At 42.9% G+C, this 144,179-nt stretch overlaps 2 long non-coding RNA genes across 2 annotated transcripts; one reads left to right on the top strand and one right to left on the bottom strand.

The window, feature by feature from the left end:
• Positions 1–51,316: 51,316 nt before the first annotated feature.
• Positions 51,317–101,638, top strand: LOC142662881 (uncharacterized). Its single transcript, XR_012851025.1, has 4 exons — positions 51,317–51,346; positions 97,018–97,074; positions 97,599–97,655; positions 101,486–101,638. It is a non-coding gene; the product is annotated as an uncharacterized LOC142662881 (long non-coding RNA).
• Positions 66,754–67,425, bottom strand: LOC142664191 (uncharacterized). The gene is made up of 3 exons (XR_012851212.1): positions 67,349–67,425; positions 67,154–67,264; positions 66,754–66,969 (listed from the first exon to the last, which is right to left on the bottom strand). It is a non-coding gene; the product is annotated as an uncharacterized LOC142664191 (long non-coding RNA).
• Positions 101,639–144,179: the final 42,541 nt, after the last annotated feature.

The following is a 144,179-nucleotide window of genomic DNA, read 5'->3' on the forward strand; positions in this document are numbered from 1 at the left end:
ACCCATCATCTATTGATAGCCTAACCTAAGGATAGGCCATCAATGTTTAGTGTCTAGACAACCCCTTTAAAGCCTACCATGTGGTAGGTTTAGATACAGGGCCCCAGCTTATACTGAATAAGATTACTATCTGCTGGACCCAATATCTAAGCCTACCTTAGGCTTAGATACATGGTCCAACAAACTATCACACCTGCACATGGGCCCTGTATCTAAGCCTACCATATGTGTTGGGCTGAGTTCACATCACCATTGCCCTTCCGTTGAGGGATTCTGTCTGAGGTTTCTGTCGGGTTAACTCCCTCAACGCAATGGCAAACTGAAACCTCAGCTTCCGTTTCCCTCGCCATTGATCTCCATGGTGATGGAAACGTTGCTAAAGGTTTCCGTTTGTCACCGTTGTGACAGTGTTCTGTTGAGTTTGTACGCAACCAATAGCACAGTTAACTGCAGGGGGCGTAGTCGAAACCTCCAAATGAAGGGCAGCGGTGAGGTGAACAGGCCCTTACTAATTTTTTTTGTGTGTTTGTGTTTTTTACAGGTTGGGTCATTGGACTACGTCAGATTTGAGGACTACTTCGATGACGACTTTTTTTTATTATCAATAAAATGGTTAATGAGGGTTGTGTGGGGGGGTTCTTTATTTTAATAAACCAGTTTTTTCTATGTGTTTGTACTTTTATCCAAACTTTATTACTATCGCCTTAGTAATAGCTGCTGGCTGATTGACAGCGTCCATTACTAAGGCGGGGCTTAATGTTAGCCGGTGCAGAGGCTAACACTAACCCCCATTATTACCCTGGTACCCACAACCACCAGGGGTGCCGGGAAGACCCGGGAACGATCCAGTACCCGACCATCTGTAGTGACGGCCGGGTGCTGGGGCGGCCGCAGGCTGGTGTTATTAGGCTGGGAAAGGCCAAACACAGTGGCGCTTCCCACCCTGATAATGCTAGCCTGCTGCTGCTGTGTTGTATCGGGCTGGTTATGAAAAATGGAGGGTTCCCCACGTCATTCTTTTTTTAAAATAAATAATTGGAAAGAACGATGTGGGGTTCCCCCATTTTTACATCCAGCCAGATACCTCATAGCAGCAGCAGGCTAGCATTACCAGGATGGGAAGGGCTACTGTTTTTGGGCATTCCCAGCCTAATAAGACCAGCCTGCGGCCACACCAGTGCCCATCACTACAGATGGTCAGGTACTCGATCGTACCCGGCTTGTCCCGATACCCATGGTGACGGTGGGTACCGGGGTAATAATGAGGGTTAGTGTTAGCCTCTTTGTGTCTAACATTAAGCCTCGCCTTAGTAATGGACGTTGTCAATCAGCCAGCGGCCATTTCTAAGGTGGTAGTAATAAAGTTTAGAAAAATACAAAGACAGAAAAAAATATTTTATTGAAATAAAAATCCCACACACAATACCCGTTATACATTTTATTGAGAATAAAAAAACGGTGTTATCGAAGTAGTCCTCGATTCTGAAGTAGTCCAACAATCGAGCTTGTAGAAAAACCCAAACACACAAAAATAATTAGTAACACATAAAAAAGCAAAGCAATTCTTATACTTACCTTTCCTGGTTCCAGCACTGGAGCTGCAATGTCAGCTAGCTGGGCCCTGTATCTAATCCTATCATGTGTGATACTGTCTGCTGAGCCACTGTATCTAATCCTATAACGTGTGATACTCTTCTACTTAGCCACTTTATCTTATCCTATCATGTGTGATACTGTCTACTGAGCTAATGTATCTAATCCCATCATGTGTTATACTATCTTCTTAGCCACTGTATCTAATCTTATCATGTGTGATACTGTCTGCTCAGCCACTGTATCTAATCCCATCATGTGTGATAATGTCTGCTGAACCACTGTATCTAATCATATCATGTGTGATATGGTCTGCTGAGCTACTGTATCTAATCCCATCATGTGTGATACTGTCTGCTCAACCACTGTATCTAATCCCATCATGTGTGATACTGTCTGTTCAGCCACTGTATCTAATCCCATCATGTGTGATACTGTCTGCTCAGCCACTGTATCTAATCCTATTACGTGTGATACTCTTCTGCTGAACCATTGTATCTAATCCTATCATGTGTAATACTGTTTGCTGGGCCTTATATCTAATCCTATAATTTGTGATACTGTCTGCTGAGCCACTGTATCTAATTCTATCCATAGCTATAGGGTCGTAGTGCTATAGATATGCTGTCTACTATATACACATACACGCACACACATTTTTTTTGGGGTATACACTACCGTTCAAAAGTTTAGGGTCACTTAGAAATTTCCTTATTTTTTAAAGAAAAACACAGTTTTTTTAAAATGAAGATAACATTAAATTAATCAGAAATACACTCTATATATTGTTAATGTGGTAAATGACTATTCTAGCTGCAAATGTCTGTTTTTTAATGCAATATCTACATAGGTGTATAGAGGCCCATTTCCAGAAACCATCACTCCAGTGTTCTAATGGTACATTGTGTTTTCTAACTGTGTTAGAAGGATAATGGATGATTAGAAAACACTTGAAAACCCTTGTGCAATTATGTTAGCACCGCTGTAAACAGTTTTGCTGTTTAGAGGAGCTATAAAACTGACCTTCCTTTGAGCTAGTTGAGAATCTGGAGCATTACATTTGTGGGTTCGATTAAACTCTCCAAATGGCTAGAAAAAGAGCGCTTTCATGTGAAACTCGACAGTCTATTCTTGTTCTTAGAAATGAAGGCTATTCCATGCGAGAAATTGACAAGAAACTGAAGATTTCCTACAACGGTGTGTACTACTCCTTTCAGAGGACAGCACAAACAGGCTCTAACCAGAGTAGAAAGAGAAGTGGGAGGCCCCGATGCACAACTGAGCAACAAGACAAGTACATTAGAGTCTCTAGTTTGAGAAATAGACGCCTCACATGTCCTCAACTGGCAGCTTCATTAAATAGTACCCGCAAAACGCCAGTGTCAATGTCTACAGTGAAGAGGTGACTCCGGGATGCTGGCCTTCAGGGCAGGGTGGCAAAGAAAAAGCCATATTTGAGACTGGCTAACAAAAGGAAAAGATTAATATGGGCAAAAGCACACAGACATTGGACAGAGGAAGATTGGAAAAAAAGTGTTATGGACAGACGAATCGAAGTTTGAGGTGTTTGGATCACACAGAAGAATATTTGTGAGACACAGAACAACTGAAAGATGCTGGAAGAGTGCCTGACGCCATCTGTCAAGCATGGTGGAGGTACTGTAATGGTCTGGGGTTGCTTTGGTGCTGGTAAAGTGGGAGATGTGTACAAGGTAAAAGGGATTTTGAATAAGGAAGGCTATCACTCCATTTTGCAACGCCATTCCATACCCTGTGGACAGCGCTTGATTGGAGCCAATTTCATCCTACAACAGGACAATGACCCAAAGCACAGCTCCAAATTATGCAAGAACTATTTAGGGAAGAAGCAGGCAGCTGGTATTCTCTCTGTAATGGAGTGGCAAGCGCAGTCACCAGATATCAACCCCATAGAGCTGTTGTGGGAGCAGCTTGACCGTATGGTACGCAAGAAGTGCCCATCAAGCCAATCCAACTTGTGGGAGGGGCTTCTGGAAGCATGGGGTGAAATTTCTCCCGATTACCTCAGCAAATTAACAGCTAGAATGCCAAAGGTCTGCAATGCTGTAATTGCTGCAAATGGAGCATTCTTTGACTAAAGCAAAGTTTGAAGGAGAAAATTATTATTTCAAATCAAAATCATTATTTCTAACCTTGTCAATGTCTTGACTATATTTTCTAGTCATTTTGCAACTCATTTGATAAATATAAGTGTGAGTTTTCATGGAAAACACAAAATTGTCTGGGTGACCCCAAACTTTTGAACGGTATTGTATGTATTGGGGCTATTTCCCCTGGCGTTTCAAGACCTTAGTGAATGCCCCTTGCTGCTAGTGATGCATCGTTGGGTCACTTAGGAGACCCAGCGATGCAGCTGAAAACTGCGGGTCGTCGGCCATGAGAAGTTTGGGGGGGCCCAAGAAGAACCTTTGCATCGGGGCACATGAGCCTTTAGCTGCACCCCTGCATATGCCGCTGTATGAAATTTTATTAAAACGTAAACAGGGTGAGATTTTGGATCAGAAAAAACCCTCCTTCTACTCCTCTTCTTAATAATGATCGTAATGTACCGTAATCTGGTTGGATCTTTATTAAGTATTTCATAAACTGTGCGATCATTCAATTGGCGATGGGCCTCTTCTATATAATAGTTTTTTTCTGAACGATTTGCAGAAAGACTGATTATATCTTTCCCTAAAAAGCCATATTGGTATACTATTCCAAAAATACATAAATCTATGACCCGTCCACCAGGCTGCCCTATTGTGGCAGTAATGGGCTCTGTCACTGAGCCTCTTTCCTGCTACCTAGATTGGCTGTTACGTCCTTTATTGATGAACATACCATCATATTTACAGGACTTTTTGTCTATTATTATGGATCTTGGTTGGCAACCGCATTTCAAATTGGCTACCATTGACGTTGAAAGCCTGTACGCATGCATCCCGCAGGATGCGGGTGTACAGGCCTGTTTGTCGTCAATTGGGCTATATAAAAGGAGATCCCCACTTTTCTCAGTATATTTGTGAGGCACTAAGTTTTATTTTCAATCATAACTCTTTCCAATTCAATGGACAGTGGTATCTCCAGATAGCAGGTACGGCTATGGGGACCCCGGTGGCCCACACCTTTGCAAACCTATTCCTGGCTGAACTGGAACGAGTGTTAATTTATAATGTATCTAACCCTTTTGCCAAATATCTACACATTTTCTTACGCTATATAGATGACATATTCATAGTATGGTCTGGAACTCATGAGGAATTGTTACAATTTACTGAGCACCTCAATAAAAATGACATGAATATGTGTTTTACTCATAAATTTGGAGAGCAGGAGATTGAGTTTTTAGATGTACATGTTGGTGTAAGTGAGGGTCGACTACAAACTAGGGGTTATCGGAAACCAACTGCAACAAATACACTACTAAAGTTTGACAGTTACCACCCCAGTCACATTATGCGGTCCCTCCCATATGCTCAATTTTTGAGATTAAGAAGAATTAACAATCATGATGATATGTTCTCCAAACAGTCTGAAGAACTAAGTCAAAGATTACTTAATCGAGGTTATCCACCACATCTCATTTCAGGATCATTTGCAAGAGTTAATAGTAAGAGTCAACTCTCTTTATTAAAATCTAAACGTAGAATCAAAAATATCAATAAGGATAGTAAGCGATTTGTATTATCCTTCGGTTATAGTCCGATGAGCGATGTTATTGGTTCTAGTTTTAATAACAATTGGCATCTGGTTGAGAACTCTTACCCCCTTCCTGACATTTGCCATATCTATACGGCGCTGTCGGGCAGGGCTTCCCACAAAGCGCAGTACCATTACGTTGTGGTGATAGTGCAGGTTCTGGAACTGAGCCCGCACCATCACTGCTGGGTGCCAGCTGTATGTTACAGCTGGCACCCTGATGTAATGGCCAGGACTGGAGCGAGCCTCCGATCTGGCGGATTAACAGCTCAGATGCTGCGTTCAATTGAGATCTCAGCATCTGTGGGGTTTTTAGCCACCCACACTTCAGCAACGTGATCGCTGGGTTGCCGGCAAGATGGCGCCGGCTCAGCTTCCGGCTCATAAGCTGAGCCGGCGTCATCAGCAGTGGGTGTCCGCTGTATGTTACAGTGGACACCCTGCTGGAAATGGAGCTAGCTCCGATCCCTGCCATTAACCCCTCAGATGCAGCGATCGAAAGCGATCTCTGAATCTCAGTAGTTTGTAGAAAATCGGTAGTGCAAAGTATTAGAACAGCAATCAAACAGTTGGACCTTCAAATCCCCTAGTGGGACTAAAAAAAGTCAAAAAAAAAAAGTGTAAAAAAAATAAAAATAAAAGTTGTAAAAAATAAAATACAAGTTTCAAGCAATAAAATAAAACACTATCACCCTTTTCCACTTATCAAGTCATTTATTATTGTAATAAATAAATAAACCATACATATTTGGTATCATCGCGTACGTAATGACCTGAACTATAAAAATAAAAATATTATGTTATTTACCCCGCGCAGTGAACGCCGTAAAAAAAAAAGAAACGTTGCCAGAATTGCTGCTTTTTGGTCACTTTGTCTTCCAAAAATTTAAATGAAATGTTATCAAAAAGTCGCATGTATCCAAAAATGTTACCTATAAAAACTATAGCTCGTCTTGCAAAAAACAAGCCCTCATACAGCTCCGTCTATGAAAAAATGTAAAAGTTATGGTTCCCAAAACATGGCGACAGAAAAAAGACATAATTTTTACCAAAGTCATTTTATTGTAAGTTGTAAAACATAAAAAAGTTCTATAAATTTGGTATCGCCGGAATCATACTGACCTGCAGAATAAAGTTAACATGTAATTTACGACTTGTGGTGAACGCTGTATAAAACAAACTAAAAACTATGCCATTATTGCTGTTTTTTGGTCACCTTGCCTCCCCAAAAAAAAGGATAAAAAGTGATCAAAAAGTTGCATGTACCACAAAATGGTGCCAATAATAACTACAGCTCGTCCCACAAAAAAACAGCCCTCATACTGTTTTTTCATACATCTATGAAAAAATAAATTAAGTTAAGGCTCCAATAAGTCAGGACAGAAAAATATGCAGTAGTGCAGGCCCGAGGGGAACATTCCCTAAAATTAGGGAACCAGGAAGGGTAGGGCCCAAACATATCTGTTGGGAGCGAGGGTGCCCGTATTATACCAGGACAATGCTTTCCCAGCAAAATTCCCCAAACTGCAAAGGTGCGGAGTGTGGACCAAAAGGGGGATACCATTTATCAGTGCGACACTGGCCTGTGCATAAATGATTGCTTCACAGCGTAACACACATCTACACCGCGTTCCAAATTATTATGCAAATGTTATTTTTCGCTGATTTTCCTAAATAGTCGATGCAAATGACAGTCAGTATAATCTTCAAGCCATCAACCGTTGGAGTATAATACAAATTTTATTGAACAAATCTCCTAATGATAACAGATTTTTTTTTTAGAAGTAAAAAACTCAAATTGCACTGTTTCAAATTATTATGCACAACAGAGATCCAAACATTTTAAAGGTTGTAAAGAGAACTAAAATGGTAATTTGTTGAATTTGCAGCATCAGGAGGTCATATTTACAGAAATCAAAAGCTCTTTCAATCAAAAAAAACTTAACAAGCCAAGTTACATGTTAACATAGGACCCCTTCTTTGATATCACCGTCACAATTCTTGCATCCATTGAATTTGTGATAGATTAAAACTGATTTTCTGCAAAAAAAAATGAAATTTGTAAATTTCATCTTCACTTTGCTTTAATTCCTGTAAAACACCTAAAGGGTTAAGAAACTTTCTAAACGCTGTTTTGAATACTTTGAGGGGTGCCGTTTTTAAAATGGGGTGATTATGGGGGACTTCTAATATATAGGGCCCTCAAAACCACATCAGAACTGAACTGGTCCATGAAAAAATAGCCTTTTTAAATTTTCTTGAAAATCTGAGAAATTGCTGCTATAGTTCTAAGCCTTGTAACATCCTAGAAAAATAAAAGGCCGTTAAAAAAACCAAAAAAAAAACCAATGCAAACATGAAGTAAACATGTGGGAAATGTTATCTAGTAACTATTTTGTGTGGTATAACAATCAGTCTTTCGAACAGATACATTTAAATTTAGAAAAATGCTAATTTTTGCAAATTTTCTCCAAATTTTTGTGTTTCTCACAAATAAATATTGAATTTATCGACGAAATGTTTTCACTAACACAAAAGTACAATATGTCACGAGAAAAAAAATCTCAGAATCGCTTGGATAGGTAAAAGCATTCCGAAGTTATTACCACATAAAGTGAGACGTCAGATTTGAAAAATAAGGCCCTGTCCAGCTATGTCACCCGTTCTACTGTCTGCTCCACTTAGTTCATGACTGCACTAACAGGACACATCTCAGGCCTGCATTACAACCAGTCCCCAATGCAGATATCTCACCTGCCTGAATCCTCCTAAACTACCAACAGCACCTGATTAAAGCCTCACAGGAGTTTAAGCACAGTACCGCTAACCCACCCACTGCTTTCTACGATGGGCTGACTATTCCCACAGCTCCAGCAGATTTCCCAGAGCTAACCACTCTAGGCTCACAGCACTGTTCAGCCACCCCTGCTTCCGTGGCAGCCTACACGGTGGGCCTATAATCCACAAATCAACTTTCAGCCTAGAGACCACTAGTAGTCACTTTGCTATCTCGCTGTCCGCTCTGTGACACCCGCTTCAGACCTTACTTGGCAAAGCAGCCGTACTGCATACCACCACATCCTCAGCCACAGCCTCCAACGTCCCCACATCTTCGCAGAGGGAAAATCCTACCCCTGATGTCGACCAGATCCATGCCCACAACTGCTCTGCCTTACAACACTTCAGTCTAGCACAAGGTTAGCCCACACTATGCTCTAATGGCACCAAACCATCCCCTTATAAGTGTGACTGTGCAGTCAATATGCTCCAATCCAGACCAGCACTTGGCTCTTCCTAGGCCTAGTCAAAGCCTCTTTACCTCTCCTGTCACTGTCCCCAAAAAGCCTCTCATTCATTTGTACAAATTATATACAGTGGAACAAAACATGTAAACAAATATAAATTTACAGTGAATGCCTAAGTTCATTTAAAGAGACATGCAACCAATTCAATTACATAGCAGTTCATAGGCTGCACATGAGGGTTATACAGTACACCCTCCTAACAGGCATGCATAGTCCCCAAGTCTCACTATTATCCTAGATCTCTAATTTGTAACAGCTCTGCAGTGTTTTTTTAATAGATTCTAAAAAATAAATGTTAAGCAGATTTATTAAAACTGATGCAAAGAAAAAGTTACATAGGTGCCCATAACAACCGATCAGATCCCAGCACTCATTTTTCAGGAGCCTTTTATATCAACAAAATAAACAGAAGCTTTTTTTAACACTATTGTTACATACCTTATTGTTATTATAACACCTAATACAAATGTATGACATGGTAATGCGCGGTGCGGGTTTATTTCTAGGAACTATTTGGTGTGATCAACATGTAAGGAAAAATCATTTTCTGTTCAGTCATAAAGGCAAAAAAATATCAAACAAGGTCTTTAAAGAACATAATTAACAGACTACATAAAGGGACTGACACATTCCCAGATACAGAGAATATCATTGGTTAGACCAAAGACCCACAACTAAATGACACCGATTACTCACTAAATAATGGAGCCAGACAGCGTATAAAAGCCTCATCCCCAGGTGCTGTCTACAGCGTCTTACAATCCTTCTACTTCCAAATCTACCACTACTAGTATTATCCATAACCATGTCTGGAGTAAAGGGAAGCGGACAGCAGAAACAGAGTCAGTCCAAAGACCAAGATTGTAAGTAAATTATTGTCTCTTGTTAGTGTTGCTTTTCTGTCTATTGATAATTTCCTTACTATCTAGCATCTATGTTATTTATTTGTTGTGCTGGGCAGGATTATTTCATCGGTTGCCTTACAACCATCTAAAAAACGTTGTGTCCAGGACCTTAGAAAAAATTTAGAAGTTGGTTTTGTTTAACACTGAGAATGGCATATTTATCGATAGCCTTTATATCATATTCTAGAAATCTATTCAACCAACTCTATGGGGGAAATTTATTAAGACTGCGCCAGTCTTAATAAAAATCAAGTTGAAGTTAGATGTGACAAATTTAGCAAGGGGCACACGCCTCTTCATAAATTTGTCGCATCTGCGCCATGAATGAAACCTATGCAAGCCGGGAGTTGGCGTAGAATTCTGTTATAATTTATGCCAGCTTCTGGCGTAAATTATTTTAAATGCAGCGGGCTACAGATGTCCACTCATCTTTTGATATACCACGCACCATTTTTTAAAACTACCAAGAGAGGGGGAAATGATCCAAAAGTCGCTTAAGACATTTCTACGCCAGAAAATGGGTGTAGAAACATTGTTACATTCCCCCCAATGTTATTAAAACGCATGTTGAAAAGCTCTAGTTATACATCAACAAGTAATGATTATATATTCAATGGAGTTGTCTGTTGTGGACAATGCCTTTCTGCTAACTCATTGCCGCCGCAGCTATTTTTTGGATTTTCATTTTAATTTTTTCCTCCCCACCTTCCAAAAGCCATAACTTTTTTTATTTTTCCGTCGATAATGTGAAGGCTTGATTTTTGCGGGACAAGTTGTAGTTTTGCATGGTACTATTTATTGTACCGTATAATGTACTGGGAAAGTGGAAAAAATTATTTGTGTGGTGGAATGGGAAAAAAACTGTGATTCCTCCATTGTTTTTTGGATTTCGTTTTTATGGCATTCCCTGCGTGATAAAAACAATATGTTAGCTTTATTCTGTGGGTCATTATGATTATGACAATACCAATTTTATATATATTTTTGACAGACTCTTCTTAAGGCCCCCAGGCAGCCATGATGTGTTGCTTCACGGGTAGGCAATGATACGTCACAGGAGGCCGTCCCCTCTTTTAACGGCTTAGATTCCGCAGTTACAGCAATGAGAAATAGGAAAAACTAAAGTTGGCCCAAAACATTAGATAAAATTCAGCTAAACACACTGATTTTTGGAGGATCAGTCGAGAATCTAATGCATATGGGGGCTGTTAAATTTATGACCGCATATGCGCTATTGGATACAATTGTGGCAATACTCACTGTGATTACCTTTCATACTGGCCAAAATGAGGGCACTAAGTAGAGATGCAACTTTTTTCTAATTTGAAACGTAAAGCTCTTAAATACAATATTTTACTTTGCCTCATTAGATTTCTCACAGCAACACAGCCATGGTGGTCAAGATGATGGAGACAAAAATCAAGGTGGACATGAAGGTCATGATAATAGCTCCAATAGTGATGGAGGACATGATAATAGCTCAAAAAATCATGAAGAACATGATAATGGCTCAAAAAGTCACGGAGGACATGATGAAAGCTCAAAAAATCATGGAGGCCAAAGTGATGACTCAAAGGCTCATGGAGGGCATAGTGATGGCTCACAGGCTCATGGAGGCCAGGATAATAGCTCAAAAGCTCATGAGGGTCAAGAACATGGAAAATGAAATATTTATTGCAACAAAGTTGTTACTTTTATGCTAATAAAATCTATTGCAATACTGTACATCTGTTTTTGTTAATTTGTGCTTGGGTTTAGTATAAAGAGAAAAAAAAAGGTTTATCAAATTGATCAAAAACAGCATCCTGATATGTCACACTTAGGCTGGGTTCACACTGTGTATTTCTTTTGTATTGGCAGATAAACTCCATTGTCTGTCAATGGGAGTTCAACAACCAAAACAAAAAACCTATGTAAAAAAAACAACGAAAACTCACAGTGTGAACCCAGCCTTATTATCATATATTTTACTACTGGTACTTCTAATTAGCAATCAATCCTGTAGGCCACAAAAGATTGCGGATGAGAGAGGCCGCAGAGATTAATTCCTCCAACTTTTAATTAACGGAAGGAGGTAAATGATAGGCGATACAGCTAATTCCCACCCAAGCACACTAAATCACACTCCAGCCTCCTCCTTCAAAAAACATTAGCAAATAACAAATAGTAACATAAAATAACATGATATCAAGTAATTTTAGCATTTACACTAGATCGAATGATTGGTGACAGCAGATTTCAAACTAAACAGTGGACTCACCCACCGCAACGTTTACACAAAACTGTGTACCGGCTGACTGCAGCATTAACACTAGACTGTGTGTTGGTTAAAGCAGAGGTGGAGTGTACTTTACATTCTAATTTTTGTGAATACTTTAACAGTAAATACTCTTGCCAAAATGGGACTTCGCATTTTCCGTAAGTTTACTGGGCTGATCCCTGATGTGCTGTATGGTAATCACTCGTATAGAGCACAAGCACTGGTGGATGACATAAGTAATCAATACATTGTCTAAAACATTGTCATTTTGTCAGACTTTCAGTCTCTGTTATACTTTTAGTCTATTTAACAAATAGATACACTATAAATAAAGCAATGCTACCCTACATAGCACCAATGGCTGCCCCCGGGGCTTCTCCTTCACCCCCACTAGCATCCATGGCTGGTCTTGGATACGTTTGACCAGCACAGGGCGCCAGCCACCACACTGCAAGAGGGGCACCAGCGGGTGTGTGTATCCCCGCGCCTTTGCAACTACCAGCAGGGATACACACACTAACTGCAGTCGCCTTTCCGCCCGGGCGCATCTTAACTTAGTGGCCGTCGCTCCCGCTGTAGCAGCCATAGCGGCTGCTAGCGGTGACACTGGGCATGAGGGTGGTGGCGCCGCTAGTAGTTGCTGCGGCTGCTATAGCGGTAGCGACGCCACTATAGCAGTTCAGGGAGGTATCTACCTGCTCTGCTATCTACTAGCGCCACTGTAGCTCCTTGAAGGAGCGGAATCCCCATGTGGCCAGGGATTCCGCTCCTGGAGCGCTGCTTGATGTTTCTGTCCATATATGGACAGTGACATCAGGGGAAACTACTGAAGCGGAATCCCCGGTCACAGCGTTGCAGAAGCTATGACTAGGGATTCCACTCAAGGAGAACCAATGACGTCATGGACACAGACGACAGGAGCTTCTCCTGGAGTGGAAGCGACGGTCACAGCATCAGCAACGCTGTGGACGGGGACTCCGCTTCAGGAGTTTCCCCTGATGTCACTGCCCATATATGGACAGAGACATCAAGCAGCGCTCCAGGAGCGGAATCCCCGGCCACATGGGGATTCCGCTCCTTCAGGGAGCTACAGTGGCGCTATCTATACTGGAAGGGGTGTGTGGGGGGAGGGTTTCTATCTACAAGGGGGCTGTGGGCTGTGTGGCAATACCTACAAAAAAGGACAACTGTGCAAGAGCACACAAAATAGCCAGCTTTCCCGGCTATCAAATAAATGTCTGGAAATAAACTAAGATATTACTTTTATTTAATCTAGCTAAAAGGATTAATCCTTTAGCTAGACTAAATAAAAGTTATATCTTAGTTTATTTCCAGACATTAATTTGATAGCCGGGAAAGCTGGGAATTTTGTGTGCTCCTGCACAGTTGTCCTTTTTTGAATGTCTATTGCCCACCAGCTATCAGGGTCATTTCGTAGTCCTTGCACTACAAGGGGGCTGTGGGCAGTGTGGCACTACCAAACAGGGGGCTGTGGGCTGTGTGGCACCACCAACCAGGGGGCTGTTGGCTGTGTTGCACTACCAATCAGGGGGCTGTGTGGCACTACCAACCAGAGGGCTGTGGGCTGTGTGGCACAACCAACCAGGGGGCTGTGGGCTGTGTGGCACTACCAACCAGGGGGCTGTGGGCTGTGAGACACTACCAACCAGGGGGCTGTGGGGCACTACCAACCAGGGGGCTGTGGGCTGTGTTGCACTACCAATCAGGGGGCTGTGTGGCACTACCAACCAGAGGGCTGTGGGCTGTGTGGCACTACCAACCAGGGGGCTGTGGGCTGTGTGGCACTACCAACCAGGGGGCTGTGGGCTGTGAGGCACTACCAACCAGGGGGCTGTGGGGTACTACCAATTAGGGGGCTGTGTGGCACTCCCTACCAGGGGGCTGTTGGCTTTGTGGCACTCCCTACCAGGGGTCTTTGCGGCACTCCCTACCATGGGTTTGTGCGGCACTCCCTACCAGGGGGCTGTGCGGCACTCCATAGCAGGGGGTTGTGCGGCACTTCCTACCAGGGGGCTGTGTGGCACTCCCTACAGGGGGCTGTGTGGCGCACTCTACAGGGGGCTGTGTGGTGCTCTTTACAGGGGGCTGTGTGGCTCTATCTACAGGGGGGCTGTGTGGCGCTACTTACAAGGGGGCTGTCTGGCGCTACCTACAAGGGGGCTGTCTGGCGCTACCTACAAGGGGGCTGTCTGGCACTACCTACAAGGGGGCTGTCTGGTGCTACCTACAAGGGGGCTGTCTGGCGCTACCTACAAAGGGCTGTTTGGTGCTATCCACAAGGGGGCTGTGTGGCGATACCCACAAGGGGCAGTGTGGCGCTACCTACAAGGGGCTGTGTGGGGCTACCTACAGGGGGAATCTGTGAGTGGTGGGCTGATGGTCATTTTACTGTGAGTGGTGGGCTGATGGTCATTTTACTGTGAGTGGGGGCTGATGGTCTTCAAGTGGTTTCCGCCCCTGACCTCCAATTGAAATTAATAGGAGGCAGAAAATACCTGCGGCACCCGTTTGGAGCTTTTTTTCCTTCATCTTTTGCATTCGCTTCAACAGTGTAAAGACGGGGTAGGGAGACAGACAGGTGAGCCCTAATCTACCCGCCACTCAGTCCCTGCCTACTTGCAACGGCCCATCCTAGGCGACGGCGTACAACTGGGCGACGGTCCCTACTCTCACTATGTGCACGACAGACAGACAAGGGTACAAAGAAGCTAAGGGAAAAGGGGCAGATGCCCACGGAGACACTGTGAGCTACAAGAGTAGTGAACGAGCCGAGTCAAACCAGGAATGTACGAGGTACCAAACGCATAGCAAGAGAGTAGTCAGTAAAGCCAGGTTCAATATGAAGCAGGGGACAAATAGTACAAGCAGCAGCAGAGCCAGGAAACAAGCAGAATCACAGGCAAAGGAGAAGCAGGAAATGAAGGTATAAATAGACAGAGGGCAGGAGCTAGCTCCATCTGGCCAGGCTGTGGTAGGCTCTCCCACTCCTCAGCCTCCCAGCCTGAGTGGTGGAAGAAGGAGTCACTCTATCAGACTTAGGAGCAGGTGCAGACTGGCTAACCACGGGCGTCGACATAGAAGCTGTGTCTGGCATATCCTTTACCATACACCCCCTTTTATGAGGGGCCACTGGACCCTTTCTAAGTGGACCTGGCTTAATGGGGAACCGAAGATGGAACCTCTTGAGCAATATCCCTGCGTGAACATCCCAGACGGGTACCCAAGTCCTCTCCTCCGGCCCGTATCCTCTCCAATGGACCAGGCACTGGAGGGAGCCTTGGACCATCCTGCTGTCCACAATCTTGGCCACCTCGAATTCTACCCCTTCAGGGGTGAGATCAGGGACCGGAGGGTTCTTCGAGGGAGCCAAGGACGGGGAGCAGCGTTTCAGGAGGGAGGCATGAAACACGTCATGTATTCGAAAAGACGGGGTAACTTCAGTCGGAAGGAGACAGGGTTAAGGACTTCAATGACCTTGTATGGCCCTATATACCGGGGAGCAAATTTTTTGGACGGGACTTTAAGGCGCAAATTTTTAGAAGACAGCCACACCAGATCCCCGACCACAAACAAGGGGTTAGCAGAACGTCTTCTTTCTGCCTGAGTTTTTTGTATGCTCTGGGACGCCTCTAGGTTCTTCTGAACCTAGGCCCAGACTGTGTACAGTTCCCGATGAACGACATCTACCTCGGGATTGTTGGAACCACCAGGTGAAACGGATGAGAACCGTGGATTAAACCCAAAATTACAGAAAAAGGGGGAGACCCCTAACGAGTTACTGAACCGGTTATTAAGGGAAAATTCAGCGAGGGAAATGAAGGAGACCCAATGATATTGACAGTCAGAGATAAAACACCTTAAATATTGTTCTAGAGACTGATTAGTCCTCTCAGTTTGGCCATTAGTTTCAGGATGGAAGGTCGAGGAGAAGGACAGATCAATCTCCAACTTCTTACAGAAGGCTCTCCAAAACAATGAAACCCCTCTGTCAGAAACAATATTGACAGGAACCCCATGGAGATGCAGGATGTGTTTGACAAACAAGGTAGCTAACGTCTTAGCATTGGGTAGTTTCTTGAGAGGCACAAAGTGGCACATCTTACTGAAGCGGTCTACTACAACCCACACCACCGACTTGCCTTGAGATGGAGGCAGATCGGTGATAAAATCCATGGAGATATGGGTCCAAGGTCTCTGGGGAATTGGCAAAGAACATAGTAAGCCCGCTGGTCGGGACCTGGGAGTCTTGGACCTAGCACAAATTTCACAAGCGGCGACGTAGGCCTTAACGTCTTTAGGCAATCCAGGCCACCAATAGTTTCTGGCAATGAGGTGCTTGGTACCCAGGATGTCTGGATGGCCAGATAGTGCAGAGTCATGATTCTCCCTGAGTACCCTTAGCCGGAATTGCAGGGGAACAAACAGCTTGTTTTCAGGAAGGTTCCCGGGCGCTGAACCAAGATCAGCCGCAATTTCGGAGACTAAGTCAGAATTAACAGAGGAAATTATTATACCTGGGGGCAAAACACAAGCAGAATCTTCCTCCGAAGGAGGGCTGGCCATGAAGCTACGCGACAGTGCATCAGCTTTAATATTTTTAGACCCAGCCCTATAGGTGACCAAAAAGTTGAATCTAGTAAAAAATAACGCCCATTGAGCTTGTCTCGGGTTTAGACTCCGGGCAGATTCTAGGAAAACCAGATTCTTGTGGTTGGTAAGGTCCGTTACCTGGTGCCTAGCCCTCTCCAGGAACTGGCGCCACTCTTCAAATGCCCATTTAATGGCTAAGAGTTTGCGGTTGCCAATTTCATAGTTACTCTACTCTCAGTGGGAGAGAACTTCCTGGAGAAGTAGGCACAGGGACGGAGATGGGTGAGGGACCTGGTACCCTGGGACAAGACAGCACCCACTCCCACCCCGGAGGCATCAACCTCTACGATGAACGGCTCCATTTGGTTAGGCTGAATCAGGACTGGGGCCGAGATAAAGCACTTCTTAAGGACCTCAAAAGCCTGGACCGCCTCAGGAGGCAAGTGGAGGAGATCAGCACCTTTGCGAGTGAGATCCGTAAGAGGCTTAGCGATGACCGAGAAGTTAGCAATAAATCTCCTGTAATAATTAGCAAACCCTAGGAAGCACTGTAACGCCTTCAGGGAGGCAGGTTGGACCCATTCAGCCACAGCCTGAACCTTGGCAAGGTCCATGCGGAATTCATGAGGATTGAGGATTTAACCAAAAAATTGTATCTCTTGCACCCCAAACACACATTTTTCAGATTTAGCAAACAGTTTGTTTTCCCGAAGGGCCTGGAGCACCTTCCTGACATGCTCAATGTGGGAGGACCAGTCCTTGGAAAACACCAGTATGTCATCAAGGTACACTACAAGAAATACCCCCAGGTAGTCTCTCAAAATCTCATTTTTGAAATTCTGGAAGACCACGGGAGCATTACACAACACAAAGGGCATGACGAGGTATTCAAAATGACCTTCGGGCATGTTAAACACAGTCTTCCACTCATCCCCATCTTTGATGCGGATAAGGTTATAAGCCCCCCGTAGATCAAACTTAGAGAACCATTGGGCCCCCTGAACCTGATTGAAGAGATCAGGAATCAAAGGAAGGGGATACTGGTTCCTTACAGTGACCTTATTCAAGTTTCGGTAATCGATGCACAACCTATGACCACCATCCTTTTTCCCTACGAAGAAGAAGCCAGCACCTATCGGAGAAGTAGAGGGGCGAATGTAACCCTTGTCCAGGCATTCCTGGATATACTCTCTCATGGCTTCACGTACGGGACAAGAGAGATCGGATGTCCAGAAGGCCTAACGGGACAGTGCCCTGAAATCTGTGACTATTCCTCTGGATCTAGGATGTTTGGGAGATATGGAGATTTCGGTAAACAACCATGCTCTAAATGTTGTTTAATGTTGTTCTCCTGATGTTCCCTGGACACATCGAAACAGTACATGCAACCTAAACATTATTTCTGTACCGACGGATCATTATTTGTATTTTTTATCCTTCCCACACAGGGCTTCTCAAATTGTGAGATTCAGGATCCCACCAACATCAGGGCCGATTATAACGAGAGACAAATTCACCTCATTGTAGAGGGTCAGTGTAAAGGATCTGCCGGGCACTACGTCTGTGTATACTCCCGGGATTAATCAGTCGACACCTGAGGCCAGACCTCTTAGACTGACACCGGCTCCCACCAACCAGGGTGGCAGGCTCAGGAGTGGGAGAGCCTATCGCGGCCTGGTCAGTCGGAGTTAGCTCCGCCCCCTGTCCATTTATACCTGCCGTGTTCTCTTCCTCAGTGCTTGTTATTCTTCTTGGATTCCTGGCCCACTGCTGCCTTGCTCCAGCCTGCTTCTGCCGTGCTTCTGCCTTGCTTCAGTTCCGCTTATCCTGCTTCGCTTTGCCCCTGGCTTGCTTCCTGCTCCGTGCTCTCCTTGGTATACTCCACTACATCCTGATCCTGACTGACTCATTCACCGCTCCGTTTCCTCGCGGCGTTCCGTGGGCTACTGCCCCTTCCCTTGCGTGTTCCCTGTTTGTACTCCCTTGCACTTAGACAGCGTAGGGACCGCCGCCAAGTTGTACCCCGTCGCCTAGGGCGGGTCGTTGAAAGTAGGCAGGGACAGGGCGGTGGGTAGATTAGGGCTCACTTGTTCCCTTCACTTCCTTCCTGCCATTACATAATAACAAGCCCATACCTAGTCTACCATTTCTCCTACGCTGACGCTATCATGGACCCCCTTGAGACCCTGACCCAGCAGATGCAGCGCCTCTCCCTACAGGTCCAGGCCCTGGCTCAGAGGGTCAACCAGGTCACGCTGCCTTAGTAGTACCCCTCACCTCACCTCTAGAACCCGACCTCAAGTTACCTGACCGGTTCTCAGGGGACCGTAAGACTTTTCTCTCCTTCCGGGAGAGTTGCAGACTTTATTTCCGCCTAAAACCTCACTCCTCAGATTCCGAGAACCAGCGGGTGGGTATCATTATATCCCGACTCCAGGAAGGGCCCCAAGAGTGGGCCTTCTCCTTGGCTCCTGGCGCCCCTGAACTTTCCTCCGTTGACCGTTTTTTCTCTGCCCTCGGACTCATTTACGACGAGACTGACAGGACTGCCTTAGCCGAGAGTCAGCTGGTGACCTTACGTCAGGGTAGGAGACCTGTTGAGGAATACTGTTCTGATTTTAGAAAGTGGTGTGTAGCTTCTCGGTGGAACGATCCGGCCCTAAGGTGCCAGTTTAGGTTAGGATTATCTGACGCCCTGAAGGATCTGCTGGTTAGCTACCCCACTTCTGACTCCCTAGACCAGGTTATGGCCCTAGCAGTACGACTTGACCGACGTCTCAAGGAACGTCAGCTTGAACGTTTCAATGTGTTCCCCTCTGACTTCCCTGCGATTCCCCCCGAGGTCCCGTCTCCTCGCTCTTCCACGGAGGACTCGGAGGTACCTATGCTACTCATGGCCTCCATGTCCCCTCGACAACGTAGAGAGTTTCGCAGGAAGAATGGTCTCTGCTTCTATTGTGGGGACGACAAGCATCTACTGAACACCTGTCCCAGGCGCAAGAATAAACAGCCGGAAAACTTCCGCGCCTAAGTGATCATCGGGGAGGTCACTTGGGCGCACAGGTATTTCCCGTTAATATGAAACGCAATAAAATTTTGCTTCCCTTTCAGGTCTCGTTTGCTGGCCGGTCTGCCACTGGCAGTGCCTTCGTGGATTCTGGCTCATCTGCTAATATCATGTCTGTGGAATTTGCTATGTCTCTAAAAATGCCTTTTATTGATTTGCCTTATCCTATCCCGGTACTGGGTATCGACTCCACTCCTCTTGCTAATGGTTATTTTACTCAGCATACTCCTGTTTTTGAACTCCTTGTTGGCTCCATGCATTTGGAGCAGTGCTCTGTACTGGTGATGCAGGGATTATCGTCCGATTTGGTATTAGGTCTTCCCTGGTTGCAGCTGCATAATCCCACGTTTGATTGGAATACTGGGGATCTCACCAAATGGGGTAGTGAATGCCTGATGTCATGTCTTTCGGTTAACTCTATTTCTCCCCGGGAGGAGGTAAACACGCTTTCTGAGTTTGTTCAGGACTTCGCTGATGTGTTTTCTCAGGAGGCCTCCGAGGTGTTGCCCCCTCATAGAGATTACGATTGCGCCATCGATTTGGTGCCTGGTGCCAAGCTTCCTAAGGGTAGGATATTTAATCTTTCATGTCCTTAACGTGAAGCTATGAGGGAGTATATCCAAGAATGCCTGGCCAAGGGTTTCATTCGCCCCTCGACTTCTCCTGTAGGTGGGGAAGAAGGATGGTGGTCTTAGGCCGTGCATTGATTATCGGAACCTGAATAAGGTCACCGTAAAGGAACCAGTATCCCCTTCCTTTAATTCCGGATCTTTTTAATCAGGTTCAGGGGGCCCAATGGTTTTCGAAGTTCGATCTACGGGGGGCATATAACCTTATCCGCATCAAAGAGGGGGATGAGTGGAAAACTGCGTTCAACACACCCGAAGGTCATTTCGAATACCTGGTCATGCCCTTTGGGTTGTGTAATGCCCCTGCCGTCTTCCAGAATTTTATTAATGAAATTCTGAGAGATTACCTGGGTAATTTTCTTGTAGTGTACCTTGATGACATACTGGTGTTTTCCAAGGACTGGTCCTCCCACGTGGAGCATGTCAGGAAGGTACTCCAGGTCCTCCGGGAAAATAATCTGTTTGCGAAGACCGAAAAATGTGTGTTTGGGGTACAGGAGATACCATTTTTAGGTCAAATCCTCACTCCTCATGAATTCCGCATGGACCCTGCCAAGGTTCAGGCTGTGGCGGAATGGGTCCAACCTGCCTCCCTGAAGGCGCTACAGTGTTTTTTGGGGTTCGCTAACTATTACAGGAGATTTATTGCCAACTTCTCGGTCGTCGCTAAGCCTCTTACGGACCTTACTCGCAAGGGTGCTGATGTCCTCCATTGGCCCCCTGAGGCCGTCCAGGCTTTTGAGACCCTCAAGAAGTGCTTTATCTCGGCCCCCGTGCTGGTTCAGCCCAACCAAAGGGAGCCATTTATTGTGGAGGTTGACGCATCCGAGGTGGGAGTGGGGGCCGTCTTTTCCCAGGGTACCAGCTCCCTCACCCATCTCCGCCGCTGTGCTTACTTCTCTAGGAAGTTTTCGCCCACGGAGAGTAACTATGATATTGGCAACCGCAAACTTTTAGCCATTAAATGGGCTTTTGAAGAGTGGCGTCACTTCCTGGAGGGGGCCAGACACCAGGTAACGGTCCTTACTGACCACAAGAATCTGGTTTTCCTAGAATCTGCCCGGAGGCTTAATCCTAGACAAGCTCGTTGGGCACTATTCTTTACCAGATTTAATTTCTTGGTTACCTATAGGGCTGGGTCCAAAAATATTAAGGCTGATGCACTGTCACGTAGTTTCATGGCCAATCCTCCTTCCGAGAAGGATCCTGCTTGTATTTTACCCCCTGGTATAATCGTTTCTGCCACTGATTCTGATTTAGCTTCTGACATCGCGGCTGATCAAGGTTCAGCTCCCGGGAACCTCCCTGGGGACAAACTGTTTGTCCCCCTGCAATACCGGCTAAGGGTACTCAGGGAAAACCATGACTCTGCACTATCTGGTCATCCTGGCATCTTGGGTACCAAACACCTCATTACCAGAAACTATTGGTGGCCTGGGTTGCCTAAAGACGTTAGGGCTTACGTCGCCGCTTGTGAGGTTTGTGCTAGGTCCAAGACCCCTAGGTCCCGACCTGCGGGCTTACTACGTTCCTTGCCCATTCCCCAGAGACCATGGACCCATATCTCCATGGATTTTATCACCGATTTGCCTCCATCTCAGGGCAAGTCGGTGGTGTGGGTGGTAGTAGACCGCTTCAGCAAGATGTGCGACTTTGTGCCCCTTAAGAAACTACCTAACGCCAAGACGTTAGCTTCTTTGTTTGTTAAACACATTCTGCGTCTCCATGGGGCCCCAGTCAAGATCGTTTCTGACAGAGGGGTACAATTTGTTTCCCAATTTTGGAGAGCTTTTTGTAAAAAGTTGGAGATTGATCTGTCCTTCTCCTCCGCCTTCCATCCCGAAACTAATGGCCAAACGGAAAGGACTAACCAATCCCTGGAACAATATTTAAGGTGTTTCATCTCTGACTGTCAATTTGATTGGGTCTCATTCCTTCCCCTCACCGAATTTTCCCTGAATAAACGGGTCAGTAACTCGTCAGGGGTCTCCCCGTTTTTCTGTAATTTCGGGTTTAACCCAAGGTTCTCCTCCGTTTCTCCTGGTTGTTCCAATAATCCCGAGGTAGAGGACGTTCATCGGGAACTGTGCACAGTCTGGGCCCAGGTTCAGAAGAACCTAGAGGCGTCCCAGAGCGTACAAAAGATTCAGGCTGATAGTAGACGTTCTGCTAACCCCCGGTTTGTCGTCGGGGATCTGTTCTGGTTGTCGTCCAGGAACTTGCGCCTTAAGGTCCCGTCCAGGAAGTTTGCTCCCCGATTTATTGGACCTTATAAGATCATTGAAGTCCTCAACCCTTTATCCTTCCGTCTGGAGCTGCCCCCATCCTTTCGCATACATGACGTCTTCCATGCCTCCCTCCTTAAACGCTGCTCCCCGTCCTGGTCCCCCTCGAGGAAACCTCCTGTTCCCGTTCTCACCCCTGAGGTGGTGGAATTCGAGGTGGCCAAGATTATGGACAGTAGGATGATCCAGAACTCCCTCCAGTACCTGGTCCATTGGAGAGGATATGGGCCGGAGGAGAGGACTTGGGTACCTGCTCGTGATGTTCACGCTGGGGTATTGATCAGGAGGTTCCACCTTCTCTTCCCCACTAAACCGGGTCCTCTTAGTAAGGGTCCGGTGGCCCCTCATAAAAGGGGGAGTACTGTAAAGGATCTGCCGGGTACTACGTCAGTGTATACTCCCGGGATTAATCAGTCGACACCTGAGGCCAGACCTCTTAGACTGACACCGGCTCCCACCAACCAGGGTGGCAGGCTCAGGAGTGGGAGAGCCTATCGCGGCCTGGTCAGTCGGAGTTAGCTCCGCCCCCTGTCCATTTATACCTGCCGTGTTCTCTTCCTCAGTGCTTGTTAATCTTCTTGGATTCCTGGCCCACTGCTGCCTTGCTCCAGCCTGCTTCTGCCGTGCTTCTGCCTTGCTTCAGTTCCGCTTATCCTGCTTCGCTTTGCCCCTGGCTTGCTTCCTGCTCCGTACTCTCGTTGGTATACTCCACTACATCCTGATCCTGACTGACTCATTCACCGCTCCGTTTCCTCGCGGCGTTCCGTGGGCTACTGCCCCTTCCCTTGCGTGTTCCCTGTTTGTACTCCCTTGCACTTAGACAGCGTAGGGACCGCCGCCAAGTTGTACCCCGTCGCCTAGGGCGGGTCGTTGCAAGTAGGCAGGGACAGGGCGGTGGGTAGATTAGGGCTCACTTGTTCCCTTCACCTCCTTCCTGCCATTACAGTCAGATGCAGGGGCAGATGCTTCTAGAAAAAAGGGGGCTCTGAGTAGTTGTTATAGGCGGTACTCTGAAATACACTTGTTAAAGGGGTTGTCCAGTCCCTAAAAATTGATGGCCTATCCTCAGGATAGGCCATCAATAGCTGATGGGTCGGAGTCCGATTCCCGGGTCTCCCGCAAATCAGCTGTTTTGAAGGGGGTGCAGAGCTTGTACGAGTGCTGTTTCCCCTTCATTTCTACTTGCTCTCCATGAATCGTCGACACAGATGTAGCGGCAATTCACAGTATTGCAGCCTTTTCCCATTAAAGTGAATGGGAGAAGGCTGCAATACTGTGAATCGCCGCTACATCCGTGTCGACGATTCACAGTGAGCAAGTACTAATAAAGAGGAAGCAGCACTCGTACGAGCGCTTCATTCCCTTCAAAACAGCTGATTTGAGGGAGTCCCGGGTGTCGGACTCCAACCCATCAGCTATTCAAATTTTAGGGTCTGGACAACCCATTTAAGTCACAGCCGATTACCTGACTCACATCACAAGTGGGTTACTGTCAGGTCATTTGCTGTGACATCACATTTAGCTTTAATGAGGTAAGCTACTGTGACATTACAAGTGGGTTTCACAGAAGCCTAGATGGCATAAGCCAATTGCCTGAGTAAAACAGTTGTGATGTCGATGTAGCCCACCTGACAGAAACACACTTTTGATATTACAGCAGTCAGGTAGGCTACAGTGACCTCACAACTGTTTTTTAATAGCTAAATGTTGGGATTTCAGAGCTACACACTTTTCTGGAGCGATTTTGAAGAGATTTTCAAGTTACTTAAAGGGGCTCTGTCACCAGTTTATAACTGCCCTATCTCCTACCTAATGTAATAGGTTCCTTGATGTAGATAAGTACTGATTTAAGTTATGAAGATTTTAAGATTTATGCAAATTTGTTCTTAACGCCCAACTGGGCATTTTTTTTTTACTTTAGACCAAGTGGGCATTGGAAATAAAAGTGTATGACGCTGACCAATCTTCATTCATATCCAGCTGTACTCCCAGCACAACGTGATCTCGCAAGATCACGCTGTGCCATCAGTTACTCCCACAGTAACTTCACCGGAGTGTCGGGAGAATGACCAGACATTGCCTCCAGCCAGGATTGGTCAGCGTCACACACTTTACTTTACAACGCCCCCTTGGTCAAAAGTAAAAAAAACGCCCAGTTGGGCATTAAGAACAAATTTGCCTAAATCTTAAAATCTTCATTTTAAATTTTAAAATAAAAATATTTTATGGGCTAATCCCTTTAATCTGGGCCGAAACTGGGTCATACAACAAGAAATTGATCCCACCAGCAAGGAGACATCTGATTAGCTAAAAAAAACAAAACATCAAGGTGTTGGAATGGTCAAGTAAAGTCTAGACCCCAACCACCATTGAGATGTTGTGGCGATATCTTAAGAGAGCTGTGAATAAACAAATATCCTCAGACATCAATGAACTGAAGCAATATTGTAAAAAAGAGTGGGACAGAATTTCTTAAAAATGATGTGAGAGACTCAATCTCCTACAGAAAACGTTTACTTCAAATTATTACTGTTAAGGGTGGTTCAACAATTTTTCCCCACCTGGTTTCTGAATGTTTGTTTCCTTTTTTATATATAAAAAAAAAAATGACATCTGCGGTGTTTCCAAAAGATAATTTTTTTTTTTTTTTATAGAACTTAGTGAGGACCACACAATTGTTATTTAGACCCTGATAAATAAAATAAAAATAGCATTGAAGGGGCTGTGTTTTCATTTTCCCATTACTAAATTATTTTGGTCAATGCACCATTCTACAAGGTTTGCGTCATGAAAGGCTTCCAGGACCTGGATGTTTTGCCATTGGTGCTTTGCACATTCCCTAATCACAGATTTCTCATCTACGCGCGTGCATGCGTGAAGAAATAAACAAACTTTTTTTAACAGTATCAGGAAATACTATTTTGGTATAATACCTATTACAAATGTATGACATAGTAATGTGCTAATCAATTTCTAGAAACTATTTAGTGTGATCATCAGGCAATGAAAAATAATTTTCTGTTCAGTCATAAAGGCAAAAAAAGATCAAACAAGGTGTTTAAAGAACATAATTAACAGATTACATAAAGGGACTGACACATTCCCAGATACAGAGAATATCATTGGTCAGACCAAAGACCCACAACTAAATGACACCGATTACTCACTAAATAATGGAGCCAGACAGAGTATAAAAGCCTCATCCCCAGGTGCTGTCTACAGCGTCTTACAATCCTTCTACTTCCAAATCTACCACTACTAGTATTATCCATAACCATGTCTGGAGTAAAGGGAAGCGGACAGCAGAAACAGAGTCAGTCCAAAGACCAAGATTGTAAGTAAATTATTGTCTCTTGTTAGTGTCGCTTTTCTGTCTATTGATAATTTCCTTACTATCTAGCATCTATGTTATTTATTTGTAGTGCTGGGCAGGATTATTCCATCGGTTGCCTTACAACCATCTAAGAAACATTGTGTCCAGGGCATTAGAATCTACATTACATTGTGTAGTTTAGAAAATGTTGCCCTAGAAAAATCAGCTGCTTGTTTTGTATAAAACTGAGCAGGAATTATCAATCCATAGTCTTCACATATTATGCTGGATATTTATTTGTTCCTTAACTCAACTCATCAAAATGCCCTCTGAAAATCTCCAGTTATAGATGAGTAAACTTTAAATATTATTATATATTAAAAGGGGTTGATCAATTTTAGACAAATCCTTTTTGTTAGAAAGGTCTTTTTTTTGACAAACTGATCACAGATTGAGCTTCTGCTGGCACCTCAAGCAATCAGTTGTAATCTGTGGGGGAACCTGGCAAAAAAGGGTTTAATTTTTCGGCAGAGTCACTGCCGGGACGGAATGTCCCATTGGCAGGTTATGGCAATAGAAAATGTGTAATGCTTTGACATGCCAGGTTCTCCGGAGATCGGGACTCACATTTTTATGTTGCTTTCCACACTGGCTGATAGATATGAGTCTTAAATGGGGACCTCTCCCCCTGTCTATCAATTCAGACTTCCTTATTAGGTTTTTTTCCCCAGAAAGTTAGTTACACATTATATTGTTTCTACAACAATCAATTTTGTTGACTGTCCCTGCTAGTATTCCTGTAATATCACTGGTGGTCCTGCAGCTAACACCTATTATCTCTTGTGGTCTAGGGCAGAAAGGCCTATTTATAGTCTATCCAGAATTAAAGAGGCTCTGTCACCAGATTTTGCAACCCCTATCTGCTATTGCAGCAGATAGGCGCTGCAATGTAGCAGGTAAGTCGATGTAGCTACTTACCTGCAAACGCTGATGCTGCCGCAGAATCAACTGTAGCCTCTGGTGCCGATGTGTCCTCGCTCGTCTGACACGATGCAGGACCTGTGAGTGACGTCACAGCGTGATCTGGCAGAAGCTGGGCGTTCTGAAGAGAAGTGGATGATACTTCTCATCAGAACGCCCAGCTAGTAAAAGTATTAAAAACGCCCCGATGTACGCACATAATACACGCCCACTTGGACTTTTACTTTTAAACACACCCACTTGGACTTTTGCAAGCCTCATTTGCATAACTACAAAAATGGTCATAACTTGGCCAAAAATGCTCGTTTTTTAAAAATAAAAACGTTACTGTAATCTACATTGCAGCGCCTATCTGCTGCAATAGCAGATAGGGGCTGCAAAATCTGGTGACAGAGCCTCTTTAAGTCCAGAATTCCTATGGGAGATTAGCGCTCTGTTTTCCTGATACAAAGCTCAAAATCCCATGCTCCTTTTCACATCACATCCAAATGCTAAATATCTATCAGTCTACAGCTGCCTCTGAGCTCAATAATAAGTCTGAATGCAGTGAGCTCCCCATAGTGGTGGCAGAATTATGTCTTTATTTAATAGAACTGTTCTGAGAGGTGTTTAGGTACTAGGTGTTTAGGTACTAGGAAACGCCCTTTAGTTTGCCCATGTATGATTCCAAGTGTTTTAAAGCCAAATAAACCATGTACGAAACAGAATGTATAGAATTTATAACATAACGGATTCAATTTAAATGTAGAATTTTTACTTTCAATCACCAATTTCAAAGTTTAACTCAAGATCTGGAAAGATAGTCAGTTTTTTATTCAGTTTAGATAAAACATGTATTCTATTCCAGAGCTCAATGCATAATTCAGCACAGAACTTGCTCTGGCACATTTTTACATTTATAGAAAAATAAAACGGTTGAAAAAAGACCCATGTCCATCAAGTTCAACCAAGGGATGGGAAAAGAGAAGGGACAAATTTAATGTTGAAATCCATCATTTCCAATCCTTTATTCTATCAGAATAGAAGACGCTGTCAGAGGTGCCTCCCCTCCATATTTAAACATGCACTGTTTTCTCAGATAGCTGGCTAATGTGTATGAATGGCTTACCTCTTATACAGCATGATAGGAGCACAGCCAAGCTGGTTTAGTCAACAAATGTGTTCACAGACAGACACCTGTTTCCAATAACATACAGTAGAATTATAATTGCAGCTCTGCACTAAAACTTACAAAGTTAGCGAACCATTTAGGATTTTATATATATATATATATATATATATATATAAGCATGTACACACACACAGACACACACACACACACACAAACTGTAAAATTTTATCTCTTAAACGGTTAACTAAGCTCTTAGTATCTTTTTGCCTCATTAGGTTCCTCACAGCAACACAGCCATGGAGGTGATAATGATGAACCCAAAAATCAAGGTGGTCATGGAGGTCATGATAATGGCTCAAAGAGTCATAGAGGACACGATGATAGCTCAAAAAATCATGGAGGCCACGATGATAGTTCAAAAAATCATGGAGGCCATGATGATGGTTCAAAAAGTCATAGAGGCCACCATGATGACTCAAAAGCTCATGGAGGCCACAATGATGACTCAAAGGCTCATGGAGGTAAAAATGATGACTCAAAAGTTCGTGGAGGCCACAATGATGACTCAAAGGCTCAAGGATGCCACAATGATGACTCAAAGGCTCCTGCAGGCCACAATGATGGCTCAAAGGCTCCTGAAGGCCACAATGATGGCTTAAAGGCTCCTGCAGGTCACAATGATGGCTCAAAGGCTCCTGCAGGCCACAATGATGGCTCAAAGGCTCATGGAAGCCACGAGGCTCAGAAGAACAGAAAATGAAATAATTTATAGCAACAATGCAAATGCAGCAATGTAGTAGAAGAGTAATGGTAGAAAGAAAAAAATAGAGAAATGCCACACTTGTATTTAAGTGAAATACAATTATAATACAAATCAGCTAATACTTTTATGCTAATAAACAATTCTTGGGAATACGTGTGTATTTATTAATTTGTGCTTGGGTCCAAATAACATCAAATCAGCAAGAAATTAATATATAAGAAAAAAAGGAAGATTTACCAGAGGTACCAAAAACAGCATCCTGATTATCAAATGATAAAGATGCCTGAGATTCCTCTCTCTGAGACAGAGGGGAGAACTACTAGTTAAGAGTGGCTCCAGGTCTCATGGACCCAACCCGTACACGTATCACATTGTCATTAATTTCAATGAGTGCCATGAAATTCTACAGTTTTCTGTAAAGCCATATGACATTTTTAAGAGCGGTATGATCACTTGATCGCCAAGGTGGCTGTTTTACATGACAGGAGTTGTCTTACCACAGACATCCCCTGTAATTAGCCTCCATACTATGAATATTATTAAAAATGGAACACTAACAGTTTAAATTGGCTCTCCTAGGTTATGACTGCTATCTGTACAGTTGTTAGGCGGACATGCATGCTTAGATCCCACTGCTCAATCCTCAATGTGTGTGCTGCCTCCCTCCCAGCTTCTCATACACTGACAGGACGAGCTGCTTGATAGCCAGCCCTCTTGCTCTTATCTAATATATTTAAGATAAAACATGAGACTGCTGCCCTACCCTACGTTTCATCTTAAAACATCGGACTCTTAAAAAGTACCAATTCTCTTTGCACAGATCCAGATGACGGGGAGTTTTAGGTAGAAACGTCTCTCTAGTGCCACCTATAGTTAACTACAAACATTAATTTACAGGGTAGCTATCTATAGATGGCACTAGAGCAATAGTATTCTTCCTACTGGAGGAGAGCTATTTTGCATATATTTCCCAGGTAGCCTTTGAGCTAAAACCTCCCTATTAGTTAGATCTCTGCATGAAGAATCAGTACAAGTGAGTCCGTACATGCGTTATCTCACATCTCCAACCAGAACTTTACTCTGTGCTATTGAGGAGCATTTACTCTGAAACACTGCTTTTCAGCCTTTTAGCTAAGATCAAATGTAGTATCTGTTCTTAATTAAATGGGACCGTCAAAAACAACAACCTAGATAAAGTTCTATATAAAGGTCTAACTCTGTTTCGTTCTAAACTTGATGTAGGCAGGTCTTACCCAACGGCTGGATTTAGAACATAGGATTTGGCGTTTGCTCCCTCCTGACATGCTATGCAATGTCCCATAAAGGGATTGTCTGGTTTCAGCAAATGAATGTTATCTTTTGTATAATTAAAAGTTTTACAATTTTTCAATATACTTTCTGTACTAATTTCTCATGTTTTTCAGGATCTCTGCTTGTTGTTATTTAGTAGGAACATTCATTGTTTACTTTAAATGGCTGAAATTCTGGTCATGTGATGGACACACAGGTGCACGGCTCATTACATGGTCATGTGATGGACACAGGTGCATGGCTCGTTACATGGTCATGTGATGGACACACAGGTGCACGGCTCGTTACATGGTCATGTGATGGACATACATGTGCTGGGCAGAAAACACAGACACAGCTCTGATACGCATACTGTAACGAGTCGTGCACTGATGCATTTGTATGTATTTATGATTGTAGAATTTATTGTAATAGACTGACTTAGATATATAGAACACCTACAACATCCCTTATAAATTCAATATACCTATATACAATACAAAGACAAAACACCCAAATACTATTTGTAATATTTTTTTTTTACTATGATTGGTTGCTGCAAGTTTAAATACCATCACATTGTACTGTATTAATAAGCTTAAGAAAGAGCCAGCCACACAAGGGGTCGAAACGTTGCTTCCTTGCCTGCATGCATATTTTGGATTAATAAAGGATTGTTTATAGACTATGCTGTCACTCCTGGACTACTATTGTGTTTGGAAGAATGTGGCTTCTAGCAGATTGACCAGCATGCCTCTTGAGGAATACACTGTGAAACGCGCGTCGAGGCGGCTGGTTTACTTTCACTCTGACTCCCACTCTGACTCTTCAGGTATAGCCCTGTTACACTTTTCACATCACTGTGCTTTTGAAATTTGTATTATATCTATGTGACTATGGCTGGGACTTTCATAGATAAGAGGTATTTCATGTAACATTGTGTAGACAGATTACCTTCCTGACTAGATACATTATTTTTGATACTTTAGTTACAGATTTAACTGGGATATTGATGTGGCCTGTTTGTTACATTTAGATACTGTTTGGTTTATCAGTGTAGAGAGTTGTTACTTACCACATGTGTACCAGCTTTTTTGTTGTTTCAGCTTTGCATATTTTCCATTTGTACTTTGTTGTTTTAATTTTTAATTAATACAATTATATTTTATACCTTTATTACCTTGGTTTATGGTACTCAATTAGGGTCGATTTTCAGTTAGGCACTAAGATCCGGCATGAATGACCATTCAGGGATGTCTTCCCCTGAGAACTTTCATGCATGGCCATAGACTATGCAACACAAGGTACTGCCCAAGATGCCCTTTTGCAGGGTACAGTCCCTTACACCTCTTTTGATAGTACCCGTTTGTACACGCCTTGTGGAATGCCCTGGAAAATGAACTAAGACTGTTCCTAAGAGAAGCCTATTGTACCATTGGGTAGTTTGTGGACTTTTCCATAGATTCATACAGATGAGGATATCCAGGAAACCTGGCACCTTAGGGACTGTTTTAAGGACACTTTGTGGCTTGCCAGGAAATGCCTGGTTATGAACTAGGAAACTAAGGGAGAATGTACAAACCAGGATTGTAACAGACTGGTTCACAGCCTGCTCAGTAACTATGCCAACATAGCCGTCTCTGGGCATCAATGAAGAAGAGGATTGATACAAATCTCTGTCCCTTTTCTCCCTTTAGTGTGTCTGTCCTTTAATAAAGCATCAGGTCAGTGATTCCCCTCCTTGTCCCGTTTTTCCCCACTCCGCCATTCCCTATCACTTGTTTGTTGCTTGTTAAATTACATGTTTAGCTTAATTGGAACGTGCAGTGTATAATGTATAGTGTCGGGTCCTTACCTTTGCTGTATGTCGTGCTCCTGTACTACAAAGTATGTGTGCAATATCTATTGTACGGTTTTTCTGCATGCCTTGTGTTACTGTACATTGTAAGTTTGTGCTTGAAGACTGATAGTAAATAAAGCATTTCAAGTGCACTACTGTAATGGCAGGAAGGAGGTGAAGGGAAAGTGAGCCCTAATCTACCCACCGCCCTGTCCCTGCCTACTTGCAACGACCCGCCCTAGGCGACGAGGTACAACTGGGCGGCGGTCCCTACGCTGGCTAAGTGCACTGGAAGACAAACGGGGAACACGCAAGGGAAGGGGCAGTAGCCACGGAACGCCACGAGGAAACGGGGCGGCGAACGAACAGTCAGGACCAGGACGAAGTGAGTACACCCGAGCTGGCACGGAGACAGAAGCAAGCCAGGGCAAGCAAAGCAGGTCAAGCAGAACTGCAGCAAGGCAGAAGCACGGCAGAAGCAGGCTGGAGCAAGCAGCAGTGGGGCCAGGAATCCAAAAGAATTACAAGCACTGAGGGAGAGCACAGGGCAGGTAATAAAGGGCAGGGGGCGGAGCTAACTCCGAGAGACCAGGCCGCGATAGGCTCTCCCACTCCTGAGCCTGCCACCCTGGTTGGTGGGAGATGGTGTCAGTCGAACAGGTCTGGCCTCAGGTGTGGATTGATTAATCCCAGGAGTATAGCTAGATGAAGTACCTGGCAGATCCCTAACAACTACTGTGTAAGAGGTGCGGAACAATGTCCAAGTTCACTTCAGCGAAAGCACCCCCGTAAAAAGTATATGGTTGAAATTGTGAAGTATACAGAATTTCTGCTCATATTATGGCCACCAGTCCCAAAATCTTCAACAGATAAAAATGCCCAAGTAGGGGTTGTTAGGAAACGTCTGTTCCTTTAAGATCGCCATGAATTTCTAGCTTCTAGGTGGTTGTGGTTTTACTTGTTGAGCCTATCCGACTTCCCGCTCTTTCTTCCTGTCAGATGTAATTGTGGAGTATTTAAACCTGGCTTCCTCCTCTTTTTTTTTGCTAGTGAATTTTCCTGTCTGCATGTCTTTTGATCAAGCTACTGACTATACCCTGTACCTTGGACTTATTGGAACTGTACCTCGGCTTGTCTCTGATTTACCCCTTATTTGCTGATTTGGCTTTTCAGCTCCTGGCTGGTTCTGACCTCTGCTATTCCTGACATCCACTTGCTTATTGATTTCGACTTTCTGTTTACCCTCGGGCTGTCTTGTTACCTGTTCTGGTTTTGCCTGCATTGCACCTCTTATCCAACACTGAACTCTGTTAAGACAACCTGCGTTCTATGCAGCAAAAACCAACCTGCCTTGCGGACGGCTCTGGCGAACACCATAGCGTAGCCTTAGACACTGTTGATCAGAGTTGTGACGGATTTGGGGTTGCGGTTTTATTTGCACGCTCACTCCCTACAGTCTCCAGCAGCCTTTGGGGAAGTGATCATCTAGCAATTCCATAAACTTCCACCCTGGGAATTGCTCAACCTCCGATTCCATAACAGGAGTCTTAAAAGGAATATAGGCTTCCTGATATTATTATAAGATATATAACTTACCTTAACTGAACAGCTTAACATCCCTACCAGATTTATCACATAAGATGCTGATATAATTTATAGCCACAAAACTGGTAAACATAAAGAGATGGAAAATATCCACCTAACACCTATCGGAACTAACTCAGCATGGCTTGCCTAATATTAAGTAGGACGAGTGCACTGAAGGAAGAATGGAGGAGATACTGTTAGAGATGTGAGTGTCTGAGCTTAACCCCTTCCCGCTCCTTGACGTACTATTACGTCATGGCAGCTGTATCGTTCGCGCTCCATGACGTAATAGTACGTCTCGGGAGTAACGGCCGTTTCGGCCGTCCTCCCGACACATACAGGAGCTGTGACAGTTGCTGTATCGTACAGCAGCTGTCACAGCTCCTACAGCGGGGACCGATCGCTGTGTCCACGCTGATTAACCCCTTAAAAGCTGCGTTCTATAGAGATCGCGGCTTTTTAGGGGTTAAGCTGCCATCGCCGGCCTGCTACACGATAGCGGCCGGCGATGATGACTATGGCAACCGGACACCAAACAATGGCGTCCGGCTATGCCATAGACGGAAGCCTAGTGGGTCCTGACAACGTCAGGACCCACTATGCTTGCTGTCAGTGAGTAGCTGACAGTTCTAATACACTGCACTACGCATGTAGTGCAGTGTATTAGAATAGCGATCAGGGCCTCCTGCCCTCATGTCCCCTAGTGGGACAAAGTAATAAAGTTAAAAAAAAGTTAAAAAAAGATGTGTAAAAATAAGAAAATAAAAGATTTAAAAGTAATAAAAGTAAAAATCCCCCCTTTTCCCTTATCAGTCATGTATTATTAATAAAAATATATAAACAAACAAATAAACTATACATAATTGGTATCGCCGCGTCCGTAACGGCCTGAACTACAAAATTATTTCATTATTTATCCCGCACGGTGAACGCCGTAAAATAAAATAATAATAAACCGTACCACAATCACAATTCTTTGGTCACTTCACCTCCCAAAAAATTGAATAAAAAGAGATCAAAAAGTCGCATGTACCTAAAAATGGTACTGATCGAAACTACAGTTCGTTACGCAAAAAATAAGTCCTTGCACGGCTTTATTGATTGAAAAATAAAAACGTTATGGCTCTTAGAATAAGGTAACACAAAAAGTGAATGATTGTTTACAAAACGTATTTTATTGTGCAAACGCCATAAGACATAAAAAAAAACTATAAACATCTGGTATCGCCGTAATCGTATCGCCCCGCAGAATAAAGTGAATATGTCATTTATAGCGCACGGTGAACGCTGTAAAAAAAAAAGAAAAAAAAAACAATAGTAGAATTGCTGTTTTTTAGTCACCACGCCACCTAAAAATAGAATAAAAACTGATCAAAAAGCCGCATGCACCCCAAGAAAACTACAATGGATTCCTCAAGGGGTCTAGTTTCCAAATTGGGGTCACTTTTGGGGGGTTCCCAATGTTTTGGCACAACAAGACCTCTTCAAACCGGACATGGTGCCTAATAAAAAAGAGGCCTCAAAATCCACTAGGTGCTCCTTTGCTTCGGAGGCCGGTGCTTCAGTCCATTACCGCACTAGGGCCACATGTGGGATATTTCTCTAAACTGCAGAATCTGGGCAATACGTATTAATTTGCGTTTCACTGATAAATCCAATTGTGTTATAAAAAAAATGGTATAAAGAGGATTTTCTGACAAAAAAAAAATGAAAATTTCACCTCTACTTTGCTCTAAATTTTTGTGAAACACCTAAAGGGTTCATAAACTTTCTAAATGCTGTTGTGAATACTTTGAGGGGTCTAGTTTCTAAAATGGGGTATTTCATAGGGGTTTCTAATATATGGGCCCCTCAAAGCAACTTCAGAACTGAACTGGTACCTAAAAAAATTAATAAATGAGGCAATACTTCGCTTCTTACATATAATGTAAGAAGTGAAGTATTGATAATGAGCCGTGCCCACCCCGAGATGACCCCAGTTTTCACCGTTTGTATAAACGGAGACCCCTATTAGACCGTTCCAGTGCCCGGTTTTTCCAAGCATACACCCCCGAGAAGTGTATTTCTATTGATGAGTCCCTGGTACATTTTAAAGGGAGGGTTCAATTCCGCGAGTACCTGCCGGGTAAGAGGGCAAGGTATGGCGTGAAGATGTATAAGCTGTGAGAGTGCATCAGGGTATACCTACAGGTTTAGGCTATATGAAGGAAAGGCCACCCCCAAACCAGACTGCATCCTGGACTACAATAGGTACATGGGAGGGATGGACTTGTAAGATCAAGCCCTGAAGCCCTACAGCGCTATGCGGTGTGGTATAAGAAGCTGGCCGTGCACATCATACAGATGGCATTGTACAATGCGTACGTGCTACGTCGATGTGCAGGCCAGACGGGAACTTTCCTGGAATTTCAAGAGGTGATTATCAAGAACCTAATCTTTAGGGACCAAGAAGGGGGCTGGCACCCAGTATTTCTGGAAGCGAGGCCACACGCATCGTACCAGGGCAACACTTTCCAGGAGAAGTTCCCCAAACTGGCAAGAAGGGAAAAAGTCAAAAGAGGTGCAAAGTCTGCTATAAGAGGGCGATAATGGATGACACAATATATCAATGTGACACGTGTCCCGAATAACCAGAGCTCTGTATGAAAGAGTGTTTTAAAATTTATCATACATCCCTTGGTTTATAATTTACCCCAATTTTACTTACCCTGATGCACTCCACACAGCTTATCCCCCCTCGTCTTTCCCCTCTGAGCCCTGCTGTGTATCCAGGCAGCTGATAACAGCCACATGTAGGGTATTGCCATACCCGGGAGAACCCACATTACAGTTTATGGGGTGTAGGTCTCCGGTCAAAATGCTCACTACACCTCTAGATGAATGCCTTAAGGGTGTAGTTTTTAAAACGGGGTCACTTCTTGCGGGTTTCAACTGTACTGGTACCTCAGGGGCTTCTGTATACATGACTACGCACTAGAAAATCCCCAGTAGGCCAAATGGTGGTCCTTTCCTTCTGAGCCCTCCCATGGGCCCAAACGGCAGTTTATCACAACAAATGGGGTATTGCGGCACTCAGAACAAATTGTGCAACAGAATGGGGTATTTTGTTTCTTGTGAAAATAAGAAATTTTCAGCCAAAACTACATATTATTTGAAAAAAATAATTTTGTTTTCATTCCCAGCCCAATTCAAATAAGTTCTGTGAAAAAACTATGGGGTCAAAATGGTCACAACACCCATAAATGAATTCCTTGAGGGGTGTAGTTTCCAAAATGGGGTCATTTGTGGTTGGTTTCTATTGCTTTGATACCTCTGGGGCTCTGCAAATGCGACATGGCACCCGAAAACCAATCCAGCAAAATCTGGACTCCAAAGAACACACAGCGCTCCTTTCCTTCTGAGCCCTCCCATGGGCCCAAACGGCAGTTTATCACCACAAATGGGGTATTGCCGCACTCAGGACAAATTGGGCAACAAAATGGAGTATTTTATTTCTTGTGAAAATAAGTTTTTTTTAGCTAAAATGACATATTATTGGAAAAATTATATATTTTTTTAATTCCCAGCCCAATTCAAATAAGTTCTGTGAAGAAACTATGGAGTTTAAATGACCCATATATGAATGACCCATACATTACCCATAAATGAATTCCTTGAGGGGTGTAGTTTCCAAAATGGGGTCACTTCTGGTGGGTTTCCATTGCTTTGATACCTCTGGGGCTCTGCAAATGCGACATGGCACCCGAAAACCAAACCAGCAAAATCTGTACTCCAAAGAACACACAGCGCTCCTTGCCTTCTGAGGCCTCCCATGGGCCCAAACAGCAGTTTATTGCCACAAATGGTGTATTGATGCACTCAGGAGAAATTGGGCAACAAAATTGAGTATTTTGTTCCCTGTGAAAATAAGAAATTTTGGTAAAAAATTACATCTTATTGGAAAAAATGTCATTTTTTTAATGTCACAGCCCAATTGAAATAGGTGCTGTGAAAAAACTGTGTGGTCAAAATGCTAACAACAACCATAAATGAATTCCTTGAGGGGTGTAGTTTCCAAAATGGGGTCACTTTTGGTGGGTTTCCATTGCTTTGATACCTCTGAGGCTCTGCAAATGCGACATGGCACCCAAAAACCAATCCAACAAAATCTGGACTCCAACAAACATATAGCGCTCCTTTCTTCTGAGCCCTCCCATGGGCCCAAACGGCAGTTTATCACCACAAATGGGGTATTGCAACACTAAGGACAAATTGGGCAACAAAATGGGGTATTTTGTTCCCTGTGAAAATAAGAAATTTTGATCACAAATGACATTTTATTGGAAAAAATGACATTTTTTTCATTTCACAGCCCAATTCAAATACGTGCTGTGAAAAAACTGTGCGGTCAAAATGGTAACAACAACCCTAAATGAATTCCTTGAGGGGTGTAGTTTCCAAAATGGGGTCACTATTGGGGGATTCCTTCTGTTTTGGCACCTCAACACCTCTTCAAACCTGGCATGCTGCCTAAAATATATTCTAATAAAAAAGATGACTCAAAATGCACTAGGTGCTTCTTTGCTTCTAGGGTTTGTGTTTTAGTCCACGAGCGCAGTAGGGCCACATGTGGGACATTTCTAAAAACTGCAGAATCTGGACAATACATATTTAGTAGTGTTTCTCTGGTAAAACCTTCTGTGTTACAGAAAAAAAAAATAATATAATTGAAATTTTGCAAGAAAAATGAAATTTGCAAATTTCACCTCCACTTTGCTTTAATTCCTGTGAAATGCCTGAAGGGTTAAAAAACTTTCTAAATGCTGTTTTGAATACTTTGAGGGGTCTAGTTTTTAAAATGGGGTGTTTTATCAGGGTTTCTAATACATAGGCCCCACAAAGCCACTTCAGAACTCAAGAGGTACCTTAAAAAAAAGGCTTTTGAAATTTTCTTAAAAATATGAGAAATTGCTGTTTATGTTCTAAGCCTTGTAACGTCCAAGAAAAATAAAAGAATGTTCAAAAAACGATGCCAATCTAAAGTAGACATATGGGAAATGTGAACTAGTAACTATTTTGGGTGGTATAACCGTCTGTTTTACAAGCAGATGCATTTAAATTCTGAAAAATTCAATTTTTTCAAAATTGTTCAAAATTTTGCAATTTTTCACCAATAAACACTGAATATATCGACCAAATTTTACCACGAACATGAAGCCCAATGTGTCACGAGAAAACAATCTCAGAATCGCTTGGGTAGGTTTAAGCATTCCGACGTTATTACCACATAAAGTGAAATATGTCAGATTTGAAAAATGGGCTCTGAGCCTTAAGGCCAAAACTAGGCTGCGTCCTTAAGGGGTTAAACCCCTACACCCAGTTAGGATACTATATGTGGCTCCCACACTGCCTCTGATCTAAACTTCCCCAACAAGGCTTACAAATAAATAATCTTATATATGGAGTCATTTGACTATAACAGTGGGTCATCATTATACATCATAGACACTCTTGGTCGATGAAATCTATGCAGTATAATGATGATTTGTTACCTATTGTTTATAAAGGGTCACAAGAAGACACAGAATAACGTTACTGTCTCTATTCGAAATCTGGCTAAGGCTCATAATCACACTGGTCTATAACTTTACGCAACAAGCGTTAACAATAAATCTCCTTTAAATTTTATACTATGTAGTAATTTTTACTGCTATGGGTATGCAGACATCAGGCAGGAGCTAGGACCCCCTGGTTATATATCACAGGCAGGACAGGCAATGAGCGGCTGTGGTGCTTGTGACATATAATGAAGAGACCCAGCACTCCAGTCCCGGTACCTGCACAGCGGCTGCACACTACAGGACATAAGAAGATCTAGGTACAAACAAACATATTCAATTACAGTGAACTTATCTGGACTCTTTGACATCATTTCTTATGTCTAAGCCTAACAAAAAAATAAATAAAAAAGAGATACTATAGAGCCTGGAATACATGTGGTCGGGGGGGTTCACACAAACTCCTTCCTTTAACCCCTTAAGGACACAGCAATTTTGGCCTTAAGGACAGAACAATTTATTTATATTTCCATCTTTACATTCCGGCGCTCATAACTTTTTTATTTTTGGTTCGACGTAGCTGTGAGACTTTGTTTTTTTGCGGGACGAGTTGTACTTTATGTAGGTGCCATTTTTTGGTACATTTACATTATACTTTAATTTATATATATTTATTTTTTTCAAAAATGCAGAAAAAAGCAGTTCCGCTGCAGTTTTTATTTATTTATTTATTTTACACCATAAACCGATCATCATAAATAATGTTATACATTTGTTGTACAAGTTGTTATGGCTGTGGCAATACCAAATACATTTAGGTCCACAATTATTCGGACAGTGACACAGTCTTCATGATTTGGGCTCTGCATGCCACCACATTGGATTTGAAATGATACAACTGAGATGAAATTGAAGTGTAGATTTTCAGGTTTAGTTCAAGGGGTTGAACAAAAATATCCTGTGAAACGTTTAGGAATTGCAACCATTTTTCTACACAGCCGCCACATTTCGGGGGCTCAAAAGTAATTGGACAAATTAACATTACCATAAATAAAATGTTTTTCTTTTAATACTTTGTAGAGAATCCTTTGCAGGCAATGACTGTGTCACGATCTGTGCGTATGTGGACCCACTAGGCCGCACCGCCGTAGCGGGGTCGCAGCTGGCCAAACAACAGCATACCAAGTATATACAAAGTCCAGCACAAGGATACCTGTAATAGTCCAGACAGTAGCAACGGCACAAATGGGACCTTGGCGGCCGGTGATGCAAAACGTGGCAGATGACAGCAGACGTGGTGTAAGTCAGCAGGCGTAGTAGAGGGCACAAGACGACTCCAACACTAGAGATGGCACAGCAACAAATACAGCACGGGATACAGGTAGCAGGGCATGGGAACACAGGGTGGAGCGGAAGTGAGTGCTGGCGTCTCCTGGGGAGGAGACGCGGACCAGCGCTCAAAAGTCCATGGCTGCGGCCGTCCGGGGATGAGTAGTCCCGACGGTCCGCGGCTCTGAATGTTAAAGACTGCCTGAAGTCTGGAACCCATGGACATCACCGTGCGCTGAGATTCCTCCTTTGTGATGCTTTGCCAGGCCTTTACTGCAGCTGTCTTCAGTTGTTGCTTGTTTGTGGGTCTTTCTGCCTTAAGTTTTGTCTTAAGCAAGTGAAGTGCATACTCGATTGGATTGAGCTCTGGTGATTGACTTGGCCATTGCCGAATATTCCACTTCTTTGCCTTAAAAAACTCCTGGGTTTCTTTTGCAGCATTGTCCATCTGTACTGTGAAGTGACGTTCAATCAACATTGCTGCATTTGGTTGAATCTGAGCAGAAGGTATATCCCTGAACACTTCAGAATTCATCCGGCTGCTTCTCTCTTCAGTCACATCATCAATAAACACTGGTGACCCAGTGCCTTTGTCAGCCATGTATGTCCATGCCATCACACTGCCTCCACCATGTTTTACAGAGGATGTGGTGTGTGTAAAGGATCTGCCAGGCACAGCTTCGGGGTTAACTCCCAGAATTAATCAGTCAGCACCTGAGGCTACATCCCTGAGACTGACTCCTGCTACCAACACTGTGGCTGGCAGGCTTAGGAGTGGGAGAGCCTATCGTAACCTGGCCAGACTCAGCTAGCTCCCGCCCTCGGTCTATTTAAGCCTGCCCTTCCTGTCCCTCTGTGCTGGTTATTCTTTTCTTGTGGTTCCTGGCCCAGCTACAGCTCCTGCTATTTTTGATCCTGCTCCATACAGACCCTGGCTTACTGACTACTCTTCTGCTCTTCGATTTGTACCTCGCACACTCCTGGCTTGACTCGGCTCGTTCACCACTCTGGTTGCTCACGGTGTTGCCGTGGGCAACTGCCCCTTTTCCTTGCTTGTGTTCCTTTGTATGTTTGTCGTGTTTGTCGTGCACTTACTGAGCGCAGGGACCGCCGCCCAGTTGTACCCCGTCGCCTAGGGCGGGTCGTTGCAAGTAGGCAGGGACAGAGTGGCGGGTAGATTAGGGCTCACTTGTCCGTCTCCCTACCCCCCGCCATTACATAATAACCAGCCCATACCTAGTCTACCCTGGTCCCTGACACCACTATGGATCCCCGTGAGACCCTGGCTCAGCAAATGCAGGGTCTCTCTCTACAAGTCCAGGCCCTGGCTCAGAGGGTCAACCAGCCTGATGCTACCTTGGTAGTTCCCCTCACCGCACCTCTTGAACCCCACCTCAAGTTGCCCGACCGGTTCTCAGGGGACCGGAGGGATTTTTTCTCCTTTCGGCAGAGTTGTAGGCTTTACTTTCGTTTAAAGCCTCATTCCTCAGGTTCTGAGAGCCAGCGGGTGGGTATAATTATGTCCCGGCTCCAGGAAGGGCCCCAAGAGTGGGCCTTCTCCTTGTCTCCTGACGCCCCTGAACTTTCCTCCGTTGATTGTTTTTTTTCTGCTCTCTGACTTATTTATGACGAGACTGACAGGACTGCCTTTGCCGAGAGTCAGCTGGTGACCTTAAGTCAGGGTAAGAGACCTGTTGAGGAGTATTGCTCTGACTTTCGGAAGTGGTGCGTAGTTTCTCGGTGGAATGACCCTGCGTTAAGGTGCCAGTTTAGGTTGGGTCTGTCGAATGCCCTGAAAGACCTGCTAGTTAGCTATCCCTCTTCTGACTCCCTAGACCAGGTTATGGCTTTAGCGGTACGACTTGACCGACGTCTCAGGGAACGACAACGTGAACGTTTATGTGTTTTCTCCTCCGACTCCCCCATGATGCCTCCCAAAGCTCCGTTGCTTCGTTCCTCCCCGAAAGATTCAGAGATACCTATGCAACTCGGGGTCTCCATGTCCCCCCAACAACGTAGAGAATTCCGCAGGAAGAATGGTCTCTGCTTCTACTGTGGGGATGACAAGCATCATGTGAACAACTGTCCTAAGCGTAAGATTGCAGCCAGAGAACTTCCGCGTCTAAGTGATCATCGGGGAGGTCACTTGGGCGCACAGGTATTTCCCGTAAATATGAAACGTACTAAGATCTTGCTTCCCTTTCAGGTCTCGTTTGCTGGCCGGTCTGCCACTGGCAGTGCCTTCGTGGATTCAGGGTCCTCTACTAATATCATGTCTGTGGAATTTGCTATGTCTCTAGCTATGTCTCTGATTGATTTGCCTAAACCTGTCCCGGTAGTGGGTATCAACTCCACTCCTCTTGCTAATGGTTATTTTACACAGCATACCCCTGTTTTTGAACTCCTTGTTGGCTCCATGCATTTGGAGCAATGCTCTGTACTGTTGATGCAGGGATTATCGTACGATTTGGTTCTAGGTCTTCTCTGGTTGCAGTTGCATAATCCCACGTTTGACTGGAATACTGGGGAGCTAACCAAATGGGGTAATGAATGTTGTACGTCATGTTTTTCTGTTAATTCTATTTCTCCCCCTAAGGAGGCGAATACGCTACCCGAGTTTGTTCAGGACTGCGCTGATGTTTTCTCTAAGGAGGCCTCCGAAGTGTTACCTCCTCATAGAGAATACGATTGCGCTATCGAATTGGTACCAGGAGCTAAGCTTCCTAAGGGTAGGATATTTAATCTTTCTTGTCCCGAACGTGAAGCCATGAGAGTGTATATCCAGGAATCCCTGGCCAAGGGTTACATTCGACCCTCTTCTTCTCCGGTAGGTGCTGGCTTCTTCTTCGTAGGGAAGAAGGATGGTGGTCTTAGGCCATGCATTGACTACCGTAGCCTGAATAAGGTCACAGTAAGAAACCAGAATCCCCTTCCTTTGATTCCTGATCTCTTTAATCAGGTTCAGGGGGCCCAATGGTTTTCTAAATTGGATTTACGGGGGGCGTATAACCTTATTCGCATCAAAGAGGGGGATGAGTGGAAGACTGCGTTTAACACGCCCGAAGGCCATTTCGAATACCTCGTCATGCCCTTTGGGTTGTGTAATGCCCCTGCGGTCTTCCAGAATTTCATAAATGAGATTTTGAGAAATTACCTGGGGATATTTCTGGTAGTGTACGTTGATGACATACTGGTGTTTTCCAAGGACTGGTCCTCCCACATTGAGCATGTCAGGAAGGTGCTCCAGGTCCTTCGGGAAAACAAACTGTTTGCCAAAACCGAAAAATGTGTGTTTGGGGTACAGGAGATTCCATTTTTGGGTCAAATCCTCACTCCTCATGAATTCCGCATGGACCCCGCCAAGGTTCAGGCTGTGGCGGAATGGGTCCAACCTGCCTCCCTGAAGGCGTTACAGTGTTTTTTGGGGTTCGCTAATTATTACAGGAGCTTTATTGCTAACTTCTCGGTCATCGCTAAGCCCCTTACGGACCTCACTCGCAAAGGTGCTGATCTCCTCCACTGGCCTCCTGAGGCTGTCCAGGCTTTTGTGGTCCTTAAGAAGTGCTTTATCTCGGCCCCGGTGCTGGTTCAGCCCAACCAAATGGAGCCATTTATCGTGGAAGTTGACGCATCTGAGGTGGGAGTGGGGGCTGTCTTGTCCCAGGGTACCGGGTCCCTCACCCATCTCCGCCCCTGTGCCTACTTCTCCAGGAAGTTTTCGCCAACTGAAAGTAACTATGATACTGGCAACCGCGAACTCTTAGCCATTAAATGGGCATTTGAAGAGTGGCGCCACTTCCTGGAGGGGGCTAGGCACCAGGTAACGGTCCTTACCGACCACAAGAATCTGGTTTTCCTAGAATCTGCCCGGAGGCTAAACCCGAGACAAGCTCGATGGGCGTTATTTTTTACCAGATTCAATTTTTTGGTTACCTATAGGGCTGGGTCTAAAAATATTAAGGCTGATGCACTGTCGCGTAGCTTCATGGCCAGCCCTCCTTCGGAGGAAGATCCTGCTTGTATTTTGCCTCCAGGTATAATCATTTCCTCGATCGATTCTGATTTAGTCTCTGATATTGCTGCTGATCAAGGTTCAGCTCCCGGGAACCTTCCTGAGAACAAGCTGTTTGTTCCCCTGCAATTCCGGCTAAGGGTACTTAGGGAAAATCATGACTCCGCACTATCTGGCCATCCAGGCATCCTGGGTACCAAACACCTCATTACCAGAAATTATTGGTGGCCTGGGTTGCCTAAAGACGTTAAGGCCTACGTCGCCGCTTGTGAGGTTTGTGCTAGGTCCAAGACTCCCAGGTCCCGACCAGCGGGCTTACTGCATTCGTTGCCCATTCCCCAGAGACCTTGGACACATATCTCCATGGATTTTATCACCGATTTGCCTCCATCCCAAGGCAAGTCGGTGGTGTGGGTGGTGGTGGACCGCTTCAGTAAGATGTGCCACTTTGTGCCCCTCAAGAAACTACCCAACGCCAAGACGTTGGCTACCTTGTTTGTCAAACACATCCTGTGTCTCCATGGGGTCCCTGTCAATATTGTTTCGGACAGAGGGGTACAATTTGTTTCATTATTTTGGAGAGCCTTCTGTATGAAGTTGGGGATTGATCTGTCCTTCTCCTCTGCCTTCCATCCTGAAACCAATGGCCAAACGGAGAGGACTAATCAATCTCTAGAACAATACTTAAGGTGTTTTGTCTCTGACTGTCAATTTGATTGGGTCTCTTTCATTCCCCTCGCCGAATTTTCCCTTAATAACCGGGTCAGTAACTCGTCAGGGGTCTCTCCCTTTTTTTGTAATTTTGGGTTTAATCCACGGTTCTCCTCCGTTTCACCTGGTAGTTCCAACAATCCCGAGGTAGAGGTCGTTCATCGGGAACTGTGCACAGTCTGGGCCCAGGTTCAGAAAAACCTAGAGGCGTCCCAGAGCGTACAAAAAACTCAGGCTGATAAAAAACGTTCTGCTAAACCCCTGTTTAAGGTCGGGGATCTGGTGTGGTTGTCGTCTAGGAACTTGCGTCTCAAGGTTCCGTCCAAGAAGTTTGCTCCCCGGTTTATTGGGCCGTATAAGGTCATTGAGGTCCTCAATCCTGTCTCCTTCCGTGTTTCATGCCTCCCTCCTCAAACGCTGTTCCCCGTCCTTGGCTCCCTCGAGGAGACCTCCTGTTCCCGTCCTCACCCCTGAGGGGGTGGAATTCGAGGTGGCCAGGATTGTGGACAGCAAGATGGTCCAAGGCTCCCTCCAGTACCTGGTCCATTGGAGAGGATACGGGCCGGAGGAGAGGACTTGGGTACCCGCCCGGGATGTTCACGCTGGGGTATTGGTCAGGAGGTTCCACCTGCATTTCCCCAGTAAGCCAGGTCCACTTAGAAAGGGTCCGGTGGCCCCTCATAAAAGGGGAGGGACTGTAAAGGATCTGCCAAGCACAGCTTCGGGGTTAACTCCCAGAATTAATCAGTCAGCACCTGAGGCTACATCCCTGAGACTGACTCCTGCTTCCACCACTGTGGCTGGCAGGCTTAGGAGTGGGAGAGCCTATCGTAACCTGGCCAGACTCAGCTAGCTCCCGCCCTCGGTCTATTTAAGCCTGCCCTTCCTGTCCCTCTGTGCTGGTTATTCTTTTCTTGTGGTTCCTGGCCCAGCTACAGCTCCTGCTATTTTTGATCCTGCTCCATACAGACCCTGGCTTACTGACTACTCTTCTGCTCTTCGTTTTGTACCTCGCACACTCCTGGCTTGACTCGGCTCGTTCACCACTCTGGTTGCTCACGGTGTTGCCGTGGGCAACTGCCCCTTTTCCTTGCTTGTGTTCCTTTGTATGTTTGTCGTGTTTGTCGTGCACTTACTGAGCGCAGGGACCGCCGCCCAGTTGTACCCCGTCGCCTAGGGCGGGTCGTTGCAAGTAGGCAGGGACAGAGTGGCGGGTAGATTAGGGCTCACTTGTCCGTCTCCCTACCCCCCGCCATTACAGTGTGCTTTAGATCATGAGCCGTTCCAAGCCTTCTCCATACTTTCGTCCTCCCATCATTCTGGTACAGGTTGATGATAGTTGCATCTGTACACAGAATGCTGTTCCAGAACTGGGCGGCTTCTTTACATGTTGTTTGGCAAAGTCTAATCTCGCCTTTCTATTTTAGAGGCTGATTATTGGCTTGCAGCTTGGGGTGAACCCTCTGTATTTGCTCTCATGAAGTCTTCTCTTAATGGTAGACTTAGATACTGATACACCTACTTCTAGAAGAGTGTTCTTTACTTTGGTAGATGTTGTGAAGGGGTTTTTATTCACCATGGAAAGGATTCTGCGATTATCCACCACTCTTTTCTTCCGTGGATGTCCAGGCCTTTTGGAGTTAGCGAGATCACCAATGTGCTCTTTTTTTTGAATACTGTACCAAACTGTTGACTTGGCCACTCCTAACATTTGTGCTATCTCTCTGATAGATTTCTTCATTTTTTTCAGCCTAACTGTAGTCTGTTTCACTTGCATTGAGAGCTCCTTTGACCTCCTGTTGTGGGTTCACAGCAACAGCTTCCAAATTCAAATGCCGCACCTGGCATCAACTCCAGACCTTTTATTTGCTGAATTGATGATGGATTAACAAGGGAATAGCCCATGCAGACCATTAAATAGCTTTTGAGATAATTGTCCAATTACCTTTGGTCCCTTGAAAAAGAGGCAGCTACATATTAAAGAGCTGTAATTCCTAAACCCTTCCTCAAATTGGGATGTGAATAACCTCAAATTAAAGCTGAGAGTCTGCACATAAGCTTAAGCCCATATTGATTATATAACTGTATATTCACAATTTGCCAATTGTAAAAATGTGCATTTCTGTGGATTTTTTTAAAAATTTTTTATCCATGGGTGGATTTTTCATTTGTATTTTATAACTATAAATTAGTCTGTGTACTGATTGTACACAGGCAGTTGTTAGAGCAAACCGCAGTATGCCCTAACAAAGAGAAATATGGTAAGACAGCCCTGGGGTTCTTCAATGGACCCTGTGCTGTCTGGCCATATAAGGTATGGGACTCGATCACGTCAGAGGGATTCCCTGTGATGCAATCAAAGGGTGGTCCCCCCTTCTGATTTTCACAATCTATCACAACACCACCTTCATTCATGCACATAAAAATTCAGTGTGACTTCATGCCTCCAAACCAGACACTTTTTTGCTCATATTAACATAGACGGTAATTATTTATTGAGTTGGTGGCAACAATCATTACCATCTGCTTATAGGTATATTGCTTATTTTCCACCAAGGGACTTAAAAATTTATTTCTTAACACATGCACATACAAGTACACTATAGTTTCATGCGAAAGGGCAGAGCCATGTGTATGAGACAGTAGGGCCAGACATGACACATGGTTCCTATGGTGGCACTCCGCATGCCGCTGTATAGTGTTTTGTGCAGCACCATTTTTCTCACATTATCCCCTAGAAGCAATGATTCAAGAAAATGTATGTAATCTGAGGTATACAAAGATACATTAGGGACGCAAAGAAGTCTATCGGTGCCCAATTAAAGCCTAAGTTCAATTTCTTCGAAAGCTAATTCATCCAAGAGTATGTAGGTGAAACCCGGAGTGAAAGTAGGATACCCACGCAAACACAAAGAACATACAGACACCATGCAGTAGTTGCGGGAACAGTTGTAGTTTTTATTGACACCATTTAAAATACCATAAAATGTACTGGGAAACTGAAAAAATATATATTTGCGGGTTGAAATTGGAAAAAACTGTGATTCCTCCATTTTTTGGGGTTTACATTTTTACGGCCTTAGCCGTGCGGTAAAAACAAAAACGTTACTTTATTCTGCGGCTCAATACAATTACGATGATACCAAATTGATATTGTTTTTTTTATATTTTACTACTTTTAGAAAGAAAAATCTATTTGTTAAGATAAAAAATTGTTTTGTTTCATCACATTCTGAGAGCCGTAACTTTTTTATTTTTAGGTCGATTGAGCGGTGTGAGCGTTTATTTTTTGTGTGACGAGCTGTTTTTATTGGTACCATTTTTTGGTGCATAAAAAGCGATCTAAAAGTTATATTACATTTTATTTGGAGAGCTAAGGTGACAAAAAAACAGCGATTTTGGCGTTTTAAACTACTTATTTTCTTTTTTATGCTGTTCCCTGTGCGAGTTAAATAATGGTATAATGTAATAGTTCTGACTTTTACGGACGTAGCGATACCAATTTTGTTTATTTTTTTACATTACTTTAGAATAAAAATGGGAAGAGGGGGGTTTTTTTGAACTTTTTATTTTTTTCTCACCACTAATAACTTTAATAATTTTACACATTTTATTATTCCCCTTAGGGGACTTGTACCAGCGATCATTGGATCGCTGGTACAATACACTGCAATACTAATGTATTGCAGTATATTGTTATTCTTACAGGCTTCCATAACCGCACGATCGCTGTTCCTGTACGTTAGTCCCGGGTGTCAGCTGTAATACACAGCTGACACCCGCAGCGTATGGAGTGGGCTCAACATGTGAGCCCACTCCATACATCAACCCCCACACCATAACGTGCAATTAAGTCATAGTGCGCAAAGGGGTTAATGCACAGTGGATGGTGTAAATATTGCAATTTTCCACTGATATGCCATTTTAGTGCATAATATGTTGTGCTCAGTTTGTGCCACTGAAGACAAATACCTCATAAAACGTTAAGCGGGTTCTCCCGGGTATGGTGATGCCATTTATGTGGGCGCAAACTGCTGTTTGTGCATGCTGCATGGCTCAGAAGGAAGGGAGCGCAATTTTGCTTTTGGAGCGCAGATTTTGCTTGGTAGTAGTTCTGTTTGGGGCTTTGCTGGTATTTCAGTTTATAATGTGGAGGGCATGTGTAAGCTGGGCAAAGTACATCAGGGCGTAATAAATGGGTATAATAATGCTGTAAATAAATAATATTCTGCAGATGTGTTGCCAGTGTCGCATTGATAAATGGCGCCGGATCTTATCCGATTTTGAAACGCTCTGCACATTTTGCATCTCCATATTCTGAGAGTCAGAACTTTTCTATTTTTTCTCTATCGGAGCTGTGTGAGGGCTTATTTGTTGCGGGACAATCTGAACTTTTCATTGGTACCATTTTGGGGTACATGCGATTATTTGATCACTTTTTATTACATTTTTTTGCAAGCCTGGTGACCAAAAACCAGCAATTCTGACAATGTTTTTTAGTTAATTTTTTGCAGCGTTCACCGTGCACTATAAATGACAATTTTACTTTATTCTGCGGGTCGGTACGATTATGGCGATACCATATGTATATAGGTTTCTTTATGTTTTGCCGCGTTTGCGCAATAAAATCACTTTTTTTATAAAATAATGTATTATTTGTGTCATATTCTGAGAGCCATAACTTTTTTATTTTTCAGTCAAAAAAGTTGTGTAAGGGCTTGTTTTTTGCGCGACGGGTTGTAGTTTTATTGGTATTATTTTGGGGTATATGCGACTTTTTGATCACTTTTTATTCTATATCTTGAGAGGGGTGGTGACCAAAAAATAGCTACTCTGGCATAGTTTTTATTGATTTTTTTTTTTTGCCGTGTTCACCCTGCGGGGAAAATAACATTATAGTTTATAGTTTGGGTCGCTATGAACGCGGTGTACTTTTTTAACATTTTCATTTTTTCCCTATAATAAAAGACTTATTATAGGAAAAAAAGCTGTTTTTTTAACATAACTTTTATTTTTACTCTTTTATTAACTTTCTTTTACTTTTTTTTTTTGTCCCACTAGGGGACTTGAGGACTTGCAGCTTTGATTGCTGCTATAATACATCACACTACCTAGGCAGTGTAATGTATTCTAACGGTCATTGTGACGTGACAGTCACACTGACAGGAAGCCTAGGAGGACCGGCCAGAGGCTGCTCCGCCTAGTCTTCCGTATATGGCAACCTGTATAGAAAGAAATCTTCCAATGTTGATGACCAATTTGTATGGAACCATCATCATCATACTAACATATAAAAGGAAAGCCATATTGCCAATGACTCACTTTTTAAAGAAGGAGGTGCAAGGCAACCCGCTCTACACCGACGCTGGGAGAGTCTACTACTCAATATGTCTCTTTCTGTAGCGGAGGAGTAGAGGGGGAGATTCTACTACTCAATAGCCCTCTTCCCCCTCTACTCGTCCGCTACAGAAAGAGGTGTATGGAGTAGTGGACTCTCTGAGCAAGGGTGTAGAGCTGGTTATGTTGTGCCAGTAGAAGGGTATTGAGTAGGGGATCCATCACTATCTGGAGGTCAATGTGTGGATAAAGTCAGTATAATAGACATGGGAGGCAAAAAATTATGAAACCTTAAAAAAATAATTCTATGAAGCAACACGTGGAAGGGGCCCACGTCTATTGCCCCGGGAGGATTATCATCCCGTAAATGCTTCCGCATTTTGTATTTTAATGTTTCATGAACAATAAAAGAACTGACCACCTAGAGTTTTCGATAGCCAATTGTATTTTTTTGCACAATTAGCATACAGGGAGGAATGTGGTGACACACAGAACAGTGATGGCATATAGGAAACAGAGTGGTGGCATACAGGGTACAGTGGTAGCATACAGGGGACAGAGTGGTGACATCCAGGGTACAGTGGTAGAATACAGGGGACAGAGTGGGGGCATCCAGGTTACAGTGGTAGCATACAGGGGACAGAGTGGGGGCATCCAGGGTACAGTGGTAGCATACAGGGGACAGAGTGGGGGAATCCAGGGTACAGTGGTAGCATACAGGGGACAGAGTGGGGGCATAAAGGGGACAGAGTGACAACATGTTAGGGGTCAGAGTTTTCTACAGCCCATTGTATTTTTTGCACAATTAGCTTACAGGTAGAAGAGTGGTGGCATACCCAGGGGACAGTGATGGCATACAGGGGACCGTGGTGGTATACCAAGGGGACAGTGATGGCATACAGGGGACAGTGGTGGTACACCTAGGGGACAGAGTGGGATATAGGTGGCAGAGTGATGACATATTACAGGACAGACTTTTCTAGATCCTGCTGTATTTTTTACACACAACGGCTTTATTGCTAGTTAAATATAAATAAAGTTGTATATTTGATTACTGTGTGTTTTGAAAACAGACATCCTTCAGAGTTTACTAGTGCCATCTCAAGGCAAATGTAGGGTATTACCGCTCATTTCAAATACAGGCCTTTTCAGCACGTATGGTTTGTATTACAACATTGTTTTTTTGTTTTGTTTGCATGTGGTGGGGATGAAAAACCAAAAGGGGGGATTTTTTTTTTCCAAAGGGTAAAAAAATAATAAATCAGTTGATTAGCTGCACCTGGTCTGTTAATTAGCTGCACCTGGGCCTTGTTTGCTGCCTGAGCTATAAGGTGAGTGACTATAAGGCCTTATTCACACGAGCGTGTCACACAGCGTTTTTCCTGCGTTGCAGTTCCGTGTGGCATCCGTGTAGGGTGCGTGTCTGCGTTTTTTACGCGTGTATGTCTTTATGTCAGCAAAATAAAACTGAAGGAGGTGTTTTATTTTTTACTCATGATTTCTTTAGCAACTGGTTTGTGAATCACAGACAGCACACGGATGTACGTCCGTGTGCTATCCGTTTTTTCCACGCACTCATTGACTTCAATGGGTGCATGATTCGCAAAAAACGCACAACAATAGGACATGCAGTGAGTTTCATGCAGTGGACACACGCTGCGTGAAAAACACTGAATGTTTGAATGGCCCCATTGAATTTCATAGGTCCGTGTGACATCCGTTAGTTTAACGCGCGTAACAGAGACGTGAAATACTCTTGTGTGAATAAGGCCTTAGCAAGGTTTTCCTGAGTGAAGCGAGTGTACAGCAAAATGCGAGATTGCAGATAAGTGCATAGTTAAACAAGTGGACATAGTTTAACTAAAGGACATAGGAAAATAAGGTTTGATACATTTTCTTTGTGAATTTTTCTGTATTCGGCACTGCAACATTTTTTGTCTTGCTATACTGTTTATCCCCATTTAAAAATGTTCTCCATAGACAATGCTACCAGGTGTGCGTGTTGTGCAATGAATGCATGCCTTGCACAGCCGTTTGAGGGTGAATATCTCTGCTCTAGATGCAGCATGTTGTGTATTTGGTAGCTCAAGTACTGGATCTAAATATGCAGACTGCAACACTTAGGAGCATTGCAAACCTGGAGAGGAGTTCTAGTTCTAGTGAGTAGAGCTCACTGAGCGGGCACTGGCTGGGGCCAGTGAGATGGGCATGGGTGGAGGCAGGCAAGCTCAGGATCCAGAGATTAGTAGCTGGGTAACAGTTAGAGGAAGGGTAGGGGAAAAAGTGGCATAACCTAGTAAATATGCCTGTTTGGCTTATATTAGGGATGCAAGTCCAGAGCCAGCATCACTGCAGCAGGGCATTGCTCCTAGCAACCAGGACAAGGACTGCTGTAGGAAGGATGGAAGTAGGTGTGCAGCAGAGGTCAGACAGACACTGGTGGTAGGGGATTCTATTATTAGGCGGACAGATAGGGTCATCTGTCGCAGCGACCGTGAATGGCGAAATGTGTGTTGTCTACCGGGTACTCGGCATATAGTAAGCCCAACGTAGCTATAGTTAGATGCTAAGTTGGAAGGGGGTTAAAGTGTTAAGCAGAAGGGGGTTGGCATAGGGGTGGATCTTTAAGTTGAGGGAGGAGTATGGGGTATATAAGCTCTGGTGGGATAGAGGCAGCCCTCTTTCCCGCTGGACAGCAGAAGGAATTTTCAGTGTAGTGCAGTGTAGTGTACTTAACTTACCTTCAGCATAGATGGTTCCTTGGAGTCCATGATGGCCAGGATTCGAGATTTGGCCCTGCTGCATGGGACTGGCTGGCTGGAGCACCACTTTGCTAGTGCTCTGCCTCCTGTACCTGCGGCTGTAGTTTCGGGCATGAAGGGCAGCAGGAGTCACCATTTTTCCCCTGAGGTAACTCCTCAGCCCCGTCGGCGCCATGTGAGCCCCACCAGGGACCCTCCTCCTCCGGCTCCTAAGCGGGTGCCAGGCTTGGGGGCTAGGAGGTCAGGGAGGAATCCCGGCAGGCGGGCGGGATTGGAGGTGGCAAGAGAAGTGGGGCCGCAGCCATGTTCCCTCCTCCTGTCTTCAACGGCCAGACCGGAAGTGGCGGAGGGACCGGAAGTGACGGCACTCTCCAGCGCTGATGTTCCGGGTGCTGGAGGAGCTCAGCAGACGGAATCAGGGACTGCACGAGCGGGCTGCTGCGAGCGGCGGGCGGGCTCTTTGGAGAAGATGTCGTCGCCTCCTGCTGGAGCAGGGAGGCGTGCTGCGGGGACCGGAAGTGCCCGGTCCAGGAGTCGTCTCGACGTTGCGGCCCTTCCGGTGAGGGGGGGTTGGCGGACATCTTGCCCACCCGGCGTGACGCAGGACTTGTTGTCGAGAGCTCCAGAGGATTTGGAGAATAGCCTTGCGGATACAGATGGTCCTGGGAGAGTGGATTGTTTGTCTCTTTATGCCACGCCAGAAGCAGGTGGCAGCTACTTGGAAGGGCCAGTGTCGACTGGGCCTTGTGCAACTTCAGCCTGGACATCTGCCAGCTGCGGGGCGAGGGTGGTGCTGGATCATCACCCCCCTGCAATGCCGCAATCGGAGGAGAGACCATCTGGATCCATGGAGACGGTCGCTGGTTCGTCACCTCAGGGACCACTACTTCTGTTCTGGGGACGGGTGGGGAGAATGTGGGGGGAATGTTTTCTGTGGCTAATATGCAGTTGTTTTTTAAGGGTATGCAGGAATTTTTTAGTAAAGGTATGGGGGACGTAGGTCAGTCCCCGGCGAGGGTGCTGCCATTGAGGTGTGTGGCAGTGCGTCTGCGGCAGGGATTGCAGTTGCTAGTGTGGTGGAGCCTGGTGCGGGGGCTGTGGTGGATGTGGATAAGTCTGTTAATGTGGAGGCTGGTACGTCCAAGAAGGTGGGGGATGACGTGCGTTTGGCTAACGCGGCGAGAGGCGAGGTGAATATGTGCTTTGAAGGCCCGCTTGGGGCGCATTTGAAGTCAGAGATCAGAGAGACTATATGGAAGGATGAATATGTGGAAATTTTTACTTTGTTGTAATTGGAAAAGTTTAATCTGGATAGGTGGAAATCGGATGAGAGTAAAAAGGAGGAAGAGCAGCAGCGTCGTTATCGGTTGATTCCTCGTATGTTTGAGGGCAAAAAGGCACCGAAGAATTGCTCAGCGCTGTTTTATTACATGAATTCGGAGGTGTAGAGGGTGTATGGGGGTAACGCATGGTTGAGGTACGACGAACAATTTAGTCAGCGGAAGGCGGTGCGGCCTTCCTTGAGATGTGATCACAAGGATATTAGTCTTTGGATGCGGTTAATGTCGGCTCCGAAGCAGGGGCATCAGCCCTTTCGTGACACAGCCGGCGGTCAGGGGTCAGCAACAGGACGGTTGGCTTCATCCAGGAAAGGATGTTGCTGGCAGTTCAGCGAGGGCCATTGTACATTTGGCTCCGATTGCAGATACAAGCACGAGTGCTCCGGTTGCGGAAGCGCCCATGGTTTGTCCAGATGATTCAGGAAGCATAAGGGCAAACTGGGAGATGCTGAGAAAAAGAGGGGCGACGCCAGTGAGGGTGGAACGGATGCTTCCGTTTTTAAAGGTGTACCCAAATAAGAAGGTGGCGGATTTAATGTTTCGGGGTTTGGCGGAGGGTTTTCGGATTCCTTGTAATTCTACAGTCTGGGAGGGGGTGTCATGCAATTTGTCGTCTAATTTGGTGCGGCCCGATTTAGTTACGGAAAAATTGATGAAAGAGGTGGCTTTGGGCCGCTAGGGTGGCCAGTTTTCCTCCCTCCCTGTTCCTTGTTTGCGGGTTTCCCCTCAGGGTTTGGTTCAAAAAAGGAGGTTAAAAAATTCCGCTTTATACATCACCTGTCTTATCCTGAAGGGGAGTCAGTGAACTATGGCATTGACCCTAACCTTTGCGCAGTTAGTTAAAATTCTTTCGATGCTGCAGTCGTTTGGGTTCGCAAGTATGAGAAGGGCTCTCTTTTGGCAAAAACCGACATTGAAGCCGTGCTTCGTTTGTTGCCAGTGCACCCGGAGAGTTTTTGTTGTTGGTTGGGTTGTTGTTGGCAGGGTGGATATTTCGTTGATTGTTGCCTTCCGATGGGCTGCTCCATTTCCTGCACTTATTTTGAGATGTTTAGCACGTTTTTGGAATGGGTGGTTCAGTAGGAGGCGCAGGTGACTTCGGCATTGCACTATCTCGCCAACTTTTTGTTCATCGGTCCTGCAGCTACGTATGTGTGTGCAGGGTTGCTCCACGCTATGGAAAGGGTGGCAAGTGACTTTGGTGTGCCGCTGGCGCCCGAGAAAACTGAGGGACCTACGACGGTCATCAAGTTTATGGGGATAATTATTGACTCTGACAGAATGGAATGTCATTTGCCTGAGGATAAATTGCTGGAATTGAGAGATTTTGATTGCGCGTGCATTACGTATGAAGAAGATTCAATTACGGGACTTGCAGTCCTTGTTGGGACGTTTGAATTTTGCATGTCGGATTATGCCAATGGGGAAGGTTTTTTGTAGGCGGTTGGCTAGTGCCACCGCTGGGGATCATTCTCCCCATCATTTTGTTAGGTTGCCCTGTGAGTTGAAAGCGGATTTGTTGGTGTGGGGGACATTTTTGCAAAGCTACAACGGTCAGTCCATTCTTATGGATAGGCCAGAATCTAGTGCGTATTTGGAACTCTTTGGGAATGCATCATCTGCTTATAGTTTTGTGGAATATTTCCAGGGGCAGTGGTGCGCGGGTGTCTGGCCTAGTGCATGGCAAGAATGTGAGTTTGTCCGTAATTTGGCTTTGCTAGAACTGTTCCTGATAGTGGTGGCTGCAGAAATCTGGGGTGATTGTCTGAAAGACGGGAGAGTGCATTTTGTATGTGATAATTTGGGAGTTGTTCAGGCCATCAATGCGCAAACGGCGAATTCCCCTCCAGTTGTGCGATTAGTGAGGCATTTGGTTTTGAGGGGGCTGGTGTTGAATTTGCATTTTGTAGCAATTCATGTTCCAGAGGTGCTCAATTCTGTGGCTGATTCCCTTTCTCGTCAACAGTGGGACAGGTTTCGTCTGCTGATGCTGGGGGCGGAGACTCATGGCATTGCTTGTCCGGAGCGTCTTTGGAAGGTGGTATGATGGTGGTGATGTCGTTAATTAGACGGTCAGTTAGTGGGGCTACGTGGAAGTGGTACATTGCGGTTTGACAGGTTTGGGAAGCCTTTTTGGGGAGTGTGCAGGTGAGTATTGATGCCAAGGATTGGTTGGCATACTTGTTGTACTTTATAGGTAATTCTTACCTGTAATTCTTACAGTGAGGGGGTGAGGCACTAGCTTTTTGGTTTAGACTCAGAGGGGAGGAAGACATGACTAAGTCTTTTTTGGTTAGGCAGGCGATGAAGGGTTTTTCGGAGGCGTTCCGTGTCTAGGGATTATAGGAAACTGGTATCTTTTGATCTCTTGGAATCTCTTTGTGGGCATTTGCAGGCTGTTTGTGTGTCGGGTTTGAAGTTCGATTGTTTACGCTGGCTTTTTCTTTAGCTTTCTTTGGGGCGTTCCGGATATCAGAGTTGGTGGTGGCAAGTAAGCGGGTGTCTGGGGGTTTATTGTTCATAGATTTTGAATTGAAAGGGTCCTCCATGTCATGCTTGCTTTGCAGATCAAAGACAGACCAAGCGGGGAAAGTTTTTTTTGTGCACCTACAGGCGTTACCAGGGTCTAGGTTATGCCCGGTTCGCTGTTTTCAATATTATGTGACAGTTAGGCCTGAGGGGCTGGGATCTTTGTTGGTTCATGCGGATGGTCTGTCGCTGTCTAAATATCGTTTTGTGCAGGTTTTTCGGGAATGTATCCTGTTGTCTGGGATTGGAATATAGCTCTAATTCGTTTAGAATTGGCGCAGCTACTGAAGCTGCTAGGTGGGGTTTATCCCAGGCTATGGTCCAAAAAATAGGTAGGTGGGAGTCACTCAGATATAGGATATATCTCCGGCCTCATTTGCACCTATATAATTGCATATAATTGCATTTGAATATTTTGTGTATTTAATAAATGGCTGCTGTGGCCTTTACACTAATTTCAAGTTGTGGTCCCTTATTGGGTTACTGGTGGTGGGAGGCCATAAATATCAAAACATAAAACATACCTTAAAGGAACAGTGTCACGACCAACTTTTTTTTTAATATGTTATGTGTTTTAGTGTGATAGATCAATAAATTTTATTAATGTATGTTGTTGTGTTGTACTTTTTACGTTTTTACTTCATTTACTTCTCTATGGGGGCTGCCATTTTTGTTTCCATTACTGTGTGTGTCGATTAACGACACATACAGTGATGGAATACGGCACACACATCCCCATAGAGAATGCGAACGGGAGCCGTCCCATCCACTATAGCGTACGCGGTCTATGTGTGAGCGGCGCATGCGCCGCTCACACACAGACCAAAACTGAGGTCTTTGCTAGAGCGAAATCCGGCGCCATGTTCATGTCGACCGGAAGCCGCGGCCGGACTGTGAGATGACGAGTTCCGGCCGCGGCTTCCGGTCATGTGTTCAGTGCAGCGAGGCGAAGGCGCAAGAAGACCAGTCTGAAGAAGTTTGACAGAGCGGAGGTCGCGTCAGGAGCAGGTAAGTTCTGTTCATGTGCGTTTGTGTGAGCAGCCTTTGGCATCATACCAGGGAAGCCTTTGGCATCATACCAGGGAGGCCTGTGGCATAATACCAGGGAGGCCTGTGGCATCATAACAGGGAGGCCTGCGGCATCATAACAGCGGAGGCCTGCGGCATCATACGAAGGGAGGCCTGTGGCAGCATAGCAGCGGAGGCCTGTGGCATCATACCAAGGAGGCCTGTGGCATCATAACAGGGAGGCCTTGTTGCCAGTGATCTTGTTGCCAGTGACCTTGTTGCCGCGGTAGCAGCAGTAGCGGCTGCTACGGGGCCCGGGGCTTGAGGGGGCCCGGTGGCGCCGCTAGCAGTCGTTATGGCTACTACAGCGGTAGCGTCGCTACTGTGGGGCCCGCGACACCGAGCCTTACACAGGCCCTCTCATGCCTGTAGATGTCGCTAGCACCGGAGGGGGCCCCAGTGCTAGCGGCAGCCAAATACATGTATTAGCACTGAATGGCCGGGCATGTTCCGTGCCTGACCATCCAGTGCCTTACAATGACACTGATTGGCTAGCGGCGCGATGACATCATCGCGCCGCTTCCATGCTTGGAAGGTGCTGATTGGCGGGGCAAGTCATTCTGCCCCGCCAATCAGCGTCATTGGAGGACGCTCGTTCAGCTCCTGCAGACATGCTCAGAAGAGAGCATGTCTGCATCGCCAGTGAACAGCGTGGGAACCGGAGAATGTGAGTATGTCAAGTTTTTGTTTTTTTCCCCTCATAAAAATGTGAATGGCATTATCTATGGGGGGGTCTATCTACAGGGGGGGGTCATCTTTATGTGGGCTATTATATATAGGGGGTCTCTATGTGGGGCAGTAGCTACAGGGGGGTCTATATGTGGGGCAGTAGCTACAGGGGGGGTCTATATGTGGGGATGTGGGCCATTATATACAGGGGGCTCTATATGTGGGCCACTATATACAGGGGGGTCTATATGTGGGCCACTATATACAGGAGGGTCTATATGTGGGCCACTATATACAGGGGGGTCTATATGTGGGCCACTATATACAGGGGTGGGTTACCTGTGGGGCACTAGCAACAGGGTGGCTATATGTAGTGCACAGTCTACAGGGGTGGGCTATATGTGGGACACTATATACAGGGGGAGCTATATGTGAGACACTATATACAGAGGTGGGCTATATGTGGAGCACTAACTATAGGGGAAGCTATATGTAGGGCAGCACGGTGGCTCAGTGGTTAGCACTATTGCCTTGCAGCTCTGGAGTCCATATGTGGGCACTATCCACAGGGGCTTCTATGTAGGTCACTATCTACAGGGGGCACGTTGTGTGTTTGTGACAGTTATATTTAGATGTGTTGAGAATTGTAACTTTGTTTACAGGTGCAGAAATGTTTTAAAAGTGAGAAGCTGAAGACATCTAAACGGAAAACTGCAGAAATGGGTCATGGCCGGGAGAAATCCATCATAGATGTCTGAACCGGAGGGAGAAGAAAAGAACTAGAATCTGAGAGGTCACCGGTGAGTCACTTAATGTAAATGTTTATTCTGCCTCTAATCAGTACTGTAGTCACTGTATGATCTGCAGCGAGATGATGGTGGTATGATTTTTTTTGTGAAACCGCATCTCCCAGCATATCCTTACCATTGTTCCGGCCATGCTGGGAGCTGTAGTTTTACGCCGTACAAACCTATACGCAGTGGCGTAACTACCGCTATAGCAGCCGTAGCGACTTCTACAGGGCCTGCAGCATGAGGGGGCCCGTGCCACCCGCCGGCACGGCCCCCTCCCATGGCCGCAGGCTCCGCTAGCAGCCGCTATGGCTGCTACAGCGCGACGCCACTGAAGGGGTTGTTCCTACATAAGACATGTATCCCCTATCCACAGGATAGGGGATACATGTGTGATCGCTGGCAGCGATGAGGAGAACGGGGGACCGAAAGTCCCCCCTAAGTTCTCCATGACAAACCTCGGACTTCCGGGGTCTGTGTCGGCAGCTCCGTAAATTTTTTTTATTGAACTGCGCAGACGCTGGAAGTCCGAGGTTAGTCATGGAGAACTTCGGGGGACTTTCGGTCCCCCGTTCTCCTTATCGCTGCCAGCGATCACACATGTATCCCCTATCCTGTGGATAGGGGATGCATGTCTTTTGTAGGACAAACTATAGGCCGTTTTTTTTTGGGTGGGGGCTATATGGCGTTATCTACAGAGGGGTTCTGTATGGCGTTATCTACAGGGGGGCTGTATGGCGTTATCTACAGAGGGGCTGTATGGCGTTATCTACAGGGGGGCTGTATGGCGTTATCTGCAGGGGGCTGTGTATGGTGCTATCTATAGGGGGGCGCTGTGTGGTGGAATCTATAGGGAGGCACTATCTACAAGGGGGGGGTTGTGTGATACCCAGCAGAGGGGGGGCCCCAGTCAAAAGTTTGCTATGGGGCCCAGTCTTTCCTAGTTACGCCCCTGCTTGTTGCATCATATTTGCGGAGGCCTGCGGCATCATACCAGCGGAGGCCTGTGGCAGCATACCAGCGTAGGCCTGTGGCATCATACCAGCGGAGGCCTGTGGCATCATACCAGCGGAGGCCTGTGGCATCATACCAAGGGAGGCCTGTGGCAGCATTTATAGTGTGGCAGCATTTACAGTGTGGCAGCATTTACGGTGTGGCAGCATTTACGGTGTGGCAGCATTTACGGTGTGGCAGCATTTACGGTCTGGCAGCATTTACGGTGTGGCAGCATTTACGGTGTGGCAGCATTTACGGTGTGGCAGCATTTACGGTGTGTCAGCATTTACGGTCTGGAAGCATATACGGTCTGGCAGCATATACGGTCTGGCAGCATATACGGTGTGGCAGCATTTACGGTGTGGCAGCATTTACGGTGTGGCAGCATTTACGGTGTGGCAGCATTTACAGTGTGGCAGCATTTACAGTGTGGCAGCATTTACAGTGTGGCAGCATTTACAGTGGCAGCATTTACGGTGTGGCAGCATATACGGTCTGGCAGCATGTACGGTGTGGCTGCATGTACAGTGTGGCATCATACCAGCGGAGGCCTGTGTCATCATACCAGCGGAGGCCTGTGGCATCATACCAAGGGAGGCCTGTGGCAGCATTTATAGTGTGGCAGCATTTACGGTGTGGCTGCATTTACGGTGTGGCAGCATTTACGGTGTGGCAGCATTTACGGTGTGGCAGCATTTACGGTGTGGCAGCATTTATGGTGTGGCAGCGTTTACGGTGTGGCAGCGTTTCCGGTGTGGCAGCGTATACGTTGTGGCAGCGTATCCGTTGTGGCAGCGTATCCGTTGTGGCAGCGTATCCGTTGTGGCAGCGTATCCGTTGTGGCAGTGTATCCGTTGTGGCAGCTTATACGTTGTGGCAGCTTATACGTTGTGGCATCATACCATTGGAGGCCTGTGTCATCATACCAAGGGAGGGCTGTGGCAGCATTTACAGTGTAGCAGCATTTACAGTGTGACTGCATTTAAACATTTTGGCTGCATTTACAGTGTGGCTGCATTTACAGTGTGGCTGCATTTCTAGTGTGGCTGCATTTCTAGGGAAATTGTGTGTCATCCGATCAAATGAGCTTGTGTGGCATCCTATACAGGGATATTGGGTGGCATCATATACAGGGATAGTGTGTGGCATCTTATCAAATGAGCTTGTGTGGCATCATATACAGGGATATTGTGTGGCATCATACCAAGTAAGGCTGTGTGGCATTATATCAAAGGAAGTTGTGTGGCAGCATATGCAGGGAGGCATGTGGCAGCGTATACTGTTTTTTATTTGACGTCTTGGGAGAGATATGTATCAACTATTGTTTCAAATTGTCAGTTATGGCGCCCAAGAGAAGTCTGAAATCCATTGATGACAATCAACCAATAGCAAAACGAATACCACCAACATTTACCCCAGAGGAGAAAGCAAAAAGAGCCCAGGAGGTAAGACTTTGTGCAGTTGATGTCTGTGAAATGCTTCACTGTGCTGTGGGATAGCACGCTGACTCTTGCATTTGTGGGGGGCCAAGCACACCACCATATACTTGTTTGAATCTAAACCAAACCGGTACGAAAGTGAAATTTGTAAGCCAACTTTTGGTCCTCCATTCCATTCCTAATATTGGTTCATATATTTTTATTGTCTTTTCACTCACCTTCACCATTGACGTTAGTGGAGCGCACACTATGGAATATACCTATGTTTGGTGTCACATTTTTAGAATGAAAAATGTAATTACTAGATGTACATGTCCACTACAAAAAATCAATGATAAATAAGGCAATATCCATCTGTTCCTTTCTGTACTGTTGTCACAATCTGGATAATCTTCACTTACATTCCATTTTATAGTGCCAATTTTTTTTTTTTTTTTTTTAGAGAGCGATATTAGAGCAGGAACTACGAGCAAGGTGTCCAAAATATCAGGATCCAAATCTAATTCTTGTACAACAGCCAATGAGAAAACGGGCAGAACAAAGTGCGAGACAAACTCCTTCAGCGTCCGTGAAACCGGTGGAATCGTGGTGTCAGTGTGGGAACTGCATGAATTTGCCGACAGAAGAGGAATGCGTCTGTTGCAAAGATATACGTAATGTGCTAAACAAAATGGAGGAAGATGAGCCAATGAGATGCATTACAGAGCATCATACTTTTATGGCCACATGTCTGGACAAGGAACAACTGACCCTATGTGAAAGCTATAGATGTTTTGGTCCAACACGTCAAGCACCGCTAAATAACAGGTAAGGAAATTAGTTTGTGTTCCAGTCAAGTTTCAATGATGCTATTGTGATCCTAACCTTATTGCTCAAATAAATATTATTATGTGTGCTTTCAGCAGCATGCATGTGTCTAATATGTGTCTGACAAATCTTATGTGGTCCCTGTAACACTAGAAGTAAATTTTGATCTTGTTCCACGCAGCAATTAAAGAATGTCTGTCGCTCCAGCGTTTGTGAGCCGTTATGTATTATTGTAAATAATCTTATCATGTCAGGGGTGACAGTATAAGATTGTGGTCTGTATAGTGTGCAAATATGATTGCCTAACAATTTTTTTTTTATCATGTATAGGTCCTTACGGAAGGTTGCATACCGAATGTTCACCGTGTGGGTTCACGGTTACCTTGGACGAAAAAACAGGCGTACTATTCCAGCATGTGCAGTTCAGAAAGTCAGAGCAATGTTTCCAGAAGAAAATCAAGTATATGTTGGTTTCAAGCTAGCCACTGACAATAATGCTTCTGAAATGGCAGATTTTTGAAATGTGTTTGATTACTTTACTATGCTTTAGTTTTCAATAAAAAAAAATTGAAAATCCAAACTTTAGATGTTTATTTATTATAATATATTAACACAGGATAAGTATTGTACATAACAAAAAAAAATATACAGGATATAAAGTGCTAGTGTTGATTCAGAGGAAGGCGAAAACCCATGGTTATTTACGTTTTGGTCTTCATTAGTTGTGTGTGGGGGAAATTCCTTCCCGACTCCAAATATGGCAATCAGAATAAATCCCTGAATCAACATCCAATATCCACAGCTAGTTTGCTTACAAATTCTTCCAGTGACAGGCAATATAAATAGTGGTAAATAGTTGTACGCTTTTTTGTAGAAGGGCAAACACAACATAGTTCAGTACATTAAAAACGTGACTTGTGAGCTGGAACAGTTGATGCTTTATCCGGCCGTGGTTCTGTGGCTATGTTTGGTGGTAGGGTCAATGTCCGTGTTTGCCAACTATGTTCAATTTCTTGTTTTGTCAATTTGATCACATTTACAAACATAGGAAAGAGGTGTGAGAAAGACATTGGTACGTACTCTTTCTTTGCAGTCCATTTTTTGCTTAGTTTAGAGAAAACAACATTATACCTCATGCTACCAAGCAGATCCGACTTTGTGGTCTGTCGGTGGACTCTAGATTGTTCCCGTTTTGTATTATGATTATGGGCCAAAACAGCAAGTTTTGTCTGTGCTTCCATTCCGTCTAAAGCAAAATGTATTCTTTTTGGTCTGTACTTTAGAATAAAGCTGTGGAATACCTCGATTTTTCCAGTATGACAGAAAGATGACAAGTGGGGCAAGTCTTTCAATAATTGTTTATCTTTTACAATCTTTTCAAGCTCCTCATAGGCTGCTGATGTTGTTGACATCCAATTGTGTTTGCGATCGTCATCAATGTCTAAACATCTGTGATCACATTGTGTGACAATGTACCCCGGGAATTCATGTACATTACAAATATGTTGAAGTACAGAGAGCCATTTTTCCCGCAGCACATCCACATTACCGCAAGCAGTACTACAGCAGTACCAAAAATGATTGGTTATTGACGTGATCCAATCAACAATTTGGGAACAGCTTCGTTTTTTACTTGCAGCCTTCAGTTTCTTCCGAATGGACTTTGCATAATGCCATATATCAAATTGATGTGAATATTGTTCACATATTTTTTTACGTATGGAGACATGACGGTCTGTTGCAAGAACATACACATTGAGCCCATCTTGAATAACACGGTTAAGACAGGTTTGAAAGGCCAAACTTTCCATAGCCACAGAAGATGTGGTTTGTGTAACCTGAACGATTTCAAAGTCAACAATCTTGTCGCTCTTGTAATCCATCAATGTGTACACACAATATTTGGCATTATGCCCAGGGCTATCACATTGTCCGTCACCAAGGAGACACAATGGTGTTTGTTTGATTTCTTTATGAAGTTCCATTTTTTCTTGTTTCCAGTGAATGTCCACCACTGGAAATAACAATTTTCTTTGGTGACGAAAGTAAGTGGAACGTGAAATAAATTGCATCCCAATCGATTTACAAATGTCAGACATCTTGGCATAGTTGCCACCATTAAATAAAATGGAAACTGCAAAAAGAACATTCCCAACCGGGATACGATTACACTTTGGTTGACTTTCCCAAAAATAATCATGTCCATTGGAACATTTGCTTTGTAGTGAAAGATAGGTACCTTGAAGGAATTTGACTGTGTTTTCTATTTGGTGGCCACAGAAACACGCGCACTGAGCAACCAGTACATCTAAAGCGGATTCAAAAACCAAAAATTTCCGCTCTTTTACTAGGTCTTCATCTGCTCGTTCTGAAAACAAATTGGTTGTCACGTTGTCAAATGATAAACTAGAATCTGGTGGTTCGTAGTCCATATCTCTTGGATCATTTATGCCAGTAGAAGAAACAAAGCTTTCCTCTGGATCCTCCAATATGACTTTGCTTGATGTTTGTCTTTGTAAGCGGGGGGTTGAGAACTTTGATGGGTAAAAATGATCCAACTTCATTGTTATTTGGTTTTCAAAAGAAAGTTCTTCCTCTGGAAACTGGCATCCTGTATCCTGTGTGAAGATGTGTGATTGAGTGCTTGCATCTCTTTTGCTTTTGAAAGGTGTGTTCGTGGCTCTCGTTGCCAATGTCGTCTGTCGGGTGTTTGTTGCTGCATTTCTTTCAAAAAATTTTCTCTTGACACCAATTTTTACATGTTTCACTCCCATGACTTTGGACATTGACGTTGGTGGATCGTTTAGCATTGAGGTACCGGTCGAAGCGTATGTAATTCTGTTGGTGGATGTAGTAGCCAAAGGCAATTGCATGCATTGTGTTGCACAAGAATAAGTGTGTTCCTCTTCTGTACGTTTCCGTTTAGATGGTGGACACTCTGTTTCCTGATAAGGGAATATAGTGGGAATTGCACTTTCCTTCAGCCATCGTATCTTCTTTTCTGACTTAAAAACATAACAGTCTTCTGCAAAGTGTTTTGAACATAGTCTAAATAAATCTTGTTTTTTCCCATCCAAAATTCTTTGTGAGAGTGCATCTAGATTGTCCAACGATTGTCTGGCCTGTTGGAGCCAAACTTTAATCTTGTCAATGTTGCCTGGAAAAACATGCAGGGTCACTCCTTGAGAGTAAGTAGCTCGATTAGACCGACTGTCACAACCAGAGACAATGCACGACGGCATTTCTATCAAAAAAGTAAATGTAAATATTATGGCATGAGAAAAGATCATTACGGTAATAACGAGGGATTACATAAAGAGAGTTGATACCCCGAATGAGGTATATTTGTGTACTACGATACTTACAATTCCAATTTAGATGTGTGAGTTTGTCTTTTCTAAGTGCAAGATTAAAACTCGTGAGTTTGTATAAAATTATATTATCCACAGCGTGTTTTTGAAGACAAAACATCAAATTTGTGGAAGTTCTTGGGTCACCGCGTGCGAAGTCACCCTTGGTTATCACACAAATGTGGCCTATGGTGTGTTGTAGATTGTCATGTGGAGAAGTGAGTATTCAACATGTTACATTGTTTATAGGTAACTGTTTGGCACTGGTAATTTACGGTTGACCAAGGCACAAAATAGTGTGTCGTTTTAGACGATCATTGTAAAACCGTCAATGATCTCAGTGCCAGACAGTTTCACCATGTCAATGTTTGAGGATAGCTTTTTTGTGTGACCAACCCAATTTTTCTTTTTTTTTTTTATGTAATAGAGACAGTGAATTAAAGAGAATAACATTTATAAACCAATTGTTTTTTATTGATGAAGCCATAACTGCCTTCCAAAGTAACACAGAAGAAGTGTTCCATCATAAACACAAATATAAAATTTACATGCAGAACCCAAAAAGTTTTTGTTACATAGTCTCTAAAAAAGAGTTCAGGTAAAAAGTCAACATTGACGGATAGGGACCAACACATAAAAGTAGAAAATGGAAGACGAAACAGTAAAAGAGATTTACATTGAAAAGACACAGATGTCAACGACAATCACAAAGAAGTTATCAGCAGATGAAAACACCTTGCTTCGTCACATCATGTTTCTGGACCTTCACCAGCAGATGAAAACACCTTTTTTTTCTCATCTCATCATCCAACCGGAGCCTTTAGCAGCAGGTGAAAATACCTTGCTTTGTCACATCATCCAACTGGACCTTCATCAGCAGCTGAAAACAACTTTTTTTTTCTCATCTCATCATCCGACCGGACCTTTAGCAGCAGGTGAAAACACCTTGCTTTGTCACATAATACCACCGTACCTTCACATTGTATTACAGAACGTTTCAGCCAATCATGCGGCATGTCAAAGTTATATTTCCTAAAGAAGAATAAAATAAAAAATGTATCAATGGATTGATCAACTTCAAGCGTTGCACTATGCGCAACATGGTCGCTTCGGAAGAATGACATCCCTGTCTGATCACTCTGCATAGTTTGGCTCATCTGGTGAACTTGTGTGTCATGTATGTTTATATGAACTTCCTTTGTTAGGGCTTACTTACTTTCTATAATTCGTTACTTATGCTGCTCAGAATGGCCTGTTCGTCTCCACGGTGGTAATCCGCTCCGGTTGCTGCTGTCGTCGTCTGTATCTGATCGCGTTGCTTTGCCTCCTATTAAAAAAATTACAATAATATATATAAAAGACCATAATTAGCAATTATTGTACGTTTAGGGTAGTCGCCTTGCTGCCGCACCTGTTCAAAGTATCTATGCTCCTCGAATACACTCCTCACGGTTGTGTTTTCACTGGCGCGCTCCCTCTCCTCCTGGTAAACTGCTGTTCAAAAATTGTGGGATTAGATAAAGTGATGTACAAAAAGCTGCCACACTGGAAATGCTGCCACACTGGAAATGCTGCCACACTCTAAATGCTGCCACACTCTAAATGCTGCCACACTCTAAATGCTGCCACACTCTAAATGCTGCCACACTCTAAATGCTGCCACTGTAACTGCTGCCACACCGTAACTGCTGCCACACAGTAAATCCTGCCACACAGTAAATACTGCCACTGTAAATGCTGCCACACTCTAAATGCTGCCACACTCTAAATGCTGCCACACTCTAAATGCTGCCACACTCTAAATGCTGCCACACTCTAAATGCTGCCACTGTAAATGCTGCCACACTGTAAATGCTGCCACACTGTAAATGCTGCCACTGCCCTCCCTTGGTATGATGACACAGGCCTCCAATGGTATGATGCCACAACGTATACGCTGCCACAACGTATACGCTGCCACAACGTATACGCTGCCACAACGTATACGCTGCCACACCAAAACTGCTGCCACACCGTAACTGCTGCCACACAGTAAATACTGCCACACAGTAAATACTGCCACTGTAAATGCTGCCACACTGTAAATGCTGCCACACTGTAAATGCTGCCACACTGTAAATGCTGCCAGACCGTAAATGTTGACACACTGTAAATGCTGCCAGACTTCAAATGCTGCCACACTCTAAATGCTGCCACACTGTAAATGCTGACACACTCTAAATGCTGCCACACTCTAAATGCTGCCACACTCTAAATGCTGCCACTGTAAATGCTGCCACACTGTAAATGCTGCCACACTGTAAATGCTGCCACTGCCCTCCCTTGGTATGATGACACAGGCCTCCAATGGTATGATGCCACAACGTATACGCTGCCACAACGTATACACTGCCACAACTTATACGCTGCCACAACGTATACGCTGCCACAATGTATACGCTGCCACAACGTATACGCTGCCACACCAAAACTGCTGCCACACCGTAACTGCTGCCACACAGTAAATACTGCCACACAGTAAATACTGCCACTGTAAATGCTGCCACACTGTAAATGCTGCCACACTGTAAATGCTGCCACACTGAAATGCTGCCACACTGTAAATGCTGCCAGACCGTAAATGTTGACACACTGTAAATGCTGCCACACTCTAAATGCTGCCACACTGTAAATGCTGACACACTCTAAATGCTGCCACACTCTAAATGCTGCCACACTCTAAATGCTGCCACTGTAAATGCTGCCACACTGTAAATGCTGCCACACTGTAAATGCTGCCACTGCCCTCCCTTGGTATGATGACACAGGCCTCCAATGGTATGATGCCACAACGTATACGCTGCCACAACGTCTACGCTGCCACAACGTATACGCTGCCACAACGTATACACTGCCACAACGTATACGCTGCCACAACGTATAAGCTGCCACAACGTATATGCTGCCACAACGTATATGCAGCCACAACGTATATGCTGCCACACCGTAACTGCTTCCACACCGTAACTGCTGCCACACCGTAACTGCTGCCACACAGTAAATACTGCCACTGTAAATGCTGCCACACTGTAAATGCTGCCACACTGTAAATGCTGCCACACTGTAAATGCTGCCAGACCGTAAATGTTGACACACCGTGAATGCTGCCACACTGTGAATGCTGCCACACTGTAAATGCTGCCAGACTTCAAATGCTGCCACACTCTAAATGCTGCCTCACTCTAAATGCTGCCACACTCTAAATGCTGCCACACTCTAAATGCTGCCACTGTAAATGCTGCCACACTGTAAATGCTGCCACACTGTAAATGCTGCCACACTGTAAATGCTGCCAGACTTCAAATGCTGACACACTGTAAATGCTGACACACTGTAAATGCTGCCACTGTAAATGCTGCCACACTGTAAATGCTGCCACACTGTAAATGCTGCCACACTGTAAATGCTGCCAGACCGTAAATGTTGACACACCGTGAATGCTGACACACTGTGAATGCTGCCACACTGTAAATGCTGCCACACTGTAAATGCTGCCACACTGTAAATGCTGCCAGACCGTAAATGTTGACACACCGTGAATGCTGCCACACTGTGAATGCTGCCACACTGTAAATGCTGCCAGACTTCAAATGCTGCCACACTCTAAATGCTGCCACACTCTAAATGCTGCCACACTCTAAATGCTGCCACACTCTAAATGCTGCCACACTGTAAATGCTGCCACACTGTAAATGCTGCCACACTGTAAATGCTGCCACACTGTAAATGCTGCCAGACTTCAAATGCTGACACACTGTAAATGCTGACACACTGTAAATGCTGCCACTGTAAATGCTGCCACACTGTAAATGCTGCCACACTGTAAATGCTGCCAGACCGTAAATGTTGACACACCGTGAATGCTGACACACTGTGAATGCTGCCACACTGTAAATGCTGCCAGACTTCAAATGCTGCCACACTCTAAATGCTGCCACACTCTAAATGCTGCCACACTCTAAATGCTGCCACACTCTAAATGCTGCCACTGTAAATGCTGCCATACTGTAAATGCTGCCACACTGTAAATGCTGCCAGACTTCAAATGCTGCCACACTGTAAATGCTGCCACACTCTGAATGCTGCCACACTCTAAATGCTGCCACTGTAAATGCTGCCACACTAAATGCTGCCACACTGTAAATGCTGCCACTGCCCTCCCTTGGTATGATGACACAGGCCTCCAATGGTATGATGCCACAACGTATACGCTGCCACAACGTATACGCTGCCACAACGTATACGCTGCCACAACGTATACGCTGCCACAACGTATAAGCTGCCACAACGTATACGCTGCCACAACGTATACGCAGCCACAAAGTATATGCTGCCACACCGTAACTGCTGCCACATCGTAACTGCTGCCACACCGTAAATGCTGCCAGACCGGAAATGCTGCCACACTGTAAATGCTGCCACACCGGAAATGCTGCCACACCGGAAATGCTGCCACACTGTAAATGCTGCCACACTGTAAATGCTGCCACACTGGAAATGCTGCCACACTGTAAATGCTGCCACACTGTAAATGCTGCCACACTGTAAATGCTGCCACACTGTAAATGCTGCCACACTGTAAATGCTGCCACACTGGAAATGATGACACACTGCATTTGCTGCCACAGGCCTCCATGATATGATGACACAGGCCTCCTGTATATGATGCCACAGGCCTCCCTGATATGATGCCACAGACCTCCCCTATATGATGCCACAGGCCTCCATGATATGCCTACATGATATGTCACAGGCCTCCCGTATATAATGCCACAGGCCTCCCTGATATGCCTCCATGATATGATGCCACAGGCCTCCCGTATGATGGCACAGGCCTCCCGTATATGCCGACACAGGGCTCCCGTATATGCCGACACAGGCCTCCCGTATATGATGCCACACATGATGCCTATTTCGGCGTTACTTACCGCCTCGCTGTTCCTCCACGGTGGTCCTCCTATGTCGCCTCGCTCGTCCTCCTCCGTCGCCTCGCTCGTCCTCCTCCGTCGCCTCGCTCGTCCTTCCACGTCCGACTCACTGGTACACCTCGTCCTTCCTTGTCCTCCTCGCCCGACTCGCTGCTCCTCCTCCGTCGCCTCGCTCGTCCTTCCACGTCCGACACACTGGTACACCTCGTCCTTCCTTGTCCGCCTCGCTGGTCCTTCTCGTCCTCGAAGTGTCTCCTCGCTGGTCCTGGTCCGCCTCGCTGGTCCTGGTCCGCCTCGCTGGTCCTGGTCCGCCTCGCTGGTCCTGGTCCGCCTCGATGGTCCTGGTCCGCTAAGCTGGTCCTGGTCCTCCTCAGAGCGTCTCCTCGCAGGTATGCTCGCAGTACAACCTCCTTCCACTGTGTAGTCGCTTTGAAAATGGCGGCACAAAATGTAAGGAGGTTTGAAGACATTGAAACCCCTCCCTCTCCTGGCACTTGCCAGGATAAGGGAGGGGCGATTCTGTGAGCTCACTAGAGCGAGTCACTTTTCCCAAAATTTGCAGCAGAAAAGCTATGTGGTTGCTTTACCACATGCAATGCTGCAATTTTGGGAATGGCTCCATCTAGTGACCAGAAATGGTAAATACTATAAAATTGAATCCAATTGAATCCAATTTATAATATTTCCTGACTCGTGAAAAAAATTAAAAAAATTGGAACAATGTTTAATCACCTACACACTAAATGTTTAATTTAAATAAAAAAAACATGTTTTTCAGGCAACACATTCCCTTTAAGTCATGCGGATCGAATAGACAGACTGCTGGGTGGGGCTGGGGAAGACCCGACGGTAGTGGTACACATCGGTACCAATGACAAAGTCAGTGGGAGATGGAAGGTCCTTAAAAATGATTTTAGGGAACTAGGAGAAAAGCTAAAGTCCAGAACCTCCCTGGTAGTGTTTTCATAAATACTACCAGTGTCACGAGGGTCACTAGAAAGATAGCGGGAGATTAGGGAGTTAAATAAGTGGCTTAGAAATTAGTGCAGGAAGGAAGCGTTTGGGTTCATGGAGAACTGGGCTGACTTTTCTGTCGGCTACAGGCTCTATGGTAGGGACGGGCTGCATCTAAATGGGGAGTGTGTGCAGCTGTGCTGGGGGAAAGAAAGTTTAGGGTATGTTCACACTGAGTTTCTTGCTGGCCGAAAATTCTGCCTGGAAAAATCAGCTCTGGATTTTTTTAATTGGTTTTACACCACACGCGTTTTTTGTAGCATTTTTTTTCTGTTTTTTTGCCACGTTTTTTTAGGCTTTTCTTTTTACCTAATTCTTCAACAGACAAAAGGAATAACCGTGAGTGTTTTTTGCCAAAAAATGCATCAAAAACGCGTTTATTTCCATCTCCCATTGATTTCAATATGGTTTTTGAGGCAGAAAACGCTTCAAAATAGGGCATGTTGCCTCTTTTTCCCACAAGGGTTTTTTATTTGCTAGCAGGAAAAAAACGCCTCCATCTCCCATTGAAATCAATGGGAGGCAATTTCAGCTGTTTTTTGCCACGGTTTTTGAGGCAAAAAACTGAGTGTGAACAGGGCCCTAGACATCTGGAGTAGCTTTTAAACTAGGATCTGGGAGGAGAGAGGTTGGGGATGCACAAGCGGGGTGAGATATAGTACATAGGGAGTGGGATACAAAAGGAGATAATGGGGATTTAGTGGGGGGCAGGGGTTAGCAAGCCGAGTAGGGAGGTCACTAGGAATAAATACGGACCTAAGAAAAATAAAGGTGTTGGTAAGATTAAATGTATGCTGGCAAATGCAAGAAGTGTTGCAAATAAAATGGATGGATTTGAGATTATAATGACCGATATGGATTATGATGTAGTGTGCTTAACAGAAACCTGGCTGGATGAGAGCCATGACTGGGTAACAAGTGTGGGGGGCTACACTGTATTCAGAAGGGATAGAAAAGATAGAAAAGGTGGAGGGGTTTGTCTGTTTGTAAAATCCTGCCTAAGACCAGTCCTGAATGAAGACATTGGGGGGAGACTGTGACAGTGTGGAGTCTTTATGGGTAAATATTTATGGAGTGGTTAATAACGGTAAACTACTAATTGGAGTTTGTTATACGCCACCGAACGTAGCGGAACAGGCTGAGGATAAAATGCTGCAACAAATAGAAAAGGCAACAAATAATAATGGGGTCCTTATAATGGAGATTTTGACTATCCTGACATTAATTGGGACATAGAGGCCGCTAAATGTGCTAAAAGCTGGAAGTTTTTATACACAATTCAAGACCATTATTTCACTCAGTTGGTTAATAAACCAACCAGAGGGGATAATATGATGGATCTGGTCTTATCTAATAGACCAGACATAATATCAGATGTGGAGGTCTGGGTGCTCTTGGGCAATAGTGACCACAATATGGTAAGTTTTAATATAATTTTCAATAAAACAGTACAAAGGGGAGCAACAAAAAACAGGAATTTTAAGAAAGCAAAATTCAATCGACTGAGGGAAGCACTTAGCCTTGTTGACTGGGTTCATGCAATGGCAAACAGGAATACAGACGCTAAATGGGGAGCTTTTAAAAATATATTACATGAATCGTGTAGTAAGCTTATACCCACTGGTAACAAAATGTCCAGAAATAAAAAGAGATCAATATGGATGAATAGGGATATACTGAATATAGTAAGACAATAACAAAAAGCATTCAAAACATGGAAAGCTGAGGGCACAGCAAAAACATTCCAGACTACAAAGATCTCAATAGAAAATGTAAAAATTACATCAAGTTAGCAATGTTATCTACAGAAAAACAAATCACTAACGACATTAAAATGAATACAAAAAGAACAAATATGATAATATTGTCCCTCTTAAAGATGACCATGGGAATATAATTGTAGAGGACAAAGGGAGGGCTGAGATATTAAACACATACTTTTCCTCTGTATTCACTGATGAGCTGCCAGTACAAGATATTCAGGGGGACAGTAATAAAGGTTCCCCACCCAATATGGCGTATGGATTCGAAGATCTCTCTGGCTACTTTGGGTAAAATCTCAATAGTTTCTGGTAAACCACGAATCCTATCATTTTTTACGGCGGCTACTGTTTTCTGGATCTTCGGCTTGCAGTAGAGCCATATTGATATGGTCTTGCTGCACTCAGAGTGACTCATGTACTGCCGCGCCAAAAAGTAAGTACTTCAGTGTGCGCAGTTTCAGGTGCATCGACCCTGCCCCCAATATGGCGTATGTCCCCTTTTATATCAGGAATTTCCTTAGAAATGGGGCCAGGGCTTTATAATTATTGATCCCCTGAGGACGCTGTGTTGACAGCGAAACATGTCGGGGGGGCTAAGTTACTTTTAAACAGTCATGTCTCATTGGCATTTATAGCACACTAAATCGTTGTATCTACGTAGGTTCAGCAGTCTGCAGCTGCTGTTCTAATACATTTAGACTCTCTACTTTATACTCTATCCTGCAACAGTGCAACAGTGCAGGTAGAGTCTATACAGAGCGTGTGCTAACTGACATTGGCTATAATTTTTAACTCTTCGTGTTCATTGTGTGTCCTTTCATGGACATCTTAATAGCAAATCAATAAAAGTTATATTTTATTATCACTAATCAGTTAGTAGTTGGGAAATTGGGTTTTAGTGTGCTCCGGCACATTTGTCTCTTTCAATAAAGCTCCTACGTTGGGACATAATTACACTTAGGGTCACCCCTACAGTAACAGACATTTGATAATCACCCCTTGGTTCAGACACTGGCTCATAGTGTTCAGTAACACTCATCTCATGAGTTGTGGTATACACCGTACCATCTACCAAACCACTTTCAGATGCTATACTCCCCTCCATCTTGGAGTTTTGCGTCTCAGCATTTACACGCTCAGACTGCCCGTCCAGAGACACTTTTTCACTGCACTGACCAGACATCTCCGGGTTACTTCTATCAGACCCGGTAGTGGTCGTCTCTGCAGCAGTGTTAGGGCCCTCATCCTGCTTATTCGTATAGCACTGCTTGTTGCCCTTAGCAACCTGTCTTGTGTCCCATGCAACTTCCATGGCTAAAGCACATGCGGTATCAGTAACCATTGAACAAGCCTGGAAAACCACCTCTATGGCTCCCCTCACCTCCTGGGAAAGAGTGGGCACTACATGGGTCTCAACGTCTACATGAGAAAGACCAACAGGGGGCAGAACTTCTAAGGGTGACACAGTCACCCTTCTCACACTATACATGGCAGTAGTGTCCTCATTGGTACCATTGGCAGCCCCAGCCTATAGGGAAATGTTTTCACGTACATCTGGTTCACTACTAGGTGGTTCATTAGTGACCGAGGCCACAGCCACCAGTGCACCTCACACCTCACTGACTCCACCGTCCAGGAACTCATGTGCGTCACTTAGGGCTAAATTCACACTGGTGTGGTCGCTCAAATAAAAAGGTAGATCACTGCTGCTGGATTCAGCTGACTCTGATGTGACTCCAACCACATTCTCAGACCTGTAGAGTTTATCACCACTCCGCTCACACATAGCAGCAGTAAGCCCATTGTCAAACATAGCAGTAGCATACAGCTGGTTGCCATTAGGAACAGTGCACACATCACATGCAACATTCTTGTTATTGTGAACCATGACCTCTAGGGGCATACTTGAGCTAATCCCCTCTTCTGCCTTGGCTGCGGTTTCTTCATCCGCCAGTTCAAACACTGCATTCCCCTGCTCAGGCTGTGTGACATAATCATGGGTTAAAGACATTTTAGGCACAATTTTTGACATTTCACTAGTCTCATCACATAAACGCTGTGCAGAAAATACATTATGTGTGTCATTTTTAGCAGGCATTCCATGAATCACATTTTTATCATTTGACATCCTTACTACTGGTGCATTTTCCCTTGTTGGCAGTGGAGCAGCACACCCTGCAGACGACTTTTCCCTGTAATAGCTACAATGCTTATCGGAGATATTTTCTTTCTCCCACAACTGCCAAAAATTAGGAAAGTCCCTTCCCAGCACAAACTCCTCACCAAGTTCTTCCCATTTTATAAGTCTGTGCTGCACAGTCCCAAAATCAGTTTCAAAGACAATCAGAATGGTCTCACACAACTCAGGATCTTTCTTCACGGACGGCTAGGCTCACCAGACAGCCCAAGACACAGACTGTCTGTATGTGGTGAAAGCCCTTCTCCTTCACACTCCATCAAACCAGGCACTATTCCGGGTTTTACACTCAAGCAACAGCAGCTTCTCTGCTGTACATGCTCCCTAGTTGCTTAAAACCTGACAGTTTCTGCACTGTCCAGTAGCTGCACTGCTACAATATACATATATATATATATATATATATATATATATATATATATATATATTAAAAAAATAACACTTCTTCAAAGGTGTACTTAGCCTTTAAACTTGCAGCACCTGCTGCGGGACAAATTTGTATCCTGTATACAGAGCAGCTGTATCGCACTGAGACCTATAACCGTTAGGTCAGCAGCATCGACGGGTTCAGTGACAGCGGGTCACTGACACGCAGGACCCACTGTCAGATTTAGGACCCACTGACCTGACGGATACACATTTCAGCTCACAATACAGCTGCTCTGTATACAGGATACAAAGCAGCTGTAGCTCAAAGTAAATATAATTTTTAATAAATGTAATGTAATTGCAAAGTTGCACCAAACACAATGATAACCATTTTTATTTTAAAAAAAAAAACAGAAAACGAAAAACGTTTTCAAAGGTGTGCATAGACTTTAATATTTAGCTAAACAAGGCTTCCTACGGCAATAGCAGAGGGATGCCAAGAGTTAAAGAAGCCTTTTATAAGACAACCCCTTAAATGTACTCATTGCATTTTTAACATGGAAGACAGCATAGACTTGTGTGTATGTCTCTTACTAGAATTTATACTGTGAGAACAGAGCCTGAAGTCATTTCTTTCACATACAAGATGTAACATCAATAAGATCCTGCTTAACCTATACTTATAAATTGATTAGATGAATTATGCATGGACTATTCACATTTAGCGGAGACACCCTAAAAGTACCAAGTACATACTTAATCATGGATAATCTTGTCACTGGATTTCTTTGGGATTAATACTGTATCTAGTCAGCTGTTATTCATTCCATAGAGGTCGTTGTTATATGTAATGCGCAGAATAAGTTATTTAATTAATATTGTCATCAAAGTACAGTAAATTAAATATCTATTTACAAAGCAAAGCCCAATATATATTCATAAGCAACAGGGTATCAGCTGAGCATTGCACATTTGTTGGACAATGAGGGAACAGTGGAATTTAGGTATTGACCGAAATTTGAAAGGGTCAACTTTTTATCCAACAACAGAGCCACTTCTATTGTCAAGTGAATCAACTGAGCTGCAATAGAAGATTTATTTTGCAAATCTCAGTTAACCCTTTTAATTATCGCTATGAATATGACTAACATTATCATTACAAAATATTTGGGAATTACATTTCTAAGGATTATGTCACTAACTTTATATGTTAATTATAGGACAAGGTCATAACTATGAGCAGGTTTATCATACTAAGAATATTTTATTGCGGTTCATAGTTTGGTGATATTTTAAATATGAATATGATGCCTTGAACATACTTGAATCATAGATGACAAATGAAAGGATGTGTCTTATGACAAATAATGCAAGTCATTCAGATGTGTTTATTCCTACTTTTTGTTTTATATGGATCTGTGCATGTCCTGTCAATAAATAGGTTAAAGGGGTATTCCAGTCCTGTAAAAAAGTATTTTTACAAAAATTCCCGTCCAGCATTTCCCTGGTCTGGATTTGGATTACTGCTGTAATAATTTGTTGTGGTAGTCAATCACTGGCAAATGACGTCAGGAAGGTTGACATGTCAAAGCCAGTGGTTGTCTACTACAGTAATGTGTTTTAATGACAGTAGCGGCATAAACAAAGACTAACAGGGTACCTGTGAACCGTCGGTGAATGAATAGCAGCGATTCTGAGAAAGTTTTCTCTTGACACATTGTACTTTATGTTAATGAAAAAAATTTGGTCGATAAATTCAATATTCATTTGTGAAAAACACCAAAATTAGAGAAAATTTGCAAAAATTTGCATTTTTCTAAATTTCAATGTATCTGCTTGTAAAGCAGATAGTAATACCACACAAAATATTTACAAGTTAACATTTCACATATGTCTACTTTACGTTGGCATCTTTTTCTGAACAAATTTCATTTTTATTGGCCAAAATATATCTGTAATAAAAAAAATTCTGTATCACAAACGGTTTTACCAGAGAATTGCAACTCAATATTTTAATTTTTTTTATAAACTCGTTTTATTGAAAGAATTGTACAATACAAATGTCCATAGTACATAACAGAAAATAAACACATTTATGTAGTCATACAAATTTTGAACACAGAGGCATAGCGGCTATGGTGGTATTTAACATGTCATAACTTAGTAAATCACATAGTTAACCCTCAGTAATAACATCTCAGCGGGCAAAATACTTTTCCAGGCCAATTTGAGTTATTTCAGACAAAATATAGAAATCCTATAAGTAACCAATCATGCAACCTCCGCCCTCCTCAAGGTTGCAGCAACTGGTCCCTCAGGTCTGTGAATCTATGCGGAGTATACAGGGTACACGATGAATCGCACCAAATCTGCCATATTTTATAAAATTTACCAATACACCCTCTTTTCTTATATAATACTCGCTCATATGGAATAATGGAATTGATCAACGATTTCCATTTCGTCACTCTAGGAGGTCTCTGATCCATCCACTGAAGTGCGATGGTTTTCCTTGCCATGAACAATACTTCTTGCAATAGAATACGCATGTGGAATGGCCACTGATCTTCAGGCAGCACCCAAAATAGACAGATCTTGGGTGAAAAGGGGATCGGCTGCTTCACCACTTCCTCAACCACTTTCAACACATCCCCCCAAAAGGAGGCCACCACTGGACAATCCCAGATCATATGCCAGAAATCAGATCTGGGAAAACGGCACCTGTGGCATTCAGTGCTAGGATATCTGCCCATTCTATGCAGTCTCACCGGCGTGAGGTAACTCTGATGAACTATAGATAATTGAATCATTTTGTTATTTGCCGCCGGCGATACAGACATAGGAGATGAAAGTACATCCTCCCATTCCTCCCCTGTCAGATCAGGTATCAGGGTCTCCCATTTATCTTTTACCGGTAACTTGACATTGGCCAGTTTAGCTTGTATAAGTGCCGTGTAGACAGCCGAGATCAGCCCCCGGGGGCCCTGTGATCTAAAAACACCAATCAGAGGGAATCGTGAGAATTCGTGGTCTGACCTAGGGTATTGGCTTGCGAGAGCATGTCGCAGCTGCAGATATCTATAGAAGCTTTTTCTAGGGATTTGGAAGTCCTCTTGCATTTACGCAAAGGATTTGATGACATTATCTGTATACACATCCCCGATTCTACGCACCTCAAAGCCACCCCAGAAAGGGGGGGCCTGCCCCTCCATTAGATGTGAAAGAAGGGGATTATCCCACAGTGGCATGTCCACCTGTATATCTGCATATGCATAAATTTGTTTGGCAGCTGTCCATGCCTGCACTGCCACCTTGTGGATTGGGAGCATTTCTTTATAAGTTCCCAGGGAGCTTTCTAGCACTGGCCAAAGGTGTGTTGCAACTCAATATTTATTGCCCAGATTCTTACGTTTTTAGAAATATCCCACATGTGGCCTTCGTGTGCTAATGGATTGAAGCACAGGATACAGAAGCAAATGAGAACCTAATGGATTTTGGGGCCTCCTCTTTTTTTTAGAATATATTTTAGGCACCATGTCAGGTTTGAAGAGGTCTTGTGGTGCCAAAACTGTGGAAACCCCCCAAAACGACCCTATTTTGTAAACTACACCCCTCAAGGAATTTATCTAGAGGTATAGTTAGCATTTTGACACCACAGTTTTTTTGCTAAATATATTTGAATTAGTCTGTGAAAATTAAAATAGATTTTTGTTTCTAAAAAAAAAACATATAATTTTTTCATTTTTACAAAGAATAAAGGAGAAAAAGCACACAACATTTGTAAAGCAATTTATTCTGATTATGGCAATACCCCATATGTGGTAATAAATTGTTGTTTGGACCCACGGCAGAGCTCAGAAGGGAAGGAGCACCATTTGAATTTTGGAGCGCAGATTTTGCTGGAATGGTTTTCAGTACCATGTCGCATTCGCAATGCTCTGGAGGGACCAAAACAATGGAAACCCCCAAAAGTGCCCAAATTTTGGAAACTACACCACTCAAGGAATTTTCCTAGGGTTATAGTTAGCATTTCGACCTCACAGGTTTATTGCTGAATTTATTGGAATTAGTCTGTGAAGATGAAAATCTACTTTTTTTTCTGAAATTTTTTTCACAAATGCGTCATTTATTGGACAGATTTTTCAGACACAGAGAATTTTTTAATTGAAGGAAAGCACCTCAACATTTATTGGTCTACTTACTCTGAGTTCATAAATACCCCCAAAGTGGTCTAAATATTTTGTCTGGACACATAGCAGTGCTTGGAAGTGAAGGAGCACCACAAGGATTTTGAGACCTTATTTTTACTTACTAAAATTGTGCAGATCATACACATTTGTTATAGTACTAGGCATTTATCTAGGGGTATAATGAGAATTTTTAGTTTTGTTATACATTTTTTTTAGAGTGTCCAATTTTAAAGATGGGTAAAAAGACTACAATGACAAAGGGAGTGGGTGGAGGTTTTAAAAGTATAACATTTTTAATCCAGGGAGGAGTGGTAGTTTTAGAATCAGCCTTTTATGTAGAGTCCGGGTTTGGATGGAAAAGTGTCGCAATGATATGTGGTATCTTTTCGGATACCCTTTTTTGTGCAGACATGGCACCTTTTTTGCCCTGCCTTTTTTTTGCTTTGGCTGTCACTTAACTTGGAAAATGCTGCCCAGGAAAAATTCGGCAAAAACTACTTGAAGCAGCAGAAGTTTCCCCAACTCGTCTCCAAGTAAAAGAATTTTAATAATTTTTTCTTGGTACTCCAGATATGTACCCGGGTGGCCAGCTTCACGAAAAATGGAAAAAAAGAGTTATATAGTGCCATCTGTACAAGGTACACTGTTAAATTTTTCTTTCCGTCATGGCACTATACGGTTTTAACACCTGATCATTTAGGTAAAAACCCCCCATTAATTTATTATATGCCTGAATGCACACATGTTTCATTGTGGATGATGTGAATCCACGTGTGGGGAAAGGATTGCAGCTGGCATCATGTATAGATGTCAGCATGCATACATCTTTTTTTGTATTTTAGACACAGGACCCTATCTTGCAGCACTGCCCTGCTTTCGCCAATTAGTAGGGATTGACTGATGAGGGTCTTGTGACGGGGCCTCTGTTTGTTTGTTTTTTTGCACTATTCCACATGCCACATTTTTTTTATCTAGAAGACATTTGAACAGGGGTACACTTGTATACTAGTTGTCCAAGTACAAGTTGTAGCCCTGATCAAACAGTCGGTGCAGGAGGTCCCACACTATCTCCCAAGTTGTCGTCAGGACAGGGGGACAGTTTGGGGGCTGTATTGCCCTGTCCTTCTCATAAATTCGGAAAGCGTGTGTGTATCTGGTCTCATTCACACAGCTTGAACATTTTGATCCCTTATCTGGCATGCTTATTTGCCAAATATGGGCAAAACTTCAGCCTACCCTTGAAGTGCATCAGGGATTTATCTATGGATAGTTCTGTGTCGGGAGTGTAAATTGCTGCAAAATTTTGGGAAAAAATATTAATGAGGGGCCTAATTTTAAAAAGTATGTAAATATTGGCATCATCCTGGGTGGGTGAGGGTCATTGGGAGTTGTCACTGAAGTGCAGAAATTTATGAAGAGCCTCAAAGTGGGGTCTTTTATCCTGCTCCTATTTTAGTAAGTGGCCATGCTTTTTGTGTTTGTTTTTATTATATTTAGGGGCGTAGTGTGTGGCACCATGAGAATTTTATCCTCATTTATAGGTGCAGAAATGTTTGAAAAGTGAGTAGCTGAAAACATCTGAGCAGCAAACTGCAGAAATGGGCTGTGGCCAGTACAAGTCCATAGATGTCTGGACCGGATGGAGAAGAAAATAGAAAAACCAACTAGAATCTGAGAAGACGTCACCTGCGAGTCGCTTAATGTAAATGTTTATTCTGCCTCTAATCAGCACTGTAGTCACTGTATGAACTGCAGTGAGATGATGGGTGGTATGATTTTTTTGTGAAATAACAACTCCCAGCATATCCTTATGATTGTTCAGGCCATGCTAGGAGCTGTAGTTTCACGCCGTACAACCCTATACAGCAGGGGTTGCACTAAAATGAGCTGTATTTGTGCTGGTGCTCTATATATGTACTGTGCTTGGTTATGGTGCTGTATTTATGTACTAAGCTTGGGTCTGGAGCTGTATATATGCATAAGCTTGGTTCTGGAGCTATATATATATATATGTACAAGCTTTGTTGTGGTGCTGTATTTATGTACTGAGCTTGGTTCTGGTGCTGTTTATATGTACTGAGCTTTGTTCTGGTGCTGTATATATGTACTGAGCTTTGTTTTGGTGCTGTATATATGTAATGAGCTTTGTTCTGGTGTTGTATTTATGTACTGAGCTTTGTTCTGGTGCTGTCTATATGTATTGAGCTTGGTTTTGGTATTGTATTTATGTACTGAGCGTCAGCGTAGCGGGATGGCAGCTGGCCAAACAGGTAAAGTACAGAGTCTATAGTTCAGAGAGGATATCTGAGGCAATGTAAACAGTAGCAAGGCAGGCATGGCAGGGACCAGGCGGCAGGTAGATGTCAGGCGTGGCATAGGCAGACCAGGTGTGGAACGCAGCACAACTCGGCAACAGCTCAGCACGGCACTAGACCAGGATAGTACGAGAACAGGATACAGGAACCGGAACAGGGAACACTAGGAAGCTGGAAGACACTAGGGGACCATTAGCATGACAAACTTTGGGTAACAAACAACGCTCTGGCAAGGAACAAGAGGGCAGAGCCCCTTTTATAGCCCAGAGCATTCTGGCCTAGATTGCAGACTTCCTGTAATTATGCGCGCACTGGCCCTTTAAGGAGACAGTCTCGATATCCGGAAGTGAGTGCCGGTGCCTCACAGGAGGACGACACTGCAGGCAAGATGGATGTCCATGGCCACGGCCGTGGAGGGGTAAGTCAGAACGACGGGCCATGGCCATAGATGTTACAGTATCCCCCTCTTACGCCCCATCCGATTGGGACCAGAGCGGGAGAGAAACTTTCTCATGAGTACAGGAGCATCAATGTTCTCCTCTGGCTCCCAAAACCTCTCTTTTGGACCGAACGCCCTCCAATTCACTAAATAAAACATCCTTCCTCCCACCTTCTTGGTGGCCAGAATCTCCCTTACTTCAAAAGTTCCAGATGAGCCGCCAAGGATCACTGCAGAACTAGGAGTCCTGGAGTAGCGGTTCAGGATCACGGGTTTTAGCAAGGAGACATGGAAGGAGTTAGGAATCTTGAGGGTAGGAGGCAGCTGCAGCTTGTAAGATACCGGGTTGATCTGTAGCAGGATTTCGAAGGCTCCGAGGAACCTAGGAGCAAATTTGCAGGACGGCACCCTCAGATATTCCTTGAAGACAACCAGACCTTTGTACCAGGAAGAAACTGAGGAGGGGCCCGTCTTATTGTATCTGCCTTTCTCTTCATGCTGTCCACCACCAGCAGGATAGAAGATCGGGTCTGTTGCCATACTTGCAAAAAGTCCCTGAAGGTAGCGTCAGCTGCAGGCACCTGGGACATAGTAGAGACAGGAAGAGGTATACAAGGATGTTGGCCGTAGACGAAGAACGGACTGTAAGTGGTGGACTCACTGGTGTGGTTATTATAAGAGAACTCCGCCCATGGGAGCAGCTGCACCCAGTCATCATGCCGCCTGGAAACAAAGTGACGGAGATAGTTCTCCATAATCTGGTTAACCCTCTCGACTTGCCCATTGGACTGGGGATGATAGGCCGAGGAGAAGTCCAACTTTACACCGAGGAAACCGCAGAGTGCTCTCCAAAACTTCGAGGTGAACTGGACCCCTCAGTCAGAGACAATATGCAGGGGCAAGCCGTGCAGACGGAAGATGTGTTGAATGAAGAGGTCAGCTAATCGCGTAGCAGACGGCAGACTGGTCAAGGGAACGAAATGACCCATTTTAGAAAATCGATCCACCAGCACCCAGATCACACTGCAACCCACAGAATGAGGAAGATCTGTGACAAAGTCCATAGCGACATGCTGCCAGGGGGCATCGGGCATAGGCAGTGGTTGGAGCAGGCCAGTAGGTCTGGAGTGAGCAACTTTATTTGTTGCGCATGCCGTGCATGAGGAGACAAAGTCCATAACGTCTTTGGGTAGTGTGGGCCACCAGAACTGACAGGCAGATCTTGGGTCCTAGGAGCACCCGTGTGACCTGCCAGCTTGGAACTGTGACCCCAGCGAAGCATTCTTCCTCTGTCAGCCAAACGCATAAAAGTCCTTCCCGGAGTAATGTCTCTAACTTGCAAGGGGTTCACAGAGAAAGATGCAGGAAGGGTCAATAATATTCTGTGGAGACTCCACAGTGTCCTCAATTTCAAATGACCTAGACAAGGCGTCGGCCCCCACATTCTTGTCAGTAGTGGAGTTCGAACCGGAACCGAGCAAAGAACAACGACCACCTGGCTTGACGAGGATTCAACCAATGGGCCGTCTGTAGGTAGGTCAAGTTCTTGTGATCCGTGAAGAACAGGATAGGATGGACTGCGCCCTCCAGTAGACGTCTCCACTCCTGCAGAGCCAGCTTGATGGCCAGTTACTTACGATTCCGAATCGAGTAAATGCGCTCTGCAGAAGAAAACAGCTTGGAATAATAGCCACATACCACAGTCTTGCCTTTTGAACCTCTCTGGAACAACAGTGCACCAGCACCAACAGAGGAGGCGTCCACCTCTAACGAAAACTGTAGGCATATATCAGGTTGATGAAGAATAGAGGCTGACGTGAAGGCTTTTTTTAAGGATTTAAATGTGGCTTCTGCCTCCAGAGTCCACACTTTGGCATTCATACCATTTTTAGTGAGAGTAGAGATGAGAGCAGTTAAAGATGAGAAATTAGGAATGAACAGCTGGTAGAAGTTGGCAAATCCCAGGAAGCGTCGTATGGCCCTTAAGCTTTAGGGGCGTGGCCACTCCAGGACAGCTTTTACCTTCTCAGGGTCCATCTTGAGGCCCTAATCGGAAATTATGTAACCCAGGAAGGATAGAGACTTTTTCTCAACACACACATATCTCCAGCTTGGTGTAAAGATGATTCTCCCTTAGACGAAGCAACACCTGGCGAACATGACTTTGATGAGGTACTGGATCTGGGGAAAAAAATCTAAATGTCATCGAGGTACACAATGTCATTCAAAATCCGGGGGGCGCCATTTAAATTTTCGCCTCAGGCAGCAGAAAAGCTAGAATCGGCCCTGGGACTAACCCCCCAATACTTTTGCATTGCTGCACAATTGGTTGGTTGCCACCGATTGGGCTGGGCTTGAAAGGAGTTGGGGTGTTCAGAAATAAATTGGTGGACATAAACATTAGTTTGGTGCACAATAAGCTGTATCAAGTGGTCTGTGAAGAACAATTTGAAAAAGCCGATTACAGGGAGCCCTTCTGTTCGCACATGAATTCCTGCCGCAGCAGTAAATTCTGGGATTTGGGGGTTTAATTGGTTGGGGGTGACCAATCAATACTGGCAGTACCAGGGTCAGGCAGAATGGCAGTTTCAGGAGGCAGAACCTGGGCACTAACCCTCCTGCGACTATGAGTAGGTTCCTCGCTGTAACTGGAGGCGGAGGACGACAGAAAGAACTCTAGATCAGCATTGCTTGCAGAGTCTGTATCAGGCGCTATCATGGCATACGCCTCTCCAGCGGTGTAACGTCTTGCTGCCATTTTATAAATGTGTGTGTGTGTGTGTGTATGTATGTATATGTGTATATATATATATATATATATATATATATATACATGTACTGTATATACACACACGTAGCTCACTGAACTGTAACAAACATTTGTATAACAATGATTATTTTTGGTAATTTTTTGTTTTTCACATAAAACAGTAACAACACTAACACAATTTTTTTTTAATAACACTTAGTAACACTTACTACACTAACTGATACTAACTGATGCTGACACGGACGCAGTGTGCACCGGGAACGGTTCTGTAACTGTACGTCCTCGTGTGGGCAGTAACTTCCCGCGACGACGTACAGTTACTGAGTCGTGCGGCTAGGGGTTAATATTCCCTATGTTGAGAATAGTCATGCAACAACATTGTGATTGCGATTTTTTTCCTGCTTAAAAAAATATAGTTTGCTTGCGAGTCACAGTAATTCTACTATGATTTGCAAGTGACCCTGACCTCAGGCAGGGGAACAGAAGATGCCGTGAACTGGTAAGTATACAGTGGCGGGAGCAGATGGCCACCATTACAGCGACAACATTTGCATGCATGATTGCATGCATGATTGATTCTCTGTTTACACGGGCCAATAAACGTGAACGCTTGTTTGGCCAATTATTTACTTGTGTAAATGAGCCTGTAGTCATCATTGCAGGAGAATGTCACTAAACTAAACAAATACAATTTTTTACTACTCAATCCAGGGGCATAAAGCAGTGATAAGAACCTACATATAAATACTGAACTATTCATGAATTTTCTGCTGCCGATTATAACAACAAAAATGAGTTACTTGAAGCAAAATTCACATTGTCCTGGTTTGTTTCAGACCATGATATTTAGTTAACAAACAGCTTTTCTTGCCATAGTCAGTTCACATGTACTGTAGCTCTATCACAAATAATTACACTTAATCTTCACTACTCACTGTTCTATCTGATTTTATGAGGCAGGTGTGGGAAGTCGACTTTAGTTACAGAACAGGACGTGCAAGAAATAAAGCATTTTTGTAGCATAAGACAGGTAATCAATTAACGCTCCACCCATTCCTTTTATACCAAATGCTGACATCTCAAGTTCATACAGAAGGCAAGTCATTGTAGTTACTTATGGTTTTACAAAAATCTTGAGCATCATATCCCACAAATATAGCCCAAAAAAAATAAGGGATTTGAATGATGTACACAATGTCCCTAAAACACAGTTCAAACCAGTGAATAGTTACATAAAGTTTAATATATACACTTTATAAAATAATACATTACTGCTGTGGGATTTGTTTGAAGACATTTAGGCGTGTTCCAATAACTAAAAGTTATGACAGATACACTTTTCACTACATTAAATAAGGATCGAGGGCAAGTGACTCATATGATAAGTTCCTCACCCTACCGAGGGTCAATATCTAATCTCTAAATAATGCATACCATACACACATATGCTAGAGCCCAACTCAGTGCAAAGATTTCCTGCTTACCTGAAAATGTAAATGGGTAGCAAACTCTGCCACAGATGCCACCAAGAGTGCCAGCCAAAATTGCCTGCCACAGATGCACCCTAGAAAAGCTTCTTCACTGCATCTGCAATAGAAAAGTGGGGTTGGAAGATGGATGGAGTCTTGACCATACAGATATGATGTACTTTAGACTGTTTTCTGGATGACAGCAGTTTTTGCTGCCACTACTTTATCAAATTCAGTCAATATTAGGTAAATGAGAGTCCAGCAACTTGGAACACACTAGTTTAAATGGTTGGCAATGTAGAAAAGTTGGTTTAACCCTTTCAGGACTGAGCTCATTTCAGGAGCAGCCCCAATTTTTCAAATCTGAGGTGTCATTTTATGTGGTAATAACTCTGGAATGCTTTTACCTATCGAAGCAATTGTGGGTTTGTTTTCTCGTGACATATTGTAATTTGTTAGTGGAAAAATGTGGTCACTAAACTCATTGCTTATTTGTGAAAAACACCAAAATTTAAAGAAAACTTGCAAAAAGTATGATTTTTCTAATTTTAAATGTATCTGCTTGTAAGGCCTCATTTACACGAGCGTGTGCGTTTTGCGCGCGCAAAAAAAACGCAGCATTTTGCGTGCGCAAAAGGCACTTGACAGCTCCGTGTGTCATCCGTGTATGATGCGCGGCTGCGTGATTTTCGCGCAGCCGCCATCATAGAGATGAGGCTAGTCGACGTCAGTCACTGTCCAGGGTGCTGAAAGAGTTAACTGATCGGCAGTAACTCTTTCAGCACCCTCGACAGTGCATTCCGATCACCATATCGAGTAACCTGTTTAAAAAAAAAGAGGTTCGTACTTACCGAGAACTTCCCGGCCGTTGCCTTGGTGACGCGTCCTTGGTGACGCGTCCTTGGTGACGCGCCTCTCTTGACATCTGGCCCCACCTCCCTGGATGACGCGGCAGTCCATGTTACCGCTGCAGCCTGTGCTTGGCTTGTGATTGGCTGCAGCTGTCACTTGGACCGAATTGTCATCCCGGGAGGTCAGACTGGAGGAAGAAGCCGGGAGTTATCGGTAAGTCCGAACTTTTTTTTTTTTTTACACGTTCACGTATATTGGAATCGGAAGTCACTGTCCATGGTGCTGAACCAGTTTAACTCTTTCAGCACCCTGCACAGTGACTGTCTCCTGCCGGGTTCGGTCAAAACGAGTTCGGCCGAACCCGGTAAAGTTCGGTTCGCTCATGTCTAAGACACTCCGTTCGGATGTTTGTAAACAGAAAAGCACGTGGTGCTTTTCTGTTTACATTCAGTTTGACAGCTCTTGCGCGAATCACGCAGTTCGCACGGAAGTGCTTCCGTGCGACCTTCGTGGTTTTCACGCACCCATTGACTTCAATGGGTGCGTGATGCGCGAAAAACGCAGAATTTTAGAACATGTCGTGAGTTTTTTTCAGCGCACTCACGCTGAGCAAAACTCACGGACTGTCTGCATGTCCCCATAGACTTGTATAGGTCCGTGCGACCCGCGTGAAAAGCACGCGCGTCGCACGGACGTATATCACGTTCGTGTAAATGAGGCCTTTAAACAGATAGTAACTATTTTGTGTGGTATTACTATTTCACATATCCCATATGTCTACTTTATGTTTGCATTGTTTTTTGAACGTTCTTTTATTTTTCTAGGATGTTACACGGCTTAGAATTTAGCAGGAATTTCTCACATTTTCAAGAAAATTTCAAAAGGCTATATTTTCAGGGACGAGTTCAGATCTGAAGTGGCTTTGATGGCTTTATATACTAGATAGACCCCATAAATCACCCTATTTTAAAAATTGCACCTCTCAAAATATTCAAAACACCATTCAGAAAGTTTCTTAAAGGGAATGTGTTGCCAGAAAAACATGTTTTTTTTTTAAAAATTAAACATTTAGTGTGTGGGTGATTAAACATTGTTCAAATTTTTTTTATTTTTTTGCACGAGTCCATGTAATATTATAAATTATTTCTAATTTATAATACTACCCATTTTTGGTCACTAGATGGAGCTGTTCCCAAAATTGCAGCATTGCAACATTGGGTTAAAAGCCCTCGCTCTAGTGAGCTCTCAGCATCCCCCCCTCCTTTATCCTGGCTAGTGCCGGGATAAACGAGGGGTTTGAAAGGTTTAACCTCCTACACTGTGTGTCGCCATTTTTTGAGCTAACACACAGTGTAGTAGGTTTACATACAGTAGTAAACACACACAAACACTAACATACATTGAAATCTCTTACCTGCTCCTGCCGCCGCGGCTCCCTCCGGCCCGTCCGCTCCCTTTGCTGCCGCTGTTCCATGTGCACAAGTCCGGAAGCCGCGACCGGAAGTAGTAATATTACTGTCCGGCCGCGACTTCCGGTCCACAGGAAAATGGCGCCGGACGGCGCCAATTTCGAATAGGACTGTGTGGGAGCGGCGCATGCGCAGTTCCCACACAGACGCCGTACACGGCAGTCAATGGGACGGGAGCCGTTCGCAGTCCCTATGGGACTGTGGCTGCCGTGTTCCATGTCTGTGTGTGTCGTTAATCGACACACACAGAAATGGAACAAAAAATGGCAGCCCCCATAGGGAAGAAAAAGTGTAAAAAATAAGAAACAGTAAAACACAAACACACAAATGAAAATAAACGTTTTTATTAAAGCACTAACATCTTTAACATATAAAAAAATTATTTGTGATGACACTGTTCCTTTAACCCTTTAGGCGTTTCACAGGAATTAAAGCAAATTAGTAGGATTCATTTGTAATAAAAAAATTTCTGTAACACAAAGTTTTACTAGAAAAACGCAACTTAATATTTATTGCCCAGATTCTGCAGGTTTTAGAAACATCTGACATGTGGCCCTAGTGTGCTAATGAACTGAAACACCGGACTCAGAACAAAGGAGCACCTAGAGGATTTTATTTTTAGTAAGTTACTTATTTTTATTTAACTTTTTACGTTTTTTTTTGTGTATTTTTTTTTACTTCCACAAGGTGAGAAGTATGAAAAACTAAATAGTTTCACATGTTTTCCTATGTTGGCCACCAGAGGGAGCACTTCCCAGAACTACAGCTAGGGGAATCAGGCAAAGCAACAAGACTAACAGTTGCTGTAAATGTGGGAGGAAGACTCACCACCCCTCCCTATTTTTAGCCACAAGCCAGGAAGAGGTGTCTTCAAATTGCCAAGCATTGTGCAGCTCCATTTTTGGAGTGATTGTACAATAGTAGGATGTGCTGATCACATCAGCAAGCAGCTACAGGACACACCAAAAGGCTGAAAATGATGAAAGTCAAGAGGGAGACCTTGTGGTGAATGATTTTTCAGTTGACAGGTTCACACGGCGTGTATTTGACAAGTTTTTTGTTACAAAAAAAGCATAAAAAAATGCTTGATTAAGCTTCCCATTTACATTAATGGAAAAGTGAGCCAATAGTACATGCAACGCACTTTTTTCCGCAAGCGTTTTTAAAGAACAGGTTGCGTAAAAAAGAAGCATTGGGTCAATTCTTTGGCGCGTAAAGCGCGGAAAATGTTCCCATAGTTAATTGGAGTCCTAACTTGGCGCCAAAAAACGTGCAAGAAGCACGCAAAAAACGCATCAAAAAATAATTGATTAAGCTTTCAATTTACAGCGATGGCCAAGCACCGGGGCGGCCGCAGGCTGGTATTATGAGGCTGGGAATGGCCCAGAAATCGCTGCGGCTCCTTTATTGTATCTGGCTGGTTATGAAAATGGGGGGGACCACATGGTGTTTTTAATTATTTATTGATTTTTTTTAAAAACTAAAAAAAAACATGTAGGGTAATTACATTAGGCAACACATTAAAATAAAATAAAAAATACTCCCATAACGTAAAAACGCATTAAATAAATAAAAAAAATTGTTACACCTTTCCTTTAAAGCCCCTATGGTCCATGTAGCTTCTGTTAAGCATATCTCTAAATGCTGTTAACTGCTGCTCAGGAAAGATGGCTGCCCCCATAATCATGTACAGAAAATAGAATAAAAAAAATATACAATGACATAATAAAAATAGCCTAGGAAAAAAATTATATATATATATCACTATCTAGTTTCAATTAGTGAAACAAATATAGATGATATAGATGATTCCCTTTAAGCCTAGCATGAGGTGGTGTACTATATCTAGAAAAAACATGGCCTTAAAGTCGAAGAGAAAAGCGAAACAGAGTAAGGCCCCAAGCACACAACCATAAAATCACCCGTAATTACGGACCGTAAGTACGGTCCGGAATTCTGGACCCATTCATTTAATTTCTATAGGTAACATGGCCAGTAAAAACGGCCTGCTGTCCGCGGCCGGCCATGCCCATAATTAAGGGTCATAATTACGGGCCCGGTCGTCGCTTAAGGCCCCACGCACACAACCGTATTTTCTTCTATCCATAAATACTGTCCTTAAATAGGGATCCGTAGTCATCCGTAATTGATCTGTATATACGGATGCGTAAAAAAAAAAAAAAGATGGAGGCTGCAAATTATGTCACCAACACGCTTCTATGGCATAGTCCGTGCCGTAATTATGGACAAATATAGGACAGGTGCTATAATTGTTTCAGCACAAACACCCATCAGTAAATATACTGAAAGGTGTCTGTGGCCAATAGAAACGAATGGGTCCGTAATTACGGACTGTATTTAAAATTACAGTTGAAATATACGGTCGTGTGAATGGGGCCTTAAACAACTTTCATAAATGTCTAATCAAAAGCCTTCTCAGCATCAATGTGAAGAAGGACCAGTGGGGTTCTAGATTTGTGGCTAAATGTATAGCATCTAGGAGATGTGTGTAATCCTTAACTTTCTTAATGGCTACAAAACCTGATTGAGCCCATGGACCAGAGAAAGGATTAGTTAATTTACTGTTTTTAGCACACTGCTATAAGGGATCACAGAGTGTCAGCTATCCTGAAACATAAATTAATCTATAATGGCATAAATATCCTAAAGATTGTGGCCATCATTGATTGAAAAGTCATTAAAGTCGTATTAAGGCTTTAAACTCACTGTTGTTTTTTTTTCAATTTTAATTTAAAAAAGAAATAGTATCAATAGGATGAGATGAGTTCAAGAATGGAAACTAATGCCGCTCCATTGAATTCAATTGGAAAAAGACACTTAGACACTTTAGGCACTTTTACATGGCCGACCTGGGCCGAGTAAACGAGTGCCGATCAACGAGACAGCTTGTTGATAGCGCTCCTTTGCACCTTTCACAAAGAGCTAGTATGGGGATGAGCGCTGTTACTCCGATCGCTTGTCCCCATACATTTCTATTCTGTTGGCAGCGTGTCTCCCTGTTTACATAGGTTGATGTGCTGCCGACAACGATAATATTTTCTGTATTTAAAACGGTCGTTATCCCGATAACTGGCCAGTGTAAAAGGGTCTTTACAATTGTATGGGCGCACTGACCAGTTTACCGCAATAGGAACATAGAATGATTTACCCAAGATCAATTGTTATGTTAATTGAGGGTATGCAAAGTTCTGCAGGTGTTGTCTCAAAGCAATGTACTGCTCGTTTTACAAGGATTGAGATGAGCAGTAGAGAGGCTGCCCACCAGAAGGATAGGATGCAGCAGCTGGTACTCTGGCATGCACCCACAGCTATGACATGCCAGTGCTTTTCCATTCTCTCAGTAGAGTGTTGCATTACAGCTGTGCATGGAGTAGTCAGCATGAACTGTTATGTTATTGCGGAAAGAACATAGTGAACATGAACCATGTATAGTAAAACGGCAGCAGGTCCAGGTAGTCAGGTCAACCAGTAAGTAATAGTAGGTTTACCACCTACCTATTGGCCCCAGAGACATTTAAAGCAGAATTATTTCCACCCATTATTTCTGAATCTTAAACTGGATTATCATTTTAAAATGTTCTAAGATTATGGGGCAGATTTACTAAGACAAGGGCACACACCTTTTAATAAGGTTGTCATATTTTCTGCTGTCTGAGCGGGCGTAGATTTCGGCTATAATTTACTCCAGTTTCTGGTGTAAATTCTAGTAATTTGTCGAGCTGTGGGTAGCCCCGCCCTTACAATAAGCCACACCCACCTTTTAAAAGATTATTGGGAAAAACATAACATGGCAAAGGGTTTATGGAGTAAATATGGCGTGTGCAATAATTTGCAACTTTTTTTTCGACATAATACTGGCGTATAGCCGTTCTTAAATTCCCCCTATGTCCTTTTATGTCTTATTTTTGTAATAGTTGAAATTGTGAGACTTAGATAAAAAAATGTATGTAGTATGTAGCATATGCTAAGCACTTCCAAATGGACATCTTGCAGAACTCTACATGAATATTCTTGAAAGTAATTGTGTGCTTCTAAACAGACCTATCCTATAACTGACAATTGCAATAATAACCATTGTATTAGATTATTATTACATCTCCTCCTTATAATTCAAATACATTGAAAAGACAAAGGGGATGTTGTAATGTTTATTATGTTCTTTGGTCTTTTCAAAGGTTGCATTGCACGCATCACTCAACTAAGCAATTTACAGCAGTACTTCTCAAACTGCGAAATGGGCCTCACTGTTAGGTGCCCACCAGTAGTTGGTAAATCGTAGCTGCAAAGCAATTTTGACTGGCGTTATCATATGTGGCACCAACATCTCTCTAACTGCATCTTTCTCTTAGCAACATAATCAACTCCTCTTAATTTTAATTAATTTTGGCACTCAACATATAGTGAAGTCAAGGAACCGCTTTGTTCTGCCTGTTGAGGCCCATGACACAATACTGCATAGCTTTGTATACTATATATATGTATTTTCATAGTGAATCTATATCAGGGGTCCCAAGCACGCGGCCCACGAGCCGCATGCGGCCCCTGGGGCTGTCATCTGCGGCCCGCGGGACACAGAGCCGCTAGTATCGGCTTTGCTCCGAGACTCTGGAATTCCCTGACATCGCTGTCCACATATGAACAGCGATGTCTGGGGCTTCCCCAGAGCCGGAGTCCCGGGCAGAGCGCTAGTACAGGCTCTGCTCCGGGACTCTGTGGAATTCCCTGACATCGCTGTCAACATATGGACAGTATGTCAGGGTCTTCCCCAGAGCGGAGTCCCGTGCAGAGCGCCAGTATCGTCTCTGCTCCGGGACTCTGTGGAATTCCCTGACATCGCTGTCAACATATGGACAGTGTGTCAGGGACTTCCCCAGAGCGGAGTCCCGTGCAGAGCACAAGTATAGGCTCTGCTCCGGGACTCTGTGGAATTCCCTGACATCGCTGTCCATATATGGACAGTGTGTCAGGGTCTTCCCCAGAGCGGAGTCCCGGGCAGAGCGCTAGTATAGGCTCTGCTCTGGGACTCCAGCTCTGGGGTTGCCCCTGACATCTCTGTCCATATATGGACAGTGATGTCAGGAGCAGAGCTGGAATCCCAGGCAGAGTGCTAGAAGCGGCTCTGCTCCGGGACTCCAGCTCTGAGCAAGCCCCTGAGATCACTGTGGTAGCATCTGCGGAAGGCACTGTGGCAACATCTGCGAAGGGCACTGTGGCAGCATCTGCGGAGGGCACTGTGGCAGCATCTGCGGAGGGCACTGTGGCAGCATCTACGGAGGGCACTGTGGCAGCATCTACGGAGGGCACTGTGGCAGCATCTACGGAGGGCACTGTGGCAGCATCTACAGAGGGCAGTGTGGCAGCATCTACAGAGGGCACTGTGGCAGCATCTACAGAAGGCACTGTGGCAGCATCTACAGAGGGCACTGTGGCAGCATCTACAGAGGGCACTGTGGCAGCATCTACAGAGGGCACTGTGGCATTATCTAGGGGTGTGTTGTATTATCTACTGAGGGTACTGTGGCATTATCTACAGAGGGCACTGTGGTAGCATCTACAGAGGGCACTGTGGCAGCATCTACAGAGGGCACTGTGGCCTTATCTAGGGGTGTGTTGCATTATCTACAGAGGGCACTGTGGCAGCATCTACAGAGGGCACTGTGGCAGCATCTACAGAGGGCACTGTGGCAGCATCTACAGAGGACACTGTGGCAGCATCTACAGAGGACACTGTGGCAGCATCTACAGAGGACACTGTGGCAGCATCTACAGAGGACTCTGTGGCAGCATCTACAGAGGGCACTGCGGCAGCATCTACACGGCACTGCGGCAGCATCTACAGACGGCACTGTGGCAGCATCTACAGACGGCACAACGGCAGCATCCACAGAGGGCACAGTGGCAGCATCCACAGAGGGCACAGCGGCAGCATCCACAGAAGGCACAGCGGCAGCATCCACAGAGGGCATAACGGCAGCATCCACAGAGGGCACAGCGGCAGCATCCACAGAGGGCACTGCGGCAGCATCCACCGAGGGCACTGAGGCAGCATCCAGCGAGGGCACTGTGGCAGCATCCACCGAGGGCACTGTGGCACTATCTAAAAAAGGGGCTGTCCAATCTTGACATGTGTGCGAACTGAGCCGCCGGACTGCATTTAGCGACACTTAAACTGGAAAGCTGGATTTTTGAAATAAGCACGTGGAGAAATATCTCAAATTTTAAACCTAGCGGTATTATTATAGTAATGTAGTATTATTATTATAGTAATATAGTGTTATAGTAGTTCAAATAACTAATTGATTACCAATAATTTTGTATTGTATCAAATTTGAAAGTAATGCGGCCCGTCAACTTCCCATTTTTTCTATATGCGGCCCACTTACCTGGCCGAGTTTGAGACCCCTGATCTATATCCATCTATACGTGTTGCTATGATTTGTTGTTTAACAGCTCCTTCAAACAACTGAAAGGCGTAACTATGCCCTACAGCTCTGTATCTACTACTCATGTTCTCTTTGTAATAATTTATTATTTCAGAAATGACTCATTGTGTTACTTTGCAAGGATCATACCAATAACTATATTAGCATTGCTGGAATAAAGGAAGATGTTTGCTAATGAGATGCACCCTGCCCCAAGTTAAGCAAACAAGTTTGACTAAGAAAAGAGCTTTCCTATTGGCCTCCATGACTATCAATAATTTAAAAAAAAACAAAAAGAAAAACATCAAAAATACATGACAGAGTTGGGTATAAAAGGTGCACAGCAAGTAACACAACATATATTCACCTCAGCTAAAGAAGAACAGTCATGTCTGGAGTTAAGGGTGGTCATGGTGGTGGAGGAGGAGGTCATGGACATCATGGTGGTGGTGGCAAGGTTGACAAATGCCAAGACCGTAAGTACAGTAGAAAACCTATTGGTAATTTTTTTTTCAATATTCACATCTTTGGAAAAGATCATGATTCATCACAAAAATTTATATTTAGTCAAGAGTTGTGGATTATCTTTTGCCTTATCCCACTACAATGTAACTTTTAATATAGAGAATGTTCTAGTGTGTAATACATTTGCACCATGCTTTCTTGGAAAAGGTAATATTTATATTGCCTCATTTATATAAACTTGGAATATATCCAGCATGAAGTCAATGATAAAAGTTTCCACATTCTATCTGATGCAAATTGATAAAATTAGCATAGAAACATGTCTTTGTAAACCTACTAAATATCTCCCAAATTCCAGCTTGCGTACAAGTTGACCCATGCCAAACTGTCACCCCTGCTCCTGTGCAATGCAAAGGTAAGAAGCATTTAAATCAATACTCTATCTTAATATTTTTGTCTTTTCACCCCTTCGGGACATAGTCTAGTTTGTGCTTTAGGACGCAGGGTTTTTTCTGTTTTTTTCTGTTTTTCCATCTCTTTATCCCGAAAAGCTTTTTTTTTTCTTATCGAGCTGTATAAGGGCTTATTTTTTGTGGCACAAGTTGTATTTCCAATGGCAACGTTTTGTGGTACAGATAATGTATTGTATAACTTTTAGACGTTTTGTCTTTTGTTGGGGTGGAAAAAAAATCAGCAATTCTTGGGTTTTAAATTTTACGGCGTTCACCGTGCGGTATAAATGATATAATAGATGACAGGATTCTGCGGGTTGATTATGGCGACAGAAATTTACTGTGTATGATTGTATTACTTTTGCACAATAAATAAACTGTAAAGAAAGTATATTAATAGTTTACACATTCTGATGCTAATTAATCAAATTAGCATATAAATATATGTTTATAAACATACTAATTATACTCATCTCTCAAATTCCAGCTACTGAAATAATTGACCCATGCCAAAAGGTCACCCCTGCTCCTGTGCAATGTAAAGGTGAGATACATATAATAGATATTTTAACTCTTTTGTCCTTTAACCCCCTCAGGACACAGCCTAGTTTTGGCTTTAGGACGCAGTGATTTTTTCCGTTTTTTTAATTTCTGTATTCCCAAAGGGCTTAACCTTTTTTTTTTTTTCCATTGAGCTTTATAAGGGACTATTTTTTTGCGGTTCAAGTTGTATTTCTAATGGTAACATTTTGGAGTATACATAAAGTATTGTATAACTCTTTGAGTTTTTTTCTTTTGCTGGGTGGAAAAAAACTAACATTTTTAATTTTCCATCAATGGAGCTTCATGAAAGCTTGTTCTTTATGGTACATCTTGTAGTTTTCACTAGAACCATCATACAACTTTTTAATCCCTTTCATTCTGTTTTTTGGTAGGCAAGAACAACAAAAAAACAAACGCTATTTTAGCATTGTTTTTTAAGGTTGTTTTTTTGATGGTTCACCGTGCGGGATAAATTATATGTTAACTTTATTGTATGGGTCATTATAGACGTGACAATACCAATTCTGTATCATTTGTTGTTGTTTCTTTAATAAAAAGTACTTTGTAAGGGGAAAAGTAAATTTTTTTTCTTTTAACTGGGATTTATTTTTTCCGAAAAACTTTTTGAATTTTAGTTTTTAGTTCCTCTATTGTACTTGCAAATGTGATCCTCTGATTGCTTCTATAACACATACCAATACTTCTGTATTGAAATGTATTATATTTGACAGTGTTACTCTGACAGGCAGCCTATCATGTCCGGCCTCTGTCTAACCACTTAGATGCCATGGTTCGCATTGACCACAGCATCTAAAAGGTTAAACGACAAGGATCAGAGTTATGTCCATTTCCAGCCATTAGAGCTGGGTGTCGACTCTATAATACAGCTGGCAACCGCAAGTGATGGTGCAGGCCCAGCTCCTGTGCCCATGCAGTCAGTGTGACAATTTATTACTTAAATTTGTGCGGTACTGTATAGTTCACAGCCAACATAAGAGTATGTCACAGAATGGGAAGGGGTTAAATACAATTAGTTGTAGTGGTTTTTTTCTCCAGGCAGGCCCTTTGAGAAAATATATCAGTCAAATACTTAAAGGAACACTAGAGGCAAAATTGATAGTGCAGGACCTGAAGAAGTAGTGCATGACACAGGAATTCAAACAACAACCAAAAAATTAGTCGTGTACCACCAATTCATGCCCTGCGCTTGGCATAACACAATGGGGCGAATTTACTAATGATGTGCCCGTGCCTAGAATGTGTCGAAAAATGCACCATAATTTGGCGCATTTTGGTGCATTTAATTTTAGAACAGATGTTATCACCTCTGGAGACACTTTAAAAAAAAATCACAAAAGGGATGGGACGTTCCAGAAAAGGGGCAGGGCTTAAATGCGTCAAATTGTGCCAACATGGGCCAAAGATCTGGCACAAAATTCTGTTGCAAATGAAGCCAAATCAAAGGTGGTATAAGGAGGAGAAAAGTCTCAAGCTGGATGCACCAGATTTATCATACAGCATGCACCACTGTGAGAAATTATAAATCTGGTGAATCTTCCGACTGCCTGGTCTAAGTTTACACTGTCTAAAACTTAAAAGCTTAGTAAATCTTCCCCAATGTATTAGTGCAAAGGGGCCTGCTCGCTATTGATAAAGGAGACTTGTTTAGTTCCTAGTTTGTTACCTCTGTTTTCTATACAGCCCGCTTACTTTGTATTATTTACAATGTACACGCACTCTCGTCCTTCACACATCATTGGAGTAACATACAACTCTCGCAGATGCAGATACATATATATATATATATATATATATATAATAGAAACTTTATTAATAACATAGAAGTGACAAAGCAATATATATGTCATCAATATACATTACATAGAGAACACAACCACACACTGCCGCCTTCTTCTCCTGCCTTCCCTGGGTACTAGACACATGTAGCTATTAATGTGTGTGTGTGTGTGTGTGTGTGTGTGTGTGTGTGTGTGTGTGTGTAGATATATAGATGATAGATAGATGATAGATAGATAGATAGATAGATAGATAGATAGATAGATAGATAGATAGATAGATAGATAGATAGATAGATAGATAGATAGATAGATAGATAGATAGATAGATAGATAGATAGATAGAGATAGATAGATAGATAGATAGATAGATAGATAGATAGATAGATAGATAGATAGATAGATAGCTTTACATACATATATATACACATATATATATATATATATATATACATACATATATATATACATATATATACACATATATACATACATATATATATACATATATATATATATATATATATATATATATATATATATACATATATATATATATATATATATATATATATATATATACATACATATACGCACACTGATCCAAACACTGCACGGTCTCCTAGTACTACTACACTTATAATCGATGTCACACCTATACATGTACATATAGAGACTCATGCATAAATAGCATATATATAATCTGTTTATCTATAATACACATAAGAGATTCCTAGCATATCTATATGCACACATACAAAGTCTGCTGTAATAGTATTGTACTTATATTTATATACATACACAGAAAGCTCACATATAATATACTTTAGTCTGTTCGTGATGTAAGTGCTGTTCATCCAGAGGTAGCAGAAATAGAGAGAGAGCTCAGAGCTTTGCATGGCCTAAATGTTCCTCTCTCTCAGATGTCTCTTCACATTCCATGGACTCCATGCTAAGACCACCTAAATACCTTCCAATATATATGTACAGTGTAAGTAAATCTATTACCAGTATGCCCAACTGCCTCCACATCCAGTTTACAATGCCTCCTTCCTGTACTGAGGACCCTTGTAATGTCAATAAGGCCATAGAAACTATGACCAAATGACCTCTGGGAATACGGACATCTCAGTGGGTGAACATCACTGAATAATATCAGTATATACACATACTATCTCCGTTTACCAGTTATGTTTTATATGGTCATAAGACAGGGTGTCTGGATGGGAACAATATTCTCCTTTAACAATTAGTTAAATGTAATTTATTATAATGAGTGCTAAAGCGGGAAAAAAATTCCAAAAATAGTGCAAATAAACTATTAAAAATTGATAAATGCAAGCACTTAAATGTAATATATCACTTTTTTTTTTACTAATTAAAACCAGATACTAAAACCTATTTTATTTTCTGACGTGTTTTTAGTTTTCTAATTGTTAGGTTTTTTTTTGTGTATGTGATTATGGGGCGACCATCTTACCTGAGCTGCTTGTCTTTTCAGTTAACAGTATTCAGAGAAATGCTTTACAGAAGTCACATGGACCATGGGAAATAATAGTCTTGAGATGACCCATTGATTTCTATGGGAGAGTTTTCTAGGTGTGACCTGTGCAGAGGTCATTGTGCAGGAAAGGATAGGAGGGGAGCTGTGTCCATTGCCTATTGTCAATGGTTCATCCTGTGAAATGTATATAGTGGTGTTACCTTTCATTGTAATCCTGCCTGTGATGATAATGAGATGTCTGCTGAGAAGTGATCTCTACAGAACAGGAAGTGTCCGCTATTGTGAGGCTTAGTGTCTAGCATGAAAACTGCAAGACTTTAAGATGATTTTTTTAAAATATATATAATGACCAAAAAAATAATAATGTATGTTTAACATTAAAACTTGTTTTAAACAATAGGTAATTTAAGGATTATGCATTCCATTAAACATCAGCATTTTACATATGATTATGCCATGAGGGGGAGAGAGTGAGAGTGGTGACACATTGCCTCACATTTTTATAACAATGTTTTTTTCAATTTATTTTAGAAATAGTCGATCCCTGCCAAGACAAACATACAGGAGGCAGTGGAGGTCATGGTGGTGGTAGCGGAGGCCATGGAGCTCAAATCAGTCATGGTGGAGGTGGAACCAAGAAATAAACACCACTAAAAATACACATTAATAAAACCTGAGCCTAAATGTGAGCTTGAAATATTAAAAAAAATCATTGTAAATTAAAGGCGTTATAGATGTGTATTTACAATTGACATTAAATTTCTCTTATCTGTATTGCTTATAATCAAATTAAAGCATATATGGTTTAACATTTGTGGAATTTTCCTTTAATTTCACATGGGTATGTGCCACAAACAGCATATGGTTCAACTTTTTTTTTGTTTAAGGTTTATGCTAATTACGGACTGTCTCACTTTTGTGAAAACGGGTGTAGGGCTTTGATTTGGATTTGGGTTTGGATCATTAGTACAATGCCTGCTACACTATGACACCTTTAATGGAGTATTCCATACATTCATTTCAATTAATCTCTAGTGTTACAATCAACATTTTTCTAATGCACATTGCAGTAATGGTAATTTATGTACCCAACTGAGCTGAAGACATAAACAATGGATGTCACCTTGCACTTTGGCCGCCTGTGTGTTTCTCACCCTTCTACTACCTGGTATAGCCTCAGTGCAATCATGTTGGGCACAAGGTGGCGTACCCTACACAGGCCTACATGGCTCATTAAAACTATAGCAAACTGCTATGGGCAAGCAAACATTAAAAGTGCTACACAGTATCAGATAACATCAAATAGAAAATATTACCTGGGGGCGTGGCCAGCGCAGCAACCTTAGCGGACGCACATAGCTGGAGCGCCAACTCCATTTGTTATATCCGCTGGCATCTATTTTATTGAAGGCTCATCCATCCTTCAAGAGACTATTGCCGACCAGTCCGTGTAGTGGCGAGCATTTTGAGGGGCTTTTTGACTGTGAGACGATTGTGCCGCCAATGCAGCCTAGCTGCCTCGTGGAAGCCACAGCCTAAATTTACATAGCCCATGTGCCGGTATCTGGACGCAGACGGCCCATTGCTGCACACGTACCCTGTGCCCATCCAAACACACGGCCTGCCTCAGCGGCATCACACCGTCCTGGAATTACAGCGGAGGACTTAGCCGGTGACCTGGTGGTTACCCTGCTGCCATGGTCTATATGCCCTGCTGAGGTCATGGCCTAGATTTTAATTCTCCGCTGGAAGCAAGTGGGTGAAAATGGCCTGCCTCTGGAAACAGGTCTGGAATTTTGCGTCTGTACTTAAGCTGCATCGTCAAGGTACTAGAAATGTACAATTTCCTATACTGTAAATATATCTATTGCCTTTGGAGAAGACATTTCAGTCACAGAGAGACAATAGAGCATAATTATATTTTACACAAAAGGAAGTTTATTATACCTTCACATAGGACCAGACTAATGATGTGTATCTAATCTTCAGGCAAACAATGCCAGGGTCGTTAATGCAAAGGCACTAATACGCTCCACTGAAGATTGAGTGATAACTTCATTATGATGTATTAATAAGTATGTTAGCAGAGTAGAAACACTACTAGAAGCACAGCCTGCATTAAACTTCCATATGGTCAAGATAGGCAAATACGGGGGCACGAGCTCAGGACCAAGTAAATCTCATAACTCTACACTCTCGCAAGGAGATTTAAACAAATTTATGACTAAGCACCATCCAGTTGATGCAAACATGCCACCAACTGCTCAGAAAAGCAACCAAAATAGCTTATCTGCTTTATAATATGAGATGGATGATGAACCTGAGAATGTAGTACACAATTCTGACCTCCCGCTCTCGAGGTCGTTTATCTCACAAGCCCTGTCAAAGGGACTTCACCCAGTTTCTGGATGAACTGGCGGACATTAAACGTGAAATACTAGAGTAGAGTCGCTTGAAAATACCCAATCTGACATTAGGTCCTATACTAGAGCAGCTTCTGAAAACATCTCACTGTCATCAACATTTGAATCGACTATACGATTATATTGAAGATCGAGGCAACACAGGAAAAAGGAATAACATAAGAATAAGAGGAGTACCAGAATCTGTAGCTGCAGAAGCTTCTACCAAAGTGGTTAGAGGGATATGTCAGAATTTAATGGGTGCATCATTTGAAGAACCACTGGTAATTGAACGGGCACATAGGGCTTTGTGTCCTGCCCCAAAACCATCTGAACCACCCAGAGATATTATATGCAGGTTTATGAACCTTCAAAAAAAATAGAACAGATTATGAAAAAAGTCAGAGAAACAGATATTATCACGTATGAGGGAATGACAGTCTCTCTTTTTCAAGACTTGGCCCCTGCCTTTCTAACCAAACGTAAAGCGTTGAAACCCTTGGCTATTTCCACTTGGCATCCTTATATCATCTGCAGGCCAAAAGCTGGTGGTCAAGTCCCCTGCAGACCTAGCAGAGGTAAACCACACGCTCAACATTCCAGATCTCCGTATTACTAACTGGGCAGCAATGAGTGATATTCCATCTCTACCAGAGATAGTTTCTCTCACACCTCGGGAAATGGCAGGTCCTAGCAAGATCTCGAAAGGCAAGAGAAAATCTGGATGACTGATCTCAGATTCACAGTCTCTATTGTTACACAGATTCAAGACTGAAAAAGAGCTCTCGTATTGTCAAATGATAAGGAATCGTCCGATCTATTTCTAGCATTTAACTTAAATAACAGAGACTGCAGTTACTTTGAAGCTAGGAGATCCAATGACTGTTTAATTGTTTCGTTGTAATGAATCTTGTAGTTTTATTGGTTACATAGTTACATAGCTAGTACGGTTGAAAAAATACATAAGTTCATCAAGTTCAATCAAGGGATGGCACAAAAATTCTACACATTCATATAGGAGCTGATATTTTTTTCATTCTAGGAAATTATCTAAGCCTTTTTTAAAGCCAACTACTGTTCCTGCTGTGACCAGCTCATGTGGTAGACTATTCCATAGATTCACAGTTCTCACAGTAAAGAAGGCTTGTCGCCTCTGGAGATTGTTTTTTTAGCCCCCTTGTCTTTTGAGTGGGTTTTACATGGAACAGGTTTAAGTTAATCATGTTGTCGCTTAGTCGTCTCTTTTCAAGGCTAAATAGGTTTAATTCTTTTAATCTTTCCTCATAACTTAGATTCTCCATGCCCCTTATTAGCTTCATTGCTCTTCTTTGTATTTTTTCCAACTCCAGGGCATCCTTTCTATGAACTGGAGCCCAGAACTGAACTGCATATTCTAGATGAGGCCGCACTAATGCTTTGTAAAGTGGTAATATTGCATCCCTGTCCCACGAGTCCATGCCTCTTTTAATACACAAAATGAGAGTACCTGCAAACCCTGTATTGATTGGTAAGACATCACATCATTTACTTCCAATGTTTATTTTACAATTTAGAGTATAAGATATCCTTTAATAGATCCGTTCTATTATTTGTGAATTACAGATTTATATTTTTGTCTGTTAATATGCTGATAGCTTTAAGTAATATCTGCCCGTTATTCCCTCTTTTGCTGACTCCATTGAGTCTTTGCCCTTTCACCTCTCAGGTTTTTATGGAACATGGGTTTCTGTATGGTTATACATAACAAAGGATTTGGGGACCCCTAAAGGGATTTTTCCTTGAGAATACCTTCGATGTTTTTCTGTTTTCCTTATCCCTGATCACCTAATGGTATCCATCCAAAACATTTTCGCACAAAATGTACCATTTTTTATAAAATTAAGAATATGATCCATTCTTCAGCATACTGTGCTTACTAAGACTACAAAATCTATATGGCCCCGATACAAAGAGTGACTTAAAATGCAAGAGGCTTGAATTTGCCTCCTAAAAGAGGTCAGGTATTACATCGTTTCCACAAAGAGAAGTATCAGATATGTTTCTTACAAGAAACCCATTTCAAGCACAATCATATCCCGAATCTAACTTTTTCTCCCTTCCCCATCTGGTCTCACAACTCCTCATCTTCAGCGGCCAAAATGGGAGTGAGTATAGGTTTTCACAGAAGCATAAGCATTTCTATAACTGACTCGATATCTGATCTAGAGGGTAGATATTTGTTTGTGGAAGGGAAAAATGATAATCAAATGTACACTTGTGGTAACTTTTATACACCCAACACTTCCCAATTATCTTGGTTGAACCTGGTTCTCACCAAATTTGACAAATTTCAAGAAGGTATTTCAGTAGTGACATGAGATTTCAATGTTTCTCTGGATCCAGCACTAGACTCCTCCACTGGCACAACAGCGATGTCCTATAGGACTTTAGCCCATATTAAAAAAATATTTCATAATTTATCTCTAACAGATTCTGGCGTTTCCTTCACCCCAATTTAAAGGACTATACACATTTTTCAGCCCCACACAACTTCTACCACCGACTGGATTACATTTTCTATATGTCTCAATTTATGAAATACTGTGTAGATGCAACTATTGACTCCATGGTACAGTCTGACCATTCACCAGTTTTTTCTCACTTTTGAATCATCCATATATACACGGAAAACGTATACTTGGCATCTAAATGAGACATTTTTAGATCTCACTGATGTCAAGGGCAGGATCAATGGTAAGCTAAACGAATTCCTTACTCTCAATTCCTCTCCAGATGTCTCTCCTTTTGTGGGAATCCCACAAAACCGTTATTTGGCGAGAACTCATTGCTCTGCAATCATACACTAAGATACTTAGAATTAAGAAAACAGAAGATCTGACTTGTGAAATTAGACATTTAGAAACCCTACATAAAAAACACTGTTATTCACACCTTGAACAACTCACAACACTGAGGGAAGAGTTAAAAAATCTGCTTAACTCCCAGTCCGCTAAAATATAGATATCCACCACACAAAAATAATTTGCACACGGTAATAAACCAACCAAATTAATGTTGGCCAGGATTAAACAAAGAGAACTTTAAACAAGTATAGTGTAGATTAAAAATGGATGTGGCAGGGAGGTCACGGAAATAGAGCAGATAGCGGTTGTTTCGCTCCTTTTATACAGAATTTTATAATATTAACAAAGCAGATACTACTAACTCCATTAGCAGAAAGACCTCTGCTATGGATAGCTTCCTGGAAGGAATAGACCTCCCTGTCATATCTCATGATCATGCTGCGCAAATTTGTGACCCTATAACAATGGAAGAACTCACAGAAGCATTCAAATCCACACATAAAGCAAATGCGCCAGGTCCTGATGGGTTGCCACTTTATTACTACTGAAACTTCACAGAGGTCTTAGCACCAGATATTTTGAATACTTTTAACTTCGCGTTGAAAGGCTCTCCCTTTATGCCCCAAACATTAGAAGCGCGTATCATGCATATACATAAATCGAGTAAAGACCTGTCTAACTGTGCTAATTATCGACGTATGCACATACGAGATTTGAAGATGATGAGGAAACGGTGCTCCTCTGAGGTCTTGTATCGTTCCGTGTGTAAGCCGGCCCACTTTGATCCCTGGGAGGACGAATCCTCCTTGCGGGAATAAAGTTGAGAGTAGAGGAAGGATGATAAAATGTATGCCGGAATTTACGGTATCGGCACCAGGCAGGAAGGAAAGGATGATGCTTGGACATGGTTTCTTAAAAAGATTTCCTTTATTCAAATGAAAACCCATTTCTGGACCGATCCGGTCCCTTCATCAGGTCTATTGCCTGATGAAGGGAACGGTTCGTTCCTGAAACGCGTTGTCATTTGAATAAAGAAAATCTTTTTAGGAAACCATCTCCAAGCTTCATCCTTTCCTACCTGCCTGGCGCCGATATCGTAAATTGTTGCATACATTTTCTCGTCCTTCCTCTATTCTCGATTATCGACCTATATCCTTGTTGAATCTCAATCTGAAGCTATATGCCGAAATACTAGCGACTAGAATTAAACCAACACTCCATATCTTATTCACCCTGATCAGACAGGGTTTGTACCAGGAAGGGAAAGGAAAGGCAAGACATATAAAAGTGCTCAATTCTATTGCATACGCCCAAAAATTTAGTTCCCCTCTTGTCTTGCTCGGCACAGACGCAGAAAAAGGGTTCAACAGAGTGGCCTGGCCCTTCATACACTGTGTGCTGAAGAAATTCCACTTTCCATCAAAATTTATCACAGCTATCTTCTCTATGTACTCATCCCCTAGTGCCTACATAAAGGTAAATAATACCATCTCCAAAAAGGTAGAGATTATTAATAGTACTCGATAAGGATGCCCACTGTCTCCATTGTTGTTCATCCTGGTAATGGAGACTCTCTTGCAAACAATAAGACAAGATAAAGTCGATACAGGGATTGCAATGCAGACAATAGGAATATAAAATAGCTGCATACGCAGATGAAATTTTACTTTTACTTTCGAATCCAAAAACTGCTTTCCATGCCCTTCAGCATATTTTAAATATCTTTGGATATATATCTAATTTTAGAATAAATATTACAAAATCCCAAGCCTTAAACATCTCACTACCACCTATGCAAATAACCATGTTAAAGAAGAAATTCCCTTTCTCCTGGCCAACAGAATCTATAGCTTTTCTTGGTGTACATATAACCCCAAATGTGAAACAATTATACACCCAAGACTATAAAATGCTGTACCGCCGTATCAGGGAGGCAGCTGGCCAAACAACAGAGCACCCAAGCAATACAAAGTCCCACACTAGGGTACCTGAATAGTCCAGACAGTGGCTGAGGCTTTAGCACAGTTGGAGTTGTGTGCAGCAGGTTACTCCAGACATGGCGGATAACAGTAGGTGCAGCAGGTTGCGCCAGACGTGGCGGGTAACACTGGACGTGGCAGATGACACTGGACGTGGCAGAAGACACAGGACGTGGCAGATGACACTGCAAACAATGCCACTGCACATGGCAAAAACATTGGCACTTTCTTACATATCAGGTGGGACTGCCCAGGACTCAGGCCATTCTGGCAACAAGTTTTCCAACACATTAATACAATATGTGAGATAAAACTTCCTGTAACCCCAAAAGTAGCTCTCCTGGCTTTAATGCCTCATGACATACCTATAAAATCAATTAAATTGATACTTATATTATTAGCAGCAGCTAGTCTGTTGATACCAATCAGATGGAAATCAATGGAACCCCCATCAATTTCACATAAAATAGATCAAATTGCTAGAATGGAAGAACTCTCGCATTGGGAACTCAGAACACGATTCCTTTGTGCGAGTATGGAAAAGTTGGCAAAACAATAGAAATTAGCTATATGATTTATGTATAGGAAACACTTAATACACCAATTTATTAGTATCTTCTAGAAGCCCTTAGTGAGGTATTTATCTTTTATCCCTTTTGGTTTCGTTACATTACCACCGCCCCTCTTTATAATTTGACCTTTAAATTTTGCGGTATAAATACACAGCAGGCTAATATGGACACAGGTTTTGGATGTCTATTATTTTGTACCTTCTGATGTATGATCCTTAAGTCTATGTACATCCTAGTATTAAGCAATGTATGCATTGTATTGCCTAGAAATATATTTGGCTTTATTTATTTGTACTGGTGTGTATGTTTTGACTGTGAAATATGGCTTTGTTTGTACACTGCTTTTCGTTTTTTTAAAAATCAATAAAAAGATTTTTAAAAGAAAAGAAAATATTACCTAAAATTAAACCCATCATATAGGTTGTTTTTTCAGTATTTTTGGACAGACGCCTCAACATTTTAATGTAGGATGGAAGAAGGCCAGCCTCTCTGATATTCAGACACAAACAGCATAATTTTGTAGATCAGCTAGCACAATTATGTACAATATGTTAGACAATCCATACAACCATAATATAAAGAAAAAAGACTGCAGTTTCTTGCACCACTAAGAAAAGTATTCATTTATTTACAGCAAGTTAACAGATACTAGATATTACCTGTAGCTTAGTGCAGTATTTGACATGTCTCAAGTCTAACAGGCATATAACTATGAGCAGAGGGGTTCCTCAGAACTGGGCCAGGCAGTCCCCAGAACATAGAACACATTTGTGTGCTAGCTCTACAGAAGAGATAGCACACAGATTTCAACCTCTTCAATGATGCTATGCAAAGCAGTCACACCCTCTCAGCCAGAATATAGCCTTAGGCAAGAAGTACAGAATGTTTTACATGCCTCAGCAACAAACTTTTTTGATGTAGGAATAGGAGGAGGGGATCCCCAGAGTGGAAAAAATATTCAGGAGTTCATGCATTGTAATAGGGTTGGCTTTCAGTATAGAACACACTTTTCTGCGATTTCCTTTTCCACGATCTAAATATCCAGGGACGAGGTAGGCTACCTTAGAAAGTCATATATATGGAAAAGTATCCACAGGGATGCTCTTATGTTGTTACATCAGGTGTACACCACCAAGATAAGTCTATGTATGAAGGGAAGGGAATAAAGATTGGGAAATAGCGATGTAACAAAAACCAAAAACTTTTATTATTCTAAAAAAAAGATGCTTCTGCATACTTTATTTGTTGGGTTCGGTGTCCCCGCATAATGCCCAACTTTAGGTGTAATGTTGTTAAAATATAACACTAATTCAGTGTATAAAATATTAGCTCGACTGTGCAAAGTATATTGTACCAGCGGGAAACAGGGTGAACGGTCCCCTGCAACACCCTATGTATTCGATGCAATCCCACCTGCTTAGTTTTATTCTGTTTTATTTGAAAATCACCAAATGGGGTTGAGGGATGAAGACCAACATATTTTGAACTGTATGCATCATACTATACTGTTACTGTATGTGTTTTATTCAATTATAGATGAACTAAGATGAAAACACTTGTGTAAGCTCTCACCTACTATGTGACATATCAGCTATCAGGGATCACTGTCAATCAGCAATAGCGTCGTGCTCTGCTCACCCTGCTTATTCACAGTTGTACCTGGTCACTGTTTCAGTAAACCGGGTACTAGAAATTTTTCTGTACACCCTGCCTTCTTTAGAAAGCAGTAGCAACATGTGAGACTCTTCCTGTGTGCTCTGATTTATGAGCGTGCTGCTGATAAGCTGTTGTGACAGCACAGCTGATCGCGGGGCCCCCGGAAGAAGCCGAAAGTCATTCGGCGAAACGCGCGTCGGGACGAGCCCGGCTGTGTTGAAGCAGTTACCGGGCACAGTGTGAATCAACAGGGTGAGCAGAGCACAACGCTATTGCTGATTGACAGTGATCCCTGATAGCTGATATGTCACATAGTAGGTGAGAGCTTACACAAGTGTTTTCATCTTAGTTCATCTATAATTGAATAAAACACATACAGTAACAGTATAGTATGATGCATACAATTCAAAATGTGTTGGTCTTCATCCCTCAACCCCATTTAGTGGTTTTCAAATAAAACAGAATAAAACTAATCAGGTGGGATTGCATTGAATACATAGGGAGTTGCAGAGGACCGTTCACCCTGTTTCCCCGCTGATACAATATACTTTGCACAGCCGAGCTAATATTTTATACACTGAATTAGTGTTATATTTTAGCAACATTACACCTAAAGTTGGGCATTATGCGGGGACACCGAACCCAACAAATAAAGTATGCAGAAGCATCTTTTTTTAGAATAATAAAAGTTTTTTGTTTTTGTTATATCGCTATTTCCCAATCTTTATTCCCTTCCCTTCATACATACCTTAGAAAGTCAGTTTTGTACAACTGCACTACAAATCATAACTTTACAAGATATTTTTTTCTACGGCATGTGCCCAGGCAGGTTAACAAGCCCAATTATCAGTCAAATAGAAGTATTCATACAATAGATCTAATGATTAAGTACTTATAGTTTTACCTGCATTGCAATGCTCATAGTAGTGTTCATGCAACTGTATCAACATATTAGTCCCCATACAATAATGCTAGTCCTAGTGGTATCCATTTATAGTACCAACCATAATGCCCATGTGTCAATCATATACACTTAGCTCTAGTGCCTCTTCTTAGTTAGTATCTATAAAATATGCCGCCGACTATTCAGATAAGTGCCATGCAATGTGTTCAGACAAAAAGTGCTTCAAAGTGACTTGCCCACAAATGTTATACAGTTTCCATATAATTATAGTATAAAACCAGTGTTGCCTAACCATTAGCTTGGGAGCGACATGTGGCTTTTGCACCTCCTGTGGTTGCACAGCTTTTAGCAGCTACAGAAACTATCATACACTAGAGGCACCAGAGATGTCATAGCATTACTAGAACTTGGATTCACAGTCAAAATCATATCACTGGGCTAAGAAACATATCACTTAATGGTATCAAGTTTTCTGGCATAGAAAAGTTGCAATGTGCATAAAAAAGGGTGTCATTCTTACTGTGGAGCATAAAAAAATGGTGCATCTATACTGTGGGGACAGGGACAAGTCGTGGCTGAGAGAAGTCATCAAAAAAACAAAAACATACAGATATGGAATTTAGATTGTGAGCCCCAATGGGGACAGTGAGTGAGGATAAACTCTGTACAGCATTACAGAATATGTTGGTGTCACGATCCGTGTGTATGTGGACCCACTAGGCCACACCCCGTAGTGGAGTAGCAGCTGGCCAAACAACAGTCCATGTAAAAAAGTACCTTTAATAATCCAAACAGTAATGGAGGCTCGGCACAGATAAACTTGTAGACACCAGACGTGGTGTAAATCAGCAGGCGTGACCGGTGGCACAACCCGAATCCAACAGGTTAAGGCACAGGAACAGATAGAGCACGGGATACAGGATGCAGGTAGCAGGGCATGGGAACAATGGGAACAGGGTAACACTAAGGGACAGTTTGCTAAGACTAACATGGGTAAACGCAACAACACTCAGGCAATGAATGAAAGGGCAGAGCCCTTTTTATAGTCCAGGATGATCATGGGCTAATTACAGATTTTCCTCATGTGTGTGCACTGGCCCTTTAAGGCCTGTCGCAAGCGTGCTCGCACCCTATGGGAACTAGTACAGCGATGCAGAAGTAAGTGCCGGCGTCTCTCAGGAGGGAGATGCCACCCAGCACTCACTTGTCCATGGACGTGGCCGTGGGGGGCATGTAAGCACGACTGTCCGTGGCGGTGGACATTATAGTATCCCCCCTCTTACGCCCCTCTTCTTGGGACCAGAACATTTTAATAAGGGCAGGAGCATTGCAGTTCTCTTCTGACTCCCAGGACCACTCCTCTGGACCAAACCCCTTCCAATCCACCAAATAAAACGTTCTTTGTTCTACTTTTTTGAAGTCCAGGATCTCCTTAACCCCGAACACATCAGATGAACCGCTGGGAGTCTGCTGTGGGTACCTGGGATGTAGCCGGAACAGGAAAAGGAATTCATGTGTGTGTGCCGTAGACAATGAAGAACATTGTAGAAGCAGTGGACTCACTTGTGTGATTTTTGTACGAGAACTCGGCCCATGGAAGAAGCTGTACCCAGTCATCATGCTGCATGGAGATGAAGTGGCGAAGATAAGTCTCCATGATTTGGTTAATCATCTCGACTTGGCCATTAGACTGGGGATGATAGGCTGAAGAAAAGTCCAACTTCAAGTTTAGGAGTTTTGAGGTGAACTGAACCTTCCGATCAGACACGATATGAAGAGGCAAGCCATGCAAACGGAAGATGTGCTGGATGAAGAGATTCACCAGTCGAGGAGCAGAAGGTAGGCCGGTCAGCGGGATAAAATGAGCCATCTTCGAGAAGCGGTCCACCACAACCAGACCGTATTAAATCCTGCAGAGAAAGGAAGGTCAGTGACAAAGTCCATTTCTATATGCTGCCAGGGAGCATTGGGCCCAGGTAGAGGTTGGAAAAAACATCTTAATGTCGGGATATAGCTATTATAATAATATTCCAAAGACATAGTAGTAAATTAATTTGTTAATTCATGAAGAAGAAGAAGAAGAAGAAGAAGAATGGGGTTCATATAAAAGATATTCAAAATCAATATCCATAAATATGATTGTTTTTTATATAATAATTTTTAACATTAAGATCAAACGGAGGCTGATCATTTCAGGTCGCAGCACCGCAGTATAGAGCAATGTATGGATTAAATGTTAGATCCCGTTATACGTCTCAAATTTAATTGTGTGAGAATATTCTATTTCTCTACAGTATATTTAGAATGTGCATTGTTTTTAATGTATTTTTATGCTTTTTCACATATTTTATTGCATTTTGTAAATTAAAATTTTTTATGCTAAAAATCGGCGGCTATTTAAACACACTAACGGTACACGCCTATATGCCCAAGAAGAAGCCGGAAAGGCGAAATCCAGGGTCGGGCTGCAGAATTTGGCGTGCCGCAAGAGATTGTTATATGCTTTTATTCTGTGTTTGTTTTGTAAGCATGGAATAAATAGGTGGAGTTTGCATTTTTCCAAAGATGGTGCCCGATCTCTCATTTTTCTCCCTTGGAGATTTAGACCATCGATCGCAAGTACTTACACAGAACGCTATTATATTACTTTGTGGAACTACAAGAACCAGAAATACAGAGATAAACACCAGAGGAAGTTGGGATTCAGACTTTAGGTTTGCAACCGTCTGAACGGTAAAAGTTTACTACTTTATTTTCTAGGGAAAACAGATCCTGATTTTCAGCCGTTTTTTTAAGGCACTCGCCTTTTTCGCTGCGTTTTTTATGGACGTTTTTAGAGTTGTTTTTCTATAGAGTCAATGAAAAACGGCTCCAAAACCGGCTCAAGAAGTGACATGCACTTCTTTTTATGGGGGGTCTTTTTACGCGACATTTTTTCAAAGCAGCCGCGTAAAAAAACTCCCCGTCGGAACAGAACGTAGTTTTTTTTCTCATTGAAATCAATGAGCAGATGTTTGGAGGTGTTCAGCTTCTGATTTCTGTGCCGTTTTTCGGCCCTTTGCGGCCCAAAAAAACTGCCGAAAATAAGCTGTGTGAACATACCATAACTGGCAGTTAACGTTAGGTTACATAGTTACATAGTTACATAGTTTGTACGGTTGAAAAAAGACACATGTCCATCAAGTTCAACCAGGGGATGGGAAAGGGGAAGTAAAAAATGTCTACACATAGAAGCTAATATTTTTTTGTTCTATGAAATTATCTAAACCTTTTTTGAAGCCATCTACTGTCCCTGCTGTGACAGCTCCTGCGGTGACTATTCCATAGATTCACAGTTCTCACAGTAAAGAAGGCTTGTCGCCTCAGCAGGTTGAACCTTTCTTTTTCCAGACGGAGGGAGTGCCCCCTTGTTTTTTGAGGCGGTTTTACCTGGAACAGGATTTCACCATATTTTTTGTATGTGCCATTCATATATTTATATAAGTTAATCATGTCCCCCCTTAGTTGTCTCTTTTCAAGGCTAAATAGGTTTAGTTCTTTTAATCTTTCCTCATAACTTAGATTCTCCATGCCCCTTATTAGCTTCGCTGCTCTTCTTTGTATTTTTTCCAAACTCCAGGGCTTCCTTTCTATGAACTGGAGCCCAGAACTGAACTGCATATTCTAGATGAGACCTCACTAATGCTTTGTAAAGTGGTAATATTATATCCCTATCCCACGAGTCCATGCCTCTTTTAATACACGACAATATCTTGCTGGCCTTTGAAGCAGCTGATTGACATTGCATGCTGTTATTTAGTTTATGATTTACAAGTACACCCAGATCCTTCTCAACAAGTGACTCCCCCAGTGTAGCTCCCCCTAGGACATATGATGCATGCAGGTTGTTGGTACCCAGATGCATAACTTTACATTTATCTATATTAAACCTCATTCGCCAAGTGGACGCCAAAACACTTAGTTTGTTTAAATCTGCCTACAATTCACAAACATCTTCCATAGACTGAACAATACTACATAGCTTGGTGTCATCTGCAAAAATAGAAATAGTGCTATTAATCCCATCCTCTATATCATTAATAAATAAGTTGAATAATAGTGGTCCCAGCACTGAACCCTGGGGTACACCACTTATAACTGGGGACCATTCAGAGTAGGAATCATTGACCACAACTCTCTGGATACGGTCCTTGAGCCAATTCTCAATCCAATTACAAACTATACTTTCTAAACCTATAGTCCTTAATTTACCCATTAGATGTCTATGAGGGACAGTGTCAAATGCCTTTGCAAAGTCCAAAAACACTATATCCACAGCGGCCCCTCTGTCTAGGCTTCTGCTTACCTCTTCATAAAAACAAATCAGGTTGGTTTGACAGCTTCTGTCCTTTGTAAAACCATGCTGGCTGTCACTTATAATACTATTTATTGTCCCATAATTCTGTTTATAGTCCCTCAATAGCCCCTCAAACATTTTCTCCACAATGGATGTTAATCTTACTGGTCTATAATTATCTGGGGAAGACCTAGAGCCCTTTTTGAAAATAGGCACCACACTTGTACCTTGGCACTATACCAGTCACTAGAGAATCTCTAAATATTATGAAGAGGGGGACAGAAATAACTGAACTAAGCTCCTTAAGAACTCTAGGGTATAACCCATCTGGTCCCGGGGCCTTGTGTACGTTTATTTTATTTAATTAGCTTGCACCATATCTACATTCAGCCAATTCAGTATATCAACTGATATATTAACAGCACTGGAACCAGCTACACAGATACAACTGTCAGGCTATGTTCACACGGCTTATTTTCAGTTGTTTTAAACTGAAGCAGAACGCCTCCAAACATCTAGCCATTGATTTTAATGGGAAAAACTGTGTTTCGTTTCCTCGGTGCGTTTTTTTCACACGATGGTTTGTAAAAATGGTGTGTAAAAAAACGCTCCGTAAAAAAGAAGTGCATGCCACTTCTTGAGACGTTTTTGCAACCGTTTTTCATTGTCTCAATAGAAAAACAGCTCCAAAAACAGCCATAAAAAAACCGCATCTTTAAACTTAAAAATGGCTAACAATCAGGGGCTGTTTTCCCTTGAAAACAGCTCCGTACTTTATGGACATCATTTTGTTTTCCGTGTTAACATACTTCCCCTAATACACCCAATGACTGTGTTACTACCTATACTAACAGTCACTACATTTTGTGTATAATATATTAATATCCTTTATTTTTGCCAGCACATCAATCATTCCCAATTATCATTCCATTCAGGAGTATAATTTCAAGATGTGTTAAAATGATGACAGGGCAGTTTCATCTATAGCTTTGTAACCACTAGTTTTAACAGCATTATATTGAGAAATTCTTTGATCTTACCTAGCCACACCGTCACTTGTAAATTTGCAGGCCTATCAAAATATGCCATTGAGACATAGTTTAACTCGGAAACTTTTTATATGTAACTACTGAACTGAATTCCACTAAATAAAATGTTTGCTTTTTAAAGAGCTGCATAAAAGATTTACACAAAAAACATTCATACTTAATTATTACTTGATGAGTTTTTATCAATCCTTCCCCTTTTTCATTGTACTATACACCGTTTAGCCAAAACATTAATCTGTTATCCCACTATGATGTAACTGTACATCATTTTATGTGTGGAGAAGTATGGCGCAAGCTAAGGAGCTGACCCTGCTCAGGTGTCAGCTGTATAGTACAGGTGACACCCTGCTTTGATGGCCAGGATCACAAATAACATATATTCTGCAGTCAAAGGCGACCGTGGCTTCTCATCTATTAGAAAAATTGGGGCCCTCTCTGTCATCCCATCACATATGTCACTGCGCGATTGGGGGGTGACGATGGGTTGTCATGGCAGCCAGGGGCCTAATGAAGGCCTACAGGTCTGCCCAGTTTCTCCTCCTATTAAGCCCTCCTAGAGGCAGGGCTTAATAGGAGACTATTAAAAGTACCATACACTGAAATACATTACAGTATTGCAGTGTATGGTTCCTGCCATCTAACTATCACATGTTTAAGTCCTCTAGTGGGACTAAAAACAAATTTAAAAGTAAATGTAATTACGTTTTAATCAAAGAAAAAACAATACAATACCTTTTCCTATTCTCTAAATTAAATAATGTCATCAAGTTTACTTTTGTCTCTCTTAAGTTAAACTTAAGTTGTCTCTCTGCATCCGGAAAAGTCTGAACTATCAAAGTATAGCAATCTCTATAGAAATATTTAGCCCACTCGGTGAACGCCATAATAAACATTTCAGAATTACTGCTTTTCTTCACATCACCTAACAAAAAATGGAATGAAAAGTGGTCAAGAAACTGGTACCAATAAACCTGTAGTTCACGCTGCAAAAAATAAGCCTTCACACAGCTCCATTGACAAAAAAATTTAAAGTAGTATAACAAAGAAAACTATATAACATTTTTTTTGCCATAATCGTATTGACCCAAAGAATGAAGTTAACACCAAACGATGAATGCCAAATTAAACAAAAACTAAAAAGCAAAATTGCCGTATTTTTTTCTATTCCATCCCCCAAAATAATTTTTTTAAGTTTCTCAGTACATTATATCGTACACTACATGGTGCATTTAGAAATACAACTCATCTTGCAAAAAAAAAACCCTCATACAACTATGTCGATGGAAAAATTCAAAAAGTTCTAGCTCTTGGAAGGCAGGGAGGGAATAACAAAAACAAAATAACAAAAATAGGCAATAGAAAGGACTGCCAACACACAGTGCATCACAGTTTGCTGCATTAGGGACTTCACTGCCGCAGACCGGTCACTGTGCCCATGCTCAAACCTGTCCACCGCCGAAAGCGCCTACAATGGGTATGTGACCATCAGAACTGGACCATGGAGCAATCGAAGAAGGTGGCCTGGTCTAATGAATCACGTGTTCCTGTGCACCATGATTTTGCCGGGAGTGTGTGCATCACTTACCTGAGGAAGAGATGACACCAGGATGTATTGTGGGAAGAGGGAAAGCCAGTGTAGGCAGTGTGATGCTCTAGGCAATGTTCTGCTGGGAAACATGTGGATGTTACTTTGGCATGTACCACCTACTTAAACATTTTTGCAGACCATGCTTCAGAAGTTTTCTGTGGTCCATGCCTCAACTAGTCAGAGCTATTTTTGGAGCACGAGGGGGACCCACACAAAATTAAGCAGGTGGTTATAAAGTTATGGCTTAGCTGTATACACATTCTATTGTTACCATCGTAGACCTATCGATAGATATAAAAATAAACTAATTTTAGTGTACGTTAAAAATGCAATACAACTTAGATATAATGCCATATTGGTTACAAACCCAAAGACCGACGCTGCACTACTGAAATACCATGATGATGTTTCCTGTGCTGATTTCTGTCAAGTGCAGTGTTGTTGTGAAGACCTAGTGTGGACTTAAATTACCAAATACATCAATGTCTCCATATATACAAATATTGTTTCCACTATTCAAGCTAAGTACAAAGTACAAAGTAGACAATGGTGTATTTCATTATTTGAATCAATGCAACAACATCTCTTCAGCCAATTTAAGTACTTGCCCTATAGAAAAATACGAACAGTGCTACACAAAAAAAACTTGCATTTCCATTTTTGTATATGCATTTTTCCCTATTACAATCAATGTGGACACAGACCACAAGCTGTCTGGGATAAAACATGGCACAGTTTAAAATAAAAACACAGCAATGTGTGAATAGGAATTCTTAATTTCTTATTGCTAAACGTATGGCGGGCAGCATATTATATGTACAGTATAATACTGTACCAAATACCACACAAATATCCTATGTATTCAGCAGCACCACTTAAATATTAAAAGATGCTCTAAGCACCAAGAAATTGTGAGAAAACTATATTCTAAAAAGTGTGTTTATACAACAGATGTCACTAAATATTATGTGTTAGACAAGTTTACTTCTATATTTATTTATATGGTTACACTTTTCATAAATTCTCAAATGGTAAATCAAATATCCAGGTAAAAGCTGAACTAAAATGGAATTATAATTGGAATTCAATGCTACTAAAATATGTATAAACACACACAGACTAAAGTATTCGTAATGCATATGCATAATATAACATAGCATTAGGAAAATGCTATGATTTATCTTATAAACTGAGTAATTTCTGCATGAAACCTCTATTTAATGCTAAATATAAAACATATCATTTGAGGTAGCTGTATTATTTATCGACGAGTCATGTAAACTATAGTTTTACTGTCTCCAAGTAAAGCATAGGGAAGGGAAACACCCTGTTTTCAAGCAAGCAGACTATATTGACAAGATGAAATGGTTCCTTAATTATACATGTTGTTCCATCCTTGTAAAACTGGTTTTTTTCCTTCTAAATAACAGCCAATGGAGAGGCAAGCCAATTAAAGATAAAGGTTAGTTCGGGAATATAAAAGGAGCCTTTTCAACATAGTTTACAAACAGCTTATTCTTTACACAGTTCCTTTAAGAATTGTCTTTGCTTTACACATAGTAATAATGTCTGGTGTTAAAGGAGGATCCGGTGGTGGATACCAACAAGGCAGTTCTGGTGGAGACTGCAGTGGCGGATATCAGCAAGGAGGCTCCAGTGGTGGATATCAACAGGCCGGTTTAGGAGGTGGACAACATCAAGGTGGCTCAGGCGGTGGATTTCAGCAAAGCGGATCTGGTAGTGGATGTCAGCAAAGCGGTTCAGGAGGTGGATATCAGCAAAGCGGTTCAGGAGGTGGATATCAGCAAGGCAGCTCTGGAGGTGACTGTGGTGGCGGATATCAACAAGGAGGCTCCAGTGGAGGATATCAGCAAGCCGGTTTAGGAGGTGGACAACATCAAGGTGGCTCAGGCGGTGGATTTCAGCAAAGCGGATCCGGCAGTGGATGTCAGCAAAGTAGTTCAGGAGGTGGATATCAGCAAGGCAGCTCTGGAGGTGACTGTGGTGGCGGATATCAGCAAGGAGGTTCAGGAGGTGGATATCAACAAGGTGGATCTGGAGGTAACTCTGGTGGCGGACATCAGCAAAGCGGCTCTGGAGCAGACTGTGGTGGTGGATATGGCAAGCAGAGCTTAACTCAGTGTGGTGGTGAACAGACGCAAGGTGGAGTCCACACTTGTAAGTGCTATGATGAACACTATAATATTTTATGTGTTGCACCTTGAGAGAAATCCTCTTAACTGGGCTATAATTTCTAGGTATACTTTCTATCATGTTAGGGACGGTTCATATCAGCGTTCGCTTTCTGTTCCGGGATTCCGTCGGAGGTTTCCGTTGTTGAACTTCACAATGGAAAGTCAAACGGAAACCACAGCTTCCATTTGCATCACCATTGATATCAATGGTGACGGAAACACTGTTAGTTTAATGAGTTATAGTAAAACTTATTGCATCAAGAATAATAATAGTAATTTTCCATGTGGGAGTATGAAAGTGCAACTAACTATAGGTTAAATGTATGTAGAAAGAAAACTAGAAAATAAAAGGTACATTTTATTGAGAAATGTATGTGATTTTAAGCTATACTCGTGTTCTAAGCAGTTTCACACTTCTTTTGTAGCTGGTGGCTCTGGACAACAATGTCAAGATCAAGGTTCATGTGGTGGTGGTGGTGGTGGCGGTAAATCAGGTATAGTAATGAAAGAAATATCAATTTAAAAATGGCCTTTTTACATATATAGTCACTAAATATATTAAGTTGCATCAAGAACAATAACAATAAGGATGTATGTAGAAATAAAACGGAAAAGTAAAAGATGCAAATACATTACATTGAGAAATTGATGTTTTTGAAACGATACACTTGTTCTAAGCAGTTTCACATTTCTGTTGTAGCCGGTGGCTCTGGACAACAATGTCAAGATCAAGGTTCATTTGGTGGTGGTAGTAAATCAGGTATGGTAATAATAAAACTAAAAATTGCCTTTTTGCATTCATACTCACTAAATATATTCTGTGCATTGGATGAGAAGTCTTATAGCCATAGTCATGTTAGGTGACCAGATATTAGTCTATTGATAACAACGGAGACAGCGCTCATAATATAAATCCTACAAAAATACTCAGAGTTCAATATATCATTTAAAATATAAACTTTATTTCATAAGCATAATAAAAAAAGCCCTCAGTAAAAAAGAAAAAAAATACACTCATCGCCGGCACACAGTATCAAAAAGCATTGTGCATACAGATTTAAACTATTAGCTAGAGTCCCGTAGCTACAATTTCCAGCAGTAATCTCAATCTCTAATTGACCAAGAATGGGTTGAAATCGCTATATAGTTAGAAGGTAAAAACCTAATGACAAAGTAACTTTGTGCCCAGGCGCCCCAACGTTGTTTCGCCACAGTTTTTTTCAGAAGGCATGGAGTGGTTGCTAATGAAACACTCTAAACACTTTGGTATGTCCAATAGACTAATCGGAAATTATCATGTGATTGCGGATGTAGTATGAGTGGTTAAAGCAGCAAAGATTCTGAATGATCCTGCTTGATGTTGGCGCATGCTTCGTCTAAGATGACATTACTAATGCTGGCTTGAAGTTAAATGGTTTGGCCAATTTATGTTTATTTTCACTAAAGTGTGGGAAACGGCTTTATGTGCCACTCACTAATACAAATTATTAGCGCCAATTAGCCCAGTACAGCCTTCTCCACGGACTCTACGGTGCAGCCGTTCTGAACATGGCCACTGATGGAGGGGCGTGTAACCTGGCACGTCCATCAACGGCCTCCATTGAATACAGTCCGTGGTGAAGGCTGTACTAAATAGGGGGTGACCACAGGAGATGACATCGGTGCTGATACTGATAACGATGTGTTAGTAAGCGGGACATAATGCTATTTCCCACACATTAGTGAAAATGAACATAAAGTGGCTATCTCCTTCAAAGAGCTTGAAAGTCTTGAGTACAGTCCTAGAATACATCAGAGAGTCAGACACGAGTTTTCAGGGCAATCGGGGAGGTTGCGGTTAGCTGTGATTTTTTTCACAGATCGAATCGAACCCGAAATGAATTTCAGAGAATTGGCTCATCTCTACTGAATACATTTAAAGAGGTTGTCCACCTCTGACAACTGATGACCTGTCCACCGGGAAAGGTCATCAGTATGTCATCGGTGCCGACACCCGGACCCCGCACGGATAAGCCGTGCGGGCACCAGATGTTTTGGCACATAATGCTATGTACGGGGCCCGGAAGCAGTTGGCTTGTTCACTTGAATAGGAGCAGAGCTGCAGTATTCCGTGGCTGGAGCGAACAGATTCCAGCTTGTAGGTCCGGTGCACGGAGGCACCGGACCAGCTGATATGTCCGGGGCCCGGGTGTTGGACCCCCACAGATCATGTACTGATGACCTATCTGGTGGATATGTCATCAGTTGTCAGAAGCTGGAAAACCCCTTTATTAACTCTTACATCCATATTCGCTGAGAAAGCACATGCGTAGGAATTCTCCAAAGCAGACTACTGCCTTAAATGGGATTTCTTCCTCAACATGGAGCTTAAAACAGGCTTTTGAACTTGTATGCTTAGGCTGTAGTCAGGTGGCCATAAAACAATGCAGAAACTGTATGTTTAGTGCCATGTATGGGATCAAAGCACATCAGAACTAGGCAAGGAAACCGATCTCTAAAGTTTTTGGGGGAAAGGTTTCTTGCTTTGTGCTGATGTCGTCCAGTCCTATTTTTGGTAATAAATATCCAAATCCCACTTAAGCTGTATTAGGACAGAAATCAGTCTACATACTGTATCTTCTAAAATGTATTTACACTCTCTTGCTCTAACATAGGTGGTGGTGCTGGCTGGGGCCAGGATAACGATTCATGTGGCGGCAGCAAATCAGGTAAAACATGAAATAGGAACCTGTATGGTGGTGCTGAAGGACAACGTCAGAAACAAAGGGGTATTTTTGGATAAATAACTAATTTGTAAAATATTAAATTGTTAATACAGCAGTCTTTGAATTAAAATAACTATAAATGCACATAATTGAATCATAAATTAATTAAAAGAGTCAAAATTATTTTGATACTTACATTACAAAAGAATCTTAGATTCTACTACAATATGTCTAAATGGTGAAAAGAAAACCTTCACTCTTTTTAGGAGGTGGATCTGGAGGGTCCCAAGGTCAAGGCAGTTATGGAGGAAGCAAATCAGGTAATACATGGTACTACTTTTGCCCTACTGTTTCCACTACCTCAACCCCTTCCTGGCCTGACATGTACACATCAGAACTAGGCACGGAAACAATCCCTTTTTTGGGAGAAAGGTTTCATGCTTTGACCCAATTTTAGTTTTAGTAGTAAATAAACAACTTCTACATTGAACTGTATTGTCTGTTTGAAAGCAGCCGACAGTATGCATGGTTGTTTCTAAAAATGTATTTACACTTTCTTGGTCTAACGTAGGCGGTGGTGCTGGCTGGGGCCAGGATAGTGATTCATGTGGTGGAGGCAAATCAGGTAAGTCCTGAAATAGGAACCTGGACCTTTGTACTTGAGAGTGGTTCCATCTGCTAGGTCGATCAAGGGCAGTTTTATTACATTTCGACAATGAATAATGGTATTAACTTTTGTGATAAAATTTACATAAAAGTATATTAACAGAGTAGCCACAATGTAACTCGGGATCCCCTATATGAGGCTTCAGACCCCCTCCCCCATTCTCATAACCATTCTCATCATCAACATTATAGATCTGCAGTAAGTACTCTGCGGACACTGCTAAGTGGGTGGTGCACTTTTTTTTTGGACAAATATGTAGCACACAATGATAAAGGTAATTCCATGCGATGAAAAACTGTTCTGGCACTATTTCAACTACACTTCTGTATGGGCGCTGTAAGAAAATATGCAAGGGGGCACCTTTCTGTAGGTACTAAACACTAGACCACTGGCCAAAGTGCTGCAAGGGGAAAAGATAAATTATTTATTTTCCATTAACAAGGATCCAGGGTATAATGGTGCTTAAGGACAACGTCAGAAACAAAGTAGTATTTTAGGTGAAATAATTTATTTGTAAAACGGTAAACCTTTAGGCTGGGTTCCCACGGAATTTCCGCAATGGAATTCTGTGCGGAAATTCTGCAGCAAAGTGAATGAAATTTAGCAAATCGCAGCCACACACAGTGGAAAAGAATGCAGATAAGTCATGCGGAAAGTGTTCTGCGGTGTGACATACACTTCTGTGCGGTTTCTGTGCGGAGATGCTGCGTTTTTGGCACATAGGCTTCAGTAAGGGCATGACCACACATGGCGGAATTCCTCCGCAACTGTCCGCATCAATGCCGCACAGAATCTGCGTTGCAGATTCTGCAGCGGATCTGCACAAAATGTGCAGAAAATTGATGCGGACTGGCCGCTGCGGACTGCAGGAAAAGTGCTTCTCTTCTCCCTATTCAGTGCAGGATAGAGAGAAGGGACAGCACTTTCCCTAGTGAAAGTCAAAGAAATTCATACTTACCGCCCGTTGTCTTGGTGACGCGTCCCTCTTTCGGCATCCGGCCCGACCTCCCTGGATGACGCTCCAGTCCATGTGACCGCTGCAGCCTGTGCTTGGCCTGTGATTGGCTGCAGCCGTCACTTACACTGAAACGTCATCCTGGGAGGCCGGACTGGAGACAGACGCAGGGAGTTCTCGGTAAGTATGAACTTATATGTTTTTTTACAGATACATGTAGATTGAGATCGGTAGTCACTGTCCCGGGTGCAGAAACAGTTACTGCCGATCGCGTAACTCTTTCAGCACCCTGGACAGTGACTATTTACAGACGTCTCCTAGCAACGCTCCCGTCATTACGGGAGCCCCATTGACTTCCTCAGTCTGGCTGTAGACCTAGAAATACATAGGTCCAGCCAGAATGAAGAAATGTCAAGTTAAAAAAGCAAGACGCATCCGCAGCACACATGACATGTGCATGACAGCTGCGGACTTCATTGCGGAACTTTGAATCTCCATTGAAGTCAATGGAGAAATTCCGCCATGAGTCCGCCACTGCTCCGCAACAGACAGAGCATGCTGCGGACACCAAATTCCGCTCCGCAGCCTATGCTCCGCAGCGGAATTGTACGCATCGTGTAAACGAACACTGCTAAATTAAAGTGAAAGTCAATGGAGAAACGGCTCCGCTGCGGATTAACGCTGCGGAGTGTCCGCAGCGGAATTTAAGTGAAATTCCGCTATGTGTGAACCCGCCCTAAGTAGCATTTAGGGTATGTGCACACGGTAGCAGGCTTTTACGTCTGAAATGACAGACTGTTTTCAGGAGAAAGCAGCTGCCTCGTTTCAGCCGTAATTGCTCCTCCTCGCATTTTGCGAGGCTTCTCTGACAGCTGTAAATTTTGAGCTGTGCTTCATTGAGTTCAATGAAGAACGGCTCAAATTACGTCTGAAAGAAGTGTCCTGCACTTCTTTTGACGAGGCTGTATTTTTACGCGTCGTCGATTGACAGCTGTCAAACGACGACGCGTAAATGACAGGTTGTCTGCACAGTACATCGGCAAACCCATTCAAATGAATGGGCAGATGTTTGCCGACGTATTGTAGCTGTATTTTCAGACGTAAAATGAGGCATAATACGCCTCGTTTACGCCTGAAAATAGGTAGTGTGAACCCAGCCTAATTCTGCAACAGATTTGTTTTGTTAGCGTTTGTACAGGGTTTACACAGTGGAAACTCAGTAAAGAACACTGGAAATCGACAGGTGCTCATAATATTTGCTTTAATCAATGTTCAACACTATATCCACAGCTGCGGACAAAAACGCAGCAATATGTGCAGCAAAAAATCGCTTTTTGCTGCAGATTTCTGTGACAGATTTATTTGACTTTTTTTTTTTAGAAACCGCTGCAGATTTTGTGTTGCAGAAATTCTGCGGCGTATCCGGTGTGTGGGAACATACCGCTAATACAACACGGTCCTGATATTACAAAAAAAAATTACACGTAATTGATGTTTGAATTGATTCATAAATGAATTTTAGAGTCAGCATTACTTTGATTGGAATCTGGGGTAAATTTGAAATATAAATATTTACTATGTCTATATGGTGAATAACTTTAACTATTTTAGGAGGTGGCTCTGGAGGGTGCCAAGGTCAAGGCAGTTATGGAGGAGGCAAATCAGGTACGGGGTTATTCAGTTTACGCCTGATTTTGGTGGAAATTACACAGGTTAAAACGTTGAATCTAAAATGTGACCATATTTGCACAAAAAGGCGCGAAACATTTTGCATTCTCAATCTAAAAAAGAATACAGTAGAGAGAAGAAGGCATCGACAAACAGTAAATGTACTTTTGGACAAATGTATGGCTATTCCAAATGTATGACAATTCCAAAAGCACTGGATTTCTTAAATACACAATGACTAATAAATGTCGGTAAACGTAGATGTCAAAAGTAGAGGTTCATTGCGAATGCCATTCAGGATTTCTTCCCCATAATCCCCACCTTTGTCATTAATAACGTGGTACTGGGTTCAAAGCCTAATTTGACAAACTAAATCCAGTTGGCTAAATCATACAGTAAATTGTGTGTTCAAGTGCCGTGTGAAGCAAGGTGACCTGCTTTTCAGGTCACCCTTTTGATGGGTGACCTCTAGCAGAGTACTGCATATACACAAAGGCTGACATTTATAAAAAGTGGCCTCATTTTAGCCAATGGGTAAGTTAAAGCTAAACTGTTTTAATAACTTATATTATGACCTCTTTGATAAATCTAACAAAAAAAGATTCACCACTGCCATTAACCATCACACTAAATACTTCGGGGTTTTTTTTCAACTCCAGGGTCTGTGTTTAGTAGGGATGCCCCCCCCCCCCTTTTTTTTTTTTTATAATTTGTGACTTTATTTTGTGACTTTTAGTTGCATTTCATAAATGTGTGTAAATCCTGTTCTAGCAGTTAGCCACCCCCAATTCACTACACTTTTATAAACTGACATGCATGGTGCAAATGGCTCTAAATTCTGGAACAAATGGATAATAAATGTCACAAAGCAGAATAAACACTATTTTATAGTAAAATGCAGAACGAAAGGTGCCAACACATTGAAATATGTGGGCCATAGTTTTACTTTAAAAATAAAAGCATGTCTCTAAGGCAAAAACTATGATGCCAATTAAATAACAGTCCTGTTTCTTATACTTTCAGATTCTAGCCAGGGCAAAGGATCAGGAGCATGCAAGAAATGAAATGAACTCCAGATCTTCAAAATAACAAAATCTAGAATCTAATCAATATATATATATATGTATATATCAATACATATACATGTATGTTACTCTGAAACCTTACATTATCAAATAAATCTGATTTGTGTCATGGACCAGTTGTTTGGTGGATCAGTTTGGTTTTAGTTTAAAAAATGTTTTATATTACAAATTAGATGACATACTTTGACATACTTTGAAAACTTCATGCTACAGTTGCTGAGTAATAATAGATGATGATGATGATGATGATGATGGATTAGATTTTAGATGTACCCAAGGAAAAAGTATTCTACCCACTACAAATAAGTGAGCTAGCAGATAAAACGTACATGTCCCACCTGTGGGCTCACTTGGTTAAACAAGGCCTTCCAGTGCCAGGGAGCTGGGATCGAATTTCACATTTGTATGTACCTGAGGAAAAGGTCAGACCAACCTTGAAACGCATTGTACGTTCATTGGATCATCCTTCTTAGTTTTTACTCCAGTCCTTCTCATTTTGGTGGCGCACGGTGGATCCTGCATTTTTCTTTTGCTTGGTGTTATATCATTAATGATTTCGAGATTGAGGTCTGCAGGCGGAGCAGCAACCACGCTTATCGGAGGGACGAGAATATTCCTATACACGCATCCCAGAGTTGTGTCTGCTGTTTTTCACAACTCTGTCTGGTGAGTGCGGATCAGTCCGCCTAGTGGATTTTCTTACCCTTGTCTTTTTTATTGGACAAGTCAAAGCGCTTTTTTTTATTAATTTGGGATCGAATTTCAGGCATGGTTAGTTAAAGCAAAAATCCTGTTTAGATTTAAAAATGTTTTTGAGTCATGACCCATGGGTGACTTTGATCACTGTTTATTTTCCTTAGTGCTTGATGCCTGGAGGCCATTTAGCTCTGATCCATTAGGGCACAGCTCGACTCCCCTTTTAGCCGCATGGTAGTCTGAGCTGTTAAGGAAGTCTGAAACACACCTCCTGTGTCATCAGTGGCCCAGGCAACTGTTCTGTTACCCCATCATAGTTTACATCGCATCTTCATGTTCAGATAGATTGCTGTGTATAAGCACAGCTCAGCACAAGCTCACCAGGGATGTCAGTCAGAGGCGGACACAGACAAAGCAATTTCTCACGAGTAAAACGATACCTCACATGTGTTCATAAATGGCTGTTTAGACCCACAGAAGGGCTTAGAAGGGGAAGCGCGCCATTTTGCTTTTGGAGCTCAAATTTAGCAGGAATGGTTTGCGGAAGCCATGTCACATTTGCAAAGCCCCTGAGGGGACAAAACAATGGAAACCCCCCACAAGTGACCCTATTTTGTAAACTACACCTATTGAGGAAATTATCTAGAGGTGTAGTGAGCATTTTGACCGCACAGGTTTTTTGCAGAAATTATTAGAAGCAGGCCGCGAAATTGTGGTCATAAACTGCTGTTTGGGCACACGCCAGGGCTCAGAAGGGAAGGAGCGCCATTTGGCTTTTGGAGTACAGATTTTGCTGGATTGGTTTCTGGTCGCTATGTCGCATTTGCAAAGCCCCTGTGGGACCAAAACAGTGGAAACCCCCCAGAAGTCACCCCATTTTTCCAAACTACACTTCTCAAGGTATTTACCTAGGAGTGGAGTGAGCATGTTAACCCCGCAGGTGTTTTGCAGAAATTAGTGTGCACTCGATGTTGCAGAGTGAAAATTGTATTTTTTCCATAGATATGCCAAGCGTGTGCCACCATAACAAGACAGCTCTCTAATTATTATGCTGTATTTCCCGGTTTTACAATCACCCTACATGTAACCCTAATCTTTTGCCTGGATATTCGACCAGGCTCAGGAGTGAAAGAGTACTATGTGAAATTGAGGCCTAATTTGGCGACTTACAAAGTATTGGTTCACAATTCCAGGGCTCTGATGTGAAATAATAAAATAAACCCTGAGAAGTGACCACATTTTGGAAACTACACCTCTCAAGGCATTTATTAAGGGGTGTAGTGAGCATTTTCCCCCCACAGGTCTCTTCCACAAATGATTGCGCTGCGGATGATGCAAAGTAAAAGTTTACATTTTTCCCTAGATTTGCCAATTCAGTGGCAAATATGTCATGTCCAGCTTGAGCCACGGGAGACACACACCCCAAAAATTGTTAAAAGGGTTCTCCCGGGTATGGTGATGCCATATATGTAGGAGTAAACTGCTGTTTTGGCACATTGTGGGGTTCAGAGGGGAGGGATCACCATTTGGCTTTCTGAGCGTGGCTATTGCTTGGTAGTAGTTTTGTTTGGAGTCTTTCTGGTATTTTAGTTTATAATGTGGGGGTACATGTAAGCTGGGCAGAGTACATCCGGGGCATAGTCAGGTGGTATAATAATGGGGCAAAAAAAACAATAAAATAATCCATAGATATTTGTTACGCTGTGACACAATCCTTTCTGCACAGGCCAGTGTCGCACTAATAAATGTCCTTCCTTATCCCCCTTTTGGTCCACACTCCGCATCTTTGCAGTTTGGGGAATTTTGCTGGGAAGTGTTTTTCTGGTATAATACGGGCACCCTCACTTCCAGAAGATATGTTTGGGCCCTCACCTTCCTGGTTCCCTAATTTTAGGGCCTTGATAATTTGCCTCTTGAAACAGAAGAAATGTTCCTCTCGGGCCTGCACAACTGCATATTTATCTTTCCCGACTTAACAAATTTTATTTTTTCATAGACGTAGTGGTATGAGGAATTTTCTTTTGTGGGACTGAAATTCTGGCATAGTTTTTTAGGTTTTCTTTATACAGCGTTCACCATGCATTATAAATTACTGTTAACTTTATTCTGCGGGTCCGTCATATTCTGGCGAAATCAAATTTATAGCACCTTTTTATGGTTTACAACTTTTTGCACAATAAAATTACTTTTGTAAAAATAATACATTTTTTCTGTCGCCAAGTTGTGAGAACCATAAAGTTTTAATTTTTTCGTTGACGGAGCTGTATGAGGGCTTATGTTTTGCGAGATGAGCTATAGTTTTTATAGGCACCTTTTTTGGATACATGCGACTTTTTGATCACTTTTTATTACAATATTTGTAGGGCAAAGTGACCAAAAAACTGAAATTGTGGTATAGTTTTCTACTGGGTTTTTTTTACGCAGTTTACCACGTGGAATAAATAACATAATATTTTTATAGTTCAGGTGGTTATGGTCGTGGCGATACCAAATATGTATGGTTTTCAATAATAAAGGACTTGATAAGGCAAAAAAGGCGATTGTATTTTATTTTATTACTTGAAACTTTTATTATGTTTTACAATTATTTTTCACTTTTTTTTATACCTTTTTGTTTTACAGTTTTTTTTAAGTCCCACTAGGGAACTTGAAGGTCCAACTGTCTGATTTTGTTATTCTGATACATTGCACTACCTAATGCCAGAGCAGGAGGCCATTGTTAGGCCTCCTGTTGCCATAGCAGCAGTCGGCAGCCCTGATTGCATGGCAGGGCAGCCGATCTGCTAGCAACCTCTAAGATGCAGCGACCGCTTTTGGTCGCTGCATCTAAGGGGTTAATGGCAGGGATCGGAGCTTGCTCCAGTTCCTGCCATTACAGGTGGATGTCAGCTGTAACATACACCTGACATCCACCGCTGATGACGCCGGCTCAGCTCCTGTGCCAGCTCCATCTTGCCGTAGGCTACGGAAGCCTTTCAGGACCCGCCTCTAGGTGGGACCTGAACGGCTTCCATGCTAGGCAGACCAAGAGGCCAGTATTAGGCCTCTGGTTGCCATTGAAGCCACCGGAACCCCGGCAATTTCATTTCTGGGGTGCCGATGAGCTGCAAACACCTTAAATGCAGCGATCGCATTTGACCGCTGCATTTAAGGGGTTAACGGCAGTAATCAAAGCTAATTTCAGTCCCCGTCATTACAGCCGGATGTCAGCTGTAATACACCGCTGACATCCGGCCATGGCACCGACTCAGCTTCTGAGCCGGTGCCATCCATTTGTCATATGGATACGTCAAAATGCGGGAAGCACTGGCTTTCCATAACGTATCCATACGACAAATGTCAGGAAAGGGTTAATAAAACAGTGTATCAGTGTGTTTGGTGCAACTTTCTTAATACTTTTTTATTAAAAATGATTTTTACTTTGAGATACAGCTGCTTTATATCCTGAATACAGAGCAGCTGTATCTAGTGCTAAAACCTGTATCCGTCAGGTCAGTAGCACAGGGTGGTTGAATTGCGTGTGAGGTGGAAGGAGGGGGCCCAAGTTGTGTCAACAGTCCAGGGCCCATGGTACACTTAATCTGCCACTGGTATGCAGTGTTTAGTATCTACAAAAAGTGGCCCATGGAAGAACAACTGGAGGACCTGGTGACAGGGTTACAGGTGCCCGAATGGTCAATGACATGTAATGCGAGTGGGTAGTAGGCAATTGAGGTATTGGCTGTACCCCACAAAGGAATAGTGGAGCAAATTCACATATACAAAGACTGGTGATGAGAAACAAGTCTTTACTTCAACAGGGGTACGAGTTCAGTGGTTACAACAATTAAGACGCAGTTCTTGACTACTCAGCCGATAAATCAACAGTCTCTGGCGGGTACTCACTCCTGTCTGTATTGACAGCTTGCTCCCTGCCTGGCATTCACATTCAGTTTCCGCCCTTCTTGACTGAACAGCTATTTCTGTCCTGCTCAGCTTTCTACGGCTCTTTCTGTCTGGAGTCCTAAGATAAGGACTTTGGGCACATTCACACGTGGCGGAATTGCTGTTGAACTGCGCTGTGGACAGTCCGCGGTGGAGTTCTGCAGCAGCCTTTTTTACATTTGTTTCTATACATTTTTAGGAAAGTTAGTTCAGACGTTGCAGAAAATAACTGTGTGGAAATCAGGCTGCGGTGCAGAATTTCCCCTCCGCAGCAGCTCATGACGTTGCGGAGAAGAAGCTGAATTTCACTGCAGATTTCAGCCTTTGCAATGCAAAAACTGAAATCTGTGGCAAGTCCGCTGTCTTTTCTGCAACGTCTGCATTACCTGTCAAATATGCAAATGTTGCTGCGGATTCGTTGCGTAATTGCCCCAAATCTGCACCAACATTTGCAGCGGAAAGATTCTGCTACGTCTGAACGTGCCCTAAAGCTTCTCTTGTCCATGAGGCAGCACTCACAAATCTGACTCTGACTGCCACAGCTGGTACCCAACGGCTCTTGTCCGACTATGCAGAGCTGCGTTTCTATCTGCTATGTCTTGTGACTTCTCGAGCCGGCTGCCTACATCTTTACTCCTGCCTACACACACTCCGCGGGTATCCCAATGTGTCTCAGCCACACACTACACACTTTCTGATCCCTGCTATTTTTATAGTCTTTTACCCTACAGTGGCATCTAGTGGCCACAATTAATATTGCAGTTGCACATAAAATGCTTTAGCCATTTTTTGATTTTTGATTTTCGTTTTTCACTTCCCGCCTTCCAAGAGCCATAACGTCTTTATTTTTCCATCAATAGAGTGATTTGAGGGCTTATATTTTGCGGGAGGAGTTGTAGTTTCTAATGGTAGCATTTAAGATACCATATAATGTACTCGGAAGCTGAAAGAAAATGATTTGCGGGCTGAAATTGGAAAAAACTGCGATTCCTCCATTATTTTTTGGGTTCAGTTTTTACGTCTTTCACCGCATGGTAAAAACAACAACTTAACTTTATTCTGTGGCTCAATACGATTATGGTGATATCAAATTTATATATATTTTTTTATATTTTACTATTTTAACCCTTTCACTCCGCAGCCCTTTTTCAGATTTTCATTTTCGTTTTTCCCTCCCCACCTTCCAAAGGCCATAACGCCTTTATTTTTCCGTCGATATAGTACTATGAGGGCTTGATTTTTGCGGGACGAGTTGTAGTTTTTTGTAGCATCATTTATTTTGCCGTATAATGTACTAGGAAAGGGGAAAAAAAATATTTGTGGGGTAGAAAATGAAAAAATCAGCGATACCGCCATGGTTTTTTGCGTGCCATTTTTACGAAATTCACTGTACAATTAAAACAACATATTCATTTTATTCTATGGGTCAATACGATTACGCCGATACCAAATATGTGTAGTTTTTTCTATGTTTTACTACTTTTACAAGTAAAAACCTAAGTGTAAAAAAGAAAATTTATTTTGTTTTGCCAAATTCCAAGAGCCGTAACGTCTTTATTTTTCTGTCGATTAAGTGGTATGAGGGCTTATTTTTTGCGGGATAAGCTGTGGTTTTTAATAATACCATTTTTGTGTACATGCGATGGTTTGATCACTTTTTATTTCATTTTTTGTGGGAGATTAGGTGAACAAAAAATAGAGATTTTGGCGTTTACAATTTTTTTTTTTTTACGGTGTTCACCGTGCGGGTTAAATAATGATATATTGTAATAGTTCAGACTTTTACGGACGCGGCGATACCAATTATGTTTACTTATTTAATTTTTTCCTATGCTCTAGGGGGAAAATGGGAAAAGGGGGGTTTTTTGAACTTTTAATATTTATTTTTTTTACACAAAAAAAACAACTTTAACTAATTTTTACATTTTTTATTAGTCCCCCTAGGGGACTTCAACCAGCGATCGTTAGATCGCTTGCACGATATACTGCAATACTAATGTATTGCAGTATATCGTGATTCTGACAGGCTTCTAGTAAGCCCAGCCGGAGGCAGAGCTTCATAAGAGTACCAAGATGGCGGACCTGGGGGACTTCGTCAGACCCCAAGGCAGCCGTGTGAACCAACGGCTCCCCCCGATCTCGCCACGGGGGGGCCGTTGAGACGTTACAGGGGGTCGTAATTTAAATGCCGCGATCTCTATTGAACGCAGCATTTAATGGGTTAAACAAGCGGGGTAACACACAGCCGACACACTTGCTCTATGGAGCGGACTCAGCCCGTGAGCCCGCTCCATATTCCCCCACCCGGCGTGCGCCGTATATATACGGCGGATGTCGGGAAAGGGTTAAAAAAAATAACAAAATAACTTTTTGTTAAAAAAAAACCTAGTTTTGTTTCACCACATTCTAAGCCATAACTTTTTTATTTTTCTGTGCATTGAGCGGTGTGAGGGCTTATTGTTTGCGGGACGACCTGTAGTTTTTATTGGCACCATTTGTTGATACATATGATTTTTTGATCACTTTTTATAAAAAAAAATTTGGGAGCTAAGGTGACCAAAAAACTGTGATTTTGGCGGTTTACAATTTAAATTTTTTACAGCATTCACCGTGCGTGTTAAATAACGCTATATTGTAATAGTTCCGACTTTTATGGACGCAGCAATAACAATTTTGCTTACTTATTTTATTTTTTACATTACTTTAGAGGAAAAATGGGAAAAGGGTTTTTCTTTTAACTTGTAATTTTTTTTAAAATTTTTGAACTACTAAAAACTTTATATCACTTCTTTTTACACATTTTATTAGTTCCCCTAGGGGACTTGAACCAACAATCATTAGATTTCTGGTACAATATACTGCAATACTAATGTATTGCAGTATATCGTCATTTTTATAGGCACCTGTTAACGCCACAGGCAGGGCTTAACAGAGGCAGAGTGAGGGCAGCCTTGGGGGCCTTCATTAGGACCCTGGGCTGCAATAACAACCATTGTCACCCCCAGATCTCGTTTCGGGGGCGATGAGCTGTCGGAGGGGGCCGCCCCCCTCTTTTCAACGCCTATGATGCTGCGGTCGCGATTGACTGCAGCATTTGAGGGGTTAAACAGCCAGGAACAGAGCGATCGCTGCTCTTTGCTGTTAGTCCTGGGTGCTGGCTGTAAAACACAGTCAACACCCATAGCATATGCAGCGTGCTCCAAACATCACCCCCCACAGCAGGACGTACCGGTGCGTCCTGGTGCGCTAAGGGGTTAAATATGTAGCGCACAATGCCACACAGTATACATCAACATAAGTTAAAGGCAAGAATATTAACACTCTTGTAAGGGGGCACATGTGCCACTACAGCTGCACCCTCTACAGAGGTGAGAAGTTAAGACCAGCTTGTCTGCTACCATCCCACAGAAGAGCTACTGTAGCACAAATTCCTAAAAAAGCTTATGCTGAAAGCGCCAACGATGAGCACGTGAACATCAGAACTGGACCATGGAGCAATGAAAGAAGGTGGCCTGGAATCTACATCTACATCTACTTATTAAGGGCTCATTCATATAGGTCTGGCCCACCAGCCTTTTTCTGCAAAAAATTGATGACAAATTTGATCCTATCATTTCCTATTTTGTTGCTGAACATTTTCCTAAGCCAAGGGGTGCACGCAGAGGGGGTTTCAAGTTGCCCGGAAACATATCTCCCAACTTTCAAGTATCACAAAGAGGGTTAACCGATTTGGCGCACGCAGTTCGGCAATTTTTATTCCTTTTAAGCCACGCCTCTAATAACACCCAATCCCCATACACAGCCCACACAGTATCATGCTCCAATAGTGCCTCCCACACAGTATAATACCAAATAGCTGCCCCCACGTAGTATAATGCCCCCATAGCTGCCACCATACGGTATAATGCAAACACAGATTCTCCCATGCAGTATAATGGCCATACAGATGCCCCCATGCAGTACAATGCCCAAACAAATTCCTCCATACAGCATAATGCCCCATAGCTGCCCCCATGCAGCATAATGCCCCCATAGCTGCCCGATACAGTATAATGCCTCATAGCTGCCCCATACAGCATAATGCCCCCATAGCTGCCCCCATACAGCATAATGCCCCCATAGCTACCCTCATACAGTATAATGCACCCCTAGCTGCCCTTATACAGTATAATGCCCCCTAAGCTGCCCCTAGTGACAGTGCCCTTGTAGATAGTGACACAGTGCCCAAATAGATAGTGCCCATGTAATATAGCACCATAGTGTCCCCTGTAGATAGTGCCCCTATATAGTGCCACAGTGTCCATTCAAGATAGCGCCACCCCCCTGAAGATAGCGCCATTGGAACCGGAATCCCCAGCCAGAGCATGATGTCAATGTCCATACGTATATGGACAGTGACCTCAGGGGTTTCCCCTAGGACCGGAATCCCCGGCTAGATCGGCAACAGGGATTCCGCTCAAGAAGTAGCCACTGACGTCACTGTCCATATATGGACAGTGATGTCAAGGGCTACCCCGCGCACAAGCTACTCCGCGCACAGCGCTTAAAGTAGCACAGTGCCCTGGCAGTCCTCGGCGAGTGGAAGAGCTCCCTATCTAGAGGGGGCAGTATAAGGCAGTATCTACAGTGGGCACTATCTACAAGGGGCACTGGGTTTGGCACTATTTACACTGGTTTTTGCGCTACGAGTCGGGGTCAACACATATCCACCAGCCCCAGCTCTTTATATTAGAGCTTGTAATATAAAGGGCAAGGCTAGTGGATACGTGTAGAACAATAGTAGTATCGTAAAAACCAAAGGGTAGCGGGAGTGTGGCGGAAAAAAACTTGGTTAAAAAACTTGCAGCAGTCACATGGGCTTCAGCGTCAAGATGCCGGATTGCACGATACCGGAGGGACACGTCGCCATGACTACGACCGGGGTAAGTGTGAACTTTTTTTTTTTGCTTTTTACACAATGTGGTGCGGTTTTTCGGATGGAATATGCTGCGGATTCTAGGTCAGATATGCTGCATAATTTTACACATCTTATCTGACCGGTGGGAACCTGGTCTTAGTGATGCTGAATTTGTGCTGCCTACTTTAGCCGTTACATGGGAAGACAAAAATCCACCTAAAAGAATGCCGCTAATACAAATGGGTCACAGAAAACCATGCACCAATATCGTAATCAGCAAAACCTACAAAGAACGCATATTCAAGCAAAGTCATTTATAGTCTAACTTTATTAGTTCATAATTAAAAAGGTAAGTGTATAAAAAAGGCAGAGGCTCACACATAATAAAGTGGAAACCAGGCTGTCTGTACACTACACCGTGTTCCAAATTATTATGCAAATGTTATTTTTCGCTGATTTGCCTAAATAGTCGATGCAAATGACAGTCAGTATAATCTTCAAGCCATCAACCGTTGGAGTATAATGCAAATTTTATTGAACAAATCTAATGCACTGTTTCACATTATTATGCACAACCGAGATCAAAACATTTTAAAGTTTGTAAAGAGAACTAAAATTGTAATTTGTTGAATTTGCAGCATCAGGATGTCCTATTTACAGAAATCAAAAGCTCTTTCAATAAAAAAAAAACTTAACAGGCCAAGTTACATATAGCAACTAAGGACCCCTTCTTTGATATCACCTTCACAATTCTTGCATCCATTGAATTTGTGAGTATTTGGACAGTTTCTGCTTGAATATCTTTGCAGGATGTCAGAATAACCTCCCAGAGCTTCTGTTTTGATGTGAACTGCCTCCAACCCTCATAGATATTTTTCTTGCGGATGCCCCAAAGGTTTTTAATAGCGTTGAGGTCAGGGGAACATGGGGGCCACACCATGAGTTTCTCTCCTTTTATGCCCATAGCAGCCAATGACACAGAGTTATTCTTTGCAGCATGAAATGGTGCATTGTCATGCATGAGGATAATTTTGCTACGGAAGGCACGGTTCTTCTTTTTGTACCACGGAAGAAAGTGGTCAGTCATAAACTCTACGTACTTTGCAGAGGTCATTTCACACCATCAGGGACCCTAAAGGAGCCTACCAGCCCTCTCCCCATGCTTCCAGCCCAAAACATGACTCCGTCACCTCCTTGCTGACGTCACAGCCTTGTTGGGACATGGTGGCCCTTCACCAACCATCCACTACTCCATCCATCTGGACCATCCAGGGTTGCACGGCACTCATCAGTAAACAACACGGTTTGAAAATTAGTCTTCATGTATTTATGAGCCCACTGCAACCGTTTCTGCTTGTGAGCATTGTTTAGGGGTGGCCGAATAATAGCTTAATGCACACTTGCAAACCTCTGGAGGATCCTACACCTTGAGGTACGCAGGACTCCAGAGGCACCAGCGGCTTCAAATACCTGTTTGCTGCTTCGCAATGGCATTTTAGCAGCTGCTCTCCTAATCCTATTAATTTGTCTGGCAGAAACCTTCCTCATTATGCCTTTATCTGAACGAACCTGTCTGTGCTCTGAATCAGCCACAAATCTTTTCACAGTACGATGATCACGCCTAAGTTTTCTTGAAATATCCAATGTTTTCATACCTTGTCCATGGTATTGCACTATTTCACGCTTTTCGGCAGCAGAGAGATCCTTTTTCTTTCCCATATTGCTTGAAACCTGTGGCCTGCTTAATAATGTGGAACGTCCTTCTTAAGTAGTTTTCCTTTGATTGGGCACACCTGGCAAACTAATTATCATAGGTGTCTGAGATTGATTACAATGATCCAAAGAGCCCTAAGACACAATACCATCCATGAGTTTAATTGAAAAACTAATAATTAAATATTTATGACACTTAAATCCAATGTACATAATAATTTGGAACACGGTATATATAAAACAGTCTACATGAATGTAATGTCACATTTAGTAAAAACATACAGTACTTATGAAGATCAATGTGCAAAGCATTCAACAGTTCACATAAGAAAAGAAAAATCTAGGATTATAGTATCAAGATGTACTATGCCATCCATGCCACACAGTGAAAAGTTGTAGTACTGCCGTGCTCAGATGTGACCTTGTAACTACGGAGAATTCAAGTAGTTAATGGCCCAAATTTTCACATGTCAAAATAAATAGATTCCGCTTCAGCATATATTGTATACTAGCGTATTTTACCCAAAATACTGTATATAACTTATTACAGTTATTTTATAACAAAAGAGAGTCTAAAATATTTTTTAGGGAAAAACAAAGAACATTTTACTGTGTTCAGTTTAAAAAATTGTGCATTATCCATTGATGGAAAACTTTCTAATGTTCATCTTATATTTGCTGGGTATTGAAAGGAAATCTTGCCTGTTTGAGTAAATTTTTTTATTTTATTTAGAGACTGAAGTAATCAGAAAGTAAGGTTTACACGAGCAGATTTCTGCCCAGAACGAGTGCCGGTCGACATTATAACAAGTCATTTTACACGGGCCGATGCTTTCTGTATAAGGGCAAACTATCTTTAGTACAATCATTCGGTCCCATTAGTTTGCATCATTGTCGGCGTCACATCCCTGTTTGCAAAGAGAGACGTGCTGCCGACAGCAATGATTTTATAGGGTGCACAAATAATGTGATCAGTCGACGAACGAGCCTCTTGTTTGTTGGCTAATTGCTGGCCTGTTTACATGGGCCAACAATCTGGAATAGGCATTTGTAGAAAACGCTCAATCAATTATTGGTCCGTGTAAATGGTCCTTAAGTGATTATTGCCCTGGATCTTGATTTTTTTTTTATAAGCAGCCATGAGTCGCTGTACTTAAGACCAGCATAATTTTAATAACCACACGAGGTCGCCCTTGACCTGTTTCTTTAAGAATAGTACTTTGTCTGTGAGCGTGTTCAACAGGGACTGGATCTTTTATATTGATGATATATTATTCATAACAAGGTCCCTGACAGAACTAAAAAGATATAGTGCATTCAGAAAGTATTCAGGCTACTACATTACACCCCCTACACAATACCCAACGATGGCAAAGCAGAATCAGGTTTGTAGAAATGTGCACAAATTTATAAAAAAAAAAAACAGATTTACAGGCATTCCTATGACACTGAAAGTTGAGCTTAGGTACCTTCTGATACCATTGCTTTTACTACAACTTGAAAGGAGACCACTTATGATAAATTTAATTGAATGGACATGATTTGGAAAGGCGAATACCTATTCTTAAGGTGCCACATTTGAAAGTGCTTGTCAGTGAAAAACAAAGCCATGTAGTCAAAAGGAATGGTAGAAGAGTGGCTTGTGTTGAGGCACAGATCTGGGAAAGGGCGCAACAAACTTGTTCCAGCATTGAAGGTCCTGAAAAACACAGTGCCTATCAGTTTTAGATAGAATAAGTTTGGAACCACCCTTCCTAGAGCTGGCCGCCTTGCCAATCTGAGCTTTTCCGAGAAGGGAGGTGACCAATAACTTGATGGTCATCCTGAGCTCGAGAGCTTCAGAGTTGTAATGGGGAGATGGGAGCACTATATATACCAAAATACAAAATTGTATTTATTAAAGAAATATATACTCAACAGCAACTTAGTCAAAGACTATGCAAAGCTGAAGGCAGAAATTCTTGCTCGTATAGGGGTTACAGCTGCTGTTTGTGCCAGGATGGTCCATAACTGGTGTTAAAGCCTGCTCAGTCCCAGACGCATGACCTTATCCACCTGGCGAGAACATGTCTGGAACTAAATCCCTGAAAATGGTTGTTGTGGATCGCTATATCCAGGCCCTTCCAGATGATTTGCAAGGCTGGGTTGGACGCAGACCAACTTGTCAACTTAGTGGATAGGTTCCTAGCGACCGAGGACTACCCCGGATGTACCTGAATTGCCTGAAATACGATCAACTCCCAGAGGTTTCTCGTGGGCAAAAGGCCAGGTAGTTCTAGATGAGACAAAATGAAAATTTTATTCTAGAACATAGACCAGATAAACTACAAGCTAATGCTGATGCACTCTCGAGAGAGCATTGCTTGATGGCAGCAAGTGCAATGCCTTCTGGTCCACAGAAAAGCGGGGGATAAGGAGGCCTGTGGCTGGAGGGCGTGTATTTCTCACCTGGCTGGTTAAGATAGGTGAGATGAAAAAAACAGGAAAATTGGGTTTCTCAGCAAAACGTAGTTTGTGGAGGCTTCTTGTTAAGTTTGTTTTCCTGGTCTGGATGCAATGGATTCCCTCACTGCTCCAGTACAAGGCTTCCTCTAGCTCAAATCAGTACAAGTGTGCTCATTGGGCTATTTAGGGCTGCAGTGAATGCAGTACAGTGTAAAAGTCTGGGAATCCACACAAGGATAGTGTGGAAAGCCTGATGGAAGGAACACTATACTTCTGGTTTATAATAGGTGAGGAAGCCTTGCGGTTTAGTTAAAGGTGTTTTCCCACCAGGGACATTTTTGACATATACACAGAATATGTCATAAATGTCAGATAGATGCGGGTCCCACCTCTGGGACCTGCAGCTATCTCTAGAACAGGACCCCCTAAAGCCCATTCTACCTTCTTCTCGCTGCCTCCCGGCCACTTCCTGACTTTATGGTGGGGAGTTATGAAAACTGCGTAGCTTGCTAAGCTCCGCTGTTTCCGTAAGTCCCATAGAAGTGAATGGCAGTTACGGAAGCAGCCTAGCACGCGAGCTACGCAGTTCCGTAACTACTATTCAGTTCTATGGGACTTACAGAAACAGCGTAGCTTAGCAAGCTACTCTGTTTCCTTTTTTATGGTTGGAATTCACCTGCTTCAGCCGCAACACAGAGCGGCAGAACGAAGTTTAGGGGGTCCCGTTCTAGAGATAGGTGCGGATCCCAGAGGTGGGACCTGCATCTACCTGACATTTATGACATATCCTGTGGATATTTTCCAAAAGAAGTAGTAGGACAACAGCACACGTCTCCAAGTCTTCAAAATAGTATATTTATTGTCAAGACATCCGCAAAAAACAGGTTTAGGAAACACTTGAAAACCTTTGTGCAATTATGTTAGCACCGCTGTAAACAGTTTTGCTGTTTAGAGGAGCTATAAAACTGACCTTCCTTTGAGCTAGTTGAGAATTTGGGTTCGATTAAAATCTCAAAATGGCTAGAAAAAGAGAGCTTTCATGTGAAACTCGACAGTCTATTCTTGTTCTTGGAAATGAAGGCTATTCCATGCGAGAAATTGCCAAGAAACTGAAGATTTCCTACAACGGTGTTCTACTCCCTTCAGGGGACAGCACACACAGGTTCTAACCAGAGTAGAAAGAGAAGTGGGAGACCCCGCTGCACAACTGAGCAACAAGACAAGTACATTAGAGTCTCTAGTTTGAGAAATAGACGCCTCACAGGTCCTCAAATTGCAGCTTCATTAAATAGTACCCGCAAAACGCCAGTGTCAACGTCTACAGTGAAGAAGTGACTCCGGGATGCTGGCCTTCAGGGCAGAGTGGCAAAGAAAAAGCCATATCTGAGACTGGCTAATAAAAGGAAAAGATTAATATGGGCAAAAGCACACAGACATTGGACAGAGGAAGATTGGAAAAAAGTGTTATGGACAGACAAATCGAAGTTTGAGGTGTTTGGATCACACAGAAGAACATTTGTGAGACGCAGAACAACTGAAAAGATGCTGGAAGAGTGCCTGACGCCATCTGTCAAGCATGGTGGAGGTAATGTGATGGTTTGGGGTTGCTTTGGTGCTGGTAAAGTGGGAGATTTGTACAAGGTAAAAGGGATTTTGAATAAGGAAGGCTATCACCGTATGACCGTATGGTACGCAAGAAGTGCCCATCAAGCCAATCCAACTTGTGGGAGGGCCTTCTGGAAGCATGGGGTGAAATTTCTCCCGATTACCTCAGCAAATTAACAGCTAGAATGCCAAAGGTCTGCAATGCTGTAATTGCTGCAAAAGGAGCATTCTTTGACGAAAGCAAAATTTGAAGGAGAAAATTATTATTTCAAATAAAAATCATTATTTATAACCTTGTCAATGTCTTGACTATATTTTCTAGTCATTTTGCAACTCATTTGATAAATATAAGTGTGAGTTTTCATGGAAAACACAAAATTATCTGTGTGACCCCAAACTTTTGAACGGTAGTGTATATCAGAATGGGGTGAGCTGCGCCCTATAGCAGATGTCTCCACTCTAGTGCCAACTTGATGACCAGTAACTCCCGATCCCCAATAGAGTAATTGCGCTCTGCGGGAGAGAAAAGTCTAGTATAATAGCCACACACTACTGTCTTTCCTTTAAAATGTGTGGGAAGGGGGGAAAAGGTAGGATAGCTGGTATAACATTAAATTAAAATATAACGTTTATTAGGAATGCATATAAAAGAGTATGTGGGGGTAAATTAGTAACTCTGGAAAGTGTAGGTTGGATATCCCCTAGTGTTTAGCCAACCTAAAGAGCAAATAATTGCGATCAGATAACTTCTTCTGGTGAACGTTGCCCTTATGTGATTCCCTTACGTAAATCAGTTGAGGGAGGAAAGGGACATAGGAGCAGGAAGTATAAGATCAGTTGGTATGAAATTGGAGGTATATTGTACTAAGGAGGGATAGGGTGAGCGGTCCCTTAAGAACACCCTATATGTAAGAATTACAAACCACTAGACAATTGGAGTTCCAATGTTAGAAGGAACTATATTTGAAATTAATTGAGTGGGATACACAGTACACCTTCATTGTTGACAATTACAGTACAATACTGACATGTCACACCACTGAGCGTCTTATATTGTTTGTCTATATCCCTCAAATCCCACTCGACTAATTTCAAATATAGTAAAGAGGACGTACATGCTCATTTCCACTCTCCAACTTCCACCAGCCAATAGAAAATGCCTTCTCTGCTTGTCAGTAAAGAAGTAGAAAATAAGCTTTAAACACAGCTTGTCTTTTTCAGTTATACAGGGCTGGGCTTTCACTCTAAAAATAAATTGAACTCCTTAACGGACGGGCTACTTTGGCCTTATATGCTAGGCATTCTTTAAAAAAAAATTACCTTCCCATTCCAAGAGTTAAC

This window comes from Rhinoderma darwinii, chromosome 11, assembly GCF_050947455.1.
Source record: "Rhinoderma darwinii isolate aRhiDar2 chromosome 11, aRhiDar2.hap1, whole genome shotgun sequence".
Taxonomy (NCBI): Eukaryota; Metazoa; Chordata; class Amphibia; order Anura; family Rhinodermatidae; genus Rhinoderma; species Rhinoderma darwinii.